At 39.3% G+C, this 131,779-nt stretch overlaps 2 protein-coding genes across 3 annotated transcripts; both read right to left on the bottom strand.

The window, feature by feature from the left end:
* Window positions 1–23,553: 23,553 nt before the first annotated feature.
* On the bottom strand, window positions 23,554–26,520 carry ARL4A (ADP ribosylation factor like GTPase 4A). Of its 2 annotated transcripts, none has more exons than XM_015853650.2 (2): window positions 26,415–26,520; window positions 23,554–26,110 (listed from the first exon to the last, which is right to left on the bottom strand). In XM_015853650.2, the coding sequence occupies exon 2, from the start codon at window positions 26,030–26,032 to the stop codon at window positions 25,430–25,432; it is 603 nt and encodes a 200-aa protein (XP_015709136.1). In that variant the 5' UTR covers window positions 26,033–26,110; window positions 26,415–26,520; the 3' UTR covers window positions 23,554–25,429. The 2 variants fall into 2 exon arrangements, with proteins under 2 accessions (XP_015709136.1, XP_015709135.1); XM_015853649.2 differs by having other exon boundaries at window positions 26,354–26,467.
* An 11,946-nt stretch (window positions 26,521–38,466) lies between these two features.
* SCIN (scinderin) lies at window positions 38,467–81,120 on the bottom strand. Its single transcript, XM_015853635.2, has 16 exons — window positions 80,895–81,120; window positions 77,481–77,635; window positions 75,821–75,982; window positions 64,209–64,358; window positions 52,316–52,408; window positions 51,614–51,746; window positions 49,821–49,909; window positions 49,383–49,598; window positions 48,084–48,205; window positions 47,798–47,888; window positions 45,176–45,346; window positions 44,530–44,707; window positions 43,938–44,059; window positions 42,368–42,445; window positions 40,962–41,022; window positions 38,467–40,042 (listed from the first exon to the last, which is right to left on the bottom strand). Exons 1-16 carry the CDS (start codon window positions 81,091–81,093, stop codon window positions 39,909–39,911), a joined length of 2,154 nt encoding a protein of 717 aa, XP_015709121.1. The 5' UTR covers window positions 81,094–81,120; the 3' UTR covers window positions 38,467–39,908.
* Between the last annotated feature and the right edge of the window lie 50,659 nt (window positions 81,121–131,779).

The following is a 131,779-nucleotide window of genomic DNA, read 5'->3' as shown; positions in this document are numbered from 1 at the left end:
CTCTGGTTTTCTTTTGACTAAGTGTCTGTAATTCCCCTTTTCCCTGCCCTTTTAAATGTAAACTATCTACAGTTACCCTTTGTCTTGGTTTCTGTGAAGTTCCCCTTTCCCTTTCTATAGCAAAGTGTTACCTTACCACCATTTTGAGGCTTTGCTCACTCTTCAAAAGGGTAGATAACAGCAGAACTAGGGGTAATAGTTTTAAGTTGAAGGAGGGAAGATTTAGGTTGGGTGTCAGGGTGAAGTTCTTTAGTATGAGAGTAGTAAGGTACTGCAACAGGCTGCCCAGAGAGGTTGTGGATTCCCCATCCCTGGAGGTGTCAAGGCCTGGTTGGATGGGGCCCTGGGCAGCCTGTTCTAGTATTAAACACAGAGGTTGGTAGCCCTGCCTGTGGCAGGGGGGTTGGAGATTCATGATCTCTGAGGTCCCTTCCAACCCGGGCCATTCTGTTTGTGATTCAGTGTGTGTGAAGTGAGGAATTATATTATTTACCTAGAGAATCTTTCATACCTTAATTAAATTAGCTATGAACTGTAAACACAAACGTTCAGGTGGTAAAGAAAATAGGCACTGTTGCTTCTCTGTACCCTTGCCAAGGAGAGTTTATGATTCAGAGGGTAACAAAGCCTTTGTGCGTGAGCACCATGTGTGTTTCAGGATGCGTGCTATTCTGAACAGCACACGTCTCAGAACAGTCCTGAGATGCCATAGTCCATCACGTCACCCTGAATCACCTTGACATTTCTGAGATTATGCATCACTGAGATGATAGCCTCAAGGCTATAAACCTTCTTTTTAATGCATTATTAATGATAATGTCTGTTACAGACTGACTGTATAGTCCTAACAACTCCCTTCCTCTCAGGAATCTATCCAAAATTATTGCATGCACTTCACGCAATGATATCCTGCAGGACAGCATTAATGTTTTTCAGGATCACAGAATATTTGAGAGACTCCAGTGTCTCAGGATTAGCTTCTGTCTATCCTGGAAACTGGAGGCTGGGGCCCTAGTTCAGCCGCTTGACCTATGTACCAAAGGACATGAGAACTACAGAGGCTCCAGTAGCTTTATAAAACACCAAATGCAGTTCCTCTGGTATTAAGCATAAGTTTGTTGTTTCTGATAAACTCACTTTTTATCTAAGTCACCAATGACACCTGTAGTGAAAGGTGTAAACAACCTATTCTACTTATAAACACTTGCTCTGCTCTGAGGTTGTACACAGAACTGAAGAGTAACATTAATAGATGATAAAGTAGACAATGGCAATGAAGGCTCTCTGCAGCATGATGTACACTTCAGCTAGGCAAAAAATAAATAAAACAAATAGTCATTGGAAGACTCTCTACCAAAGCGTGGGTGGTTTCCAAGAGCAGAGATGGCATCGTCCTGCAAAGCTCCACATTCTTGGTACTAAGAACAAACTCTGAATTGTCATCCAGTTTTTCCACCTACTCTTCTGTTGGCTTAAAGGATTTTTTAAAGAGCTGAATCCACCCAGGGAGTGTGAGGTCATGTATTTTATCCTAGAGATTTAGGGAGCTGGTTCTATTCTTGCTTAGGGTGGTGCCCACACATCCCGCCTCAATCCCTTTGAAGAATAAAGATAGTCATAAAAACATTCCCTCTCTCCATCTGTAATTAGAAAAAAAACAGTATCACCATATACACCTTCCAGGGTATATTCTTCTTAGCCAGTTTTCTCAGCTTCTCTGCTTGTGAGGAATAAACCTTCTTGGAACAGCACCAGCCAAATTCCTCCTGCTTGTACGTGCTTTGCTTACTTGTGGGCAGTGATACAAGGCTCTCTGATGTGAAGCCTCCCTTCTGCCTGCTTTTTTTTCCAGCTACCTTAAACAAAGATCAGAAATTTCACAGGCACCCCTCTTTCTAAGTGGGTTAGCCCAGCCTACGTGTTACCAGCAGCAGTGCCTGCCTGAAACTCTTTCATTATCACCTGAAAGTCAGCGTTATCTGAATATTAACAGCATTACACGGATATTCATCTAATGCTCTGATAGCATTATCTCCCAGGCTCTGGTCTGTAGAAGCACATGGCTCACACTCTGTTTTGCACATCAAAGAAAAATGCCTCAAACCGGCCAAAGTACAGAATTCATAAGCAGACAAAGTGTTCTGTTTATCTGGCCGCTGGGTGCGGTCCAGGCGTGCTGTACAAGCGCAGATACGAAAGCAGTGCACGCCTGGCAGGAACACCCCTCTGCTGCACTGACTCAGCGGAAAGCAGTGGGAAAGGAAACGGGCTCTTGGGTTTCCAGACCCCGCCAAAGCCCCGCAACAACCCCTCCCCCCACCCCGCTGCTGTCAGAGGAAAGGGCCTCCACCAGGACATACATATAAATGCATGAAGAAAAAAAAAAGAAAAAAAAAAAAAAAGGAAAAACAACAACAACAATAAATAATAATTCGAAAAGATCAGAGAGGAGGGGGGGGAAAAAACGTTACTTAAAGGAAAACAAAACAAAAACCAACCCAGACTGCACAGCATCAGAGCACTTGACTTTCTTTGACCTCAAGCTGAGCCTGCCTTGCATAACCATAACTCAAGGAGGGGGGGGAAGATGGATGAAGTCACACATTCTCCACCCCCCAGCAGGGACAAGAGCCCGCTCCTCCCTTTGTATTCAGCAGCTCTGGAACATGGGGTCCAAGGAGGGGAGAACTGAGCCACACCAGCACCAGGCTAATTGCTGTAGCACACTGCTGTCAGAGCTCAGAAATATAGGATCAAAATATTTCTACCTTTCCCAGTGTTACTCCGTAAAGTCTCATTTGGGTTTAGACAGCTTCCCAGTGGCTGTCAGGCAGTCTACATTCTACTATATTTCCTCTGAAGTACAGTATTTGTTTAATACACTATGCAAGTAGACACAGATGCAGAATTCTTCAAGGAAAGAAAAAACAGCGTCAGGAAATAAGAGAGCAGCATAACTGCACATTTCTTTCTGCCTGTATCTGTTTTGCTCAGCAGAACACCACTTTCAGGTCCTGCTAATCAGCATTCATCAGTATAACACGATAGCAGGGAGCAGCAAGAGCCCTAGAGGTATTTATCTTCCTCTCCTCCAAATCACGCAGCTTTTCAGTGGGTGTTTTCACGAGACAAGAGGGTTGTTCATGAAAATCTTGTCGATCAGCAGCATGACTTTGGAGTGACTGTTGAAGAGAAGAAAGGACAATAGAAACACTGCATCTCTCAGGAGCCTCTCTCCCTATCTCTCATTCTAGATAGGTGATATTTTTGTCACATATCAAAAGGAAAAGTCTGATAATAAGAGGATATGGGAAGATTTTTGAAATGCTATGAGCAGCCATAGAGGCTCCGTGGCCAGAAAAGCAGCCACTGTTTTTATACCCCAGGAGCTCAAACAGAGGAAGGCAGCAGTTTGTTTTGTTTAAGGTGGAATGACTTTGGCACAGAACAGTTTTATTGTAACTAATTTTTTACACAATTAAAAACTTGCATATTAAATAAAGACAACGGCAATACAAACTTAAACATTCAAACAGGTTTTGCATAGGCAAACTTCAGCATAAATATGTACAGACGTGGTCACTAAGTGTAACAGAAGAGGCCTTTTTTATTCTTTTGCCAACACATCACGGTGCAGCATTATTCTGAACCTTGCAGTTGTACAGGAATCTTGCAGAGCCAGATTCAAGCTGCATGTTGCACATTACTGCAGTAATGTTATCTACTTCAGAAGTCTGCTCCTGCATAATGCCCTGCTTCCTCTCCTTTAAACTGCTCTCTTGTTTTCATCCATTCACCCATCCACAACTTCTTGGCACATTTTCAGCTCTCCTCCTCCCCCTCTCACCTCATTTATTTTTTATATTCAGAATAGGGTGTTTCAAGTTCTCACCTAAAGCTTCCTGTTCATTTTGTTTCAGGCTCACATTTGAGGCGGTCTAATTAAAACAAGAAGACTTACACAGCAGTTGTTTTCAGATAAGAATTGCTTTGTGAAGTCAAGGAGGTTACAGCTCCATTAACAGTGTGCACCTCCAAGAGAATGACACCATTCTCCAAAAAACAAACAAAAAAGGGAGCACAGGGTACCCTCACAGCACTTCATACCACAGTCTGTTTTTAGATTAAACCCAGCTTCACAGCACATTTACACACTGAAGTACACACAAAGAATGGTTTCCATAATATCCCAATACAAGAGTTTACAGAGGCATTAAAAAACAAAATAGTATTTTACCAGAAAGATCCTGTAGTGCAATTCTTCCTGCTAAAGAGATCTCAGCAGAGCCAAGATGTGTACACTATTTCTAAGATGGCATCCCTGTTATAAACAAGCACATAAGTTATACCTTGCCTTGATACACATATATTAATTGGTATGCATAGTTCAATATGTCTTTGGGAATATATATCCGGATCAACTAGAGCACATTTAGGGAGAGAGCTGTCAAGCAACTTAAATGTTGCCAGCACAGATATTAGCTGAGGAATAGCATCAGGTTAATGTGGCTGTGCTGTATGTCAGCAGAGCTGACATGGTTTGTACTGTGCCATGTGGCTGTATCAGCCACCTCAAAGCCAAACAAGGACTCTGAACTTCACTCCCAAGTGAGGCTACACCCAGGTGCTTGCATAGAATTCTTGTTTGCTGATGGAGGAGGGCAAAGTACACTGGGGAAGTTAAATCCTCTGTAGAGAAGCTTCTGAAATCACCAAGCTTTTCCACTGAGGTTAAAAATCCCAGAGGGTACTTAAATGAAACAAAAGTCACTTGGCCAATGAAAAAAAACCAACAACAAACCACAGTAACATCTTTAACCTCAGATGGATCACCGTACAGTAAATCTTAATTTGAAGTGGTTTGAGGCAGGGTCATTGTTTGTACACATGCATATACATTCCTTATTCAAATCTACTTTACACTGGTCAGAAGTTGATAGATAAAAGCACATTTTGGCTTTAACTAGCTCAGATACCACTAAAAAATAAAAATAAAAGGGTTTTTTTTGCACATGAAGTTGAAACCTGATCTAAGTTAGCATAAAATAGGCTTGGTTTGAGAAATACATTTTCTGTTTGAGGAACGCTTAAGCAGGCATTACTGCTTGCTCCTGCCAAGGCTGCAGATTTCAGCCCTTAAGTATCCCTATTTGATACACGCACTTTATGTCATTTCTAGCAGGACACTGGAAGAAGCACAGAGGATGCTAGATATAGCATAGCATTGTCTGGAGCTGCCATAAACTGAAGTAACAGACAAATACAGCTGGGTACAAGCCACCATTTAACAAAAATTTGCTTTAACAGTGCTTAAGTACAAACCTGAAGTAATAGAACTTCCTAATGACAAGTAAAACCATGCAGCACAAAAAGGCTGCTTGTGGCATTCTAATTCGTGTGATATGGGTAAACTTAACATGATCTCATCCATTCCAAGTTGAGTTAATATTACTTCAAAAGCAGTATGCGACAAGATAAAAAATGGCAACTGTATGAGCACAACTTACTCCCCAAAACACATACATTTTGCACAGACCTGTGTGAAATGGAACTCCTGAAGCTAGACCTTAGATAGAAGTCAAGGAAGAAGTCTATTAAGAACAATCCAACTCCAAGCATACATTTTAGGTTATTAGCGGCAACTAAATTGTGTGAGTCCTGCTAGTTGCTGCAAGTCATTTATAGCTTACTACTTCTCAGAATTAATGTGAAATGGGAAGACTCTCCCACAGACCTAGTAGCCATCTGGTGCTACTGCTGTACTTCATGAAAAATTCATCACCACTTCATCATAGTGGCTTATTACAGAGACTGCAGTGATTTGTTTCATAAGCAGAATACTCTCCTCACTTTTGGTGCTTGCAAATTTGCTTCAGCCTCACATTTCAATGGATTATGTTCTTTCTGACTTCATCCTGCGCATCCTTGAAGGCAGCAGCTGCAGAAGAGTCATAGCTGTAATAAAAGCTTTAGAAAATGGAAGAAGTATTCTGTTCTTCCCACCCTCCCCCTCAGAAAATAATAATAATATAACAAATTAAAAAATAAAAATAACTTCCAGTGAAACGTGTCCATACATTAAGCGCTGCATTACATCTCCAGACAACAGTTCATCTATTAGGTTCAAAACAGAGCTAACTGTGAAGTAATGTGCATCCTAGTTGGACACTCATTCTCACTCTGAGAAATTTTACTTTACTATCATGTTCTCTCAGGAAACTGTGCATCCAGAAACTTTTCAGCAGGTTTTGCAGAGACTAAAATAGAGTGGTTAAGGAGTACATGGGCTAGATCCCACCTCGTGAGGGTTGGGGGAAGCACTGGTAATGCAGTAAGTGACTGAATTCCCAGCTAGTCACCAGAAGCCTGGCTGCCCTGCACCACAGTGATACAACTGCATCTGCTATGGATTTTGTGAGTTTTTGGAGTGCTTATTAACATCTACATACATGTTTCCCCCATCCTCTTCAGGCTAGTATGAAGAAGGACAAAAGAACTTAGGAAATAGCCAAGCAACTCCATTAATTCAAATGAGACTTTTCCTGAGAGTTGGCAACACTCGAAAAGTGGGAGTAAAATGTGTCCCCAACAATTCAATATGCAACAGAAAGAAACTACTAAAATCAAGAAGAAAGTGAGTGAACATTCATAAGTTCTCATCAAAACTAAGATAATCTTTTTAGGTTCTTTTTTTCCTCCCCGGTGATTATGTTATCAGTTTGCACAAGAATTCCATCTTCAGCTCCACATGTTACATCGGTCTTGAATATTCATATATGATAGTAGGGCATCTTTTTTGCCTTAAGAAAATCTTTACTTAAATTCTCAAGGCAGGTTATCCTGGGAGTTAAAAACATATTATAGGACAAACCTGAATGTGCTCCTTGATGAGGTCTTCTGGAAATATGTAAACAGTGGAAGGGAAATGGGAACTGTGCCTGAATACATGGGATGGCTCTAGGGAAGGTGAAGTTTCCCTGAGCTAAAAATCAGCATGAGCTGCCAGAGGCAACAAACTTCTGCTGTTGTGAGGACAGCAATAACAATTTTTAAGAAAATGTGGATTTATTGCTGAATGGGCAAGGGGGTGTGGTGGCAACAGAAGCAGAAGAGACCTTTAACATCAAAGTTTCTTCTCTAGCCTTTGAGGCTCCTGTCTAAAAGCAGAGTCTGAAAGCAAACAGCATCTTTCTGATCACATGGATTTGTGTGACAAATGAGAGTGACAAAACTGCAAACTAATGCCATTGAGAGGCCACTCAGAAATCTTTAAAAGTTCAAGGTGATTGCAGGAGGGCTGTAATAGCTATGGAAGGGTGGGGGGAGGGAAGACTTATTACTCCTCAAGAAGGATGCTCTTGGTTAACCACTGACTTAATCACAGTCTCTGGATAGACCAGGGAGCAAGACTTCAAAACCATTTTCAAGCACTCCAAGTACAAAAAGGTCCTGAGAAACAGGCAGCAGAGTTACCACAAAAAAACAGTACTTGACTGATTTGATCTCTTCCTCTGAAGAGAGTAGTAATTCTGAGCAAAAGAAGAGTAATGGATATAATTTACCTTGACTTTAACAAAGTTTTCAGTGGTCTCCCAAATTATCCAGGTTAGCCATTTCGTAGGGGATATGGATTGGGTGGGTGGCATATAAAGTACGTAGAGGACTGGCTGGATCATTAGGCTCAAAAAGGTCAGTAATCCAAAGCCCTTGGCAGCCAGTTACAAGCAGCATTCCTCAGGGTTGATCCTGGGGCCCAGCACACATTACAATGAGAGGCCAAGAACCACGCTGTTTGTTTAGCCTGAAGATTAGGCTGAGTGGGGGATAGAACTGTTGCCCTCTATTTTACTGGTTGGTTATACAAAACATACCATAGGTACAGAAAGGGAGGATGAGAGTTGACAGGCACAAAGTTCAGCAACAGAAATACAGATCAAATTAGGAAGGAGAAGGGCAAAATAAACATGGCCAAACACTATACTAAGCTGCCTGTGGAGGTGGCAGAATTTAAGCCCTTTTAAATAACAACTTTGACTCTGAGGAAGGCTCTGCACAATCAGGCAACCTGGAAAAATGTCATTCTATGATCTTGAGTGTCAAGATCCAGGCTGTTCTTATTCAGAAAGCAAGATGGTATTCAAGTACAACCACATACAAGCTATCTTTTATCTAAAAGGAGGAGAGAAGTAACATGCAGTAACATTCACTTCCCCTACTTTCCATTTATTTTTTACAACAAAATTTCAATCTCTTGAAGATTCTGAGCAGAACCAACAGATACATCATAAAACGCCAAGTTGACTTCATAAACTATACATAGTGCAGAACAGCTTGAACTTTCAGCTTTCCTGCATTACAGATTTCTGCATGAAACTTCTGAAGATGAACTCAGAACCGTTTAAGTGCAAGCCAGTCAGTCAAACAAATCCTCAGTCAAACAAAGGACGTTTAGAGGGAAGAAGCATTCTGCTTTCAATCAGTTTCTTTCTGCTTAGGACAGAAAGAGATTGTAGAGTTCTATTCACCTATAACAACCTTCCCACTGTAGCACTAGTAACAGTTGCTGTGATATAGGGCAGGTGTTTTAGTTTGTCATTGCTTCAAGCTACCTATACATATTTCCCAGGAGACAGAAAAATTGTGTAACTGCACACATTTTCAGTGCAAACTCTCTCTCCAAAGTTATCTATACTCTAATGTTGCTGACAGTTGTGAGAGTTGTCCTCTATTTTTTTTTTCCTTCATTACTTCATCTGAAATTTATTCATCCATTCCAATCATCAAGGGACAAAGAATAAAGAAACTCCATCATGATTTTCTAGGACACTTAAAGCTTGTGGCATGAAATAAATAAAAATTCAATGCAATTTAAAAAACCACACAACACAGTGTGCCCATTGGAGTTTATCTGATTTAGATGACATCACTAAGAAATTTCAGCTGTCAAAGGTGACCCTTCATCTCGCTTTATTACCAATAAGTTATAGTTGCTTCACTGTTCTGAAGGAAGCTGGCCTTGCATAGGGCTACAAAACACAGCGGCATCTGATCACCACTCTTAGTTTTCTTCTATTTTCCTTTATCCCATGTTCCTCTTTCCTACCCATCTCATTTAGATTGCAAGGCTGAGTACAGACGTTTTGGTCTATGACTGCACATAGAGTTCATACTTTGTATGAACACTCACTGTGCATATAACCCAGCATATCAACATGCAAATTAGACCAGTTAGGCAGCAGATTTCACATCCACACCACACTGCTTGCACTTCAAATTCTAACATCATCTTCTTTCTTAATATATTGAGAGTAATTTAGCCACTTCCCCATTTCTAACATCAGTCTGCAACAGCATAACACAAAGCTGCAATAAGATAATATTCTGACATTCTACAATAGAACTCTCTTTAAAAATAATAATAAAGATAACCAGCTTAGGAAAGTTAAGCAATTTAGTCAGGAAACAACAGGGATGAGATTTCAGAATCAGAAATCCCTTCCAAGGATTGCTAGCTGTTGCCTTCACTAACCCAAGTCCTTTGGCTTAGCACACTGCATCTTTGTCAACTGTGGCTGCTTACTGGTATTCCCAGTACTAAACAAGCTTGGTTAATAGCCTTGAGAACCATATGAGATAAGCAGCATTTACTTAAGGTGATAGCCAGCAGGCTTCAGTGAGATTACCTAGTTCTGCTCATGCTGTAGCAAGCCTCAGATACTTTGTATGGATGCAAAGGAAGATGATAGGATCTGGTCCTCCTTAGCAGAAAGTTCCTCACTCATAAGCTAAGAAGGAACAAGAAACTGAGTTGGCATTCACTGAAGCCAGTGGAAAGCCTCCTGTCTTTTCGTACCATTTCCCTGCTCTCCTTTTAAACTTGAGGCTCGATCCAAGCATATGCAAAGAACTAAGAGAGCAGTTTTATTTTGTACTGAACATATTGCATCAGGCACAGAATTTAAGTTCTGGCTGCTTCAGTTTATTCCATTTTGTTTTCTCTAGCAGAAATAAGAAGGCAAACTTTATTTATTTTAATTGTTTGGCTGTATATGAAGGTATTTCAGACACTGAACTGACTTTTAAAAACCATTCTTCAAAAACCTCCCTCCACGCACACAAAACTTTTTCATAACACCAAGTTAGTTGCAAGAACATATATTCCAATGCAATAAATTTAAGCATTTACTTTTAAAGGGTCTTAGCTAAATTGTAACTGTTCATGAATATATAAATATCATTTTCAAGATTAATAACTTCTTAGTAGAACTTTGTTAGCATAGTACACAATTGATCCTCATCACAGTAAGGGAGATTATATATATAAAATCAGGCAAGTGCTGGGGCAAAGTGCTTGGATTACATTCAAAAAGAAGCGGTCACATTAGCTGAGGTGGCATCAGGCAGCATGACTGATATTTCAGTAACTCACTTTGGTTTTCATTAAGCAAGAAATGCTGATGCATGTAATCCTGCTGTCAGGTTTAGCCAGCTAAACAGTTGTAGAATCATTTCCTTAACTTAAAACTGACTGTGTAAACAGTGCTGGACACCATTAGTAGTCATTTGCATGAGGCAGAGCAGGTAGGAGTCCAAGGCATCAATCCAGAGTCTATTGTAGATGTACAAAAAAAGGACAGCCTCAAAATTCAAGCAAAGAGCATAGGCATATACTGCTTGTCTAAAGGAAATATGAACCCAAATTAACTAATTTAAGTGCACTTAAGTGAGGAACAATATTAAGTCCACAGCTTTCCTAAAGCCCAGCTCCATCACCTTTCCCCAGTTCAGACTTGGATCTGTCCCAGCATGCCCTCCTGCAGTAGTTAGTCTTCCATTTGGGCCATCTTACCTGCCTGATCCCATCCTTTGGTATTGTGGAAACAGCTTTACCTGCACTACACCCTGTCATGCATGTAGAGGAGGTGGCCAGGTATGCCAGGTCTTTTATCCAGGTGCGCCACAACCATCCAAAGAACATTCCAGTGAGTAATAACAGATCTGGTCATAAATAAGGCTTGGATACAAGGCTTGAGTCCATTGTACCCAGCCCAGGAAGCAAGCAGATACAATGAAGCCGTAACACCAAAGCAGTGACAACTGACAGTACTACATCACTGTAGGCATCACAACACATGGCAAGCTGAGGAGGTAGGAAAAGAAAGAGACAGCATCTTAGGCAGTGACAATAGGACTCATCAGTACACACGAGGCTGTACAGATGCTTACAGATGCACCATCAGTCCTACACACCTACACGAACTTTGGAAGGAAGGAGATTTGTAGATTAGATTTGTTTCAAGGAGAAGTGATGATCTTTCCTTTGAAATTATCATTATTATTTTTTTTATAACTGTTTATCACCATTAGTTTATACGATCAGATCCAGATTAGGCATGATGAGAAAGAACAACTAAAAATCACAGACACACTCAGGATAGACTAGTTAAACTGGAAGGCTCTTCCTTATCTGCAGCTTCAAGTTATGAACAGAAGCATTTGTTGTGGTGTAGTGCTCTAACTTCACTTACCTCACCAGCATAATTACACTAGCAGAAACACTCTGTTGTGATCAAGTCTACAACACTGGTAAATGTAACAATGCTAAGACATCATTTTGCATCAGTGTTTTGTCAGGTAGAATTTCAAAGACAGAAACACCCAGCCTCGCACATGAAAAACAATAGAAACAGAAAGAACCACATTCTTGTTGGATCTAGCTGTTTAATATTCCCCATCACAGAATGGTTGCTATAGAAGAGAATACAGGAAGGACAGGGATATAAGATACTAAGAGACTGAATGCAATGGAGTAATGGCTGGGTACAGAAAGCAGGCAAGTCTCCCACGAGAAGGAATATGGGAAATATCCCCAAAGGCAATACTGATCCTTTATATTTGATCTTATGCCCACGTCATAATTTACACGCTGTTTTTCTGGCAAGATGACAGGTAGGAGAACAAGCTGACTTCTGTCAGCAGAGTGGCTTGGCAGGGTACAAGAGGCAGATATCCTCACAACTACAGTCATAATGCTTAGCAGAACTACCTTGTTTACTTAACTAAGTGGCGTAAACTACACAGCAGTGGCTTCTTTCCTCCAACTATCCTTGCTTTTCCTTAAGGCCCTCCCACTAATTTAAAAGCTAGAAAAGCAGTCTGTGAACCCTAAAGCAAGTACTGCATCTTTTCAGTGTGGGCTGGGTAGCCACTAAAAAAAGCATGTAATCCTGATAAACCTGAATATAATTGTTGGCAACAGGAATGTTCCTAGAAATTCCATTTGCAGCAGTCTGTATGTGTTTCACTACTACTAATAGGCTTTGCTTTCAGAAGTTTAGTGCTCTGGAGAAAGCGGTCCTGCCTCTCAAGGAGCATGTGAACATCTTTTTATACCAAGTAGTTACTAAAGAATTAATAGATACATGTAATTTTTGTTCCTTGTGATGATGTACACAGAGATGGCAAAGACTTCTGTTGATTTGCTTAGGATGTGTTACAAGTGTGAGCAGCAAGATCGTGTCATCTATTAATCAATTCCATTGAAAATAAAGTCTTGATTTATAAAGGGCGACAGAAAAACAATTACCTAACATGATAGAAGATAATGCAGAACATAGCTCAACTGAACTGTAAGATATTTGCCTGTATATAGTAAGACAGGCAATTAGGATAATAGAAACCAGCTTTTAACATTATATTTTAAGTCATAGAAAGGTTGTTTTCTGTCATTTCAGGATCTTTTTTGGATAGCGAAATAAAGTGAAAGAAAACATGATACAACTGGTTAGATTTTAAATCAGGTCACGTGCCTCGACTAAGACTGTACTCAATGTAGATAATGCAACAAAATGTCACGATCTATCTATTTTTGTCTAGATAAATACACAGCAAGCCAGACAGGACAAAAGGCTATGAGGGGGTAGGAAGTACAAGTTGTGACTGTTTTCATTATAAATGCTTTCAACATCTAAATCAAGATTTCAGAGCAAGCTGAGCAAAAGGAAGGATGAGGTACCTCCCAGCACCATGGGACGCAAAAGCACATGCCCCAAGTCAGGGGTCTTGCTGAGGGGATAAGGAAGGATGGTGTGTGCTGCAGGCAGTTCATCTGACGGGGAGAACTACCAGGGAGGTCAGGGAACTCACAGTGCCACACAAGGACAGCCCGAACTCCCAGTGCAGTTGTAACAGTACTAATTTATAAGGGAGTGAAAGAGGCTGAAGCTTCCTTAAATACACACACCCACAACCCTTTTGAACCCTAATAAATCCACACACAGGAAGTGAGACAATAGTTCACCATGAAAAAGGGAGCTCCTCTGCATAAGTTCCAGTTTATGTAGTCACCAGAGCAGTAAAGGCCAGAGTGATGACTCATAGTTCCCATGGGTTAGAGGTGACCCAACAAACAGCTCTCTTGGCCAGAGCATCTCCTCATGCTGTGAGGAAGGCACTGCTCAAGACACCTTGCAGAAAATGGTACCCTTATGGCCAAGAGTTTGTATACAGCCCAGCAAGCGTCACCTGCTGCCCCTCCCTTAGCCAGAAGGATGGAGGAAACAGCAAGGCTGCCAGGGAAAACCAATTGCATCCTGCTCCTTAATGTTATTAGGTAACCTAATTGCCAGACTAAGAGTAAGACAGACTGACAGCCATTACTGAGTCTTTAAAGCATTTATTTTTATCTCAGTAGATGCTACAGCTCACCTCCTCCTGAAAGGAGGATAAACATAATTTGAACCAAGCAACTAATGGCTCATTTCAAATATTTGATTCAAAAACATGATAAAGCTGGATGTAAGAATGACGTATGCCTTATCGTCATCGTGAACTCTCATACCCATCTAAGATTCTCTAGGTGAAGATTATGTTGACCAAACACTTGTCAGCAGACAGTGACACTCAAGAGCAACTAATTCATGCCCTCAGCGAGTACAAGGTCTCCAGGTTTTATTTACCAGCCTTCAGAAAGGATCAACTTTTCTCATTCTTTTGTGCCTACTAGATGAAGGGGGGGAGGGTGAGGGAGAGAGAGGAACACATATCTCAAAATATCTTCCAACTCAGAGAGTCATCACTTCTAATTGACTTCACACTTCCTGGTACCCCAGAAATTATCATAGAAATTATCATATGTAACAAGGTTTTTCCACACTCCACTGTCCCTCTTTTTGCTGTCCAGATAATTGTTCTAAAACTTACAGTGAGCTTTTTACATTAGAGCATACAAAACTCCCCATTAGTTCTGGAGAAACAAGATTGTGGATAGATTGATGAATCAGATTGAATCACCCCATGAAGAATTATCACAGCTACATACTTAGAAAACCACGAATTTCCAAAAATATCCAAAACTTTGTTTTGAGATTGAAATAATATGCCATCAGAACACTGATGTAACATACACTTGCTTGTTATAAGACAGCAACGCAAACTATAGGAAACTTTTATAAATTAAGGCACATATTCTTAAGAGGTGAACCTCAGCTCCTGCATTTCAGCTCTATATTTGGTCTTGCTGAAATTCATGTAATTGGCCTCAGCCCAGCGATCCAGCCTGTACAGATCTGTCTGTGGGGTCTTTCCACCCACAGGCCCAAAATACAATAGATAAGCACTTTCTACAGATACCCATAGAAGAAGACAGAAAGCAAGTTGCCAGGCAATACACAGCTTTTTTCAGCAATTGTTTCAGTTCCAGCCTGGATGCCCTCGCAATCAAGGATTAATTCACGCAAGACAGAGTCAACAGGATGCTTAGAGAAAGAGATAACATCTCTTTTCAAGTATGCATACAGTTATTTTCTCACCACAGATAACTGATAGGAAATCATAGCAGCTGGTCTCATATCACAGAGTGAAAAACTTCAGGAGTTACACCTTTGCTTTACTTTCACAGGAGAATATGGTGATTTCAGGAATGCAGATCTCTCGGTTGTTCAACCACCCAACTTCCTTCTTAAGACGATGCAAAGTGAAGTCTAGCACTTTTCCCAGACTACAAACGTACACACTATGCCCAACTTATTCATTCACAAAAATTCCAAAGCTCTTAGAGCCATACTTCCAGATCTCTGCTTTCTAGGCCTCTTCCTTCCTCACCTACTCCTCCCAGCATTTTAACTTCATTTCCTAAGGAAATCACTAATATGCAATTACAGGGCATTGCCTATGATGGCTTTTAATTTGTTCAGCCAACAAAGAGTTTGACCATGTTAGATGCTTATGAAGACAATAAATCCTTACAATTTTCACAGCATAAGGACAAACAAAACCCCTTTTCGTGTTGCATTCTCGTGAGGTAGTAATATCTCAGAGCAAACACACATCACTTAATCATACCTTGTTAGGCAGAAAGGAAACTGAACTGAAGGCCATCAGTCAGATCACGATCCCTGCTTTCATCACTCCTTGTTCACATCTTGCCTCTCTTCCCAGGCCACCTCCACACTACCACACAAGAAACTTTCTTTTAGCAAGCCTCTTCCACTCTCTAACAACTAGACTATGATTGCTTATAGACATTTGGTGGTCACATGGGCTGATTGCAACCCCCAGCACCTGTGGAAACAGACACAGGTGTAGTTAGACCAAATCATAGCATCAGGTGGGAGTCAAGATTTACTTGCATTAAAAAAATAAAATAAAACCAGCCCACTTTATTATCTAAAAGCTTTTATAGTTAGCAGGTTTGTTGCACAGTTCTACAGCCTTATCTCACTCCCCCTGAATGCAATGAAAAGTTACCTTTGCATACATGAGTAACTTGATTGGAGCCATAAAACACCCTAAGAGGAAGTAATTTGGTTTACTGATTTCTCTAGTGAGAATATCTGGACTTTGATATGTGGTATGCACGTTGCGGTCAATAACAACTCAGTTTCATTTTTCTCTACATATAGATACTACTTAACATACCAGGCCTTACATTTTCTTCTTATGAAGAGGAGGGTGATTTCACAGCACACAGAAGGGCTGTGGTTAATTTGTTAAGGACTGCAGTAGGCTCTTAGCTGCTGTGGATTGACACAGATTTCAAATGGCAGACACCTGCATTTTGCATCAAGGTAGCTCACACAGATTAGGGGCTATCATTTGGAATATAAGTATAGACAGTTGGTGTAAAAGGCAGGTGTCTATATTTGAGTTAATCAGCTTATGCCTCTGTTTAGCAGATAGGCTCATATAGTGATTTTTCTGACCTACCTTAGATCCCACTCCTGAGCTAGGATAAAGTATGCCCTAAACAAATGATAAAAATATCTAGAGGTGCACAGATCAGACATGAAGACCTAATTTTTAGAGGCTGAATGGTGGATAAAATGAATCCTGATTGTTGTGTCTGTGTTATGCTGAAAAAAAGCACAGTGCTGCTAATAGAACAGCATTAGGTATGTGGAAAGCTTTCCTTTGGGAGGTAAATAAGAAACCATGTGGAGTGGAAAGGTACACTAAGCTCAACCCAAAGCTCTCAAAGTGAGTATGGATTTTCTGACATACAATAGATTGCTATAGCTACTCATACTTTCAGTGGGAAGGCCATTTGAAAGGGAGGAAAGAAAAAAAAATATATTGTTTCTGCTCTGTTCAGAATGGGCTTGGTGAAGTAAGAGTGGAGAGCACATCCAGAGTTCTGAGTGCACTGGCACTCCTGATGTGCAAGAGCTGCTTTGTGCAGGCATGTATGCATGGCTCCGCTGAGTGCAAAAGGAGGATAAAACATTGCAGCTTCAGTCAGATTCTACGAGCCCCTCGCAGAGGATAAGCGAATGCACAAGGAAAAAGAAGTGATTAGGTCAGAGCAGAACAACCATTAATACAGGATCTTTGTGTTACTGCTGCCTTACCAAAAAACAAAACAAACAAAACAAAACAAAACAAAACACAACAACAAAAAACCCAAGAAACAAAGAAACAACAACAAAAAAAGCAAAAATATATTGTGTACAGACAAGTCATACCCTTAGTGACCCTCAGGATAATCTCAGAGTTATACTGAAGGGGTAAGCAAAAATTAAAAGACTCACATCAGAGCCTTCTCTTAAGATTTCTGTTTGTTTGTTCATTTAAAATAAACAAAGAAAAAAAAAATCCTGCAGCACAGAAAGTTTACAAGCACAGGCTTTTCCACAGGACAGAAGAAACTCCACATTTGATTTACATTATGTATCACTGCCTAGGAAATGTACTCGGATAATCACAGAATTTGAAATTGCATATGAAAGCAGCTAAGGCTAGTCATATCCGTGCTTCTATTCTCAGTGTATGGCCTGTCCTACAACTGTTACTGCTTACATATAGCTGACACTGATAGAGAACTGTGCTTGCTGTGAGATCTGCAAGCTCATGAGAGCTGATTTGCTAATACTAATGACTGAAATTTTTAACTTAAGAAGAATTTTCAAAGCTTTCCACCTGGAACAGTGAGTTCACGCCATTTCATTTCAATAAATGAAATTAACGCTGAAAGGGAAGAGGCAGTGAAACACAACAAGCCTATTTTTCATTTATTTACATTCACTTCTAATATGTATTTTTATTTAATGTGGTAAAAGGCAAAGTTAATACTCGGTGCCAAGTTTCAGACAAGTGTGAAATTTCAAGGCTTATTAGATTATTAAGCTCCTGAAACAAGGATTTATGACTGTAGAAGAAATGCTGACACAACCTGAACTCCAAGCAGTGGTAATGCCGCCACAATAGCAAGTCGTGTGACAAGCCTGGATTACCTTGTCCTAGTAAAATGAAGGGTTTAAAACAGAGCAGAAAGTTCCAAACCACCATATTTCTAGTGCTGTCATGTTTGCAGTCAGGTTTGGGTTCAAATGATGTGAAAACATGGATCTGTTTATATATTCCAAAGTTACACCCACAGAACAGAATCCTAGAGAAATTCTCACAAATCGGGCTTGCAAGGGTACAAGTAGAAGAGCGTGTAGGTGTGTGTGCCTACAGAGATTATGCATGTAATCAACACATTAAGCTCCACAATGCTGAAAATAATAAATTGTTGTGAATCTGTAAGGGTGGAAAGTGCATTTTACATGGATTATCTGCCCTAGTTCCTGTTCTTATTTTTGGAAAGCAATCAGCTCTTCGTGAGAACTCAGCACCATGCTGAGCCACCCTGGGGCTTTTCATGGCCCAGCCCTTCACTTTGCATTATCATCTGCTAGCAGCCACATCCTGTGCAGACTGATTCATTACAGCCAAGAGAGGCAGACAGAGCAGGAGACCCTCTGGATCCCGAGGTCTAAAGTCACTGTGAGATACTTTCTTCACTGTACCGTGTAAAATAGGGCTACCTTTTCCAAGGAATTACCAGATGTTTTTGTAACTGACTACTCCAAATGATGATATCAAAAATGATACTTTAAGATGATACATTATTTAAACTCAAGATCTCTGATAGAAAACTTTCATTTGCCTGCTCTGGAAGGCCATACAGTCACTGCAATTTAATTCAAATGTAAAACCAAATATTTTTTACTACTTTTGCTTAACCACTATAGTCAAATGCAAACAAAAATCAGGTAGAGATGATTGGCTTTATGAATATTTATTTACTGATGAATATGAAATCAATTATTATTTACAGCTATGGGAATATTTTTTGTTTTCTCTGAAGCTGCAGCTCACGGAGTCAGACAATACAATACATTGAACTGGCATTTTTAAATTCTCAAATTTATTATTATTGAAACAGTATGATTTCCCAACGTCCTGCTTCTAAACACAAATTATAGGAAATTCAGAATCAAAATTACTGCTACACTATTCTGTTATACCATGGTTCTTTAACAGAAATAAAATGCCCTGAGCTCTCAGTTGGTTAGGGCACCAAACTGCAGCCCTGGCCTCCAGCATTCACTCCAGGTCTTTACAAGTAAATGGCCCAGGCTGAAGTATTTGTTTTCAAGCTGCAGCATGCAGCTGAGTCTTCATTTAGAATCTTTTCCAACAGTTCCTATCCAGCATGAGCAGGACATAGAGAAATGCTGTACATAAATGAGTTACATCAGACAGTGGCAGAAATGCAGCTGCTGCATCATACCGCTGTCCCTGCCAGTCCTATCACAGCACCAAGTGAGGAAAGCGTATTGATGCAGCAATAGGAGAACTGTCAAAAAGCATCAGTGTGGCCATAGTCTGAGAGTCCCCTTTATCTCCAGCCTAACATGAGTGATTACAGCTGAATTACAGAGGCTTTAAATGTACAAGTCAATTTTCTAAGCTAATTAAAATAAGGGAGGCTAGTAGCCCAAAGGTTAGCACAATTCAGCTCCTACACTAAATAAACTATGATAAAAAAAGTATATATATACCCCCAGTTCAAATAGAAATTCATTAGGTGTAGTTCAATGGAAATAGTAATAGTCAATAGATTGTCATTTAACTTGTGCCAATTACCATATAACAATAACAAAACAAGGATAAACTGTTTGCAGGCACATTGTTACATGAATCTATGTTTCACAAAGAATCAAAATTGTCTTTGAGAAGACATGTTGACCCACAGAAGCACCTCAGATGGCCAGATAAAATATCCAAGATGGATATATATATATTCAGTGTTTCCATTTAAAACTGTGGAGACATTATGCTGGCAGTCTCAGGACTGCATCTTGGAGATCACCATGAAACCATTGCCCAGAAACACCAGTGGCCCACGCATATGGCAACATTCAATAATTAGAAGGCCAGTGGAGTTCAGCTAATGTTAGAAACAAGGATATATTTAGAATTTTTCCTTCTGTTCTATTCATCCACATTAGGCCAGCTTTACTAAAAGACTGTTTTTAGCAAAACAAGTCAGAGGTGAACACTCTTTCTGACCCTCTTGACCCACAAACTCATTCTTGTGACACCCAACACAGAGATGCTCGGACATCAAAACCTGCCAAAGCTTTCAGGGCAAATGACATTGGCACAGAAAAAGATGGAAATGCTGCAGTCTGAAAGAAATTATTTTTGTTTATCATTCATTAAATGGTAACAGGAGATAAGTGCCAGGGCTGCAGGGCTAGTGGCTGTACTGGACCACCTCATAGCACCAGGCTTCATGCCTTCACCTCGGCTGAACCAGACTCCTGCTGTTCTTGGAAACAACCCCAGACACGGCAGCTGGTATGCCAGCCAGTGTCCCCACACCCATGGGCCTACCCTCTGTCAGCCTGACCAGAGATGAATGAGTGATTAGGTAGCTTTCTTAAATGAGGCATTGTTTCATTCAGTAATAGGAAAGCTTCAGCGCATGAAAGAATGAAGATTTAGAACCAATTAAACAGCCTAGAAGTATATGTTTCCCTTAGCTTTCAATGTCTTGAACAACTAGCGAGGTCCAAAGATTTCAAATACTCCCTTTCTGCATGCTCCCAGCTAACAACTGCACCCAGCCTCCTCTGGGATGGGAACCTGGGCAGGCTGATCTAGAAGGTGGCAACCCTGCCATGGCAGAGGGGTTGGAACTAAATGGTCTTTATGGTCTCCTCCAGCCTAAACCATTCTATGATGTAATTCCCCTTTCTTTTCTAACATTCAGTATGTTGTCATCTTCAGCTCTTCAGTCTGGAGGAGCAGCTGGAACTAAGAAGGGGTAATCTTGGTGGCTCGGGGATTAGCATCTTACCTTCCTGAGCTGTTTACAGGCAGGCACTTAGTCTAGAAGCACAGTCTGGCCTCTCTGCCTAGGTTCTCAGATGCTGGACTTGCCTTTCAATAAATTCAACACATGAAAAGCGAATGACTGTGTAGTCAGCTTGGCCAGGCAGTGAGCAGGTCATACCTCACATCAATCACAATGAAACATGAGCTGTCAAGGTAGGATGCTCCTGACCCTAGTTTGCTGTTCAGGATATTTTGGTCTTGTTTTGTTTTCTTTTTCCTTTTTCCCAGTTAGGTCTTGGGAACTGCACTTTTACTTCATTACAACTGATTTAAGAGGACCACCTAACACTTCAAAGAAGGGCAGCCTAGCAGCTGTGCACTACATCTTGATTGTGTTCTCAGATAGGAGGGAACAATGTAGCCCATGTGGTAACCCCAGGAATCACCCCGCTGTGAAGTTTGACTGCACATTTCCCTTCTCTTTCAAAACACACATCGTTTATCCACACAGTTCTGCAGCACTGCGCTGCTTCTAAAAATAACCACGGCCTGCAAAATCCTCTGAGAGAGACAGGTCTTCACATCTATAGGTAGGAATCAGTAGGAATCTAACAAAACACTTTCCTCATCACCCAGACTAAACATACACAAAACCATGCCCACAGCTCCCCAGACGTCCCTTCCTGCAGCAACAGCAGTGGCTTTGGTTCAGGAACATGAGGCTGCTGGCTCCCAGAGCATGGCTGTGAGCTGTGACCCACTCAAATGAGTCACACCATAGTGACAACAATGCTCCAAAACGCACTCAGCCATTCCTAGATTTCCCTCTCAAAACAAGCCAAAGGAACATAGCATTATGAGCAGGCACTTATTAACCTCTCTGAACTAAGCCTGCATGCTAACTATATATGGTATACTCAGACTGCCTACGTTTTTCACTCTCCTGTATGAATTCCTTCATTATAGTACCGATGCAGCATCCAGATTCTCCTTAGAAGCCACAAATTGCACTCTCTTCAACAAAGTTTAAGCCAGCTGTTAATTGACACCCTGCTCTCTTGTAAACAACTGACCCAAGACACAGGCAGATGCCGTCACACAGCTCCCTTGAGACCCAGAAGGGTTCATAGCTGCTTGTCATTCTGTGTGCATCCCAGCACAGCCAGCAGCTCCTGCAGGACTAGGGGCTACACCAGGGAGCATCTCACCAAGGCAGCTTGCAGAGCAGGGGTTGACCACTACTCGTCACTTGGAAAGGATCAACTGGGACTCAACAAAAGGTAACAATTCAGAGAGCAACTTTTCATCCATCACCTTGCTGGAGAAAACAGTATCTGTATTTTTCAAATGTAAACACGCATTTAGTCCAACAACCTATTTCAGTTGAAAGGGTTGGAAGTCAATATACAGCTATGCAGCTAGAAAACAGAGACCAGACCCTGAAGACCAGCCAACTTTAAATGATTTTATATCCATATACAGCTGAGGCAATGGCGTAACGACCTTTGTAATTCCATGAAGGCAGTGTTAAGGTAAAAAGAGCTTACAGCTTGTTTCTAATAGTGCTGCACCAACCTAAATGCAATCCCATGCCTTCTTGAAGTAGAAGCAGTTATCAGGTCTTTACCATAGCCAGTACCTTGAAGAAAAGAGTATCATTTGTAGCATATCTTAGCAAGACTTAGCATTTGGCATAACTCCAACACAGCAACAAAATTACACATACTTGTACTCTCAAAGGTTTTCTGACGCACACCAGTAATGTGCTAAATGCTCTATTGCAATCACTGCTTTGTTCATGACCAGTAACTTTGTCATAGTAATGCAGAACACGATTTTGGAGGTACCACTACAGTAATATTTGAATACATTACTCAGGAGCTCCTGCAATATCACAGCCAAATAGCTCTAGTACAGATACAGGTATATCTTCAATGTAATTTACCCCCAAGTTGCTGTCCTCATTTCCTAAGCCAGTGCCAAACACCAGAAAATAACAAGCAAATCACTCAAAGAACACAGTTCTGCACCTTCTCTGACCACCTCCTCCAAAGAAGAGCACTGGGTAAACATCAGTCATGTCTTTGTAGTTAAAATCATGCACTGAAGCTATTATACACACAGGAGTTCAAGGACACTTGTCACTGGTTAGAGTTACACGTTCAGTATGCAGAACAAAATACTATTGGCCTTTTTGGGGCAGGGTGCCTTTTCAACTATTCCCTGCAGAAATTTAATGAACATTTGAAGTAATACTTTGTATTTTACAGTTTGCATCCCCAAACCAACCTGTCACATCAGCTTCCTTAACCTAACAGTGCTACGCACATGATAGGAGGAAAAGTGTTAGCTAGATGATACCAATTACACTCAAGATTCACAGTGCAAGAATCTCTTGAGATCCACTGTGAGCAACCTACACTTTGATGTACCATCAGCGATGTGAAAGGACTTTGAGAATGGTCTGGACATTCTTATTCAAGGTTAAATTCTGATCTGTAGGTTTCTAAATGAGATGCATCCTGGCTTCATTAGAGACCTAAAACAAATTAGAAACTTTAATTTTGCCACATAATTTTGCCAATGTACAAAAATCAGTACAACCTGTGCATACAAAATAAATGCCCAACATTATCTATCCAATATTACAAATAACAGAAGATAGGTTCGCATATATAAAGGCTTTTCCAAACTGTGCAAGATCCATCACTTCAGAAAGGAGTTAGCTTAGTTAATATTTCTTCTATGAGCATATAGATACACCACCGATTTAAAGGTGTTAATGAGGTACCTACAGTTTGTAACACTGGGACATTTTTGACTCTTTCCACATTTATAAGATTTAGGTTTTCGACAGGAATGCTTCCATTGTTAATAAGATCAATATGCACACAGAGGTTGAGGAGAATATATCACTGCAGCACAAATCAGACACCTTCTCTGTAGTCTTGTTTTGAGTTGTTTATTGAGGTTTAAGAAGTCATCCACATTTCTATAAATATAGACATTACTTGAGTAAGTGACTTACAATGTCACCAGTGCAGGTACATATATAACCAACATACAAAAGCTCCACTGGAAGCTACTTCAGTTTATTCAAAAAGGACCAAGATATCATTAAAAAAAAAAAAAATACAGCTGTCACTTTCCTTTATTGAAGACACTAAAGTGCATTTTTTGGTTACCTCATGGACAAACAGCTGCTGATTAAAAAATTTGACGTTCTTTTTCCTAAAACATATTTAAGTTACATTGATTGACATTCAGGTTTGTAGCCGTCATCCTCCTAATACACGGCAGCAGGTAAGAAAGTGTATTATTACATTGCTGGTTGAGTAAGAGGAGGAAATAGATTTTGCTTTGTTTTTTAATTTAATGTTTCTAACGAAAGTTTAAAGAGAATCGAACATTCTGATGAATTTTTACAGCACCCCTAAAGTTAGTCCTAAAAATCCAGGCTCCGTTTTAGCCCTTTTAGTTGCTAACCAAGTATCTAAAGAGTCACTTGAAGCTCTGTACCAGTAAGAAAAACTACCCTCCCTTTTCTGTCAAGCACTATCCTGCCCAGTTAACACTGTTTGCACACTCTGTAAACAAGAACAGCTTAAAGCATAATTAAAGCAGAACACAGGCCCATCTTGAAAATCTTCTTCCCCCACTCCCTCCCTCCCAGTAGTGTCAAATGTTTTGAGTGTATAAAGCATTATTACATTCCTAACCACAAAATACTTTAATAAGAGCCACGACAGGAAAAAAAAAAAAAAAAAAGCATACATTGAAGTGACATAGCAATACCCACTTTAATAAAACGGGTATTTTGGGGAGATACAATTAGTGCTCTGCTAAGTTTAACTTCAGCTTCACTTCATTATGATTTGTTTTTATTGCCAAAAAAGTCACTAACAGAGCAAACGTTGCGATTGTTAGAACCACAACAGCCTAAGTTGTTCTTTACAGCTCCTTCACTGCTATCAATTTACTTTTAATTGGATAGATCAAGGACATAATGCTCATCGTTCAAAAATAAATTACTAATTTTGAGTATTAGCTTAAACCTGATTTAGCGTATAAGGATGAATGGCTACTTAAAAAAAAAAACCCTCACATATGAAAAACATGCTGTATGTTGGGAAATCACTTTTCCATGCTCCGATGTGCTGCTTACGTTTTTAACCTTGTCAAAAAAGTCTCTTCTATCAGTTGATAAACTCACAGCACTTAAGCTTCAAGTATTTGAACTGAATGCGAGTCAATTTCAGAAAGTGCCAAATCCAAAGAAAAACCCACCCTACACATGTAGCCAAGCTTCCATAGAAATCCCCAAACGAGATAAAAAACAGCCTCTTGAAATAATGGGTTACTAGCTTCATACGTGTTTTTAAAGCTGTATAATGTTCACCTAAACACTCCACTCACGAGCATTAGAAGTTCAAAAACACAGAACACCTTCAATGCAAATCGCTTGCAGAGGCACCCTCAAACGTAGGAGTACAACACTAAGCAGAAAACCCTCGTCTTATTTGGCTATTTAGACATCCATGTCACATATACCCACCCATCCATCCATTTCCTGGTAGTATTACATCACCTATTAGGGCTTCTGAAATAATGCAGAGCCATAAACTCAGAAGAGACTATTTAAAAACAAATAAAATAAGAAGTTCCATGGGCACACTGCCTTCCACAAGGCAAGGTTGTGCAACTGATTGTTTAATGTAACTAAGCTTAACGGCATCCAAACAAGCAGGCCTGGGTTTGGAAGCTGTCTTATGTCAAATTTTGACCACGTAACTACTCTAAAATAGAAAGGTCAAAACAGAACTCATCTCTTCTTTTTCTGCTGCCTCAACATTTTCCTTCGCTTAATTATCATATCGTATAGTTTTTCCAGTCCCTCTTTGAGTCCATCTCCGATGATTGCACAGGTTGGCTGCAAATGCCAGGGAGTCGAAGAACTCAGCTCGCTCATCGCTAACATCTTCTCGATTTCAGAAAGAGACAGAGAGTTTCTCAGGTCCTGTTTGTTAGCGACTATAAGGACAGGCACTCCTTGATTTTCAGATATCCGCGTGATTTTGTGAAGTTCAGTTTTGGCCTCCTCCATTCTCTCGACGTCGACGGAGTCCACCACAAACACGATACCATCGGTGCACCTCGTGTACGACTTCCACAGAGGCCTCAGCTTCTCCTGACCGCCCACATCCCAGAAGTGGAACGTGACCGTTTTCGAGTTACCCAGAGTCACTTTGATTTTCTCCGTATTAAATCCTTTCGTGGGGACGGTGTTGACGAACTCATTGAACTGCAGCCTGTAAAGCACTGTCGTCTTCCCAGCGGAATCCAGCCCCAAGATCACAATATGGAAACACTGGAAAGAAGGCAGGCTGGACAGGATCGGCGTCTGATCCGAGAGTCCATTCCCCATCGCCGTGAGGCGAGGTGACAGCGCGCTGCCGCTGCCACTACCACGGGCGGGGTCCACCGGCCGCTCTCGGCTCCGATCCTGCGGCGACAAACGCAGCGTTACTCCCCCCTGCCCCGACCCGGAGCTGCCGCCGCCACCGCCCCAACCGCGGGCAGCGACACCGTAACCGCTCCCACCCAGCCCGGCCCTGCGGGCTCCGCAGCCCCGCAACGCTGCGGTGGCCGCTACCGACACTGCAGCACGGCGGGCAACCGCATTCCCTGCCGCATGCCGCCACTATCACCACCGCCGCCGCCCCCCAGCCCTATCCCTCCGGCCTACCGCTCGGCCCCGTCCCTCAGCGCGGCGAAGCTAAAGCCGCCAGCGCCTCCATGTCGCGCACCTCCGTGCAGCCAGCACCGCCACAGCCGCCACTACGACTCCCAAACCTCTGGCAGCACAGCAGCGCCCAGCCCGCGCCTAGCCCGGCTCGCCCCACCCCGCACTCCTCATTGGTCGCCCGGCACGGCGGGGGCGGGGATAAAAGCGCGGTTCGCCTCGTCTATTGGCCAGCAGCTCCAGCCACTCATCGCGGACCCCGTTCCAGCTCCCTCAGCCCTGGAGCAGGGCGGTGAGGCGCTGCTGCCCTTCGCGCTCGCTCCGTACCCTCCACCCACAGCGGGCGGGCGGTGGCGGCGATCTCGCCTGTTCTTCAGAGCTGCGTAAGCCCATGGGCTGAGCCTGCTGTCACTCAAACGGGCGTCCCGCCCTAAGCACTCGGGAAGCGGCTCTGTGGCGCCTCACAGCGCACGGCCCGCTCCTCGCACCGCAGCTCACCCTACGCAGCCCGGAGGGAAACCCAGCAGCAACGCCATGTTGAGGCCGGGCTTTCCTCACGTCGCAGTGAGGCGCCGTGCCGTAGGGAAGGCTGGGAGTTGTGTCACAGCGCTCAGTGGTTCCCCGTTGTTTGATGTAGCTCCTGAATTAGTGGGGTGTTTAAGGATGTTCTGGCGGTTACGTATTTCGTCGTTGAAAGCATTGCAGTTCATGTTTTAAATCGCAACTACAATGTGTAAAAGAGCAAAGTTGTATAGCCAAACGTTGTACAGAAATGCCACAGCGTAGATACTCGTTGTTCAGTGGTATTAACATATTAAAACACCTGTTAGAATCCTGGTTAAAACGGCAAAGTTATCACGTACTGCTTGAAGTAGCATATGGAGCACGAACAGAAAAGCATCAGTAGAACTCAGCCTAAATAATCTCAAGGACAGTGCACAGTAATGTGAAGTTGCTGGAAGCCAGATAAAAAAAGTCCTTATTAAAGAACACTACCACAAATAATGGTTTTATTCATAAAACCTGACCACCTGACGTCAATCAGCTTGAGCTTTATTTCCGCCTGTAAAATTGTTTACTTATTTAATCAGCCTATAAGGTATTATAGCCATTGAAACCTTAAACCACTTTCACGAAGCATTATAATAACCATTTGTAATTAGTTCCACAAGGAGAACATAGGTTAGCTACTACCTTTATTAGAGATACTCAAATTTTTAACATGAAATGCAGTAATGCTGCTTTCATCTATTGCCTTGTTGAAAAAGTCAATACGTAATAACATATTTCAGTGCCCTGGAAGAGGGAATGGTGCAGAACCAATGATTTTCAGCAGTGTGGCGTATCTGATATCTTAAAAGATTATATGTTTCTTTGGAAGAAGAATTTTATGGCATCAGGGTGATAATTAAACAATTAAGGTTAGAGAGGAATGACCATCTATAGCAAAGTGAGCATAACTGTGTTTATAAGTATGTACATTAAAGTGATCTGCTGTCTAGAAATTGATTGGAGAAATCAGTTGACGTGCTTCCTTTCACTACATTTATTTTGTTCACCTGTTATAACTTGCTGTAAACTGAATTATGAACTCTCTGGGGCAGGTACTGTTCTTCATTGTGAGTCTTCTTAGTGTTTAGTGCCTTGATCTTAATTAATGCCTGTAGGCATTACTGCAAAACAGCTATTAAATAACAATCCAAGCTGATCAGCTCCTCCCTACACTTCATGCTTCTTTAGAAGTCAAACGTGCAGACTGGGCAGGTGTTCCAGGTGTTATGAAGGGAGTAATGGTATCTAAATTAGTGGGAGGGTAAGAAAGCTGACACATTCAGCCTTTAATAATTGAAGGTGATGGTGAAGCAAGGCTTTGATTAGCCTGTAGAAACTTAGACTGAAGAAAGTGTATGGCAAGAAGTACACTTAGTACCTTTTCTAGTGTGTAGTTGAAAGGGGTCTCTTATTTAAACAAGTGACATTAATTGCAAAGTGTATGTACGAGGAAACTGAATGGGAAAAAGATCGAGCTATTGTGAAGCCTGTTATACAAAGTAAGAAAGAAGCTAATTTTAGTGTTGGGCTATTTCACATACTGATACCGACAAATTGGAAAACATGAAGTTTTGCTCTTAAGACAGTCTCTTGACATACAAAATGTTTTGCACAAAGAAATCTTTTATCATCTTTTGTACATCCTCTGGATTATTGTATAACTTGCAAGCTGTGTGGATTATTTTGCTTTGATTATTAAAAAGTAGTCGGTGGTAGAAAATCTAATTTCTTTTTTCACAATAAATAACACAGCTTAGAGCTGCAGGAGGAGGAATTGCTGTGTGTTGCAGTTTAAGCTGCTACTCTGATTAGACCACTTAATTAAGCCTATTCTCACTTCATACATACCTTCACATGAAGTCTAACATTTACACTTTACAGCTTTCATGTTCGCATATAAACATTATGCCACGCTGGTAGCTAACAAACGAAAAGCCTCGTTCTTTGATACTGGTTCTGAGTTGCATCTTGAATGCTGCTTAGGTGTGTTAGTTGAAAAACAAAATGCACACAGAAACACAACAGCACCAACTCATAACTTTTCTTAATCATGGCGAGAAAGTGATATGTCTGTGTGACTGATATTATAATCTCCATTCTCTGAGTTCTGTGCATTTCAATCATTTCATCCCACAGCACGGCTGTAGCGGCAGAGACAACCAGGTCTGCAGAGCACCAAGGACCATCTGACCACTTTCTGTGTGGATGGATACATGTGGGTAGCACACGCTCTTCCTGAGGTCAGGTGGAACTCAGCACACTGACAACTTCTCCCACAGAATCTCTGTGCTGGGGACTTGTATCACCAGACTCCCTACTGTACCGGGAGCAAATAACTGAAGGTTGAACATTGATCCTGTGTTTACAAATTCAAAGGTTATAATCACAGTTTCTAAACCCAAGCGTACAACTAGTTATGGGACAGTTGAAGGAGTAGAAGAAAGCATTGTTTTTGCAGGTACCCCCGGTTTTCACTTTCCATATCCCTACTTCACTAAAAGGCAGCTGCCTCTAAAAAAGAAATGCAAAAAGTAGTTCCTACTTTCATCCTTCAGTCTGGGAGATAAGACCATGAGAGACTCAAAAGACCAATCTACATGTGATAGTATGTACAAGCATTACAGCCTCAGCTCACACATTTTTTTCAGTGGCTTCATATGGATAGCACTGTGCAGATATTTACTATAATAACAAACATTTCACCCACTACTCCCCACACCCACCACATTTGTGATACCATTTCATTTGCTTCCCAGAACTACTGGCTTGAGGCACACAAGCTCTTGCTGGGAGCACAGGGCTGCTGTTCAAAAATGTCATCAGCCATGGCACTGCTTCCAAGAGATTTATCTGTTCCCCAGCATTCACCCCTCCCCACCCCCAACACACAAAAACTAAGTGCTCTTTGAGCTTTATTTTTGTATGCTAGAGTTACTCTATTTAAAATCCTATCAAGTTGAGATATCACAATACACTACCATTTCCTCACAATGCTTTCTTTGAAGAAGGTTGCACAGTTTTTAAGCATATCATTTTTCCTTAATATAATACAAGCAGTTTGCAAGCAGATTAAAAGTACTACGATTTCAAATACGAGGGTAGTATCTGCTTTACTTTGTTCCTGCCTAACTAAACTGAATACATGAAAATAGTTTCCCAACTCCATAGTAAATTCCTGCAGTAAATCAGATACTGCTGTTTGCTCTGTTATTGCTAGCACAGCGCAACAGTGAAGAAAACTACACAGAAAATTGCAGTTACTTTCTTTTTCCTCCAGAGAGTTTTGTAAATGTTTTGTATTTAACTCTTAAAGTTAAGATTAACTTAACTTATTAAGTTAAGTTCTAGAGGTCTCTTGATCTCTAGAGGTCCCTTCCAACCCCTACAGTTCTGTGATTAAAGGGCAGTGAAGTTCACTGGATTTATAAGAGAAGGGATAAACAGATTCTTAATAGTAGAATGAAAGATTCATTTTTCTATTAATTCACATTTCAGTTGATTAATTGTAGTGGAGGAAGGATGGAAGTTGTGACTGAGGCTTTTCATGACTGATACCAGTAAAAGGTTTTGCTCCTCTAGTTTCACTAGTTTCATGTATGGTGTGAGCACAGGGCACGTGTAGATACTAACAGTGAATCTTCACAAGATTTGCAGAAATTGGATTGCTTTATGACATCAGTGTCCCTGTTGAGATGTAGTTACAATAAATTATGAGGAGCTAGACATACAAATACGCACTTGCTGTGTATCGTTATGAAAGGTTGTTTCCACTGGGAGTCAAGCAAAAAAGGAAAATAGCATCTCATCATTTGGGCGCGTATAACTAAGTGGTAGCTTGTAGGATGAAACAATAATTTAACCCACTTATTCCATAATAAGCCATCTACTTGCAACAGTTACTTGTTTTAAATACATGCTTTGTGTTTCTGAACTGCCTATATCCAAAAGGAAACTCAAAGATGGAAATCCAGTATACAGGCTTCGTTGCAAAAACAAACAAGCTGTTGAGCTGTGCTAACTTTGTACCAGTGTATATACAGCAGCAATAGAAAAAAAAATGTTACATAGAGATTACAGTTAATGGAAATATTTTATAGAAGATATGCCTAAAGACCCGGGAGGGCTTTGAAAAATCTGCTCTATCTGCCTCAGTGTGTAACATTGTATGTAATGTAGTGATAACATTGCAGCTTGATATTCAGAGGTGACAACTAAAATAAATCACTACTAAGACAATGAAAAAGTGCACCAACTATTTATTTCATGATCTCCAACTGTTCATAGAATGGCTTGGGTTGGAAGGGACCTCAAGGATCATCAAGCTTCAACCCCCCTCAGCCGCAGGCAGGGCTGCCAAGCTGCATATCTAATACTAGACCAGTTGCCGTATGATTTACCAGTTCTCCCAATAATAGGAACTTACTAGTGCTCCTGATAAGTCCTGGTCATCTATAGAAAAACATATAAGGAATCTAGCTATTCTCTGGCTTTCTGAAAGCATCTCTTTCTTAGATGAGTAAAAAAAAAACCAGACTTTGCTGCCTCTACAGGTACAGTGTTGTTTTAATTGGCCAAAGGAGGCAACAATATATTATGAATTTCAGTCATAACTGTTTACAAGTGTAGTTGTAATTTACTTTACAACATAATAGATTAAAAATACTCCTGAAGATAAACAGCATGAGATATGCTCTAACAGATAATGGGGTAAGCCATAGGTGCTCAATGGACTGTATCTGTTTTCTATGAGCAGTCTGCTAGGTTCATCTTCAGCAGCACTTGCTTCATTTCCCTCCAGCACCATCTTTGTGCAGCATTTGTACAAGAGTTTTCAGAAAATACATCACTAGGCAGACCTGTGTCTCTTTGTCAGTAGACAACAGAATTGCACAGGGGAAAATGCTTAGCTGGGGCCAGTAAACATCTCTAGACATGCATTTACACACAGAATAGCACGTATCACAGTTCACTGCTTCCAAGGACTAGTGCTCCATTTGCAGATTTATTGGGAACTGGGAGTTCTGAGCCAAGACCTCCTTTCCTTGTCCCTCATCTAACCCAAATACACTCCAAGGTGTAATTAAACACACACAGACCATGATGTAGTAGCAGCAAGTCTACAGCTTTTATAGGTGTACAGCAGCCACATCCAGTCTCTGAACAAATCTGGATTTTCACCAATATATTGGATTGTATTTCATATCAGAACAGTGTTAAAAAATCAGCTTTACAAGAGAGAAGAGAGCGCAAATACTCCCTTCGCTTTGATTACTAGCATTAAAATCATACTTTGGTCAGCAGAACGTGAACCACAGCTAAGCATTCTAGATTGGATTTTTCTCAAGCTGAAGAATGTATTTTGGCTGCAGGTGATAAGAACTACAAAGTCTCAGTACAACCAACTAGCTCAAACTGCTGCACAAAGGTTTCAGTCTGTTACACAGGGACATAGTGGGTGTCTGATACTTTGGTAAGTGCTGGGTATTTGTTGCAGTTTCTAAAATTTCAGCAAAAAAATGTAGTTACTGTTCTCAGTAGCAGTACTGAGAGTTCTAATGAGAAATGAGAGCCTGTTATTGTGTGCTATATAAACACAGTCCTTATTCTAGGGTGGTTTTTTTTTTTTTTTTTTTTCCCACCTAAACATAATACAAAAGAAGAAACAAACAAAGAAAAAGGGAGGATTAAAAGGCAGGGAAGACAAACATTATGTGGGTGGGGAGCTGTAAGTTCAGCTCATTGCTCATCTGTACTTTAGAATTTAAGGTCTTATCAGGTTAGCATTTCTTCTTTTTACATTAACAGTAAATCTGTCAATCAAATGCAGGATTGGATCTACTGTTTGCTGAAGGTTACAAGCTAAATCAATTAAAAATTGATTTGAAAGCCAATCATAGGCATGCTGGGCAGAAACAGGGTTTAAACAAAGTCAGGAATGCAGATATACCAACTCAAGGAAGAATAGATTGCGTAGCTGAAGTTTTAATCCTGCCACATTAAGTGGAGTCAGTGGATGAAGAGAATAGTACAAGAGCCAGTAATTCAGATTTCTGCAAGGGTAAACCCTGTGACTGCCATCATGTCTTTGGAGGTTTTCCTCTGCACCTTCTACCAAGATAGGATGCAGTGGGAAGATTAGGAAGAGGTCAAATAGAAATTACAGAAACAGAAGAAGCATCAGGATGCTGTAAAGATGTGCACAGATATATTTTTCAATTACTTATTCCATTTGAAGCCTTTCTACTTTTAAACTGTAAAAGGAAAATAAATAAAAATCTCAATACATAAAGAAAAAAAAAGCACAAATGTTCTATAAGGAGAAAAGAACAGAACTTAGGGAGTTCTTCATGCTTTGAATTCTTTGGCTATCTGATAAAGAGATACATGATTCACGCAGCATGTGAGTATATACAAGCCCAGTCTCAATCTTCAACAAAAGTATGAGTGCATTAAAGAGTGCCAATGGTTGCATCCCTCCTCTCATTTTCACACCAGAAAGCCTCTGAAACTGTAGAACTTTCTGTTAAAGCTATATTATTCTTAGAGGTCCCACCTGCTAAGTTTCACTTTGGAACCCAGCCCTTTTTCTTAGGGATGCTGACACCTGCTTGGCATTTCATTTCAGTTCTAATCTACAGAAAGTTGGATAACAGTGTTAAAAGAAGAAAGATCCAGTTAACTATCAACAGCCAGTCTTTGAGCAGTCTAGAAGATACCACTTACCAGAAATAAAATCAGCTGCACTGCAGAGAGGCCTTTTGGTTTTATCAACGGCATCAGAAGAGTTTAATGACATGGGAGACCAGAAAAATCAGCCTACGGAAAGCAAACATTCTTACTTCCCATGTAAAAGTAAAGAGAAGCTTGAGGAATTTGCTGTTCCTTTTTAAACACAGCTGAACCTCATCCCCCTCACACTTACCTTTCCCAGAACAGCTGCTTCTAATCTGGAGAGGAATTGATGTGGACCTAACACAGGTGCACCTGAAGTTGTGACTTGCAGGGTGCTCTGATAAGCAACTGTGCTGCTAGGGTTTTTATTTTTGCTTGTGTTGGTTTATATCATAAAGTCTTTATTCTTCAGCTGAGGATGTTCCAGCCCTCTCTCTGCAGCCCCAGAATTCCCTTACTAAACTTGCCCAGCAGCATAGAGAAGTCCCCAGTAAGGGGCTGGTATCTTGCATTGTCTATTTTTGCTCTGAGCAGGTCTGTGCTGTTTGACAGTAATAACCCAGCAGCTGTCTGGATTGTGATCAGTACATACAGGGTGGCAGCACTGAGAAGTGACTCTGTTAGGTCAAGAATTGTGCAAACACATGATAAAAGACAGCACAGTTTAAATAAACAGTAGAAGGGTAGAAGAAATCCTCATGTAATAGGTGGAGATGGGAAGCACAGAAATTGAGTGATTTACTTCAGGTTACACAGGGATTCACTGGGAACACAGGTTGTAAAAGTCCTCATCTGCTGTTTTACGTGTGCAAAAATTTTCTACCACCTTTCTTCACGCAGTCTTGGTAAAGGTCACCTGGAGCTTTGAGTACATTAAAAGCTCATGATTATGTCCTCCTATTAAGTTAAGGAACTGATTTAAGAAGAAGTGTTAAGAGAGTTTGTTACGTGCCTTGCAGCCTATGCTAAGATTTCATTATCTTGGGCCAGCTGGGCCACACTTGTCACACTGGGCAGGGCAGCACTTGGAGAAAGTACTTACAGGTTGGGTATGTAGGTAATGGATGCTGGAGTGCACCAGCACCTCCTCAGGGATGTTCCTATCTCATCCTGGGTTGGGGCAGTTCCATGGCTTCTCTACCAGCAGACATCAGCCAGGTTGGATGTTAGGAAAAATTTCTTGTCAAGCATCAGAACAGGCTGTCTGGGAAGGTGATGAATCCACTTTCCCTGATGATGTTCAAGAAGAGTATAGATGTAGCCTTGAGGGCCATAGCCTAGAGTGGTCACAGGCATGGGTTAATGGTTGGACTAGGTGATCCCAGCTTTATCTGCTCTTATTAAGTGCATCCAGAAGCACAGTGAAATTTACAGAGGCTTAGACATGTCAACGTTAGTACATGTTGACTCATCTCTGCAACATCTCAAGTTGCTCTCTACAACTACCTGAAAGGAAGTTATGGTGAGATGGAGGTTGGCCTCTTCTCCCACGTAACAGTGGTGGAACAAGAGGAGATGGCCTTAAATTGTGCCAGGAGAGGTTCAGTTTGGATATTTGGAAGAATTTGTTTTCAGAAAGAGTGGTTAAACATCAGAACAGACTGCTCAGGGAAGTGGCAGAGTCCTGGAGATGTTTAAGGAAAGGACAGATGTAGTACTTAGGGACATGGTTCAGTGGGCATGGTGATGGGCTGACTGTTGGAAGAGATGATCTTAGAGGCTTTTTCCAACCTTAATGATCATAAGACAAGTTATCTACTGTTGACTGGGAACAAAGGATTTTCAGTGCCAGTCTATTGTCCTTGCTGACAAGGCAATCATTGCTAACCTTCTCTTCCCCTATCACAGTGGTTAACCTCTGATGAAGACCAGTAGGTTAGCATCTGGGTGGTGTGGAAAGGACAGCCATCTTTGGCACCAGTAAAGATGGTCCTGTTCAGCTGGTGAAATGGAAAAGTCTGACATTTCTGAATCTACTCTGTGAAAGTCTAAGCCTGGAGGGAAATTTATATTACAGTCATTCTAGCAATAATCTGTTTCACACAGGCTTGTTGCTGGTTCTACTGTGGGAAGGAAATCAGATGAATAAAGCAGAGTCAACCATTAGGTAAATTATGGTAAAAATCAGCTGATTGCATTCAGCCTTGATGTTAAATATTTCCAGCCCCTGTGAAATCCAGTAAAGAGTATCAAAGAGAATTTGTTTGTTTCACAGTGTCCCAATGCCTGGCATATTCCCAGAGAAACATGGCACACATCTTCCCTGGCCTGCATGCCTCTACCCAGGTAATGTTCTGAAGCATTTGCTTACTTATGGAACAAATGATCTGTAGCCAAACCAAACAATAAAAAGTAGTGTTTTCACTTGATGCTTTTGTTTCATTTACAGGCAAGCCCACATTAATTATGGCAGCAAAATGTTTACGTTTATTGATCTCAGTATCTTCACAGCACTGTCTTGAGGAGGGGGAGCACACGCAGAGTGGAAATGTGGATGTATTTAGAGAGAAGCTTGGTGCTCCTTGGAACAGCTCATCTGGAATCGATGAGTTTGTTAGTACTGAGGAGAAAATATAAAAGCTTATGTTTTCTATTTGGCAGGAGCAGACTTTTTTTTCCTACAGGCTTGAATGTTAACAGAATGAGGGCCAGAGCCATCAACTACTTTTGTGGCATGGCAGGCCTCCTAATTCTCCTTGGCCTGCTCTTCTCCCTCTTGAATGTTGTAAGCTTTAATTGGTGTGAGTGTGTTTTATTGATCTTGAGCAGAAGTAATAGTCAGAGGAGGTCAGAGTATCCTTAGGCCAGTCTAGAGAGGATGTAATGAGACATGAAGGACTTGTAGTGGATTAAAGATCTGATTGTACTTCAATGAAATCAAAGTTCCTTTGATTTTAGCTGCAAAATTCTTAGCCAGAATAAGGGAAAGGTATATTATTTTTTTTGTCTAAAAAGAAAATCACACTTCATAAAAAAGAAAAAGCTATTAGTCAGCATGTTAGAATGCGATCTACCTCTGGTTTTTATTTTATATATTTACATTTGACTCAATTTAAAAGTCTGACTACAGCAATGTGCTCAGGAAGCAGTTGTATTCCACAGCATTTTTTTTTTCTTTTGGACTCTCAAGAGCAACTTCAGTCCATGTAAAATAAAATACTTGATTTTTTTTAGCCTCTTTAGAACCTGTAACAATGAAGACTAGAAGATCACAGGGCAAGGGGTTAGTAACAAGAAATGTCCTTATAGCCCGTAGAGGTGTCTGAGAGCACCTTATATGGTAGTCCAGCAAGCGGTGTCTTTTCTGTACAATTCCTTAGTTCTCCTGTGAGAGATGGTGCCACAATCCCACTATCATCATCATTTTCTTACTGTTGCAGGCAAAGCCTACATGAGTCTGAAGTGGTAAGATCAAACTGTTCAATTGAATTTAGCTACAGTTAGCATCATCATTTACTGCAGATCTGTTGCAATAGAGTACTGTGTACTGTGGGTCAAAACAGGCGTTTAGAGCAGTAATTCCAGAGGCTGTGTCCTCTCCAGTGTACAATCTGTTGTTATATTCTAACATTACATATTTTATGTAAATTATCAATACTGCATGTAATATTGCAGTGTCCTATTTACTCCAAGGACTCCTAATATGTTTTCTCTGCAATTAAACTGTACTAACATCAAAATGATACTGTATTTTTGACCACATGAATACTTTCTGTTTGGAAACATAATGAAACTGCTAACTCAGGGTTTAAATTTGCTATGCAAAATAGACTGAAAATACTGTTACTCTCTGATAATAATGCAACATGCAGCTTATTCTTGAATTAACTTTACTGCATATATCTGCGTGTTTTTTTTTCTATTTATTCTGTAATAAATATGTGTATTTGATATGACTATTCATAAAGTTAACGTGCTTAAATACTTTCTTGAAAGTAGCTTAATCTTCAGTATTTCCCAGCAGTCACGGTTCTGTCTTCTTCAAGAAAAGGAAAGAAACATATCCTTGTAAGTACTGCATACACATATGCATATGAAAAATAAACATTCTCACTCCCAAGTAAAACCAAGAACAATGTTACGAGCAGCTCTCATGCTCAAAGCTCAATTGCAAACATTGTTCTGTTATGAGCTCTCGATGTTCTTCTCAACATCAGTAATCACTGTGCCAGGACAATGCACTGCAGACAAAAATGCTTGGGCCAGGAGACCACAAAAGCTTCTCTGTCTTGTGCAAAGGAGCTGAAAACAGACTTTCACAGTGCTGCAGCACATGCTGACAGCCTGCATGGGGTTCAGAGCTGTCAGCATTCTGGCAGATGTTGATGTTCAATGAGAGCAAATCTTGTTTAAATCTTGGTTAAGGAGCTACTGAAACTGTTAATTTTCAAAAATAATCTTATGCTTATGTCAAAGTCAACTATGAGATAATCACAGACTGCTCAGTGGCTGTATGAAGTGTGCTAGCTGAGTCACTGAAAAGGTCTTTGTGCTCTTTCCAGCAAGAGAAGGACATCTCTTCTACTCTTACAAATAAAAAGCAAGACCTGTTCTATTTCCTCTTGCCAAAAAATAATCATTCCTGCAGTCGGTCATTTTTGCAAGCAGGGAATTGCAAAGCCTAATAATTAATAACAATGGTGGTAGTTCTTTTTTTAAAAGATGAAACTATATGCTTGTAAGTGCCCTGTTCTCAAATTCTCGGTTACTGGGAAGAATTAGATCTGTGTTGGGTAAAGCAGCTTCAGAGTAACAAACAAACAAACAAACCCCCACACTTGACCTCTCATTGCATTGTCCACCTACAAAGGAAGGCATCTACTGTTCTTTAAGAATGTTTTCTAGACATCAGTGGGTGCACTGAGCAATAACATCACAGATAAGAAAATCAGTTTTGCACATAACGTACTGTTTCATAATTTTATTTTAAATGAAATGACATCCAGATACAGCCCAGTTATTTAAGAAAGGATTTAAATGAATGTTTAAGGCTGAAAAAACTCCCTGAATTAATTGATTTAGCTTCTCTTTATTTTTTGTCATTGTTATTATGAGCTCAGACAAAATTGACTCTACTGCATTACTACTCAGACTGAAAATCACAATCATAAAAAAAAAGGAAAAAATAACTAAAATGTTCACTTTCCAATCTATCTTATGAGAACAACAGAAGTGTTGAAAAGCTTCCATTAAAAAGCCACACTGACGTGATTTACTGCTGTATAAATTGTTTAAAACAAGCATTTTAGGATAAATGCTTAAAGCAGAGCTATAGATTTGTATCAGGAGTTTTCCTAATGCCCTTAAGGAGACTTTTCTGGCAAAACTATAACTTAAAAAACATACTTTGAAAATGCACTCTTAAATTCACCAGAATACAAAAAAAGAAATCCCAGATAACTGCACCTGAGAGAAAATGACTATATGGTGCTTCCTCATACTCCAGATTCCCAGGAATGCTGCTGAAACAAGAAGTTTCCTTGTTGATATTTGACTGAGACCTGTTTAGAAAAGGAACTGAAAACACATCCTGTACCCGACAATGTGAAAAAACTCCATGCCGTGAAAGCACAAGGGACTGCTGAGTAAGGCAACCGAGGCAAAGTATGGCTTAAGTGCAGTCTGGTTAAGGCAGAGTAAGTAATTTTGAAGCTGTTACTTCTTCCACTAAAAAGTAGTTCCCTAAAACGTGCACGAGAGCTTCAGTTAAAAAGATCTGGAGCTGGAGGCTGGTTTATACAGAGAAACCCAAAGAAATCCATTATATTGAGTTAGAATCTTAAAAAAAAAACAACACCACAAAGCACCTTCATATCCTTACAAGTATACGATCCAGAGCTCCAGGTATAATATTTAGACCAAGGATAGCAAACAAACATGTTAAGAACAGCTTTGTCAAAATACTTATCTCGTTTGCCCCTTGCAAGGCAAAGCTCTGGATCAGGCATCATCTGAAATTCTATACCAGCCAAATTATGCGCAAAAAATTATTCTGACCTTACACTAAAGGAGTTTCTTTGGCATTGGTTTGAATTGCTAGGGGAAGGCAGAATTTGGCCCATTTTAGCACAGTAAACTGGTCCACAGCTTCTTTGTGAAGAATTCATAGGTTACATATTTCCTACCTGAAAAGCCCCACCCACCTCAGCTGACAATTATCACTTACCCTATCCAGCACTGAGAACTGCTAAGTTATTCATATAAATATATCAAAGCTCAGCAAAGGGTAACAACATCTGCATCGTGTTGTTGCATAAGCTTATGCTTAAAAGTACTAGAAAATAGTTGCGCACTCATGGTTCTTTGGCTTGAAGCTGAAGCTCTCTTGGGTAGCTCAGTTTTTCCATTTGCTGGAATCCCAAGCCAGGAACCAGCCTGTGAAGGTTGGAGGCTCATGTCCCTGCTTCACAATAACGATGGGGGTCCCCTTCTCTCTGCCAGAAGGGTCTGTTTCGATATAACGCTTGGCTAAAAACAGGGGGAAATAAAACATGTAAAATATTAGTTAATTCCTTTGGCATAAAAAATACATCAAAGGCTTAAGAGAAAGAACCCAGGGCTATTATAATAAAGTATTCCATCCAATTATTTCAAAGGTAATGAAATGATCCAGTAATTGCTGATTTCTCCCAGCTGCCAGTAAAAGAATTTTCCACAAGAGTCAAAAAAGTGATTATTATTCTGGTCAGCCCACTGCCATACGTCTGTGTTTTGGTTTTTGACTGGGAGAACACATTTGCTGGTGCTGTGCAAATGCACAACCTTCATTCCCATTTTTGCCATGCAAAAGCTTTGAATGCACATTCAGTACAGATGGCCTGACATCTCAGTGTAATATCAATACCTACTGGAAATGCAGCAAGGCAACCTTAGCTGCTTTGAGGGAATGCCTGCAAGCATTTTTAGCAGCAATTCCATCAAGAAGGCTCAGGTATAAGAAATAACACTAAAGATGACACAGGATTTTTCAAGGAGTTGCATTCCAGGTAAACTGTCTTGATTTGTTCTGCAATAGGAATTTCCTCCTCCAAGGGTGGCAATGCAGACTGTTGGAGATTTGTTGGCTTTCCTTTGACTATACATTCAGTCAGTAATACCTCATTTTATTTTCAGTGCAGTTTCTTTTAACTGAGCTCTCCTACATTCACTTTTAAAAAGCTCTGATTAATTTTGCTCTTCATAAATTTAGAGATAAGAAAGATACATGAGTTTTAAATTACATTTAAAGGAGAAAATAATCTTTTCTGGGGTTAAATTCTAATAAGCTCAATAACTCTTTTAAACAACACTGTAAATGGAACTACATTTCTTCTTCAGTATCTTTTCATTTGTTTAAGCACTATTGATGCTACTTCCCTCAGAATTCTGCCAAACTGATTTGATTTACCAGATTTAACTGATTCCTGTCGTTCAGTTTCATTAGCGTCTTTCCCAATCCAGACAAAAACCTGCAAACAGAGGAGAGAAAGCTTTAGCTCTTGTGTTTTTATTAGGATTTTATGTGCAGTAGGCAAAACACAAAACTGTTGATTCCACTAGGAGAAATAATATATTCTATGAAAGTACTGCAGAGATACACGAGTCTCGTAAACCAAAATTAATGTGTGTTGTTTTTCTGTTGCTAGAGAATGCAGAACTATACTCAACAATTTCACCACTCTCTTGACATTGGAATTCCGGCCTTGATGCTCTCAGATAAAAGGAACTCTTAATTACGTTTTCTGTGGTCATCTTTTCCAAGTTTGCAAGGAAATTGCTCTTTGGGTACAGGTAAAGGTGCTGAACAGGAGCTGTCTCTGGATGAGGCTCTGTGTATGCATCAACACTTGTGCCCTGAGACAGATGCTACTCAGGGTAATCAAATACTTCAGTGAATAACCCACTTCCAGAGCCTCAGTCTGCAATCTCCACTTTTTTTTTTCCTTCTTTCTTTCTTCCTTCCCTCCAAACATCCTTTTGGAAACCAGATTCTATTCCCACATTCCTTCCACTCCTATCTGAGTCAGTATATCCCAACACCTTCCCACCCAGCTCTTAATACTGCCTTCCCCTCTGCTCCTTCTTGAATGGGCCAAACACATTCCTTTGCATTTCCTAAAATCTCAGCCTTTTTCCCTTGAAAGTTAGGCTGAGGAAGGCAGGTAAAACATGATGTTCTCCCCATTTTCCTCCAAGGTGCAGAGAATGAATAGAGAGAATGTGAGACATGGATGTGTTATCCACACTTACACTAAGTTTGCTTGCCATGTAAAAATCTCTCAACATTTTCAGTTTTGTCTGAACCCAGGAAAATGATGGAGATTATTTCTGTCACCCTCAACTCAGTTCTTCTGAAGTAACCTATGTTAAGGTCCAGCATTTGTCCCCTTCTCTAATAAGATTTTTGCATAGTTAATGCTGCTACATTGATTTTGTGGCTTATCTATACCATTTTTTTTTGCAGTGAACTTCTTTCTTAAAATTAATAAATCTTAGAAATGAAGTCAAGAACATTATCAAGAGCCTCAATCCTGGAGCTTATAAACTTGCAGCCTCCATTGGTTTTAATGGGAAGTGTCTGCTGTGGTGTCACATTATACTTAGAAATTCAGTCAACGTATATTCACATTAACACATCATAGAGCTCAGAAAATACAGCTCCCAGTGATACAATTTAAAGAAAGCAAAACCTCAGAATTATGATCTTTCCTCCCATCTTACGTGCTAAGTTGTTAAGAATGAATTCTTGTTACCACAAAACAACCAAACAAAAAACAAACAAAAAAAGGAACAGTGGTAAAGCACGCAGCTTACCTGCTCCCAAGCATCTAGTAACATGACATCATCTTCAGCCAAATCATCCTGAGTGAATTCTCCTGGGACCTCCTCAATCTAAAAAGGACACACTGGTGGGTATTTTTTTGCTTTAATGACTTCTCAGGACATTCTGATTTTGGACAGACCACAGATATTTTTTAAAGGAAATTGTCACCATTGTGAATTAGGACTGAAGTTTGCCAGAAGGAAAAGACAGAGATTTCCATAGTGCGACATGTACCAAACTAACTAAACCAATTTTACAGCTGATGTATTTGTGCAGCTTACATTCATTAATAAATAAACTGCTCTGATTTGCAGTGGGTGAGCTTAGTGGTGAAATACACATGCAAGTATGCTTTCCAGTCACTTGAAAATGAGACACGATAGTTAAATAAGCCATTAAGAATTAGCCCCCAGAGGAAATACAGACTGCTTGCTTCTTCCAGGGATTTACAGGCAGACAAGAAAGCAGTTGAATTTTCATCTGTATGAGCAGGAGACCTAATAATGTAGCTAATAGATGGCCTGCTAATTGTAAAGGTCTATCAAGCGTTTGGCTATGCTTGGTCATGCAGGAGTACCAGAGGGATTGGAATCAGTGCAAAAGTCAGTCCTTTTTGCTCTCTACCATGATGTGGTGGCCAGAAGCTCTGAGTGATCTGACCCCCTTGTAGTGGTGAGCTCTGACAGCGGTGAGTCAAGTACTAAGGAAATGAAATGAGAGATATGGAACTGCACAAATTTGGAAGGAATTTAAAACAGAAAACCAAGCTAGTGCATAGCTGCCAGCAGGCTATTATAGTGAGACTGGTTCCTCCCACTGTGTTTCACAGGAGTATTTTAGAAGCTTGCTAGAAGAATGTGCTTTACTATTCTTATAGGATTTTCAAGTCCTTATTAAAGGATCCAATTTGTATTATCGCCCATGGTATGAATGAGATTTCTCTTAAGGAAACTGCAGAGATGGTAGCCAACTATGTTGCCTATCTAAAAATTAGTTCATCTTTTCCAAAGAGTAACACCTGCCCAGAATATGGTAAGTAATTAAGCCTAATCCATACACTTAATATCCAGCACACAGTTCTGGATATTTCCTCCTACCTCCCCGAGCACAGGTCTCTACAGGAAATTTAGGCTAGTAAGGATTTCTGGCGGGGGTTTAGGATGTTTCTTTTCCTCACCCCCCACTGTCAGACACGTAAGGGGAAAGGCGCTGACTTGCACTTTTTCAGAGAAATGATAGCAGTCAGGCAATGTTCTGCAAGAGCACAATTGCTTTTCACTAGGCAAATGCCTCATCTTTTTTGCATCTGCAAGCCTCCAGTCTGCAGCTGGAGCAGGCTGTACAAACATCATCAGTATTAATTCTTCTGTCTCTTCTCTTCTCTGCACTTTGATTGATTCAGAGCATCAAGCTTCAACTCTCTAGCTCTTGCTAAGCGCTACTAACTACACAAAGAAAAGCCAGGTCCCCAAATTCACTTAATACCTGTTGGTTCCCAAGATAAAACATGTCAGAAATTACACTATTAAAGAAAGGGGAAAGTATCCATTATACACTTACAATAAATCTGCCAGTCTTATTCGAACAACCATACAGACGAGGAGGATGATCTTCAGCCTTTGTCAAAAGCTGTGATGAAGTCTGATATTTCTTTTTACCTCCAAGTGCTTTCCAGAATTCCTCTGAAATATATAATACATAATTTATATAGCAGATGATTTAACATTTCATGGTTCTGCTTGATACTATTTCAAGAATCCCTGAACAGCATCTTATTTGCTGCCTCAAAGATGAGTGCATTTTCTTACAGTTCTTCTTCCAGTTTGTCAAAATAACAATAGAGGTGTTGCTTGCAGACTTACATAGAGCAATGCCTTGTTCCCCTCCTGGTCACCATGGGCTAAGAAAGGACCACATTGCTCTGCAGCACCTGCTGCTGCCCTACAGACTTCCAGGGCATTGCACTACTTCTGCATCAGCCAATTCCAGATAGATTTCATTGTAAAATGTTGTGTTAGATTTTCAAAGGGAGAGAGTGAGCATATGGTTCTGCTTAGAAAATACATAATTGTGAAAAACATTTAGGCTCTATTTCCATACAGTGCTGTATTTCCCCAGCTGCCCATTAGAGACTGCATGGCTTCAAACCAACCTGGTTCCTGGCCTTCATTAATCCTAGCAGTCTGGCATTTAAGAACACTAGCAATGTATTGAGCTCCTTGTTCCTCTTCTTTGTTTGCTCCTTTTCCCACCCAGGTGTAACCAGTGTTGTTTGGAAGTTTCAGAACAAAGGTATCATTGGAATTCAGTGACATTGCATCAACATCAACCTACAACATCAAGAAAGAAACTGTTTTTACTCTTCCCATTTTCAAATAATGTGGGTCACTCTTTTGAATGATTATATAAAACATTCATACAGATGGTAATCAGCGATGCTTCCTTAATTTGAAAACTTCCTGGATTTATACTGACATCAATTAGAGAAGAACTTCTCTTGAAACTATGATCTGACTCAAAGGACAGATCTTAGGACTCTGGCAGTAGGAAAGACTGTGTCATTAATTGCTGATTGTCTGTTCTTTGTCAGCTGGCTGCTCACTACGTAGTTTCTTACAGTATCCTCTGCAACAAGCAGATTGGTTGTAGCCAGTTATACTTTATTCCCTTTGATCTTTGAGATAGGTTGGTCATACAGAGCAGTGGTTTTTAGAGTTGTGTTCATACTAGACTATTCAACAGAGATCATCAGAGCAGCTCATGGCAGCCATACCATATTATTTAGCGGGTGACCTTACCTCAGCAATCCTGGTAATGGACATTAGGTTCCTGCGGATTTGGAAGAGCCGTGTGGGTGGAGCAGGTTTCTGACCTTCCTTCTTGGATGTCCCATTCTTGTAGACAATAAGTGGTTTATTTTTGAACAGGCTCAGTAAATGGGGAGGTTCTTTGCCTTGACTGACTCGAATCTGTACATACATAAAGAAATGAAATAATAGAGAGAAGAAGACATGGGTAATTATTTTTAGGCTTTACTGAATAGCATAGAGGATGTTAGCTAATAAAACTAGGAGTGCTGGCAAGTACAAGAACTGGCAAACTGAGAAGCTATAAAATATAGTTCCAGACACGTTAAAGTTAGAGTAGTTGTGAGATTTATTGTCAATCACACCAACACACAGACAGGATTCAAACCTCTAACATAATGTCTCACTGATTAAAAAGTCTGCTATCTACTGTAATGAGAAAATTGCATTTTTTCAAAAGAACTGTTGTTTCATGGAGCTTCATAGTGCCACTTAATTCCACTAAAAAAATAACCTGATATTTTGAGGGCTGTGCATTTAAACAGAAGAGGGCAGTTGTTCATCCTGATTGCTTTTTCTATGTGTGCATTCATCTGTAGTGTGATGAAAAAGATTAGTATAAACCCATCTTACATGAATAACATGGATGACCAAAGGGAACTTCCATTACAGATACGGAAGACATTGTTGCCATTGCAATGAACACTGAGCTACAAAGAATTGCTGTTTTTAGGTTAATGTACTGTAAAAGTTACTTGCATACAATTGTTAATTCTCCCTTTATGACAGTATCCTCTGTCTTTTTCCACCTAAGGAAACAAAAACTGTGATAGCTAAAGACTACGTGGTATATAGATTTTGTATGCAAGTTCCCCTTGCTTTATACAAGGAAAAGTGACTCATGTCTTGTGTGAAATGAAGGCAAAAGGAAAGATGGGAGCAGAGAAAAGCTGATTGGGACAGGGGGATAAAAGGAGATAAATAGAAAGCTGCTTGTCAGGAAGGCAGTGAAAGGCAGCAGCACAGGGAGGAACCATGCCTGTCTTTTGGGGCCATACTAGATCTGCTTCCTATGTGAAACACCCAGGGGACATGGCAGTGCCAGGCTGAAGATGCTGCTGTACTCAGCCAGAGGCAGTGGAGCTCAGTATGAGCACACTGCAGAACCCTGGTGCCATCACCTGAGCCCTGCCTTGTCAGGCTGGAAGCAGCAGAGGGCCAGGGAAGGGCTGCTGCAGACTGGCAGGTCATGCAGGGCTGCCAAGGAAGCACTGAGAACATTACCTGATTGGGACACCTAACATGTATGCTTATGGATACCAAGCTGCAAAACTGTGGCAGGATTTTACAAATGACCAAACAAAAAAAACCAAACAACCAAAAACAACACAGAAGAAATGCGCTGAGGGAAACATTCCAGCAAAACAAATGCTGTCATGGCGTTTTAAAAAATTTGTACTGTAGTGCCATCTAGTGAGCAGAAATAATACATTCAAACCTTTCCAACAGCGCTTAAATACACATTAAGTACAGGTAATATATTTTAGGTAAGCATGTATATACATACTAATCCACACATGCATATATACTTGTGTATTTATAAGCATATACATGCCTACCTAGAATAGATTACCTGTATTTAACACGTGTATATTTATACACACACAGCTCTAATAAAACAGCTTCTTAATCATATTATTGCAGCTATTTAATTGTAATGTTGTTATTACTGCAGTACTGGTTATAGGTATGAGATAAGACTGTATGGTGCTGAGCTCAGTCCAAAGACAGAACATATGTTAGGAATACTTCAAGGAATAATTAACTGGAAGTATTTTAAACTTTCCTTATTATAATTAACTATTAAATTATAACTGAGTAATAGACAGAAGTGTAATCTGCCTTTTAAGATTACTGTACTTTGCTGGGTAGGGGAAACCCTTACATTGGTAACAAAAGGATGGGGAATAAAGAATTACCTTCTAGTGCCTAGAAAATCCCTGCCTGTCCCTAGTCATCTTCCTGCTTGAGCTCTTCTGTGAAAATAAAACACTTTCCACTGCTCCACCTACCCAGTGTTGGCTAATGCCAACAAGTAAGATATGGATTTGAAGATAAATATGAGGATCAAACAGTATTAGTCATATGAAGAAAATAAAAGGGAAAAGCTGGAAAAAAACAAACAAACAAGAACTCAACTGAGTTCAAGTAACTGGCATCTGTACAAATGGGTCGATGACAAAGAGTGTTTGAATACAAACTCATTTGTTTTTGCAACTAAGGAGATACATCTGTTTTCTGCAACTAAGCTAAGCATTATCAAAAAACATCAGTATGGCAACATGCGCAATTCCTTGCAGAGTGAGCTGTGAGATAGATTTACAGTGCTTCATGGCTAATCATCATGCCATTAAGCTGTGGTAAAATACAAGTAATTTCAGGCAGTTTATGCACTGAAAGGAAGTTAAATATCTTGATGCACGACAAATGCATGCGCAGAAGGGGTCACCATTAGCAGTTGTTATTCCCTGTCTTCAAACACTATCTCCTTTCAGTTATTGTCTCAGCATCCATACTGTATGCTCTGTTCAGTGTCATCCCAAAGACACTAACCTGCACAGCCTGATCATTCAATGACCGGTCGAGCTGAACAGTCAGAAATGCAGATGCAGTCAGTTCATCTTTTGTAGCACAGGCTCCTTGCCTGAGAAAGACATTGTAAAAAACAAAACAAAAAACAGTGGTTGAGCCCGGGTTCCAAATGGTCTAGAGATTATACTGCATGTCAAGACATAGTAAATAACCCTGCATCGACAGGCGACTCTTCTCAACAGGACACAAAGTCAGCATGAAATAATATCCACATACTGGAGGTCTGTGCAAAGCTGTCCTCACATACCATGTGTAGATGATCTGCCCTTTAGGATAAGTGTAAAGGATGATGTAACAGTCACCACCATAGAACTGTCCGTATGTCTCGGGTTCCACAGGAACTCTGCCACTGCTTTCCACACGCCAGATCTGGGAAAACACAGAAATCACTGCAAAATGCTAAATGTCATCTTGAGCCTCTTCAAGATGCAATTTATTCTATCATACCTTAAGCAGCTTTTCTTCTCTTCCCAAACGTTACAGTACATGACCAAGAAAGATGCACCCTACATCCACTGAATGGATGAATAATGATGAATGAACCACTGCAGTACACTGTTCTTTGACTTGATGCTTTAATGTCATTTCATAATGCTATATTTGAACTTACTTTCTTAATGTCTTAAGCTGATAGTATAACAAGTATGTCACAACATTATGCTTCCCAGTAGAACTATAATAGTGTTTGGGGGAGGTATTCAAGATGCAATTTTACAGATTTCTTGTATTTGATTATCTACAGATCAACTCAGCTAACAGCTGCCCTTCAAAAACGTGCTGTTGAAATTATAAATAAAAAGTGCTTCAGATCTAAGTTGCTAAAATCCATGGGCCATCCCAAGTATGAGGTCATAAATGCAGAAAATAAGCCAATAAGACTGTGAGCATTTATTCTTCCTCTTACTTTCAGGATCCCAGAATTCAGACCTGTATTCAACAAGGTGTGTTGATGCAGTTCCAAGCTAGGCCTCTGTAGTCCAAATGTATTCCTTTGATTATACAAAAGACTAATCCAAAGAGATTTCAATGGGATATGAATAGATTTAGAAAGACTCTAAAGTCATCGTATTCTTTCCAAATTCAGGCTACTTCAGAAACCCACTAGAGACAAAGAAGCAGACAGGACAGATACAATAAGATATGTAGATAAATTGATTTCAGACTCCAAAGGCAAGTTTGCCCATTCCAGATTTCAAGATGATGTGGACTAGAAGTGTTCCTTTAAGTTAAGGATCATATTTAAAGTATTTCTTTTAGAAGTATTTTATTAAACGGGAGACGTTTCTGCTGTTTGATTTCTTCTGATGACTGCTACATCTTTCATGAACATAGAAATAATATTACATGCCAGCATACTGCTGACAAAGAGATTCATTTTCCACTTCAAAGTTCCTTGTCTGTTGGTAGGAGTAACCATTAATGTAGTTTTACATAACATAATAGCTTAAATGGAAAAACATACAGTAGCAGTTTAACCTATTGCGAGGAGGAGAACAAACTGGGTAGATGGAAATTAGATGGGTGTTAATTACAACAGAAAAAGTACCTGTACTTTCCCTGAGCCATCATCTATCATGTTATGCTGTGCAGCCATTTGTGGAGACTCATGTAACTTGGTAGCATCAAATTCAATCTGCTCAATTTTAGCCACTCTCTCTGTGACGTATACTTTGCCAAAGCCATCGCTTTGATCTTTATCCCTCCAGTCCTTGAAAAATTGTTTGAAAATTGGCGTTTCACCTCCTTCTGGAAGCACTTGAATCTGAAATGAAACAGGAAACATGAGATGGAATGAAAACACAGCTGTTGTGGTTACTGAAATGAAAACTCTTCTGAATTATTTGTCAATAAAACATTGCCCTTATTGACTTGTATGCCCTTAATCCATACTTTTTTTTTTTTTTTTTTTTTCTTCTCTGATTTAAAAACAAAGTCTTTAAAAGAATTCATTATCTCTTGCTACCATCTCATAAATAGATTGCACCTGTGTGTTGGCAGGATAATTCATCTGCTGTATGAATGCTTCAGCATTCTTCATGGCAGCCTTTCTTTCCTGTGGGTTAGCATCTTTGCCTGGTTAAAAGACAAGAACAATACATGAGAAAAGGCAGTGAGCTCATATGCCTTGTTAAAACACGATGCCCTTGAGCCAGATTCTCTTCAACACTGCTCATGCCTCCATCTTGACCAAACGCAACATGAGTAATGAGATCCACACAAAGCTGAACAACCAAAACCAGCACCTGAATGGTTTTGAAAAAACCTGAATTCTCAGGGAACTTTCTGTGAATCCCCACCTTCTGTGCCGCAATGTGTTAAATGAAGCTGCTCTCCAGAACTGCCCTTCCTTCCTTAGGCACCACTACGATTCTACTACTTCTAAGTAAATGAAACTCCTCTTCTATCTGGCTGTACTGGGCACTTCATCATCACTCTTACCCACCCATTCCTCCTTGCTCAGCTTTATTCACTATTGGAGATCTCTGAAAACCTCAATGGGATGATTTATTTATTTATTTATTTATTTTTGGTATCAGTTCCAGCTGGCTGTCAACGACTATGCTTTAAAGACTTCTTAGTCTACCAGGATGCTCTGATACGCTATTCATTGTATTCAGTTCTGAATGAGACTATTAGCAAAGTAATTCACACTCCACAGCTTTAGTGGTCTGAAGATTTCCAGCAGAGATGATAACTGCAGTCTTCCCGTGCAAGGGTGAGACTTGCAGATTAATGAGTTTTTGGTATTTTAGTTTCTGACACATTATCATTATCAGTGACAGCAAAGTGAGGATACACAAAGGAACAGTAGGGCCACATTCACAAGACCTACAATGTATATGATTGCCTCATCCTATTGGCTTTGTTCTTCCAGGAGCTGTCAGTTGAAGAGGGAAAACCAGGAATCAGGCTCAGGTCTCTGAGCACAATACCCCCCAGATATTAATTTTTAAAGGTTACATCCCTGAATGCAAATACCTACTCAAGCAGAATGCTTACAATACTTCCAATACTTCCTGGATTCAGAAGTTTGACAACTGCATTGATTAATTATTTGCTATTTCACATGGCAGAAAGAAATGTAAATACCTCAGACACAAAACAAAGGAAGGGGGGCAGGAAGGAGGCGAGAGAGATACTCAATGTTAAATGCATCACCATAGCAAAATGGTGTACAAGTACAAGTACAATGTCCAGACCTAATTCATCAATTCCCCTCTGGGAAAATGATCCATTAAAATGACTGCAGATAGTCCTACCAGCATTGATAATAACACAGAGAAATATTTGGGAGAAAAACAACAACAACAACAACAAAAAAGCATATTTTCAGTTGGTCCCTGGAAGATGGAGACTCTAATTATTGCTCACCTTTCAATTTCACACCCCCACGAATAAAGGTATGGAAATATAATGCCTACTTGTTATCAAACCTTCAAAGCCCATATTTCTCATTTCATTTAAAGATGGATATTTGGTGGCAATGCATAAGATCTGCAGGATTCTTTACGTTTGGTTTGTAATTGCTACTTAGATAAGCATTTAAGCATTAAGCTTACAGATGTCTTAAAAATAGACAGGATCTTTAGACAGGACACATTCTCAAAGCCCTCACTGATATGAGCAGTCCTTGCCCACTGACCATGCCAAGGCAGAACCATGCCCATATTATGGGTACTGTGTCCAGTCAGTAAAGATGTTGGCTATTCAGCAGATGCTGTATTGACTCATTAGAACTGTGTACCTTCTGCATTTCCAACAGGAGTGTCCTCTTACCTTTCCACACAAAGATCTTCCTTGCAGCACCATTGTCCAGGATGAAGCATTCCTCTGACAAAAGCATAGCCATGGAGAAGGGGTTTTCCTCTGCTACCACTGACAACTTCATGGATCCACTTGCATCTGACACCTAAGGAAGCAATAACTGCAACTTCAGATAAACTCTGGTTTTGATCATCAAGCTAATTTCCATTCCCCAAATTACTATAAAAATTAGCTACTATTCCTATGCATGAAATCTGTAAACTGCTGGAAAGTAAGTACAGTTAATGACTTTTTTGTTTCATTTCATGTTAAGTCCAGCAGAGGGAGATGTACTGTTAATTTTAGCGAACTCTCACAGCTTTTTAAAGTAAATAATTTTCTCTTATGCTCTCAGCTCAAATGTGTATACAGTGAGCAGCTCACAGTTAGAAACATACGCTTATATCAACCTATACAATGAGTTAGTGTCATCTTCTGCTACTACACAGCCATCACTAAAGCCAAAGGTATACCTACATGCTAAATATGAACAATTGGAATTACAGAACAATTGAAATTTTGCAGTCTTCAGGAGGAAATAACTTTTTTTTTTTAGTGGAAGAGAATAAAATTTTTTTCTAGATTTCATTAAAGCACCCCCTTTTCTAAACAGTTTCTTACCTCTTTTCTCAAGAAGGCAACACAAAAGAAAGGTGAGAGACATGAACTACTTACCATATAGAGTTTAGCGCTCTTCCGGTTTGCAATATCAGCCATCTCATCGTCATCATCGCTACATTCAGGAAGCTCTGGCTTTGCCCCTAAGACCTGGACAACAAGAGAACAATAAAATCAATACAGAGTATAAATTTTACAGTATGAATACACAAATACTTTCATGTGTTGTTCCAGTAATTAATTAATTGGCATCATCTTTACCCTTCATCTGATCTAAATCTAAACCCATGGATGATTTCTTACAATTGTTGGAATGGCTTCACTTTTTAAAGGTTTGAGAATAAAATTAAAGCAAAACGAAACATATGAACTAAAGTTACCTTCAAATATATTTCAATTGCTTATATATTATCAGATTTGGAGTTCAAAAACCCTTAAAATTATAGGTTCCTAATTCCATTTTCATGGGAAAAAATTAGTAAGGATCTTGGAAAAAAATCACGGGGTGAGTAAAATATTTTCTTGCTCTACCATTAGATGATCAGTTTTAACACTGTGGTAGTTTTATGTCAGAGCAGTGGTGCACCAGGGACAATGTTATAGCAACTATTACTAGAATAAATTCACAGAGGTTCAGCAAGAATATCCAGATCTAAACGTTGTGTATAGATTTGTATTAATTTCAATGTAGTTACATCCCAAAATGAAGGTGGTAATGACAGTTAATAGGTCACAAGTACAAGTGATCTAACAGCCTTCCCACTGACACAGCAGATCTGCATATAACATGGAGTTGCATGCAAAAACATTGTAAATATTTGATAACAAGTAAGCCTGACAAAGCATATAGATGCAAGGAACTTGAAAGAAAACAAATCTAGCATAAATGTTTTACAGAAATTTGCCATCTGTGGAGACTTCTGACCTTGCGAAGCCAGTAAAGTACACAGCTATGTTAAGTGCGATTATTTCAGTTTAATCTAAAATAATGTACTCTTAGCTCAAAAAGTAGTGCCCTCAAAGTATAAGAAAGGCATCACTAGGAGCTCTTCAGTAGCTAACCTTCAGCTTTCCCTGAATATGCACTACTTGGCTACTTGCAGGTTTATTCCAAGCAGGGCCAGACGGTCATAGCAAGGCCACCACACTGGTGAATGACCACCTAAAGGAGAATGACCAGCCATGGCATATTGTCACAAGTTTTCTGAAAATGCTTCCCCTCCTAGGTTTGCACACTAACAGCAGCCTACACACAAGCTAAAAAGCACCAAGAATAACCCTGTCTTTGTCATGCAAAAGGCAGAAAATGCCCAAACAGGCACAGTTCTTTGCCTGAACACACACTAAATGGGTTTAAGGGTTTTATAAGATTTGACTTTCAGTGACTACTAAACAGGTGAAAGACTCCTATTAATAAAGCTTCCAAAAGTCCATACTCGATATTTTTTCTGCTTAATTAGGCACTTCGAGCAAAAACGGAAATCACATTCACACACAAATTGTAGTTCCTGACAACTACAGTCAGCGCTTTCCTCTGCCATGCATACGGCATACCCATGGCACCACTGTAATTAAGCTTTGTTGTAAGCTTCTTCAAGTGACACAAATTCCTCCTCAGGTAAGTTGCCTTCCTTCCTTCTAATAGAAATGTCTGTGGTACAGCTGAGTCCACATGTACCCGCATATCTGCCTGGATGTTGAGACAACTGATAAATGTTACCAATAAGACTACAAAGAGCTTATCAGGTTGTTAAGTGGTTCTCTAGAACTGGGTCGTGTAATTTCAGAAGCATATGGTTGGCTGAGGTGCAGCGCCAGGTGCCTCATCTTTATGTAGCTGCTCCTCATGTGATGAATCATAAATAAAAGAGATCACACCAGCTTAGGCAGAGTGAAAGGCTCCTGAAACTGTTCAGCATGGTTCTCTGATAAAATAATCTAAATCAACAGTTTAAAGGATACTGAACCTTATGGTCCTGTTAGTTTCACACACACTGTGTTGGCAACAAGCACTGAACTTTACTTATACAATTCTCCCTATGCCAACAGCCCACTGGGTCATGTCTCAAATGCCGGTGTGCTGACAACCTAGAGCTGGTTCTCCTGGGATGCTCACAGTTTTGGGGCTCCAACATACACATATACCCAGAATTCAGATCCATGGATCAAACGTACAGATCTCTAAACAGCTGCATTTACTTCTGGGCTTCCAACCATCTCATCAACACCAAGCCACAGCTTTTGAAAATACACAGATACACACACAGACTTTGTAACCATCTAAAGCAATAACTGGGGGCCCTGAAAGCATAGTTGTGTCATAGCTGACTCCTTCTCTGGGCCTGCAACCTGTAAAATCTTGCTTGATTTTAGAAACACAGAGACTCCTCATATCTCTCCACCTGATCTGCCAGTGACATATTAGGCTGTCAAACCCTTCCTCACTGTCTGCTTCTCCATTCCAGAGCAATATCTATCCTCTCCCCATCACTATTTCCTGCAGTTTTAGCAGTAAGAAAAGCACCATCAGCTCTGGGCTCACTATGTTGCACTTGGGCATATTACAGGTACTCTCACACATTATGTCAGGCTGTTCAACCTCCCAAAGCTAAATCTACTACAGTTATTTCAGAATAAGGCATGCCCAAAGCTGGTTGTGTCAGTGCTGTTGCTTAACACTAGCTTAGCTCTCAATGTGAACATCTGACCGTAGATTTAACGTTTTATGAGAAGTGTTCATGAATGCCGCATTTTAAATCCTGTCCAGGGAGCTGAGGATGGAATAAAATAGCAAGTTAATCTGCAATTGTAGGTTAATGCAAGAATATCTCAGTGGAGACCAAGAAAACAACAGTTCCTCTTCAACTGCCCAACTTCATTCTTATCTTACAGTAAATGCAGTGTAGTCTATCCTGCCTGCAAAACTATAATCCCATTACATCTCCTTATGTGCACACCTCCACTGAATTATAAAATACAGTGCCAGAGTTTCTTCTGACAATGGAAATTCCACTCTCTTACCCTCAAAAAGAATAGAAGGAATCACAGACAAAAGGTTGTAAACTGTAGGAATGAGACAAGGTAGTTTTAAGTAAACACACCAAAGGAAGGAATTTAGTAAACATTGTCTTCACAACTGGAGAAGCCAGCTCTGCGTCACAAAATAGGTGACACTGATTAAACGGGAGCAGGAAGTTTAAAGGAGCTCAGTGAGGCTGAAAATCCAACGAGGAAAACAATGCTCGAAGAACAAGTCAAGTGAAGGTTAATTAAGAGAGCAAACCAGTTTCATACAGTTTAACTTGTGTACACTAGCGCTGTGTTTGTGTTTCTTTTCACTGCAGAACTTGGGTTAAGTTTCTGGGTCTGAAACTGAACTATTTGTTGTGGCTGTGATCCCAAGCGTGGGTTTCAAACAAATTCAGACTCCCCTCTTTAAGTGCTAAGAGCAACAGAAAGAAAAGCAAGTGAGACATTTACAGAGCTTAAGGCTTCTTTCAATTACTTTCTTACATGCTCTGACTTAAGTAAATACATCTGCTACTACGAAATCCAGGTACACACTTACTGATGACAGAGAAGAAATCTTACGTGCAGAATGATGGCTCTGAACTACAGACAGTGTGAACTCACCAGCAGATAAAAATTTGGGTTTTAATATTAACCTTCAAAACAAAAGAAGAATATTACAAGGAATGCCTTTCTGAAACAAATACCATCTCAAATATCTACTCCAGTAAGCAATAAGAGAAAAAATTCCAGCTGAAAGAAGACATAAAGGAGCCGACCCTTGAGTATCAGCACAGACGGGTGCCCAGGGGAACCTTTAGGCAAAGGTGGCTCTAGGGCTTCACTGCTAACATTACTGGCCACAGTTTCATCTCTATCACATCGGCTTACTGCTTCTCATGCCAGCAAATGATGACTGCAGCAGATATCTGCTGCAGACAAAAACTATTTTTGACATCGGCCAGTTATGAATGTATGAATATGCTTATTTCACTGTTTTGTTGTTGTTTTCACTGTTGCCCGGAGTTCTTTCCATGTATTTGAACAAACACAATCTTTCGAAAAATTACACTTCAATCAAAGAGAAAAAGAACAAAACATCTTTTGCTGAATTGCTCCCAGGTAGTCAGCAGGATTTCTGCCTAAAATTGCCTCTCACCAGCAATTGCAGCAACAACAGATGTCATTACATGCTCACCCTGAGCAGAGGACCTCCCACCAGTCCCAACAAAGATTGAGAAAGAGATGGAAATGCCGTAAGGTGCTGACAACCAGACAAAAGGATGCTTTCTGTTAACAAACTGTTCTGGCATTTTGATCATTTGTTTGGTTTTACCTTGTAATTTATCAAAAACACTCTCTGGTATTAAGGTTTAAACATGATCTGTATGCACTCAGGATGTTGCATAATAGCAAAACACATCAGTTGCTCATGGCACTTTTGATGCAGAAATTATGGCCTACATTTTTATCCAGTTTCTGTTTTCTTGGGAATTTCAAATGCAAATCATAATTTTATTCATAGCTCTGTGTTTAACTTCATCAAAATAGAGCATTAGGTTTTGGCAGCTTATCATTTAATATTTGCAATTTTGCATATCTGTAATAATTTGAATACAAAGCCTTGACTTCTAACATCAACTTTCTGCTCTGTGAAACAGACACTGAATAATACATTCACAAAAACTCACTGAGATCAGTCCAGAGAGAACCATGTTTAGCTCAGAGGTAAAGCAAACTGCCCTCTGTCCCACTGGGCCCACGAGATTGGGAGTGCATAGAATGAGCTGGGGAAACCCTTGCAGCTGTCATCTTCAAACACCCAGCTTTTTGGATGTCTCCAAGATAAAAAGTGATCCCATCGTTGGGAAGTTGGAAGGACAAATGAGGGTAGAAAATGATAGGACAAGGGGAAATGGTTTCCAACTGAGACAGGGAGGTTTAGGTTAGATATTAGAAGGAAGTTTTTCACACAGAGGGTGGTGATGCACTGGAACAGGTTGCCCAAGGAGGCTGTGGATGCCCCATCCCTGGAGGCATTCAAGGCCAGGCTGGATGTGTCTCTTGGCAGCCTGGTCAGGTGGTTGGCAACCCTGTCTATAGCAAGGGGTTGAAACTGGATGATCATCGCGGTCCTTTTCAACCCAGGCCATTCTATGATTCCATCCACACTACATTAATAACAAACATGGGAACTCTTTGTTACTAACTAAGATGTTTAGGAACCTGCCTACCCACAGCATAATTAAAAATACAGTAAGTAATTACACCTGCCTCTTTTTTTTTTTTTTTTCCATTTATACCAATCCTTTCTAGATTTTTGGTTTCTTTTTTAACTCTTCTTTGTTACATCCTCCTCAAATACCAGCAGATGTTTTACAGTTGAGACCCACAGAGACTCTCTTGCATTCTTGACTTTAGAGATACCAGATTTAGCTGTTTTCTTGGAACACAATGAAGTCTTTGCAGCTTTGCAGACTCAAATTTTAAGCCTTCAGGGTTAAAGCCCCATGTGCTGCAAAAGTTACTGCATGCTTGTGTACTAGAAAACAGCTAGTGGAAATCAATGAGTAACTAATGCTAACGGGAAGCCCCAGGCACTAAGGCACTGCCTACATTCAGCTTTTTGTTCTGTAGGCACACACTTTGACAGTCTTTTGCAGTGCCACCATGAAGGTTCACATATATCTATGGTGCTACACATTGGAAATACTAAACAGTTCCCTGTAAGAAAAGAAAGAAAGAAAAAGGATTAAAAAATGTGCATATTTCTTGGGTACATGCTGGATTTCAGGAACAAATATCTCTGAGATTTTTATGCAGTAAAGAAACTTTTAGTTCTTCACCATGGAATCTCTAGATGCTATAAAGTACATGAAAGTAACTGCTAACAACTATTTCCTTTGGTCTTGTCTTCTTAATTATGCTCATTTAATAACTGGAAATTATAGCATTTCTTCATCAGTAAATTTCCTAATAGCCTAGCACACAAAAGAGAAAAGCCGTTACAAACTCCATTAGTATTCTAACATGTAATTATAAGATTGTAATTGACTAACGTGGCAACCCTGCAAGTGCTATCGCTGCAGAAAAAGAAAACAAATATGAGAGATTTTCCCACCTACAAGAATGCAAATGAGATAAGTTATAATTTAATTGCAAGTACTTGCAGCAATTCATGCTGGTTCTAGTTATTCACTGAAATACTTTGTAAAGAGGCATCTTTTCCAGCATAAGAAATCAGTTTATTTAGCTCATGCCATGCAGTACATTTGAACATATTCTGAAGTAAGTTACCAATGCAGGCACTGAAATTTGCATTCAGAGGCTGACTTTCAAAGGTACAAGCCACCTGCCCCTCCCTTTCAGTTCCCTTTAAGCACCTGGCTTCAGACAGACCGTGACTGAAAACTGCAGCTTAAAAAGCATGATTGGTAATTCACAACGTTCCTGAAGAATCCTCCTGGCCAGTCTATGCCCTTCAGGGTAGAACCCCTGCTGATTTAGGTCTAGGGAAAACACTGGGCCAAGTGATGAGCTGGTGAAATCTGCTAAGCCATACTGAAGTCAGATCAGTGGAAGATTCAAGCCATGTGCAGTCTGTTGAGTGCAGGTTGCACAACAGAGTCCTGTCAGGGCAAATTTTAATCAAAAAACAGGAGTGCCTGTAATGAAGGAGAGATACTCTGCCACGTGAACAAAAACTATGTCACCTGCTTTTGGCAGCTTGCAGATGACTCCTGCAGGGCAAGGGGAATGTACTTTGAGTTCACATCCACAATCCTCATGAATTTAATGTAACAGTGTAAAAAATAAGCTTCCATTTCTCAGATGGGAAAGGGGGAGTCTTGAAAGTTACACATGCATGTGTGCTAACTTTCCCTGGACTATTTTGAGTTCATATCCTCTCCATTAGCATTCAAGAGAAGAAGACCCAAATTCTATCGTTGTAGGCATGTGCATATACCACAAACCACTTCATGAGGAAGTGTATTCATCTTTCTGAGATGTAAATATGACTCAAAGTTTCAAATCAGGCTGAGAAAGTTGACTCGGGGTCTGAGTAACACTGCTTTTGCTATTTTCTGTCTATCAGCTTTCCAAAGCCTTTATATTGGCATTAAAATTTAGTTAGTATCTCTCTTCTGTATGCATCTCACTGTCCAGCCAAGTCTCTGCACTAGGGACAAGTACCACTTTCACTGTCAGCAGCCCCCCTCTATCAAAACTTTCTTTTTCCTTTGTACAATGTTGCTTGTTCAAAGGATTGTTCAATGTTTCTTCTGTCCTGGTACTGAAATTCATTTCTAGTATTTATTGCACAAAAATCCCTGGAACTGTGAACATTTTTTTCTTTTTCTTTCTTTTTTATTTTTTTAAACATCCAATTCATGGCATACAGCCTTTCAATAAAACCATGTGCAGTCTACAAGCAATTAAATTCTTCTGTGATACCTAGCAAACACCTGGCATCTGTATTACACAGAAGTCATAACCCTTCTTCCTCCTCTTGTGCCACCCTCTCACCCCCATGGCTCCTCCACTCCTCTGTTTACAAAACAAATATAATCAAGAACAAGGGAACTAGAAGAAATGCAAATGTTAGGTGAGCAGCTATAGCATTTTTTGCTTTCACAGGGCTGTGACTGCAGAGCCTGCTCTTGCTGGCTTCAAGGAAAATAACAGGTATCAGATGAGGGGAGCACATGCTGTTCCTTGAGCCCTATGTAACAATCATCACTCACAGAATAATTAAGGTTTGAAAAGACTTCGAAGATCATCTAATCCAATCATCCACCTACCACCAACACTGCCCACCAAACCACATCCCTAAGTGCTACATCTACACATTTCTTGAACACATCCAGGGACATTGGCTCCATCACCTGCCTGGGCTGCCTGTGCCAGTGCCCAACCACTCTTTCAGGTGGGTTTTTCCCTAATAAAATCCGACCAGAACATCCCCTGGCACAACTTAAGGCCATTCCTTCTTGTCCTGCCATCATTGAACCCAACAGCATTCAGGAATTCTGAGGAGTAAGGATTTCTTAGGAGCTTTAAAGAAAAGAAGGAGAAGTAGGCTGTGTTATCAGAAAGGACAAAGAAGATCTTTCTGTTGCTCAAAAATATTTAAACTAGGTGAATATTTACAGAAGTATTTTATGAAAATTGAGTTTACATCCATCTGATGTAAGGCCCATAGAACTCTAACAAAAAGCAGTACAGGACAGCTACAGATAATAAGGATGCCAAAGATCACTCAGATTATCTAGTCCAACCACCAACTCATGCCTATCTCCACTCTAGACTATGTTCGTATGTTCCTCAGTGCCACATCTCCACGGTTCTTGAATACCTCAAGGGACAGTGACTCTACCATCTCCTTGTTCCAGTGCCTCACCACTCTTTCTGAGAATATTTTTTTCCTAAAATCCAACCTGAACCTCTCCTGGTGTAACTTGAGGATATCACCTCTCCTCCTATTGCTGTTACTTGAGAGCAGAGGCTGACCACCACCTTGCTACAACCTCCTTTCATGAACAAATGGCTAAGTAGAAGTTGCAGGATTAATTCATAGTTTAGTGAAAACTCAGTTTATCTTAACATATCAGATCAAGCTGTTGATGGGAAATGTGTGGAGGACTGCATGCCTTCCATCTTTCTCTTGGATGACTTGGAACAGAACACTGCTCCCTGTATTAGTGCAAACAGCATCAGCTTGCTGGCCAGCTACAAAACCTTCTGGCATTTCTCAGTTATCTCAATGATCTGTTGGTACACAAAAGTGGTGTTGTGAAAACCCTGCTCTCCACTGCAAGCAGTCAGGACAAGCCTTGTTCTCAAAACTGGGCCCAGGGCAGCTTCTGACAGGGCTAGAAACTGAGAATTTGGTCCTGAGTTAGCTTTGAACTAATATATTTAGCATTCTTTTTGGTTTAAAGAAAAAAAGAAGTGGAGTTAGCTCTAACTCTAATGTGGTCATATTACAGTGACCAAATTGACTCATGATTGCCAAGACCTATCTTTAGATTGGTCCCATGCAGGTTAAAAATTTCCTGTAACACAATTTGAGCATTCAGACCTAAGGCCCAGCAGAATGAGTAACTGTTCAGCTGTTTACATGTCAGAATCAGTGCAGAGCTGGCAATGAGTGAATTTCACTACGGGCAGCTGCAACTGCAGGGAGCAGTCACAGTTACTGAGCAGGAACAGCAGCAATTTCTCCACCTTAGTCACTTGATTTTTCAAATTACCAAGGCAGCCATCTTTTACAGCACTTCCTATCTAAACCTGCCAGTTCCTCACTTAAAATGCAAGCATAGAGGTGAAACCAAGTGGATAAAACACCTTTGATGTGCTTGCACAGGGAGTTTTAGCCTCATCCTCACAGTGGAAGAATGTCAGTTATTCATGCAGCACCATTATAGGCCTTCCGTATGCTCACAGCAAGTCTGACTTTGCCAGACATCCTGGATTTCCTGATTGTGAGCATAGGATGGTGATTGTGTGCTCCCAAGTAGCCTGTGGTCACAATAGCAGGGGTTGCCATTGTCACAACCACTCATGTACCAGTTTCCAGCCATTCTACTCTCCTAGGGCAAGCATGCTGCATGGGGCTGGCCTGCCACAGCAATTTATCCAGCCCTCTAGCACGCTCCAGACAGCTTTTTCCCATGGGCAAATTGTGCAAGAAGGGCAGACTGATCCCAGGTCCCTGCTGAAACAGAGCAGTTGGGAGTAGGCAACTGTTGTCAGAACAACAACCCTTGTCAGAACAGTTCACCTCACCTACAGCAGGAAAATGGGCATCCAGGAACCACAAACCCATTGCTGCCTTAGATAGTCTTGTGGCAGGAAAGAAATCTGGCAGTATTTGTTGTATGGAAGCCAATAGATTTTCAGCTTACAGCTAGGGAGAATCATTCCTGATATTTATCAGAGGAAGTAACTAAGAAATCACATTCTGATTTCAGCCATGCACCAGATGAAGAAATTATTATTTTAATAATACTCTCCCCTAGAAAAGACTGCAACTTGACTGCAACTCTTTGGACCCAGGCATCCAGCCAGTGTTTAACCCAGCAGAGAGTATGCCCATCCAGACCATGGGCAGCCAGCTTCTCCATGAGAATGGTATGGGGACAGTGTCAAAGGCCTTACTGAAGTCCAGGCAGACCACATTGACAGCCTTATCCTCATCCACTAAGCAGGTCATCTTGTCATAGAATGAAATCAGGTTTGTCAGACAGGATCTACCGTTCATAAACCCATGCTGACTGGGCCTGATCCCCTGGTTGACCTTTAATTGGTCCATGATGGTTCCCGAGGTTGTTTGTTCTATAACCTTCCTGGTCACCGATGTGAGACTAGTAGGCCTGTAGCTACAAGGATCATCTTTCAATGGGCATCATATTTCCAGCCTCCAATCCACCGGGACATCCCTGATCAGCCAGGACTGCCAAAAAATGATGGAGAGTGGTTTGGCAACTCCCTCAGAGCTCTAGGGTGCAATCCATCCAGCCCCGTGGACTTGTAAACATCCAGATTTCAGAACAGGTCCAAAACTATCTCATCATGGATCATGCAGGGTTTATTCTGTTCCCCCTTCTCATCTATCAGTGCAGGGGACTTTGTTCTCAGGGAATAACAAGTTTTACTATTACAGACTGAGGAAAAGGAGGTATTAAGTACCTCAGCTTTATCCTGATCCTTGGTGAACAAGCTGCCCTCGGCATCCAACAAGGGATGGAGATTCTCCCTAGCTATCCTAATGCTAATTCCAGAGCAGTTAGCCCAGGCAAACACTATAGCAGGTTAATAATAATGGTGCAGAAACAATGAGAAACTAGTAATGAATGCTAGGAACTGGATACATAGAGCAAAAATAAGGATTATAGGCTGTATATGTTCATTAGGTTAACAACCTCCTAGCTCATTAACAGCATGTTTCAGAGCTCATAAGGACTGGGACAGCCGTGGCTGAGCTATGAGCACTGCAATGTGGGCAGCACTAGGCAGTAAGCCCTGGCTGCCAGTGGACTCACCTGAAATAAACTCATTACAGTGGTAGCAATGAAAGCCATGAACCTACTCACATGGCACTGTCATTCATCTTCCCTCTAGTTTACAGCCTAAAAGGAGAAGCTGAAGTTTCTTCATACACTGTTGACCAAGTGGTAAAATGATTTATTCTGATATCCTAACAATATGTGACAAGATCAAAATGCAACCTTGGCATTTTTCCTGCTCTTACTCACTCTCAAGGCTCTACAAAACAAGTTGCACACAGTTGGCAAGCAGGTACCAGGGCGGGGCCAGCATGTCCTGGCCACACACATCCTTGTGGGGTGTTGGCAGCAATCCTCAGCCACCCATGTTCCTGCTGGAGCTAACATTGCATCTGCAATTGAACGTGAGCCAGATAAGAGGTGCAAAGTGCAGCTGTTATGGTCCACACTCCCAACTCATCATGAGCCTATTAGAAATCCCATGCAAAGCCTCGAGTGGCAATCCCAGTATGGGCTGGGCCTGAGGGAACCTACTTGACAGCATTTTCCTGCAGTGCCACCCAGCCCAGGCAGGCTGCAAACTGAGCACACACTGCAAATAAGGAACAGGATTTTGGCTCTAATTGTCAGTCTGTGCTCTTTTCATCACTGTTACTGATATAAAACATGTACTACATGCTTTACTGCTTAAACCAGTACTAATCACATTCTATGAGCCAAAACTGAAGATGTACACCATCAAAAATAAAGGCATACAAGCAAGCACCATTTAGCATCACCTCCTGAAGTTAATCTGAAGTGTGCTGCACAACTTAACTCTCTCCAAGCTCCTGGACTCCTTGCAGAACACAGGTTTTGAGCCCAATTTGGTTAAGCTCCTGAAGTATAACAGCATGCTTATTCACAGTAACTACATATATATGATACAATACCGTTATAAGCTCATCCGGTTCACTTCCTTCTTCCACTGTAATTAATCTGGACCTCCCATTTCGTTCATTGTCCCGAATGCCAACAGCAACTTGAGTGGCCTTCAGGCGCTCATATTTGTTGCATGAAGAGCCACACCACTGATAGATCTCCTAAAATAATTCAAAGCATGCATACGTTAGCAATGTTTCGACACAGCAAAATTATTTTATTCATGATTATCTGACTGCAGCTAACCAGCAGACTATCAGTAAAGTTACATTTTTCAGTGGATCTTTAATGGGAAGCATTTCTAACTTACCTAGATATCTCCAGTAAGCAAGATACTTATGTACTGTAATTCAGTATCCACATATGAGATCATTCAGACTCACAGTATTCAGTTTGGATTTGACAGAGTTTTGTCCTAAACAGGGATACATCTTCAACTATTTAAAGAACCTGAAAGCTCCTAAATTTGCTGCTGTAAACTGTTTTTATTTTACAACTGGCAATTCCTCTTCTATGTTATTTTAACAGTGCCAGCTCTTATCACTAGCAAAATAGAAATTCATTGTAAAATCTCAAGGAAAATTCATTGTATCTACACCTCAAAGTAAAGTTACTATCTTTCAAATCATTCTTTTTATTTTGGTGACCTTTTGCTATATAATACTTGTAATGTACTCAACTCAATTTGTAACCCATTGCATCAAACCTCCAAACCAGCTCAAGTGCAAATCAGTGTCACAGGCATTTTCAATAAAAAGCCATCCCTGCTGGGAGATTTGTCCTTGGGGTACAGCTGATCCAGTGCTCATAAAAGTTTATTAGCCTTGGTTAAATGTGAGCTCTTCCAACTGTAGTTATCACAATTGTCTTTATAAATGACTTACAGAGATTTACAGATCAGAAATACACAGTTTTTTATTATTATTATTATTGCTATAACCAAGTTACTTAAAACAAGATAGGCATATACCTTCCTGCCTTAGGAAATGACTATAGCACAGGCAAAAGACACATCTGTAAGAGATGTCTGCATGCAAAAAATGCAGCAGCTAGGAGCAAACTACACAGATTCACCCGATTGTGATTGCCACCTTTACGGGGAGCTCCTCAGACAACACAGCAGTGGCTCCTAAATATTTTAAAAGGCTTTCAAGCCCTTCATCTCATCTGACTGAACAGGTAGTGAGTAGTTAGGCCCACCACACAGTATGGAAAGTGCAACTGGTTCAGAACAGAGCATGTCCCCTGAGGCACCACTCAGGGAGGAGGGCCACCAGAACCAGCCTAAGACAGGTCACCAAACTCAGCCACACTGCAGATAGAGGAGTTCCAGTTCTGAATGTCCCATGCTTCATCCTAAATGCAAAGTGTTTCAGGATACAGAATTTAAATTTAAGTCTTGATGAAAACTGCTATGAGGCAGAATATAAACTGCAGGTCCCCTAGAGGGTGAGCTGGGAGAAGATAAACAAAGGATATGAATCAGCTTGGCTGGCTGTGCTTCTTTTGGAAGAAAGTCATTTGATTCTTTTTGACATTATTCAAATAGCCCAACAGCAACAATAAAGGTAAATACTGTCTGAAGCATCAAAAAGGGTAAACTGGTTTGCGTTAAACTTCAGTGAAAATAATAAAGAATAACAAACATAGGTTTAAGTTTTATTATATATATACACACAACTCTACAATTCACATTTTAAACAAAAATCAATTTAATTCAGAAAAGTTTTCTGAGGTTTTTTTTCCTATTATCATTAATAGTATTAATTTAATACAATTATCATTATTTAATTGTACTTAAAAAGGTGGCTTGAAATAAGTGGGAGAATATTACTGTTCCTCGGTACTAGCAGGTATAAACTTTATTAGACAGCTAGCAATGATGCCAGCTGTATGTAAAACAGCACCAGTAACTTCTGATAATTACTTTCCATAACCAGCCTGGACATGCTACAGAATAAACAAATAAATGAAATAAATAAATAAATAAATAAATAAATAAATAAATAAATAAATATAAAAAACAAACAAAAAACAAAACAAAACACCAAAAAACAAAAAACCCACACCTTACTGATCTCACAGCCAATTTCCCTTCCCTTCCTTTAGGAAGCTTCTCTCAGCAGTGATGTTTTAAGTTTACGCCAGGGTTACATGGATTCCCAGAATTAGATTGCTTTCAACTTGCAGATGTTACACAGTTAAAACAGCGGGGTTTTCACCCCGTTTTATCAGTCATCTGATTATAGATCCAAGACCAAATAAAAAAAGTCTAAGTTCTGTTTTAAATAACTGTAATGCATAAGCGTCCAGAATCTGGAGATCCATTCTTGGATTCAGGTCTGAAACCTACCTTAAATCTGATTTTGACATTTCCACAAAAGAATCTCTGTGCAGATTCAAGGAAACAGAATTTCTAAGTCATTCATGAAAGACTGTCTTGGTTGTATGTAAAAATACAAAAGTTTCAACTAAAACAGACTTTTTTAATATCGTTGTTATAGCAATGCACTGCTTCAGCCACCCTCTCACAAGTTCTGGAAGAGTTCTCAAAACACAGACTTCGAGCGTTGGAGAATTTCACTACTCAAACTTAATTAATTCTTATTCTTAATTCTTGGCCTACCTCCTAATTGAGTTTATTTGCAATATGACAAAATAAGAGCCACGAGTGATATAACAGCAATAAACAGGAATTCTTTATTTCCCACACCCTACAGAAGGAATAAGGAAGACAATGACACATAGAGAGGCTGGGCAAATATTGCCTTATCTCAGTGTGTATGCTGAAATTCACAAAGATCACTCATTCATAAAGGTTGAAAGTTCAACAGCCTTCTCTTGGTCTTTTTGGTAACCAGACATGCAACCTCAAACAAATATTTTCATCTACAAAATGAATATTTACTGACTACACAGGATACTGTGAGACTTAAATTATGACCGCAAATTATGAAGACCTTTAGTTCTCAGACAATAAATTCAACTTTTCCTTTCTTAGCATCTCCTAAAGGTCTCCTAAAGGCACAGCCCATCCTGGCTAACTCATATTCACAGTATGCTCTCCCACTTTGCCTTCAGTAAGTAACTAAACTGAGCTCTCTAAACTCACCAGCTCTGTGCTTCAGATCAGCTGGAGGAAGGAGGAAAAACCTTCAAAAGCTACAGCAGAGAGTTTGGAGGGTTTTTATTTGCAAACTTTATTTTATTGCTACGTGAGAAAACACCCAGAAAAATGTATCCCATTAACCTGAGCTAATTTAAGGCCCATAATAACTTGAAGACTATAGGTTCAAAAGTACTACAATATTATTCAAACTTTTCTCAGAATTCTCTTTGCAAAAGTCTTTGATAAGTCTTCCACAGTAGGCAATAAAATATACGCACTTTCATTTGCAAAATATGGTTGTTTCAGTCTCCAGGATTTGGGAGGGGAATGTTAATTTTTAAACTATTATCCAAAAATATCCTAGACCAGGAGTTCACAAACAGTAAATCCATCCCTAAAGCCTTACCTTCCTTCATTATTAAAACGTAAATACACGTATTGGTTTAAAATGTTAGAGAAGCAAGAGTCTGAAAGTTTCCATCAGTTGAGAACAAAGATAGCACTCTCTTCTAACACTGACATCTAAACTTTGGGCACTGAGCAAACTTAACGGTAGCTTAGCAGGTAGACGTGAGCAGCTCAAAATCATAAAAGCATCCTAAAGAGCTGTGTGGGAACTGTTGAATCATGGCCTGAACCTCTGATTGATCACCTGAGGTGAGCACAGCATCAGCCATGGGAGCACAGGTGAAGGCAATCCCACTGTGTGACCAGAAGGGGTGGAGCCTGGCTTCAGCTTTCCTAGACCCCATTTAAGGGCTGCCACCAAGGAAGGACCTCTCTCTGGAGAGAGAATGTAACATCCAGTGCTTCAGCCCCCTTAAAATTTTTGTTTAGTTACCTCTGATTTCAAAGTAAAATCATTTTCTCAATCATTCCAATTTATGTTGTGTTTTCTGGCCTCACCTTAGAAGTTCAGGGGGATATTTTCACATTTGTCTTCTTGATACAGTTTATTCATTTCAGTTTCTAGTGAGATCGAGGTTTTAACTATTTATTCTCAGAGGGGAGAAAAAGTTTAAAAGCTATAATAACTTTCTGACAAGGTTAATATTTAGATTTACCTAAATATATAACAAGAGTCAGCTAGCTACCTAACCACACCCAGCATGCCACTCAGCTTTTGGCTTGTATGTTATTATTTATACATTTATTTTTAGGTATAGATATAAGCATGGCCTTTAGGGTAGACACTATAAGAAAACCTACACAGTATTTGCCTTTAACTCACTCGGTGCTTTCACAATTTCTTAGCTGTACTGTACCTATTTTTAGCCTTGTTTTGCTAACCTTGTTTTCAATTGGTAGGCTGACAGAAATTGTTTCCAATAAAACAAAAATAGACACCAAGGGAAAAAAAAAAAAAGGAAAAAAACAAAAAAGGAACTGCATTCATTCATCACTAATTCCTGTGCCAAGCCCACTTTATTTTCAGAAGGTTACAGTAGCAGCATTTTTTTTTTTTTTTTTTTTTGCTTCTTAATCTCTTCAACAGAGTTTAAAAGAAATGCTGTGGACAATCAATATCAGTATCCTTATGGGAGCACAGTAGGACTCCCATAAGTAGTTTCCAGTGAGGGAAGTGTAGTCTTGAATAATCAGTGACCACTCCATAGTTCCTGAGAGAGATCAGGAAAGCAAAACAGATCTGTACCATGGACACTGAAGTTATTACAAGGTCCCATCTCATCTGCGAGTTCTGTAGGAAGGTAGTCCGTTTTCCTAGTTATGAATTAGCACCAGGGATCAGGAGTCATGGGTTTTACTCCTGACAGTTGTGGGGTTGGAGAGTGACTGTAAGTAAATCATATGATATTTAGATATACACAGTACATTAAAAGAGTGACCCAGCTTCTGTACAGAAACACACGGCAGGATGATTATATATGGGACAAATAACTGAGTAACAGCGCTTTGGCACTTTTTCCTCTGTGGAGTGGGACTGTGAAAGCGTAACTCCTGCCCTCCTGTCCAAGCTCCAAATGGGATGTAGAGCTAGAAGAGGAAAAACAGCGATGTACTTATTTCAGAGGTAACACAAAAATAAGCCTTTCCTTTCTAATACACAGCCACCTCTGTATTTGACTGGCAGACAGCTTAGTTTGGCACAGAGGAAAAATTGTCTGTGTTCCTATCCTTGACCAGGACGAACAAAGCAAAAGCCAAGAAGCTTACACTGGTGAAAAATTCAGTTTCATTCTGGATATAAACTTGTCCTGAACATGCACATTTCAATCCCATTTCTTCTCTCAAGTACCTAGTAATCTAGTGTACTACAACTACCTAGTAATCCATAGTGTACTCCTGATTTGCATTCTCCTACAGGAATGGACAATAAGCAGCTGAGCTAAGGAGTTTTCAAAAGTAATTTAAAACAAATTCAAAGCTTCAGTTTTGATAGAAAGATATTTAAAATGTCAAGTCTGGCTAACCTTAAAATATTGTAAAACATAAGATTTAAAGAATGACTTCGGGCAAAGTATTGTCAGACAATGTGTCTCCATTCTTTGTTGGCAAGCCCTGATGTAAACTAAACCTGTCCATCTTTCCCTACATCTATGCTTAAAAATGCTCCCATAATGCAATTGCACCTCACTTAAGAAAATAAATCAATAAACACCACTCTTAGTTTAAGTGTCAGCTAAATCTATAAGAGTGGATACTGCTTTGTCTGCATGACATAGCTTATTCTGACTTAAATTTCATCAGTCAGGATGTTCCTTGGAACCAGGATATTGAGTACAGAGACACAGCTATGAAACAGGGGGACTTAGTGTAAGAAAAAACATTTCAGTTAAATATGCTTACTCATGTAGAATACCATGCTATGTTATCGTTACGTCCACAACCCCTAAGAGGACTAAAAGCAAGAAAGAAGGTTTGTAAAGTCGTTATTCCCTGAATTCCTTTTTCCTCTTAGGCTTAACTACTTCTATTTATATATAGAACCAGACCAGAGCCTGGGCAAATAACCACATCACAAAGGTACTGCAGTAGTTCAGTGTGTTACAAGAAAGTCTGATGAGGCATGTAAAGAAAGGTAAGTCAGTGGGAGATGATCAGCGGAGCAGGAGTAACCAAAGGAGGTGGCATTCCTATTGGAAAAAGCATATTGCTGTATTGAGTGTTGCTAGAGATAGTTTGAACACATGAATAGTGGCAAAGTTTCAATGCATATCTATCATGCAGGAATGGACAGATACAGCAAGAAGGTTTAGATTGAACCAGGTTAATGTAGACTTCTGGAACATTTTTCTCAGTTTCTAAAGTATTCAATATTTTTTCCTGTCTTGGCTGTTGAATTCATTAGACAGAAATGTTCTCCTCCTGCCCGCCCCCCTTGCCTGATAGATACTGAATCTACCTTTCATTTGTTAAAACAGTGATACAATGAAACCACTGAAAGCTGTGGAGTTTTGATTATCCAAAATACGCTCTGAATTCATTCAGACAGAATGCAGCTTAGGCCACCAGGAGCCCAGCCCTAGCATGGTTACAACAACATCTTTGTAATCAGTCTAGGAGTCTCCCACTTGATTCAACTGAAACAAACTGTCATGGTAAAAATAAGTACCCCAGGCATACATTTACACTGTATTTATTTTCCTTCACACTTGTTTTAACAGTGTGTTCTGGGAATATTTGTTGTTACACCACACTGAAAAAAAAAAGGCTGAGTGAAAGGAGTATATTCATTCTGAAGAATGGTGTCTCAGGCAGCAAGGCGTCTCAATTTCCTACAGCAACAGGAAGAAAACTAACTTAAGGCTTGTGTGTGTTGTCTCAGCCTTCATGATGTGTCTGTTTTAGCCAGTTTTCTGCATATATGTTTAGGTGGAAAGGGGAAAGAAAAAACAAAACTTTTAACTTTCAGGGAAAGTTAGGGAAACTACAGACCCTGAATACTCAGCTGAAGAGAAAGAAAAGGCTGAAATAGTGTTGTAGGAGAAGCTATGAATGAAAAACATGGATAAAGAAGGACACGACTAGTTGAATGTGACAGTGCCAAGGAAAGCAACTATACAGAAACTTACAGCAATGAACTCCCACATGCAAGAAAGAATCTGCTCTCCCAGTCCTGTTTGAAGCAATACATATGCTGATTGTGAACTGCTTTCTTTAAAGGGAGAGAAAAGTCACCTAGAAGAGACAATGCAGGCAAAAAGGAAGGAAATTACAGAAGCAAAACCCAAACTGTTAAAGTTGCAATGTGACACTGAATTATAGCCTGTTGTCATAATGCCACAAGCATGTGTTCTGCTAACAATTAAAATAACAAAGAAGAAGCTAATTTTCTACTTGTAGTTTTGTTTTCATATATACTAAGTTCAGTTTTCATGAAAAGCAACTGCTGTACCAAAGAAGTGCTCCTGCTAGATGTGTTCTTTTAAGTACCTTTACGGAAGATAAGACAGCTCTTTTACACTTGACATACTGATTATGCCAGGAAGTCATGTGAGACCTTCCTGACAGATACATGACAACAACTTTACTCATGGTCATACTTCTGTTTTTGACATCATAATTTTTAGCATAATTTTCATTTCTGATTCACAGAGCCTTTGTGCATTGACTGCTGTAAGGTACAACAAAGTGCAGGCACACAGCAGGCTTATACATTTCAAATCAGCAACCTCTTGGCTATTACAAGTCAATATATAAGCACTACCATATTAATGGGAAAGATGGACAACAGTATAGTTTACTTGCAGCATTTACTTGACTTCTGGTATAGCTATCATCTAGCCTTCTGCATTGTTCCTTTGGGAAGAGGGATAAGCCAATATTACATTTCTAAAGCTCTGTTTGAACTTGAGGAATATTTTTGCTGGTCATTAGTGACATAATTTAAACAGTTTTCTTCTAGTAGAGCTACTCAAACTGAAGTGAGAAACTGTTAACAAAAAAAAAACACCACCAACAACAACCAAACCACTTCACATTTTATTGTATTGCCACTCACACTGCTTCTGCATTTTGCTAACTGCTCTCTTCTTCACTGACCAGACTTTCAGCTCTTCCCATACCATCAATGCCCCTCAACACTCATATTTTATACATCACCACTCTGCACCAATGTACACATGGTAAACATCACAATACTGAGGAGTTTCCTGTCCACTTTAAAAGTATCACTGAAGGAAACTGGGGTGTGTGTGGAATAGACAAGTTTTTAGCACACTATGTCAGAAATAGAAATGTATATGCAATAAAGGGGAAAAAAAAAGTGTCTAGTGAAAGCAGATGGGAGATAGGCAAACTGTACCAGGTATAAAGAGGGACAGCACAGAACAGAACTAGTTAAGACCATCAGGAATCACCAAGCCCGTCCTGCTTCTCAAGCAGGGTACAGTGAATTGCTCAGCACTCTCTAGCCAGAAAAACTGGATGGGTAATGTGGCAGAAAGCAATGGCTTCTGAGAGGGCTATGGAACAGCTGTGCCAGGAGAGGATGAACTAAGAAGCACAAGCCAACAGGGTAAGGGGCACTTCACTCTAGAAGTGTGGAAAGCCTTCTTGCAGCTGCCTTGTACTTGTCCTACCCAAGCTGCTCTTAGGACAGGACTACTACACCTTCAGCATGGAGGTTGCCTGGACATTCTCTATAGAACAAAATCAGGCATGCTCCTGGATCACTCACCACACACAGGAATCAATGTGGTGGTCACATAGCTCATGTAAGAAGGCTTCCAGAAGACTGTTTGAACATCAGGTCTTTACCCACTGGCTACTGACTTTCCTTATGTCAAAGACAGGGCTTTTCTGACATCTGAAGCTATCTTCTTCTCCAGCCTTGAAAGTTAGAATTAGGCAAAATATCTTGCTCAGGTTTTATCTTAAGTGCTACAGGTACAATCTATTGAGCAACATAGCTTCTCACACTAACCATCAGAAACTGAACTGTGACCTCATACCTAGCTATCTGGAAATGCACAAACATGCTTTCAACTCAGAGAACTATCACCAGACAGAAGACTTAGTGGTCAGTAATAGTTTTATTCATGACTGTTATTACCTTAACTTTCCCTCCCTGTTCAAATGAGAGGTTTAAAAATAGTATAGCACTTGAGCTTAGCTGGAAAACTGAAGTGACTTAAATAAGTAGCTTGACATAATGCAACAAGAAATGGACTGCATGAGTAGTTTTGCAGTACCATGGAGATCATCTTCCTAGTTAGCTGTGAGACTGGAAGAAGTACATATTGGAAAATCATCTTATTTGACAGGCTGCAATACTTTGCTTGTAAGAGCACTGACAATAAGCTCATTACTTTGTGCAATTACTGCCCATTAATCTCAGATGGTGATCCAGTGATGCCCTGAAATAAATCCCAAGACTTAAGAACAAGCTTATCAATGATTTATTTTATTTCTATTAAAAAACCTATTTGAGCCAAAACACTTAAAAAAATAATAATAATAAAGACTCCTACATTAAGAGCTCCTTTAAAAGGCTCACCTATTTACAATGAACTTCCAATAGTGGAAAATTTCAACCTGAAATACAATTACTTCAGCTTGAAATACAGTTCTTAGAAAAAAAAAAAATACACTGTCACAGCAGAAATCTTGGGCAAGTTTTGTATCACATCTATTTCTCAACAGGCATTTCAGGTAGACTTGCATATTCATCTTACAGTACATCAGATGTTGCCTTTTCACTTCTCAAGAAAGGTGTGGCTTACAAAGTTACTGGTAATTAAATTTCTGCAAGTGGGCATCAAAATACAGTCTTTATTTGTTTATCCATCCAAGAAAACCTATCCTTCTGCCACCACTGGCTCAGTGAGGCTAGCCACTGTTATCAGCCATGTCATTCAACTGACTCCATAGCCCAGTAAAGATCTAAGTGTTCACACATCTAATCTTCCTTCCTAAAACAGCACAGAATTACATAGCTGCTTAACATCTGTCTTATCAGTCAGGAAATAAGAACCAGAGTGATGTTATATTAAGAAGCCAAAAAGGCTCACAATGTGCATTCAGTGTTAAAAAACACACAAGAATCTAAAGCGTTACATTTAAATTGCCTAGTGACAGCACTTAGTACATCTCACCAAGCTATACATCTAAACGCACATCTAACACCCACAGTACATCCATATACCTACACCCACAGTACATCCATATACCTACACCCACAGTACATCCATATACCTACAGTACATTTCAGCATCACTGTCATTTCTGCAGTGCCCCTTTAGTAATTGCTTTAGGTGAGTGAGGCATCTCCAGCACAGTAAGGGCCAAGAGAAATCAGACTGGAGCACACCCACCTTCCACTGGATGTTTGTGGAAGGGTAACTCCAAACTACAAAACTCAAGCCCTAAGACATCCTGACTGCAATAGCAGGCATTTCCTACTGATGGTTAGTTCCAAATTGCCCATCTCCCATGGGTTAACTCTGAAAGAGAATAGGTAATCTAGCTCTTCTTTGCCTCCTTAATACAAAGTGACATTCAGAGATATTATTTTGGATATTGATCACTTGGTTGTTTCAGATGCTCAGACCATACCATCACAGGAAGAAATACTGTTTGCTGTGTTATCTGAAGACTGCTAAGCATGATTAGAATGTAACATACTCTATATGGCTAAATGATACCAATATCTTCATTCACCACAATGGGGAGGGGAGGCTGTTAAGAGCAAAAAGTAGAACTTATAACACAAATTAAGAGCTCTTTTCTCAGTGTGTGAAGGAACTCTTCTCAAACCTTGCTGAAACCACTGACCACTTCCTTGTGAAGCATTAAAGCTTGGGCCAATTGCTGTTGCAAGAGCTCATGAGAAAATAACTCATCTGCAAGGTAGTGTTTTGTACATGTCAGCATATCTATCTGAAGTTATTCATTTGTCTGATAACTAGTATCTAAAAAGAATGAACTACCTTCCAGGTACTACCTGTAGGTATCAGAAAGTTAACATGAGTTTTAAAGCAACAATACAGTCCTCTAGGTTATCTAGAGGATTGATGTAATTCTGTAGTGAGCAGAATTATCTTCCCATACCTGTCCATACATTCCTGCATTCAGTTTCTCTAACTGCTTTTAGCAGAAAGTCTTTCAGTGTAGGAGTGCTTCTCAGGATCTCTACTCACGTATAAGCAATCTGTTGAAAAACTCTAGTTTCACAACACATTTTATGATCAGCTTATTATGATAACATATCTTGCAGCTTATTCCTTCAACTGTCAAAATCAAAGTTGAAAAAAAATTGAGGAAGTGATCTGAAGGAAGAAGTCTAATTTGTGTTTCTGTTCTCAGCCTAAGCACTGAAAGGACTCAATATGAACAGCTTAAGCTTAAAACATGAGTAAAAATACCTTCAGTGCCTGGAGTGGGAAATAATTATTTGCTGAGCAATCTGTGTATACTTTAGAAACCATTTAGGGCAGTTTTGAGCTTTCAAAGTGTTGTGACAACAGAAGTTATTTCCTACAGAAGCATCTTTTCTCCCCTGAAATGCACGTCTCCTACTTTTCAGTACAAGTTGATTTGGGAAAGACTTACATTTCCAAGGTCAATAATGAAACAATCTCCTTTGTTAAAGCTGGCCCAAGTCAAGGGGACTTCTGTGGCTCTCACAACTCTCCGGCCTTTGATATGGAGAAGCCTCTGGGCACTCAGATCATTTGTAACAACGTGATTAAATCCAGAAGCAACACCACCTGCCTGAATAAAAACACAAAGCATCAAGCTTTATTTCAGCTTCATTTCTTTGAACTTACCTTTTTGCTGCAGCTCAGAAGCAAGCAGGGAAGAGTTCATGCAGTAAGCCACAACTGTACACATTTTAACAGTGCTGACCACAGACCAGACAGACATGGGGAACATGTCTGTTGCTGAACTGTCTGGCCTTAATCTGAGGGAGCAGATATCACCCTGCTTCAAAAGCTGTTTCACAAGTATGGGGAAAAGGAAAGAACAGGATTCACTACCTTCCCCTGTATAACTAAGAAGATGCTGTGATAGACTTTTTGTCTTGGCAAGGTGGTTAGAATTACATAACAACTTAGGGAAAACAGAGGAACGTGCAGTCCTGCATAGTTTTCTCAATTTCTTTAAATCTCAAGAGTCCCATTGATTTGTGACTCTGGTTATGCATAGAGGGAGAGGGGAATTGAATAGCAGGTCTATAATTTTCTGAAGGAATATTTGCAGCTTAGGAGATAAGCTAGCCAAGAGCACCAAACTAAGGGGAAGCAAGACCAGATTACTGATTTATACATCTATAAACTAGGTTAAAGCCTAACTTATTACTGTAAATTGGCTTGGCTATCTGCCTGCATGAGGCAGCTTTCTCTACTCTTCCGGGAGACCCAGTCCTTAGACTGGAAAAGGCAGCCACTCCTGAAAGTACAAAGGAAAAAAAAAGAGCAAGAGTTCAGTGTCATCAGTTCACTGCCAAGCTCTCTAACACAGAGCTTTAAAAAAAAAAATTCATTAGGTTGTATAGACTGTGACAAATTACAAACCTCCCTAACAAGGAAAACAGCTGGGTTCCCATAGCACCCATTCAAAGGGGATGCATTACTTCACACTCAGAATACCATAGATGTGTGAAAAGTATTTCCTTCTAAAATACTGCTTCTAGAAGAGACTGTCACTGCTCCTTTTTAAAATACAAAAATTTCCTGAGATCTATATGGAATTTTGCTAGTTACCTCAAAGAAAAAAAAAAAAAGCAGTAGGACTAGAAGAGTTTTTGTATTTAGCACAAACACCATTTTTAGACAAAAGTGAGGTCTGGGTTTCTCCCACTGTTCATGGGTTTTTTTTGCTCCTTACGCACAGTGGGCTCTTCATTTGAGGAAAATGATTCAAGTTACAGCACATAAATGGTTTCCGCAAGACTTACTGTCTCCTAAACAAAGAGTCCCATGAGCTCATGCAGTTACAAGAGTATGTATGGAACTTCATGAGCATTTAATTTGGGAGTACGGAAAACACTCCTGAGAGAGGTCTGCACTTACCAAAAAGAGCACTGACAAACCAGCTGATATTTGCATAGAAAGTAATGGGATTCTACAGCTTAGAGCAGATCTAAAACTACTAAGCATTAAATAAACAATTTTTAATCTTTCAACAACAAATACTTGATGTTACCTGGGGGGAACAATGTTAAAACATATTCTAAAGAAATGTGACAGCATGACAGATGGATCTTTACCTTGTATTTAATTCCTCCCTTGAAATAGCTCACAAACTCATTAGATTCGTATCCTTGAATTTCTCTGCTCTGTACAGGCTTTCCTCCTAAGTAGTCATCAAGTTGAACAGTGAAGATGGCTGCAGCTGTACTTTCATCCTGGGTACATTCTTTCCCTGGAATAAGATAAATTATCGTGTCTATAAAGAACCAACATAGCTTAGAATTCTGTTGTAGATATTTGGTGACACTTTGCCTCCAGTAGGTTGTGGCAAGAAAGCACTACACATTACCTTGACCAAACACATGGTCACTCACATAGTTCATTCGCTGCTTGAAAAATTGCCCTTAAAAAGAGGGATGGAAAAAAAAAAAAAAAAAGAAAGGGCCAAGAGTGTTTGCACTCTCTTTAAGAAAGAGTGTAATTTAAGTGAATATAAGTGTGTGAGGTAATAATTTTGGGACTTTAACTGCAAACAGCAGGAACAGTCATGTCAAAGACCTGATTAGATGGTAAATCATAACACACTTATGCTAAGAGCAACTTTCCAAGCCATATATAGAGTTAAAACAACTCCCGGGAGAAGTCTTACCGATATAAAATGCAAGCAAGCATATTAAGCTCAGATCTCTTAGATACAAGTAATAGAAAAATAGTTCACAGCATGAAGCTTCAGGCAGTCTGGATAGAGATCTCTCTCATGGGCTGTAGGAAAAGAGGAAGCTGATGAAAGTGTAGGACAGGGTTGGTATCCAAGGAAGCCCAAAAGTAAGGTAACAGGAAAGAATAAAATGAGAGGAAGGGATGCACATGGATACTCATTGACACAGCAGGACCATTTGCGCAAGCTTTTCTTCACCCACTAACACCTCTACTTCTCCCAGGAATGGTGGTATGGCCACCACCATGGCTTTCATGGCGATACAGGTACACTGGAAGCCCTCAGGAAGAAAGTTTCTAGGACAACAGAGAGAAGGGATGCTAAAGGATGGGGGCAAAGGGAAGAAAAGTGCACGAGGTCTGTCCAATTAAAAGTATAATTAATGAAAGCAGGACATAACACAAGAAAAACCTGAAACAAGCACTCAGTGATAACACTGCCACATAGCAAGTTCTCTCTCAGTTTGACAGTCTCCTCAAAATTGGTGGTAAAGTTGTGTTTAGTTGGTTTTTAATACACTTATTCACATCCATTAGGACTAACTCCCTATATCCTTCAGATTTACTGCTTACACAATAGGGTTCAGGGTCCAAGAAAAAATGGCTTTGGAACAATGTTAGAGATAGTTACCAGGCTCATTCTCATAGTTGCCATGCAGCAAAACAGTCACAGAAAACCCTGCTTTGAAAAAAATATTCAGTGAGCATCAACCCAAATTGGCTTGTTCTAGCTGGGTGGAAAACCAGTTATATCTGTTCATCATCATATTCCCACTCAGACTCACTTCAGGAGTCTTATTAGCATGTTAATAGTAGTAATAATATTAGTGCTACTTTTTTCAAACAAACATGAAAGTTTCAAAATGTCAAATCCCTAAAATCCTGTATCGGACAGAGCTGACATGCCAAAGTAGCTGCCATAAGGCATGCTTAACAGTCTTTTTTCCATTGAGCAGTAGAGTGGATAAGTAGTTCAGCTACTAACACAACCCAAAGTGCCAGTGCAGACATCCAGGCCAGAATCTCTGAGCAAAGATCAGAATGGACAGCAGCACTACTACTACAGATTGCTTGGCTGTGCTAACATGCTCCCAGACATGACTACCCTTTCTTGTGCACTTTATACACAGCTCTGCAAGGCCGAACTAACACAGGCTGTAGCAGTGTTTGGCACCTCCACCCACTACAGGAGTGCCCCATGAGAAGGAAGGGATTTCCCAGCAGCTTGCAACACTACTGCAAAGCTGCCAGCTTTATAGGGATGCCTGCCCAGATTGCCCAAAGCTATTTACAACACCTGGATATCAGAATGATATATGCAGTGTGTACAATCAAAGGTCTTCAGCCAACTCAATTACTGCAAGTGTCAGTCACCGTTTTGGCTTCATAACCAGTGGCAGTCCATGCAGCTTGACCTGGTACTGGTCTACTAAACCTGAACTCTTAAGTAATTCTAACTTTGTCAGCAATGGCACAACAAGCCAAACCCTGCTTCTCACTAACAGTACTGTTAACATAGACACATCTGCCAGAAACTCATTCACACTGCCATCTCTGATCATACTCTTGTCAGAGCCTGATCTATCCAGTGCACCAGCTGGATAACCAATAATAAATGCAAAGCTGAACAAGCCTCAAACATTTATGCAAAAATAATCCCAGCAGATAAAGCACAATGAGATCCACAAGGGTTCAGATATGGCAATACTAATACATATTGACCCACCTCTACAACACTGACAGTTGCTCCCTACAACTAACTGAAAGGAAATTGTGACCAGGTGAGGGTAAGCCTTTCCACTGATATAACTAGCAATAGGACAAGAGGGAATGGCCTCAAGTTGCACTGGGGAGGTTCAGATTGGATATTAGGAAGAATTTATTCTCAAAAGGAGCAGTTAAGTATTGGAACAGACCGCCCAGGGAAGCTGTGGAATCACCATTCCTGGTGTTGCTCAAGTAAAGGGTAGATGTAGTATTTAGGGACGTGGGTCAGTGGGCAACGGTGGGCATCACAACGGTGATGGGCTGACTGTTGGACTAGATGATCTCAGAGGTCTTTTCCAACCTTAATGATTTTATGATCTCCACATGCATCCACAGAGATGGCTGCCTACACACAAACCTTACAATAACGGGAAAAGAAACTCAGGCTGTGGTCAGATGGGTAACTAGACAAGGAAGTCTGATAAGCCCTCAGGAGATGAGGAAGAGACCTAAAACACATCCTATTTAGCGTACCCATACGACAGGTATCTGTTTCGTTGTTAGCTTATTCTCAGCTGCTTTGGGAGGGGCTCTACAAGGCAGTCAGCAGTGATAAAGAGAACTGGTTCTACAGAAAGCTCAGTGACTTCACCTCCAATCTCTAGCATCAGAAAGCAAGATCAGCCTGGCTTGAAAAGGTAGCATCAAGACACCAAGCAGCTCAGCAACACCACAGGGAGAAGGCTAAGATGAAGCTTTTGTTGGAACAACGATAAGAAACTTCTCCATCCTGACAGAGGCAGGATTTCATTCTCAGCTCTTGGTGAGACACAGCCAAGACTTGAGCTTGACCCTTCACCACTTTTCCAAACTCATATCACAAGGCACTCAAACACACACCTCTCTGTCATACCCATCGCCCCTCGGCAGCACAGCGGCATAGTACGGCATCACCCACACCCCGTATTCCTTCAGCCTGGATGCTTCAGAAGCATCCCGGGCACGCTCTGTGCAGGGAGGCGGTACCCCCACCCTGCCCTGTTCCGTTCCGCTTCCCCGCTGCCTACCGAGCCAGTAGTGCAGGCGGTAGGCGGTGGCGGCACCGCGGCGGACGGTGTACAGCACCAGGTAGGCGTCCCCGACGAAGAAGTCACCGTGGCGGCTGGGCGGTACCGGCACCAGCTCCAGCCGCTCCACGCGCCACACTTGCAGCCCGTTCTCCTTCCCTGCGCCCTCGAACGCCGGCGGGGGCCGCTCAGGAGCCATAGCGCTGCGTATAGCCTAGTGAGCGCTGCTCGGCTCCACTGACTTTATAGCACTGGAGCCGCCCCCGGGCGGAGCGCAGCGCAGCGATCCAGCCTTCTCTCCTCCTTCTGGTGGTTCGTACCATGCTGGCAGATCATTATAGCATGCAAATTGTAGCAAATTACTGCTTTCATCTGGTATAGATGGAAGGTAGAGCAATCTGGATGGGATACAGATAAAGTTGATGCTGTCATGGAATCACATAATATCCCAAGTTGGTTGGGACCCACAAGAATTATCAAGTCCAACTGCTGTCAGTATACCAGAAAGTGTATTCCAGTGCAGGCTGTGTTTATGTGCAGCATTTTATCCACCTAGCTGAATTCTCAAGTTCAGGAGTTCTTGTTTTGTCAAGTTATTAGAACAGGGCAGGTATTTACCTGAAGACAGATTGGAACTAACACAGTAATGAAGGCCAGGCACTGCTAAATGCAACGAGGCAGCTGGACACTGGCAGCAAGTTAAAAGCAGCACTGCATTACAAAATCCTTTTTAACCATTTTCCTTGCCTCCTTTTCATACAGTCTGGCATGCAGTTTAGCTACTGAGGGAAGATGCTGTTACACAGCGTGCCTACAGCCCTCTTCCATTTTGGTGAACATGCTTCCATCAGCGTGCCAGACAACTGTGCTTTGTCCCCACTGTCACAAAAGGAAACCTGCTTTGTTCAAGGTCCAGCTGAACATGGCACAGCTCACCAAGAATTTAACCTCCATTCTGTTAGGGCTTTGGACCTGGTGTTGTTGAGCCAGCTTGATAAAGCATCATGTGTCCCAGATTAAATACTTTTCTCCAGATTATGTGCTATGTGAAGAAGAAGAAGAAAGAATCTAACATTTTTTTGTTTCAACACATTATCAGATCTTTCAAAACATTCATGACTCATTTCTCAGATCCAGCCTTCCACTTATCTCAGATCTTCTGACTTTTACCCTCAGAAAAACCAATAATAGTTGTATGCATATATTATTTCTTCTGAATCTGGCAACTTGCACTTTAGAAGTGTGCTGAGTTTGCCAGTATGTGAGCTCAGTCAGAGCAGCCTAGCACCATGCAGTCTCATGTCTCCAGCCTGTCCTGCCTGTCTTTTGCAAAGTAAGGTACATTGTGCATTGATGGCAGCCAACTCTCATTTACATCTCCTTATCTCTATCATTTTCTCAGCTGTAACCCTGTTGCTGCCACAAAATGCACATTAATGCTATTTGTTTAGCATAGGCAATGCTCCGTATCCTGCACCAATGGACCAAGGTTAAGGACCCAAGAACATTTTAATTGCTTTATCTTGGAGCGAAGTCTGTGGCACTACTCACACACAGAGGGTTCCAGAATTGATAGCAGAGTTTTCTCATGCCTGTTTGTCTTACCAGGATTATGTGCTCTGTAATGATTGCTAACAAAAATACCAACTTGGGTTGTTTGTATTGTAAGTGCAAAGATGTTTGTTTATACAGCTCAATATTGCTTTCTGCTAACTCACTTCTGTTATGTAAGTCTGTAATGTTATGAAAGCTGTGCTGTCTTTTGTCTTGATACATTTCCATCTATTTTTTGTAGCAAAAATGAGCAGAGACACTGTTGATATTGCACAGATTTTCATGATATTTGAAACATTCAAATTGGGAAAGGCTGCCCAGGGAAGTGGTGGAGTCACTGTCCCTAGAGGTGATCAAGAAAAAGGTTTATGTGACACTGAGGGACATGGTTTAGAGGACATGGTGGTGATGGGTCGACAGTTGGACTAGATGATCCAAGAGCCCTTTTCTAAGCTTAATGATTCTGTGATTCTCTGAAATACTTTTGCCTCACAGCCTTTCCTCAGGGGGAAGATGGATATAGCAATTAACTGTTAATTGACCAGGAGCAGTCATGGAGAAAGTAGCACATATTTCTACCTCCTTGATTGCACCATTTGAGATATGGCCATCTGTAAATGCCTGCTTTTTAGTGTCCAGAATACTACGCACTAAAAGGTCACACAGGAGTACCAGGAGGTTTTCCTCCTCCTCTTCAAGCAATTAAAATATCAGAGATTCAAATCTGTTTTGAGCTTAAAGCTTTGGTATGACTTCCTGGTTTATTTACCACTTGTTCCTTGAGCTGTTGTTTTCATATATGCAGGATGTGGGCATGAGCATGTACAGGTGAAAATATGGAAAGCTATGTACCAAGTTCTCATTTTTATGGCTATCAGGATGTCAAGAAAGCAAGGTGTTGCTTCCAGATGATGCACACTGAGAGGCAAAAGGGCCCCCAGAAGCTGAGCTCAAGTGTATTTCCCAGTAGGATTATCCTTCAGTATGGACAACTTAAGTTTATGTCCTTCTACTCTGCACTGAATCACAGTTAGAGGAAGTAACAGTGGAAGAAACAATCAGGAATTCACAGAATCATACAATCATTTGAGTAGGAAGGGATGTTTAAAGGTCATCTAGTCCAACTCCCCTGCAACGAACGGGGATATCTATAGCTAGATCAGGTTGCTCAAGGTCCAGCCTAACCTTGAACATGTTCAGGGGTGAGGCATCCATCACTTCTCTGGGCAAAGTGTTTCACTATCCTTACTGGAAAAATCATTTTATATCCAGTTCTGAGGAGAGGATATTTAAAAATGTCACAATTCTTTTCTTTTACAGAGTTGATATCCTCTTCACCACATATGCTAAGTACTCTCCTGAACTATGTGACCTCTCCTAAACAATAGTATTACACGGGTTTATTTTGTCATTTAGTTTCATGTTACAAAGTTTGGTGTACACAAAGTATGTGTCAAAAGTGCATTCTTATCCAAGCCAAAACTGAGGTCAGCTGCTGTTCTCATCTGTCCTGATCCTAACTTACAACTCAATCAAGTTATTTCAGATTCATCTGAAACACAACATTTCAGCTCACAGATATGATCTACATTTTTATTTCCAATGTACTTAAAAAAAAAAAATCACTGAAATTGTGTAAGTGGTGTATGTATGAAACTGTGCAAGTGGAAGGAGAACTAGACCATGTAGCTTTAAAAACCAAGTTATCAAAACCAGACTTTAGAATTATGTTTCCTCTTGCTAATTCTTTCCATTCTCTCATCAGTCCCTCAGTAGCCCCATTTCAATAGGAGAAGCTTTAACAAAGCCACAGTATTCTAAAGCAAGACTGAAAGCTGGCTTTCCTCCTAACTGGCAGAGCTCTAGTCATGAGGCTACCAGATGAGAGGCATGCAGAATCCCAGCCAGTCCCCTAACACAAAAACAACAAATCCTCTTGTGGCGTCAGGAGTGGAGTTCAGTTGCAGCATATCTAGAGCTTTAAGGCAGATATCTGAAGCAGAGAGAGGGCAGGATCACAGATACATTGTGTGTGTTCCACTTGGCGACTGGTTGGTTTTCATCTGCACCATGCTCTGCTCAGGTGTGAACTCTCTCACTCACTACAGCAGTGTCTGAGCTTCCTGCACAGGGAGTGTGAGACTCTTCAGTGGCACACACTACTCTCAGCTGTGCAGATAAGGACTCTATATGCACAGCAGCAGAAGAGCTCTGGTTCTTCAAATTTACTCTTGATCAGTGGTGATGTCATTGAGGGCATGCCAGGGAAACAATATGGATGTTGGCTTCACTCAAAGAATTTGGGAAAAAAGTTTTAATACTGGGCTGCAAATAAGTGAAATGCTCACTTCTGGGTATTTTATAGATAGATATTTTCTATCTCCATTATTACCCTGAAATATTAAATAAGCAGTATAACAGTTTGATCAAGAAATTCTGATTGTCTACTTATCCTAAGCTGCAACATAGTTTCTCTCAAGAAGTGAGAGATAAGAATTGAAGCCCTCCTGTCTCTTCCCAGAGATGGAAGGTCTCCTTTATGTTTATGTAAACTGGCATTTCATTGTGTGGTCATAGGAGTAGACAAGATTCAGAAATACATTCTTAGACTCATCATTTTACTTGCCTTGACTGTCTAGACAGATCAGTCTGCCCACATTTCCTTCTTATTTGGTTTACCAAGTAATAACACTTTCTGTTCTGTATGGACGTCTCAGTATATTTCACCACAATAATACTACTACCCTTCAGTTGTTTGAATGTATTTAGATACTTGATCCCAAGTTTGAAGGGGAAAAACTCCAGCTCTTTGAGAAGATGAAGATTCAAGTTTGCAAATAATCAGTGCTTTTTGATCAGAAATGAAAAAAGGCCATTCTCTATTAAGAAGGTTTCATAGATATTAGGCCTGTAATTATATTTCCCAGAAGGTTTAAGACTAGGATTTATATCAGTCATGTAAGTGACTTTAAATCAGTTTATAATGTTGACCATTGCTATGAAAACTTTCTCAATCTTTTACCAGTTTCAAAAGTAATGCTGGAATTTGACTGACCATTGCTTTGTGAAAAATATTCCCTATGAGAAATGATTTCCATTCATGTAATTTACATGGTGCACAAAAGGTTAAAGTCTGTCGTGGCAGATGCCAATATCAGCTGATTGCTTCAGCTCTTCCACTTGCTTTGCATAAATGAAAATGTCAGTGTTTCAGATTATGGACTTCTCTTACACTTGAAAACAAAGGCATGGAATCTCTTTGCATTCCAGGGAATGGAAAGCAGCAGGGATTTAAATCCCCTGATTTCTTTGTTTATTGTGTAAAAGTTCAAATTTCAGCCTAAAAGGACTATGTCTGAGTTAATTAGAGAATTTGTCTGAGTGGACTGATGTCCTGTAGTGTCAAAGAGTGAAATTAGTCCACTTCCTATTTGACAGTAATGTCACTTTGGTCTGGCATATAATTTCTGAATAAGCTTCTGAGTCTCAAGATGTTTTAAGTGCAGTTCCCTACTCTTATGTTGCAGATTTCTTTTTGAATTTGTGGAAAAAGATGGCAAACTGCCACAGTTCCTTTTAATATCAATGCAATAATTAAAGCTAGAAGCATCTAAGTAAAACTGAGGAAAAAATCTTTATTCAAAGAAATCAGCAATAATTTGAAGAAAGCACAATTATCTTCTAGACCTATCAATTAATTATTCAACATCCATTAAGCTCATAGATCTACTCTGTAACAGGACAGCCTTAAATCTGTGGAAGGAATTGTCTGAAGGACTGAATACAGTAAGCTAAAGGCTAAAAAGATTTCATGTTATCCAAGAATAACACACCTTAGACTTAAGAATTTTGTTGCCATTGTCAGCTATTAATTATACAAGCACTAACATCACTAACAGAAATCCCATAATAATCTCTTTAAATGAATACTCCCAGCATTTCTTCATTTTGAAGAGGACAGGAACTAATCCTTCATCACCCATCCTAAATAGAGCAGCTTATACAATCACTGAAATTAATTGTGGAGCTGCTTATTGAGTTTAGAGATGGAAAAGCAAAGCAGTCTGTAGGAGACCAAAAACACCCATCAATTTCAGTTTCTACATCAGAGTCACTTGGTTTATAAAACACAGTATTTCCTTTTTCTTTGAAATATTGAGAGTATACTGACTCTCTGAAAAGCTGCTGCTATCTGTATTATGCTGGAGACAGCTTCTAAAATAGTCATCCTTTGGTAGAGCATGTTCAAGATGAGCTCTTGGTGTTGCTCAAGAAGTCTACAGAAGGATCTATTTTAAATCAAAGCTTGTGACTGATTCCTGTTTCAATAGTCTGAGACACACTTAACTGGAAAAGTACTCAACTTCTATTTTCATGCATGGAAAGCTTGGTGGTGCTTCAACATTTAGAGTCATAATGTAAATGAAACAAATAAAGCATGAGGTAAAATACAGGATTGATGTGAGGCAGTGAAGTACACAGATTATTTACCTGTCCTTAATCGTAACTACCATTAGGCATAGTTCCCAAAATAGATACTCTGACCTGGAAAACAAACAAACACTAGTTAAACCAATCCTTACCTACCCCATGTTTTTGTTTTTTCTTGTTGCTAATAACATACATACTTCTCCCTCCAAAATAAGACAGAATTTTAACAGCTACAAAGCGCTCCAAATCAGAAGCTGAGGTACCTCTTTCCCTGGTCTTTTGTTTATCCTGTGAGTGGAAATCCATCCCACCATCCTGGTGCAATGCCCCGAGGTCTCTTTGCTCTCCCGTCCAGTATTTCCAAGCTCCGTTCCAGAGCTTTCTTGACTTGATCTGCCTAGAAATCAGACAGAAATGTTATTTCTATCCCAACCATTCCCTTCTTTTGTTTTGTAGATATGAATTCTGGGTTTACTTTTTTGAAATATCCACTTTCACAAAAGATCCCCACAGAAGATTGGGGGATGCCTGCTCTTAGGGGACCTGTGATAATCAGTGTGGCCAGATAAAAGAATAAATAATTAAAGAAGATCAATACTGTCAATAAACACATTTGATCATTTCCTGTCCTTTAAAACACATCAACACAGCACTATACATGTTGCTATGTACTTGAAATTCCAGATCTGCAAGTCTAGTTCCTGCTGGATTCTAGAGAAATGTTTTGCTCACTCAGTACGATCTAGCCAACATTATGTGACTACGTAGCTCTTGTATGTTTGGACTTGTGTTTCACATAGGGTATTCCAGCCAGCTTTTAGAGATGTGATCAGACAGGAATGAGAACAATTATAGATTATTTTAAAATACACCAGCCCATGATATTCCCTTTCCTTCTATGCCTTTTCTAGAAGGCCAGAAATTTTCTGTTGGTAAAACAAAAATCCCTTAGGTATTCTGTGGCTTTCTCTGGATATGCTTTTTTCACTAGTAACGCTGTTTGTTCTTCATTTTCAAAGGCAAATAATTTTCAAAAGAAACAATCATCTTCTCAGGAAAACATGTACAGGGAAGCATCTATTTATGGCCATTTGTTTTGACTTTCCACTGTCTGCCATGTGACTGTTTCTCTCTCATTCGCCTCTTGAAATGGACATTCAAGGAAAGTTAGCACTGCTTACACACTACCTTTCTAAACTACATAGGAAGCAAATGAAAATAAGCTGTAGCATTTTTGTTTTGTTTTGCTTTACAAAGTAAAGTATAATAGGCAAAAATAGACAGCTAAGGAAAATGGTACAGATAAGTTTAATTTCAGTGCAACCTACATGACAGATACTTCCTTGTTTTATTTTTCAACCAAGAAAAAGGCCTCTATGGTGGGAAAGGAAAATGCAATGTTTATAAATCTTCTTGTTTTAAACAGTGGCAGAATAGGCCTTGTGTACATCACGCTATGCCTGTTGCTTTGAAACTTCAGGAAATCTCATGGTAGGAGAGCTAATGAGTCTTTTTATTAAATGAGCAATTTACAGGCATCCTGCTGGGACAGCAGCCTATCTGGCTGAAAGCATCCCACTGCTCCTTCCAAGGCCTTCTCCCTCAGGACTCGAACTCCCTCTCCTCCAGCCCTCACCCTCACACCTCAACCTCACACCTATTGCACCTCACAATGATGTGTGCAAAACTCAATCAGAACACTCCCAGTGCTTCCTGAGCTATTTGTAATAGGTGGCAAAGTAGAAGACATTGGTCTTATGTAAATAAGAAGTCATCCCAGAACATATTTCATTTGGGCCTCTCTCCTTCAGTTACTATCGCACATCTCTCCTTATTTACAGGAAATTATATTTTGCTTCCTTATATAAACTAAATAGCATATGTCCATATAGTGCTAGGTAACTGTAATTGTGTTACTTAAGTAATAAAAACATTCCAAGGCTATCAGCACAGTATGATAAGATATAATGCTCAAAGGAAAGTTTTATGGAGCAGAGAAGCATCTGGCAGAAAAATATTATTTATGTTTGAATTTTGGTCAGTACAGGACTTTTTATTTCAAATAAAAACCCACTATGTTTACCAGATTTTGTAAAGCAGATCTCAAAAAGTTCTTAAGAAGTTAATAATTACTTAAACTAAGATTGACATTCTATTGTTCAGGTTGGTTGTTTCATGTCTTTATGTATTTATTTATTTTTAAGTTATTTTGTTCAACAGGAAAGGCATAAAGTTTAGTATTTCAATATGACAAGTGTGTTGATGCTTAAAAAGTGACCACTAATACCTGCTTACAATTTATTTACTATCTATGTATTCTATGTATGTGCTCAGTTTTTCATATGTATGCCTTTGTGATGGAGGGAAGCTAAATGGAATGGCCATATATTTGAATTTGGTTATACATCAAGGCAAAAGAAAAAATGTATTAAAAAAGATAAAGAAAGGTTTAAAGATGTTCATTTAGAATTAGGAGTTCTGCATATAATTCAAACACTGTTTTTAATCTCTGTGGTAATCATTCGCATGAGTAAGATCTCTGTTCCAGAAATCATAGGAAACAAGGTTAAATCCAGTTGCAGAGTAGCTTTAGAGGTAACACTGAATTTGAAGTATATTAGTGGGGAGAGAACAGCGTCCTGAGCAGAAACACTGGAAATCTTCTTATGCAGTTATAGATCTCAGAGTTTTGGTAAATAGATACAAGTCTTTACTCACATTCTGGGCTAAGAGGCCTCCACACTGCACTTGACTGTGTGCCCAAATGATCAACAAAGCTGCCTGCAATGCCCTCTCTCCCCCCCACCCAGTGCATTAAGAGAGTAAAAAGGATTAAGAGATTTTGCTCCAACTGCATGAGAACAACTTTTTAGCCAGCCTTAGACACAAAAACCATGTTCCACTTTTGTTGAGCTTTAAGAACTTTGTGAAGAATGTCAGAGGAGATGCCTAAAGAGTAAATATCTCAGGCTGTCTTTATGCTCTGAAGCGACTCAGGTATGCAGCAGAAGGACAAGTAGATGCTAAGCAGGGGCAGAATGGAGTGTGCTTCTTCCCTGTGCTCTTACAAACCATTGCAGTGTTCAGTGACCCTTGGAGACACAGCAAGAGGCAAAACTCTTTCCTAAATCTTCATGCTGTATAGCAGCATCACCAGTTCCTTCAGGCCAAGCCAGCACATGGTTCTGGTAAGCCTTTAAGAGTGCAGCTAACTGGAGGCATTATTGCCTTTCACAGTAGAAGTGCTGGGAGTGAATACTGAATGTCAAATCCACATGGCTTTGGAGAAAATGGAAAGTTTATAGTGTTCTTATCTTGAGTTGTTGCCTTCTTGTTGTTTATATATATTACATATATTAAATTGACAAAATGTGTTTAATAATTATATCAAAGCACTTGAACAAACCAAGACAGCATTTTCAAGGAACCCTTAGGTCCACAGCTCTCATTTTTGATCCTTAGAATATCTGTTATAGTGCACTTGTCAGTAAACAGCATTAGCCAGGCATAGATTTACTGCAAGTACCTTAGTTTCCTTAATAGCTTTTGTATCCCAGAGGCTCCAGCAGCCTGCACCCTCCTCACTTATGAACAGCCCTGTGAATTTTCCTAGCTTCTCTAATGAAAGACTGCAGTTGCACAAGCCAGGAAATGCCCATCTGTAACATGCATCTGTCTCACTGCCAGTAAGCAGAAGGGCTGAGCCCATCTTGTAAGAACAATGACAGACCTCTGTCATCTATCCACAGCTTTTAAAATGTATGGAGCTTAAAAGCAAGCTAAGTTCCCTTTCTATCCGGAGCCTGGAAATGCCTCCACATCTAAGAAATAAAGTTTACTTGTGAGAGTTTGACTGAAACCAACTTTTTCCTCCCACTTTCCTGGAAATTTGTTGAACTGCTATGAACATTCCTTTTCCCATCAGTGAAAATACAATGTTAACAGTATTCCTTTGAAGGAATGCTTACTTGCACAACTTTATTTTGCTGTCTCCCCTGTTACTACCCGCTACTACCAGGAAGCTCAGCTAATACTTGCTATCATTACCTATGATAAGCATTGTTGCAATGCTATAGTATCATGTATACCAACAAGAGATCCAGGTCCTACCCTCTTAAATTTTCTAGCCATTGAATTTGTAGTAAACCTGTCATTTGCCATGCATGATAGTATAGAGAAAGCACCATTTGCTAGAATGGGTTTGTCTGGCATTCAGAAAATAGGGAACTTCAAAGGCAGGGAAATTTCCCAAGGACCTCATTCTTTCAAAACCCAGGTTTGGGGAACTCCAAATCTGAAATTAAATCAGTGTTTGGAAATGCAATGCAGTTCCTCTCTGACAAGTAGGAAGATGTGTTTAACAAAAAAACCCATACATATACATTATAAATAATATATATAATATATATATATATAAATATTAATACCCTAAAAAAATTTCTCTTCACTAAGGATTGCATCTGGCAAATTCTGGAAAAATGCAAAGTCCACAACAGTGCACAGACAGCAATGAGATCATTGCTTAAGGATTTGTCTCTAGTGTCCCAGGATTTTCACAATGGTGTATAAATCATTGGCTTTTGGACAAAGGACAAAACAACCCAATATACAATTGTCTTATACTAAATCACTACTAGGAGTGCATTTTCTCTGTACTCACTTACAGTCTAAATCTAGAGATCTGAACACAAATCTAGTTCTGGGTATGCCCCTGGAGCCCTGAGCAATGCACACTGGGACTTAAAAGTTCAGCATCCCCACACACTGTTTTTGAAAGGAATTAAGATTACCTGACTGCAATGAGCTTGAGCGCTCGATCTGAACTCAACACTCAATCAGAGCCAAGACCAAAACAAGTCATTCTACTGAAAGATGAGGAAGCACAAGAGGGTTAGTTTTGGAACAATCTGCCAATCACCAGCTTACAGGTAGAGATGGCAGGCAGTTTCCAAAGCTCATGACGGTACTCAGCCTCTCCAGTTCTCAAGAGTATGATGGGCCATGCCATTTGTTTTACCTCCAAATGTCTGAGTGACTGGAGAGAGAAAAGAATTAATCACTTACAGTCAGTAAGTAATTTTTACCAATGCATGTAGGCAGATATAGAAAGTAATTTTAAGAGTTAATAACACTGCCCTCCATGTTATTTTGAATATTAGAGCTTAAGGGAAAGAAATCAAATACTCTCTAATAAAACCAAAGTGAATGTAGTGCATTTCTGTTCCATGCTGGTATTTACAAAAATAATAATAATAATTAAAAAAATTCCACAGATATTTCACTAAAATATTGATGAAGGGAGCAATTTGTGCCAGCTTTTGTGGTGCTTGAAGGATATAGACCTGCTTTGTTACAGTGGGTCAGCACTCTCAGAGAGCTCATACTTGACCTGACAGGATAACACAGACACAGCTCAGGACTGCTAGTATCTTCCGTAGAGTTTGCAGGTGTACAAGTCTCAGAGAACCAGAAAGTTAATACATTAGCATGGATACAGTTGTGGAGTCTCTACTGCATTGCCTTCTCTTCAGCATCCCGATGTTCAGTCTGTGATTCCTGCAAAAGGAAATACATTGTCATTTAAATACAGTCATTACCCAAAAATGAATGGTTCTAGGTCTTAATTAAGTATTTTGAATGACATTCTGGCCAAATGCAAGTGCATATCGAACTAATAAGAACTAGTTCTAGAAGACAAAGCTGTTTGACAAAACTTCTTTTGTTTTCAGAATCACAGAATTCAGAGCTGCTTTATTCAGCCTCCCTTCTCACCCTTCGGGAATGTATTCACTTAAAACTAGAACATAAAACAGAGCCATTCAACAGATTTAACAAGGTAATTTTAGAGTGTTCTGTTTACCAGAGCAGACAGCTGTGCTCAGACAAGTGTAGTTTCCAAAAAATATAAGTGATTCCACTGAAGGTCAGTGTTCTAACCAGCATATTTTTGTTACTTCATCTTGCTCACATGAACAATGCAGCACAGACTCTGAGATAATACTGCACTGCCCTGCATAGATACAGTAAGCCTGTGTGAGTTAGGGTCATTCTGGGTGCCACTTGGTGATAACCTTTCCCTGCTGTGGACTAGCAAGAGGAAAGGCCAGCGCTTTTTGCTCCGGCTGAAAAAAAAAGGCTTATGTCTATTCATTTTGACTGGGTGTCAGTGTCCACTCAGCCCCTTCCCAAACCAAAGGGATTAGTTTCTGACAGCACCCATCAGTCTTTTCTCATCTAATACCACTGGAGATCAACAATTATGTTTGGCCTCTGGATAAAACAGGATCCAGTGCCGCTCCTCTAGCACAATGAATGCTTAATCTTTGCCTGCCTCTTCCTGCTGCAGCAGGCACAGCTTTTTCTGCACAGGATACACAGGATCCAAAAACACAGTGTAAGCACCACATCACCAGCTGTATCTCAGAGAGCAGAAAATACATTCAATTCCTTTACAGTTAGGAAAAGCTAGAATTAAAGTTCTGTTCTTGAAACGCTGAGGAATACTGAAGGTTTCTGTCCCTAATTCTCCAGTATAGTGCCACTTTCAGTGTTTAGTAACAGTGTTTGTGCTACATGGTAGATAGGTGTGTGTGTACTTTGACTACTATATAGTTTATTATTACTTGCAACTAAGCTTTCCTTAGAAGAGGTGAAGCTATAGCAACTACTTTAATGGGCAGGCATCCAATTTATGGACTCCCTAATACAGCGGGATTGCAAACATGAATTATTTTATCTACAAGGAGAAAGCACACACTGAACTTCACCCAGTTGTGTAAGAGTAAACCACCATTAAAAGGTGGAAATTGATATCTTACCAGCAGTGTACATTTGTACATCAGCAAGGAGATTTTTGAGCTAGTAGTCCTGCTTATATCAAGTATCTTTAAAACAAAATGTATTTGCATAGGTTCTGTGAAATATTTACAGTTTGTAATTTAGAGCTTGTAAGAGGACTTTTTCTAATATTGAAATTTAGGGAAAGCTTTGCTGTTGTACTAAGTTACTGAACAGTTGAGCTTCATCTGAGGCCACTTATCCCTGCAACATGGCAGTATAGGGGCTCTATGCTCATATTCCTTACTCAGTACTGTTCACATACTGATATCTAATTTCTTTAACTGAATATACAAGTCAGCAGAGACTTACCTATGCTTAAAAGCTGTTATTTTCACTCAAAATTTAAAGGATCTCTGGAATAACTTTCAACAAGGTTTAGTAAATTAATGACTTAGTGAACCTGCTACAACCTCCTCCCAGGGAGCTGTAGAGAGCAATAAGGACTTCCCTGAACCTTCTCTTCTCCATACTAAACAATCCCAGTTCCCTCAGCCATACCCATGAGATCTCTGCTCCAGACACTTCACAGCTTTGTTGCTCTTCCTTGGACATGCTCCCAGGCCTCGACATCTGTCATGTAATAAGGGGCCCAAACCTGAACACAGTATTCAAGTTGAGGCCTCACCAGTGGCAATTACACAGGGACGATCACCTCCCTAGTCCTGACTCCACTATTTCTAATACAAGTCCGGATGCTGTAGGCCTTCTTGGCCACCTAAGCACACTGCTGGCTCGTGTTTGGATGGCTGCTGACTAATACTCTCAGATCCCTTTCCTCCCTGCAGTTTTCTAGCTACTCTTTCCCAAGCCTGTAATATTGCATAGGACTGTTGTGACCAAAGTGCAAGACCTGATACTTGGTCTTGTTGAACCTCAGTACAATGATCCATTCTATCTAGATCCTGTAGGGCCTTTCTACCCTCAGGGAGATCAACACGGTCTTGCAGCTTGGTGTCATCTGCAAACACTTTCCTTTATACAACTCCTGTCACTGTGGCACCAATCTCAGAGGAGACCAGTGGCCAGCTGTTGTGTGTGCCCCGGTGGCGCAGTGGTAGGAATGCCGCGTTGCAACACCGAGGCCTGGGTTTAAATCCCCTGTGGCGTAAGTGGTAGAAGTGCCGCTCTGCTACACAGGAGGCTTGAATCCCAGGGGTTGGACTCGATGATCTCTAAGGTCCCTTCCAACCCACACGAGACTATGATACTATGATACAGATGTGAAATAGTAATAGAAATGGAACATTGTTCTAGGAAAATGAGCTGTCATACTAAAAATATAGTGCATACAGTTCCCTGTAATAAATACATTGCATTATTTCCTTCAGGGAGTTTTTTGCATTTTTTTTTTCAAACCTTTCCATTGAACTTAATTAATTATTAACATGCCTTTCACTCTGGTGCACTATAATGATCTTAAAAGATTTCTGTTGCTGGAAAGCTTCTGAGAACGTTAAAAACAAGGCTAAAACAAGGGGATCATTTAACACTGGAGATGTTTTTCCAAATACACATTATCATTGTTTCATGAAGCATTTCCTGCTGACCTGAAAAGTGAAAAGGGGATTTCCCATCTGAGCAAATACAGAAATTGTTGCATAACAGGCAAGTCACGCCAGAATAAAATAATTACCATCACCTCAGTTACTGATTTTTTTGGCCTTTGTATGTGTGTGTGTGAGAGAGTGAGTGTTTAACATTAAATCTACGCTTTAGAATTTTAGACCAGAGTAGCAACTCTTCAGGTACATTTTTTATTCAGTGATCTTGCACTAAGTTTGCTCATTTCCCTTTAAATTCTAGATAATGTATCACTAAGTGTTTGCCCCAGGGAAAACATTGGGGTATGGAGAAGAGTAAACTTTCCTATATCAGCAAGTCTTTATGTCTACCATAGAATCACAGAATCACAAGGTTGGAAAGGACCTATAAGATCATCTAGTCCAACTGTCCTACCTTTACCATACCTAAAGAAAACCCCTAAACTATATCTCCTACCTCCCTATCCAGACGCTTCTTGAGTGCTGCCAGTAATGGCGACTCCACCACTTCCCTGGGCAGGCTATTCCAGTGCCTGACCACTCTCTGAGAAAAAAAGTTCCTTATGTCCAATCCAAATCTCATCTGATACAACTTGTGGCCATTTCCTCGGGTCCTGTTTGTTGCCTGGCAGAAGGCAACAATCGCTAAGCAGAACGAAGTTTTAGTTGGCTGAAAATCCAGCGGCATGTCTCAGCAATTTGTCCATACATGCTATTCTCCTCCAGGCTTCAGTGTGGAGATTCCCTCCACCTCTGGGCCAAGTTCTGAGTCTGAGGAGATGTTGTTGTTACCAGGAACTTAATTAGGAATTCATGTTTGCATCTTGTTTTATTTGCTTTTTCCATTTCTTTTCAGACATGCTGACTTATCTATTACCACTCAAGTGGAGTTACACCAAAGGAAAGCACTAGTACAGAGGTTTAAGCACTGACAGGTCACCCTGAAATCCCCAAAGTGCTTGATGCACAGTTTGAATCTGAACATGGATTTCACATTCACAACTAAATGCCTTGGCCATTTAATTATTGAACTTTCTGGAATCATCTGTTGGAGGTTACTGAATCTTTCTCTCCTCCAGGCTGAACAAGCCCAACTCCTTCAGCCTGTCTTCATAGGGGAGGTGCTCCTCCCTCTGATCATCTTTGTGGCCCTCCTCTAGACCCTCTCCAACAGCTCTCTGTCTCTCTTGTACTGGGGGCCCCAGACCTGGATGCAGTACTCCAGATGGGGCCTCACAAGAGCAGAGTAGAGAGGGACCATCACCTCCCTCTCCCTGCTGACCACCCTGGCATGCCCAGAAAGAAATGTTTGCATTGAAGTACAGTAATGGTTTTTCTTTATCTTCTTTGTTTTGTTTCTTACTTTAGAAATAATAAATTTGATGAATTGCTTTGTGGGGAAGACTCTCAAAAGGTTTCAGAAGAGAGGAGATGGGAAGCTCTGTAATTAAAAGTTAATTTGGTGTGGATAGAATACTGAATTTTAATAAACGATTCTTCTCTCTCCTTATATGGCATCAGATTTTTAAATATACAGAAAAAAACAATCAAACATTGAAAAAACAATCCTTTAGATGGAGATACTCCCTTCCTTAAAAGTTTTAATGTTAAATGTACAAATCCACCAATTTTTACTTATTTACTTGTATGCACAGATCCAAGTTGTAGCTTGGATTTTTTTTTTTGTTTGTTTTTCATTTTCCTTCCAAGTTTTCTGAACATAATTTGATTTTTGTCTTCAAAATGGGGCTTTTTTTGCTTGTCTTTTTGTGCACAGCAGTTAGTATAACAAGAAACTGGTCTGAGTAAGGGCTGCCAAATGTAAAAAAAATACTATGATATCCTTCCATTATGCATGTCAAGGAATTCAGCTGCTATCTATTAATCTGTGTAAAGCAGAGGAAAATACACCACAGAGAGCAAGGTAAAGATGAACCAATTCTGATGTCTGCACTTCAGTCGGTTCTGCCAAAATGAAAGCTACCTTGTTAGTCACAGAGCAGATTAAAAGAGAAAGCTCCAAACGTGGGTAAATCAGATGTCCTAAAGGAATTCCTTATGAAACAATTCATGACTAACACAGAGTTATATAACAGAGTTAGATCCTAGCTGCTGAGTTTTCCGGGTTTTGTTCGGTTGGTTGGTTGGTTGGTTTTTCTTTTCTGCTACTGAGACTGACATCTAGTGGTTTCATCAACTGATCCCTAAACACATATTAATTTCACGCAGTGCTTAATGAGAGCATGTGCTTACAGCTATGTGGTTTGGGGTCTTCATATGCACCAATTTTTATTATTCTTCACAAGCATTATTTTACCTTACAAGAGCTGATCTGTGGGACATAACAAACTGAGGCAAGTCCTGGGAAAAAGAAGCCTGGACCTGACCTTGGAAAGCTGTTGTATTTCTATGGACTCAGAGGTCACTTTTTGCCAGTTTTCCTTTTCCTTTCCTTGTAGGTTCTGAGAAGGATTAGATGATCTATAGAGTCAGTAGGTGGAATCTGGAGTCTGTATTAGCCATGTACTTGAACTAACTTTGGGTTAATGCACTACAGTTTGTTACCATGAAAAAGCCCAATCAAGGCTTGCACAACATTTGATTTCAAATGAAACTGTCAATCACTTTGGTGGAATATGAACACAGAGCTTTCCTGTAGATATTCTCAGATGTTGTAATCCCTGGCAAAAAGACATAAAAAATATACACACTTATACACACGCATTCACAACAAAACTTGAAGTCTGGCTCGCTTCGTCTGTATAACCTCCCTGTACATATACTTCAGCATTATTTAGCACTTGTGCTTTGATAAACTGTTGCTTCTTCATACTTTCCTCTCCACAGTTCTGCAAGGTAGCCTGCAAAAGTGAACTTCCAAGCCCTAGAGGAAGCCCAGTTAAAACCCAAACTACAGATGTTCAGGAATCTACATATTCAAATCAGTCTACTGGAATGTGACCTCTTTTTAAATTGTTTTGGTTTTTTGTTTGTTCGCTTTCCTGAAATGCCTGTCACCAAGTAGGAACATAGATACACCCTGTGCTTCACATTTTTATTTGTCTCATTAAACACTACATTCTTGAGAGGAGTCTAAACCTGTGCCATTACCTGTGCGTACAGATGACAGCACGAGGGGGTTTGGTGCTAGGTGGGCAGACCTGGGTGCACAGTGGTCTCACTTTGCACTAGAGAGAGTGACATAATGGGCCTCAAATCAGAGAAACACTGAAACTCTGGTTTCTACACTTCCTGGCACATTTTCACATTTATCTGCATTACTGGACCCACCCAGGCCATAATGTTAATTAGAGCTGCCACACTGCTATGCTATTCTCATGTTGTGCACTGCCCTGGACTGTGTCATTAGCCACCTCCATTGGAGCTTCACCTCTTCCCCTAGAATGAGAGACAGGGGCCATTCTGTCACACCCATGGATGCCTCATGCAGAGTGAGTCCCCTCATCCTGTGAGGGACCACTGGAGCAGCTGTAACACCTGAAGGGGCAGCGATAGTGCTTAGCTCTGTGCAAAAACGGTTACCCCAGTTCTTTCTCTTACTGTTCCTGAAGCCACTCCCAGACCCTGTTACATTTCTTCTTACATTGCATCTGCAATCCTAGCCGAAGGAGCTTGTGTCCTGAGAAACACAGATCCTAATGGTAGTACAACGGTTCCGAATATAAAACAAGCTTTTTTTCCCACTTCCCTTAATATTCAGTGTTTAGGAAACCTGAAGGAAAGCCATAGCCTTACAGCCTTCTCTTCTTCGGGCTAATTCATTCAGAAAACAGAATATCTTTTTTTTTTTTCCTAAGAAAAAAATCTTTCACTAAAGGATAAGAAAGAAATGGAAATATGACTTTACCAATGAAACTGCGTTTCTGAAGGAGTCTTTGGGGAGGCAGCTTGCAAAAAACACAGTCAGTTTTAAGTCTAAATTTAAAACATCCTTTTCTTGTTTTACAGCTAAACAGAGATGGTAACAGATTCACCAGGCCAGATTTAGATACAGGTAAAATTGAGACTTGTTAGCAACAAGCTGTGTGAAAGAGCAGCCAATGCTTCCACCCTGTGCCAACACTGTAGTAACCCAGACTTCAAACTGTTACTGCTGCAACTGTGTGAAGGGTACTTATGCATCTGCTCATAGACGTGTATCAGGGGCAGAAAGGCGCAGACCTGCTGAGACCCTGGAGCATGTTCAGAGATCAGTGAAGCTGGTGAGGAGTCTGGAGCACAAGCCACATTATATGAAGGGAGGCTGTGGGGAGATGGCAGTCAGCCTCTTCTCCCACGTAACTAGTGATAGAACTAGAGGGAACGGCCTCAACTTGCACCAAGGGAGATTCAGATTTGACATTAGGAAAAACTTCCCCAAAAGAGTAGTCAGGTAGTGGAGCAGGCTGCCCAGGGAAGTGGTGGAATCACTGACCCTAAAGGTGTTCAAGAAATGTTTGGATGTCCTGAGGGATATGGTTTAGTGGGAAATATTGGTGATAAGTAGATGATTGGACTAGGTGATCTTGAAGGTCTTTTCCAACCTTAGTGATTACATGATTCTATGATTCTCTTCTTTCCAACACTCCTCTTTCCCTGTGACAACATCAGACCCACAGTCTGAAGGCAACAAAATTTGAAGTTTACCTTCACTGCCAAAAAGCCTCAAAGCCATGCAAAGCTTTTCAGGGTAATACATGTAACCTTTCTTTTCATACACCAGATTGTGTACATCGCCAACTTTCTAGTCACATGAATAACCTCTACTGCCTTATCTCTCAGTCCATCCATCTGCTTTCGCCAGCCCCAGTTTGCTCCTAAAAGCAGTTTTACAGTCAGAGGAAATGTTTTTTTTTTTTTTTTTGGTTTTTTTTTTGGTTTGTTTTTGGTTTTTTTCCCCCAAAACTAAAACATCCCCCACAGAAGCAATGCAATTCTATGCTTTTCCATTAATTTTACAGCTGACAAAAGACTGCGTATTTTCACGCTTCTCAGTTCTACCAGCTTTGTTAACATTGATTTTCCATGCACATTTTTTGTAGCTTAGAAAGTGAAACTCCTTAATCTGAATTACATACAGATCCATATGCACAGTAATGAATAAAGACTCCCAGAGAGATGCATTGCACAGGAAAGACAGATACCACTCACCGCTTTGCAAAAACAGGGACTTCCTGACAAACTTCAAATGCTGTACCGCAGGACACTTCTCTTTCTTTTTTTCTAGGAGAAGTTAAGCGAAGAGATCAACTTGCAGCACACCCTCATTCAGGGAGTTGTTTATTCTTCCATTGTGCAAAAGCACTGGAATATATAGTCTACCCATCTGTGTTGCTAAGAAACAGGGCCCCGTTGCCTTGGGACTTGATTCAGAATTCAAAAATGAAAATAGTGTCTCAGCAGACTGCATAAAATCAGCTTGAAACCTAGCAACAAGGCCACAAGTTCAATGCGATTCTCTTACATGTTAGAAAACAAGGATATTAGAAGGAAAATCTTACTAAGAAAAGAAAACATTAATTTGAAAACAAAATAGAGCTGTTGTAGCACCAGTTATCCTAAGGGATGCACCTACCTTTTTGCTAAACATACTTTTATGAGATCTGATGTCTTGCTACTTTGTGTTCTGAGTAAATTAATATTTATTCTAAGCAGTGAACATAAAGCAGCAATACTATTTATAGTATTATTTCCTGAATGTTCAGCTTGTGCAGCATGAAAACATGAGAGTCAGGACAACAGAATTCGTGTCCAGTTTCTATTTCAGTTTTCAAGCACTCTGACAAAAGAATAATTGAATAGCTGCTGCACATGCCTTGAAATGATTGCTGTTAAAAAGGCATGGATTCTAACTGAAGGCAATTACTTAACTACATGTATTTAAGTAACTCAGCTTTTGTATATTTGCTTAGGTGCAAATTAGGTATAAGAAAGAACACAACTCACGTATATAAATACATTAGAGTACCCTTTCACCTTAACATATGGTAATTATGTGCTGTTGGAAAATGTATTGGTTTAATCAGCTATTTCATTATAAAATCTGTTACCCCTGGTTGCAGAACTACATTACACAGCTGAAACTTGGTCCAGAACTCCAGCAAAGTCAGCCAACCCTGAGCTGAGTTACAGTTCTCAGTTCAGTAAGCGTGGCTCAGTTGTTTGGTTTTTTGATGATTATTTTCTTGCTCTGGAAAGAAATTCAGATCCCTTTGAGAGTTTGCAATGATACAGTGACTTTTTCTGTAATATTAAGAAAGAGAACATTTATTTGGGTTTCAGCTGAAAAGGAAATTAGATGTTCAGTTAGAGGCTGAAATTTGTGGTTAGATTTACAGAAATCCCTTTCGGTGACCCTAAAGTAAATGGTAAGGTACATCTGCATGATCCTTTGCAAGTTTATACTCTTGAGATATGTACAGTTTTACAGAAGGGAAAATGTCAAACGTATTTCCTGAAAGTGGCTTGAGGAAATAAAATCATGCAGCATTGCCAGTAGATGGCAACATGCTACCTGTTTTATAAGGAAAAGGAATCCTTTCAGTTCTACAGCTGCTTAGAAAGAGGGTTTGAAATTTCCCTACACAACAGCACCTCATGTTTTCAGCTAAATATAAGCCCTTCGTAGACTTAAATAAGATTAAGGAGACCTTAAGAGTACAAGCTAGGAAAAGCAGTAAAGCTAGCCGGGATCTAGTCTGAGCTGCAGAATCTTCTTAGTGACAAGCAAGCACAGATGGAATATCACACCCAGATTTAACCTTGAAAACTGTAACCATTAGTAGCTGTACACTCTATCTTGAAATGAGGGATTTCAAATAAATAAACAAACAAGTGAATAAATAAAATCTGACCATTTACTATTTTTCACCCTATCCTCTGTTACCTTTTCTATTTTATTCGATTGCCATATTACAGATAAGCACTATTAACCAAAACCTAGACCATAAGAAAAACCCATCACTTGACAAGATCATTAACATGACCTTTTGAGTATGTTACGTTTCTCGTCATCTTTTAGGATTTTTTAAAACTTTAATTGCTTAAAATTTCCATGGGTTGAAAGATAGAGGAGATTTTCTTCTGATTTTGACAAACAATCTTCATCACCACTCTTCAGCCCATGGTGGAAATAGAATGCTTCCCTTCCTTTGGCTGTCAGACTACTGGGCCGCTGACTTACATTTTTCCTGTATTTCTCTGGCAGCTGAGCCTAATAGTTTTGGGGCCCATGTTCAAAGTATCATTACAAAGCTCAAGAACAACAGGAAGATGCCAGTAGATCTTTACAGTTCTGATGTAGTTCCTAGACTTGTTTAGAATGCATGTTCAAAGTTGGTGTAAAAGCACTGTGAATCAGAATTATTTAAAACCACTGCTGAAGTAACAGAAAGGAAAATTAGATTACAGAGGTTTGCATTACTGTATAAAATGATGATCAGTATGTGAAAACAAGGAAATACTTCATTTTTCCTCAACTAAGACACAGAATGGTGTCTGAGGGCTAATGTTGGCTTAGTGTTTCCATGTTATAACTCACAGAAGTAAGGAACAATCCCACAGATTTTATTAATCCATTTCTTACTTTGAAATCTTATTAGTGACTGAGTAGAATGAATCCAGGTTTACACTAAAATAGCCGGTTCACTTCCCTTACAGTGAGTAGCTGCTCATCAAACACAGGAATTAGGGGAGTGTCTGACCCCTGCAGAGCAACTCTGAAAGACCCCAGCAAACTCCAGGATCAATGCCTACAGGTCCAGGTCAAGGTGACACATCCATCTCAGCTAATTAATCTTCACTCTGAGCAACATGCAAACACAACTCTATTGCATTCATGTGCTGAAGTTAAGAAATGCAAGTCAGCTCAGAGTTATTTTAGGTTTCTCCACATTACTCAAATAGTTATGAAGATAACTCCTTACCATCACTCTTTCCACAGAGATGAAAGAAAACAGTCTCAAAACTAGACAAGGACAACTTCTATTTCTTAAAAATACAATAGACAGGAAAAATAAATGGGTTACCCAAAATAGCAAAACCAATAAAAAAAAACCAACACAACAACACCTTATTAATTCAAAATCCAAAACTATCTCCCACACTTGTCAAATTTTAGTCCTCATAAATATCTTCTTTTATCTCGCAATGCCTTGAAAAATCTCCAGAATAGTTTACCTTAAAGTACCGTATGACACAAAATTAAAAGATTCACTTGCTTTTGTTATCAGAATCACCAGATTTTTTTTTTCCCATACAATTTAGAATGTGGTTAATTAAGAAAAACAAACAAACAAAAAACAAAACCACCTTTATTTTGTATTTTCTAATTAATTATAACATCAATCTTTCACTCTGATGTTTAGAACCAAAGAGAAAATAACAACACAATAATGAACAGTCAACAATAGAAAGCATAAAGCTGCGTTGTTCCAAATCAAAATTAAGTCAGACAGCAATTTTTCTCACTTCCTACATCTCCCCTTTCACTAAGAATCACAAATGTAATTGTGTTTATATGTATGAAGTCAGCTTGTACATATTTGGTATTTCTGTAGATTAAAACTATTATCAACGCATAGTGTCAGTCTAATAAATCAAGTTACATCCTCAGTCTTTATCACCAAATTCTAAATCTCTCACTAATGGGATTTAACTTGCTCAAATTGCTGACAAAACTAAAACAGGGTTTCTGTTGATATCATTATAGCAATTTCTGCTGAAGTCATGATGTTCCCTTTTCTGAGATTGATTCCGGTGGGATTGGATTCCTTGAATTTTGAATTAATCAGGTCCTAGAAACCATAACAGATAGGCAACAGAGGCTCTACCTATATTGATTATGTGCATTTGTTTAAATAATTCAACATACTTCTTACAAGATAGCTAATTTTGTCATTCTACATGTCATTTATTTTCCTTGTCCCACTCTTCAAAACTTTTAGCTTTAGTACTTCCACTTCTGAAATCAGAAAGCCTTAAATGCAGCCAGGCTCATTGAGCTTAAAGTTTCAAAGTCTGGGTGTTTTTTTAAAAAAAAATTCCATTGCCCACTAGGGTCATTGCTCAGACTTTTCCTGTTACTGTAATTTAAACTGTAATTTGGTTATATTAACATCTTCACCATTTATGGATATGCTTCATTTAAATGGTCTACATTTGGAAATAATTTAGTAACTAGGATACCATTAAGCAACTATGGAATACCCTTAATATAGCTTCAGCCTTGGGCTCAGCATCATAATATGTAGTTTTACAGAGATTTTTTGAGAACTTCTACATCTGCTTGAAACAGGATTTTCATATAATATCAGATCAGCTCTGGCCTTGCTACTGCCAAGCCCTAAAAGCATGCAAAGATAAAAATTCTATGAATTTCTCTAGTCCATCTCTTCAAGATGCATATTGTATATTAATACAATAGAACTGTGGAATTGTTTGAGTTGGAAGGAACTATTAAAGGTCATCTAGTCCAACGTGCCTAATATTAACAGGGACATCTATAGCTAGATGAAGTTGCTTAGAGCCCTGTCCAGCCTGACCTTGAATGTCTCCATGCATAGGGCATCTACCACCTGTCTGGACAAACTGTTCCAATACTGCACTATCCTTATCAGAAAAAATAATAATAAAAATTCTTCCTTATGTCCAGCCTAAATTTCCCCTCTTTTAGTTAGGAACCATTTCCTCTCATCCTTTCACAACAGACCCTGCTAGAAAGTTTGTCCTCTTCTTCCTTACAGCCCCCCTTTAAATATAGAAGGGCTGTTATCATGTCTCCCCAGAGCCTTTTCTTCACCAGGCTGAACAGCTCCAGCTCTTTCAGCCTGTCTAGGCACCACCACCAATGTTACCAAGATTCTGAAACAAAACAGTGTGACTATGTGCTTCAAAAAAGGGCAGGGATGAAGGCAGTCATACTAGAGAGCATCATAGACAAAGAAGTATATTGTGGATGGAGCTACTGAGTCAGTTTTGATTAGCACAGAACTCCAACTTCATGCACTCTGTGAACAGGATAAAGCCCTACTTGTTCCATGAAAGAGGTAGGAACCTTGCACATATTCTTTGCAAACTGTGTTTGAAAGATAGTTTCAAATTATTGCCTTTTGTTCTCTTTTGCTAAATAAGATGAGGGTTATTTTCCTAGCTGGGAACTCATCTCTCAAACAGCAGATAAAATTTACTAGAAATCAGTAAACTATTCAATAAAGAAAATTCTTTAATTATATAATAGCATCTTTCCTCCTTCAAATTAATTTTCTAGTAATCCTCATATTTCTCTAACAGATGAGAATAATTATTTTGGCTCTGCTGAATAACCTTAAGCCATTACATTCATTTAGTTAAGCATAGTTCAATTGAACAGCCAAATGAACACTGACTTTGTAATGAAGATTTGCATCTTTGAATACTTTCTATTGTAAATACAAAATTCTACTATTTGATGTTGTGTATTATTTCAATTAGCCAGGACTCTTTCAGGTTAATTGACTGATCACTTTCTAACACGCAATTGTGTACTGCACAATAAGGTGTAAAAGTTCTGAATTCACAAGATTCTTTGTGCAGCATTTTAGAAGCCAAACGAAGTAAAATGTACTTTATTGTATAGGCGCTAATAAAAACATGCTGCTTCCAAAGGCTTGGTAACAACTCAAATAGATGAGTATATGCAGAGCTCTAAATCACCTGTTTATTTATAAATTGAAATCATTAATTCAACCGCTACATTACAACAATGCATCACACTGTAAGACTCAAAATATATTTTTAAGGAGGATGGAGTTTGCCTTCATTATACTTACACAGACAAAAAAAGAATAAATAAATAAAGAGCAGAAAACAATGATAATTAATCAGACCAGGTGAGGTAGACTGGTACATAAAGAAACCTAACATTTATTTATAAATACTTTTCAGCCAACACTCAGATGTTCTTGTTTTCTTAACTGTCTCTGGCTCATATTCATAATCCTTTTTTTTCTTAAAAGAGTGTTTGCTAAAAGTGCCTTTACACTGATGAACAAGACCTTTGAGGAGTTCCCTTCTGACAGAGCAATGAATACAGATAGCTTCTGCCATCCTTTGAAGAAATACCACTTTTGACCTTTTCTCTGTTCATTCTTTATCATTTTCTTTCTGTCTTAGTTTTGGAATCTTGCTTTTTTGCTTCCTTGTTTTACTTTATTTTTTCCTACCACAGAGAAAGTATATGGACATAGCACCTTTTGATGACTCTGCAGAGGCTGGGCACCTTTGTTTCATGACTAAACAGGGTGTTATGAAATTAAGTGTGTGACTTTGCTAAAGAACAGCTTCTGAGACTACATTCATGGCTCAGAGGTACAAGGACTATTAAAGATGCAGGAAGGGAAAGTGTATTTTTACCTATCCTACATAACACTTTGTACTTTGTCCTGTTCAAGACATGTTTTTCCAAAGAAAAACAGATTTTACAATTGTTCCAAGCGCACGTCGTAGAAAGCCAGTTGATTCTGATCCTTTCTTGTGTCATCGCAAAGACAGTGATGCCACATAGGTCTTGAGAACACTTTTTTGCACATAAAACTGTGTATCATTTTATGTCTTTCCTTCTGACCCTTTCAGATGTTTCCTATCAGCTGTATAGTTCTCCTCAAAAGGAGGAACAGCTCGTTAGAGGGATCAGCAATTTGATTACAGCAAGAAAACAGTCAAAAAGGCGTTACTATTACTTGCTGTTAAACTAAGGCTCACATAGCAGTTAGTAACTGATCTATGAAAGGAAACATCAAACCTATCGCTTGGTGAAATCTAAGCATGTATTAAATATTTTCTCTGAATAAATGCAAGCTTAATTACACAGGTAAAAGCCTTACTGACTCAAATTGCTTGCCCTAAAATATGAATCTGAACAGTACAGAGAGTAGTGCTTGGTGTTGTAATCTGATAACAGCATTCTTCATACAGAATCTGTGTATGTGATCTGGTTCCAAATGTAACTCTTTTAATGCAACTACAACAGCACACATCAGGACTTGACTCTGAGTTGTCTTGGCCAAAGAATATTGAAAATTTCAGAAGGGTGAGCTATCTAATGAGCACCTTTGTTTATAAAATGTTATGAAAGCTATTTAAACTGAGAAAAAAACGAATAGCATCTTCAGCACACAAAATATTGCATACTGATACTCTAAAAAGTAAAAATCTTCCAGTGTAACCAAAATAATGATACATGCTCACAATAAGAGAGATCAAAGAAAAATCAAAATTCTTTCATAGCAAGAAGGCTTATATCTGATATGCTCACTGTCTGACAGATGGCCTATAATAAGGGCTCATGTAGGGGGTTAGATGTTAAAAGCCACGGTAACATGGCAGAGTTCAGTGAAAGCTGGCAGTGGAATCATAGAAAGTAAGTCCTGAATCCATACTGAGCTGTGTCAGCTGGCAAAGGTTATCTGAGCATATATCCCTCCCTAGATGTAATTTGAGCTGCAGTTCTTTCATCAAGTGATGAGCTACAGATATCCCTCACTTTAGGAGGCAAGCTGCAGGGCTTCAGATATTTCAAACATTCAGTGCTCTGTCTTGAACTAATATGTGATAAAACTAGAAAAGAATGATCACTGGTTATCCAGCAATAATCTTCTGGAAACTCAGAACAGTTTTTATGAAGAACTTAACAGAAGAACTTAACAGAAATTAGCATGGCAGATAATGCTGCCCAGAGTCTCTCTGGGTTCAAATTGATGTGAACCAGGATAGCTGAGGGCACAGATTGAGAAATTATTGCTAGAGCTCTGAAGAGCTGAGTGCTTCTTTCTTGAAGTGAAAGCTCTCACTATCCCTCTTAAAATAAAACAATGAGAGCAAAGTAAAATAAAAATAAAACTAGTAGAGAACAAAGATTAAGATGTTCTTTTATGAGCTTCTGTGTTGAGGTTTCTGCAAATGGATAAACTACTCTTCATTTGCATGGTATGCCTACAAAGTGAGGTGGCTAAAAACATTGTGAAAATGGACACATGGCTAAGTGTTGCCAAAATGAATGTTAACTCTTGAAAGATTCATTTTTATTTTCAGTTCACCTTCCCAAGGATAACAGTATTTACTAATGTATTTATATTACTTAATCAGAGGGAACTAACTGAACAACAGTAGGGAACTAGAAATTAGCAGTCATAACATTAAACAATGTAGAGGCAGTTTATATATTACAGATCTGATATGCAGAAGGTTACAGATTTTGAATACTGACATTGGAGGACACAGAAACACTATAAACATCTATAATGAATGTGCTACCTAAACTGCCTACAGTCAGCACCATACTGGAATAAATTTGATAGTCACAGAATAACCAAAATAGAGTCACGGGAGCATTTTTTTTTTGTCTGAATCTTCAAAGCACATAACAACAAGTTCATTTGCTGACATGCTTAGTGTGAATTTAAGGATTGATAGCTTATACTTCCATCAAAATTAATTCTCATTTCTGTCTGTGAAATGTCTGAAGTGGAGCTTCAGGAATTTTAGTCTGGCTGAAGAGACTTTGCTCTACACAGTAACACTGCCTCCAGCTGCCGCCTAGAGTTACTCCCGCTTCTTCTCTGCATGGAGCAAGAGAGACATTTCTCCTAATATAGTTAGATAGTAAAGAGCAAACTGCTGATGGACTGAGTTTCCATCTACTGCTCCTATTTCAGGACAGCTAAAAAACAAAAACAAACTGATATTCACTTCCCATCCTAATTTGTTAGCTGTTAATAAAATACCTACTTTCTGTCCAATCCCCAGCTTCGATTCTGGTCTCCAAGAAAACCCAACAAACCAATCATAAAAAACTGAAGAAAACAAACAAAATGGAAACAGACTAAAACAATACTACTACACTTCAGACAAAGAGTATTCTCTCACTCCTCCACCCATCTATGCTGCAAAATACAATTCTGGAGACTTATTGGGATGCTTGGACAGGTGAAGAGTTCCACAGAACTGAATCTCAGAAAGATCAGAGATCTTTAGTTTGTTTAATTTATTTTATTCACACCTAGGTCTGTTCTAAGTTCAGATCAAAATATAGATGCAACTGGAGACATAATGCTGACATCAATGTAAAGAACAGATACAGCATACATCAGAGAACTTGCTATGACTCCATTTCTCAGGGAGGGAAGAAGGACAGAGCTGAAATGATAGCTACAAAATCTTAGAGAAGTATTTTATGGGAACACACATCTTCTAGCAAGGCTGGACTACCAAGAAATCAGGAATCAAAGAATCTGGAATGAAAGAAGTAGCAGGCTCAGTCAAGGTCACCATTCAGAGAGATGAAGCCATGGTTTCCTCTACTGTGCCTGTCTCTCTGTATGAATCTCTGGTGTCATCTTTTTCCTGTACTTACTACTCAGACACATTCAAGGGCACTATTTCCCCTGCACTCTTCATGAACTGTCTGTCCTAATCAGGCAAGTAAGTGCAGTAAAAAAGGATATGGGATACACAACTGTATCTCTATACCATTTCACACATAATCAAGAGCAACTTATTCTTGTACAGAGTCCAAGGCTTAAGACTAAATGAATGATATCAAATATGCTCCCCACGTGATTACACAGTAACAGACAGAAATTAGAATCTGTCAGTCCTCTTTGCAGTAAATTAGTGGAGATGATGGTTGTGGTTTGGCACTGCTCTCAATGCCCCTTCAACACACTGCTGTTTCCCTTCCACTCAGGGCTTAAGAACATCTGAAATGCAATAGCTGAATAAATGCAGACCATCTTGCACTTACCAGCCACTTCTGACTGCTTCTGGCAGCAGTTGAACAAAGTAATTGAAATTCCAAAGTCTATGTGAAGCCCAAGTCAGTTTGGTCCAACTCAGTCTCTTCAATCATATCTGAAATGTGATTAAGGAAAAATTAGCATGACTTCTTTCACTACTAAAATAACTTTTCTTCAGCACTGTCCAGCCAAGGGTTTATAGTAGAGGTCCTCTGCATCTGTTAGTTGACATAGTGTGTGTAATATCTAAGTAGCTCATATCTCATTTACAAAAGAGCACATACAGATCCTTATAAAGGAAATCAGTTGGGAATGCACAGATCTGTGCTGGTAGGAATAAACACACAGTAGCCAGAGAGAACTGAAGTTGACTGGTAAGTCTATATTATTTGTATAGCATTTACAGGACTAATTCAGGAAACCTGAATAGCATAGCACTAGAAGAATTCTACAGCAAATTAACATACATGGGCTAATCTTACTAGTCCCAATTTTGTCCCACTGCTTGACCCAGGACACTTCTTTTCCAAAAATGTGGAGTCAATTTTGTGTTATATCTTAAGTTCATGCAAAGCAAAAATAATTTAAAACAAAATAATCTGAGAAGTTCGGTGCCTTTGAGTTTTAGGCAGCCAGTTCTTATTAAATTTAACTTAAATATAGAATTTAATGTACATATTACATATATATGTTAGCAGCTCATTGTCACTCTGGTGACCCAGGCACAGCAGCTGCCCTGGCACAACTCAAAGCACAGGAAGTTCTTAAAATAAAACATCTTGAAATTTTGATTTTACCATGTGAGGAGTTGAAAGGATGTCTCTAAAAAAGAGCACAACTTGTTTTCTGTCACACAGGGCTTGAAGCTTCCTTTCCACTGAATAATACATCCAGAATTTCACACAGAATTTATTTAGATAGAATACTCCATGGACAAGATACATGCATATAGAAGGCAGGATCATACTTTTCAGGTCTTTGAAGAAAAAGAAGAAATAAGTTCTGAAACTTACATTAATCAAGCTGAAAAAAAATCACAGTATAATCTTTATGTTATGTTGCTTTTAAGTTCACTACAGGCTTTACCATGTGTGAATCTCAAAATATATCGACTATCTTTCTTCCTTTCAAAGCCAGAAAGTTTTCCAGGAGTAACACTATCAACTGAATAGTTAAAGCTTCCTAAGTCAAAGGTATTAAAATTAATTAATTTTGTTAAAATATTTGTGACAGATCACTGGTTTACATCAGACTTCGATTCACAGATGAGTATTTCCAGTCTTTTTTATATCTTTGCAAGCATGAAATCCGCATAAATAAGCCTTGTGAACATCAGAAAGTTTACTACAGTTCCACGTCAAAGGACACTTCAAACATTAGTTTAGTTTCCAACATCCCTGCCCATTGTTACCCAGAACACATGCAAAACACAGCTTAGCCTGTTATGACAAAGCTGTAACTGGTTTATCTTTTTTTTTTTTTTTTTTTTTTAATTTCTTGAGACCACTTCTTGGTGTGATAACAAGTTTGCAGGCAGAAGGATAAGGTTCAAGATATTGAACTGTAGAATTGCTTGCATTGAAGAAACCATTATTGTTTGTATAGTCTAACATCCCTAAAATTAACAGGGACATCTGCAGCTAGATCAGGTTGCTTAGAACTCTGTCCAGCCTGACCTTGATTGTGTCCAGGCACAGGGCATCCACCACCTCTCTGGATAAACTGTTCCAGTACAACACTACCCTTACTGTAAAAAAAATTTCTTCCTTATTGTCCAGTCTAAATCTTCCTACTTTTAATTTGAAACTGCTTCTCCTTGTCCTATCACAATGGACCCTGCTAAAGAATTTGTCCCATTCTTTCTCATAGCCCCCCTTTAGAAAGGCTGCTGTCATCACTCCTTGGAGCTATCTATTCTCTAGGCTGAACAGCTCTTTCAGTCTGTCCTCCTAGCAGATGTGTTCCATCCCTTGGATCATTTTTGAGGCCCTCTTCTTGATGTGCTCTAACAGGTCCACATCTCTCCCATACTGAGAACAACACATCTGGACTCAGTACTCCAAGTGAGGTTTCACCATCACAGAGCAGAGTGGCAGGATCAGCTCACCTCCTTCACACTGTCGGCCACACTTCTTTTGATGTAGTCCAGGATTTAGTTAGCTTTCTGGGCTGGGAGGGCACATCACTGTCTCATGTCCAGATGCCATCCGCAAGCCCTTTTCACCAGAGCTGTGCTCTGTCCTTTCATCCCCCCATTATATACTGCTGCAAGACAGGTGCAAGACCTGGCACTTCATCTGGGCCCACTGCTGGAACCTGCCTAGGTCTCTCTGAATGGCATCCCACATGCCATTTGTGTGACATGTCAGCCACACCATACAGCTTGGTATCATGCACAGAATTGCTGAAGGTGCATTCAATCCCACTGTCAATGAATGCATTATGAGGTTAATGAGTACTGGTTCCAGCACAGCCCTGAGGGACAGCAGTTGTCACCAACATCTATCTGGCCACAGAGCCCTTAGCCACCACTCTCTGTGTACAATCTTGTAACCTGTTCCACATCCAATGAACAGTGCACTCATCAATTCCAATCTGGATGGAAGGATGTTATGGGGGGGGCCACATCCAAGGCTTTATAAATGACATCAGTAGCTCTTCCCTTGTCCACAGATGCAGTTAAGCCATTATAAAAAGCCATGGCATTGGTCAGGCAGGACCCACCCTTGATGAAGCCACACCAGTTATCCCATATGCCTTAATATAGCTTTCAGAAGGATCTGTTAGAAGACATTCCCTGGCATGGAGGTGAGACTAACAGGTCAGTACTTCTCTGGGTCAACCTTTCTGTGCTTCTTATCAAATACAAGAAATAAGCATATTCAATTTTGCATAAAAGAAATGGCATTTTACTGAAAAACACTCTTTGATTTACTCCCAGGCCAGAATTAGGAATAACAAAATACTTTTGTTTTTGTAATAGATGTTTTCCCAAGTTAGTTTATGAAATTTATCTGTGAATACAATTTCACTCACAGGGAAGCCACTCTGCTTTGACCTGCTAAATTAATAGTTCTTAAACTTCCTTAGTTTTTAAATTCCTATTAAGAGAATTAATACAATTATTGTATAAAGTTTGTAATCTTCATGAAATAATTTTGCTGTTTCCTCTAAGGTGAATAGCCTTATAAATATTACTATTCACTTTTATCAATGATGTAAATAACTAAAATACGTATTAGAGAAGGACAAATTAACATAGCAAGCCTAAGAAAGTGCTTGCAATTTGAAATTCAGCCTTCAGGACAAAAACAGCTGGCTGTTTTATATATTGTAGAGGGTATACAGGGACCTGACTTCACAGCACAAATCAAAGAAAGCATTACACCACTGGCTTTCCAGAACTAGACTAGACTCTTTTAGTTCTCTATAATAGTTCTGCAAGTGGATATTTCTAATGCTTCAGTACTACTGACATCTACCATCAAATGTTGCTGAAATTAAAATCTGCACATCTTCCACTTTCCAAAGCCTATCTCAAGCAAAACCTCCAGGTGCAGTAGGAGATCTTCCATCTGTTAGCCTAAGACTGTAACAGCATCGGTATGGGGCAGCTCATTCACTCCTTGATACTTCCATTTGTGCTCTCCGGCCATCTTATGCACAAGGTGCCCTGACAACAAAGTTAAACTACATACATTATATAAAAAAAGCACTTGAGTCTCAATCAGATGCATGATAAGCATTAGCTAAGGTTAAGCATAAAGCAGGATTTCAACAAACTTACAAATACCTACATAAAAGTTTTGTTTATTACAGGAACTAGCAGCTATAGTTAAAAAAACAAAAACAACAACAAAAAACAACCAACCAAGGAACAATAGAGTGAGCCTGAACTGCCAATTTAATGCTTACTTCGGCATGTCATCCAATCTTCCTTTTTCTTTTCTTCCCCCTCTCCCAAGTCTAATAAATGCTTATCATATTCCTTGCCTGCACCACATTTTTTCTAATAGCCTAGGCTTCACAACTGTTCCTTACCATGAGCACCTTCACCACACCTCTCTTTATATGAAAAGATTCTGAGACACAGGCATCTCAGAGTTGCTTAGGGTCATAGCAATGTTTTCTGTTCCTTTCCCAATAAAGCTAACCATTCTGCTTGCTGTTTTGTTACTTCAGCAGAGCATTAAAACTATATTTCCAGAGAACCACCAACAATACTAAGTTATCTTTTCTGTGTGGCAATAAATAAGAGCTTTTCATGCACAGTTAAGATGATTGCTTCTTCCCATGATTATTATTTGCAACTATCAAAATAATTTCATCCGCCACTTTACTACCCAGCCATTCACTATACTGCTTCATGGCCTATTTCGTTTGACTAACTCAAATAATTTGGATCTTCAGCAAGTTCTCATTTTCCTATTCACGTTTTTTCCTAGCTCACTTATGCCTACAATGAACAGTGCAGGTGCAGATTTCTGTTTTTCTGTCTATGATAACCTTTTCTTCTTATAAGAGCTAATCATTTTTGCTCTCCTCCCTTTCCCCTCTACCCCCCCAAACCCAGTATTTTAAACATTTATTATCCCACAGCAACTTAATTTCTGGAGAAACATCTGGACCTAAGTCCAGAACATCAGCCACAAGAATCCGGTGCTCAGCTTCAATTGCTATTTACTTCCAGGTGCCTGAGGAGTTCCACATGGCAATAAAACTGCAAAACTATGTCTCAGCATTTTCACAGTCCATTTGGAAATGAATTGTTGGGCATCCAAATCACCATGCAGAAACATAGATCATGATGGTAGGCTAAGATACTTCTGCGCTTTGTCTGCTGGATATTCTTCCACATGCACCAACATGCTTTTGTGATATGGTTTCCTAACAAAATTTAGTAGCAGTTTCCACTTTGGCATGTAGCCAAAGGAAAAGATGAAGGTATCCTATCACTCTATCACTTTTCATTTGATGAGTACGTGGATTATAGGTATGCCACTGGACTAAATATAGTGCGAAGTCCAGGACAAGGACTTGGTAGTTTCAAGTAAACCTTTACCAAAACATTAGCTGTATATCCAAGTTTGGTCCTCATTCCTGAAGCAAAAGACTCTTCAAACAAAGTCCTCTTAAGTTTTACTTCAGCAACCTGAAGCTCACAGTGACTCTCCAATGCAGAAGAGTCAACATGTCAATTCTGCTTTTTGGCATTTTAAGCAAATCTTCACAGTCAGTACTGTAATAGTGTTCAACAATATTCAAGGGTTATGCTATTCTGTAGATTTCCAGCAATTTCACCTATACCTTCTACCTGTAATCCATTAAGGGAAATATTTTTAGTGGAAGATGAGATATTCCCAGCCAAAAACTTTTCTCTCCTACTGGCACACACTAAATGAAATATGAAACCAATACTGAAGTGATGAGGGACAAGGTTTGTCAGAGTTTCAAGGGCTGCTTTTCATTAAATGTTCAAAAACAGGAAGAAAAAAAAAAAAAAAAAAGCATTTACATTTCAATGTTTTCATTTTATATTGGATGAGCCTGTTTAACAGGATGCAGATTCCTTATGTAAAGAGTTCTGGTAAAACAGACCCATTATCTGAGAACTGTGGAATCCATCCATCTGCTTTGTTAATCCCTCATTATTTTGTTCTTCAAGAAGAATGACTTTGTCCCAGTAAACACTATTCACTCAATCATGTTTTCTTTGGGAGACAAGAAAAAACACTATAATCCAAACTAAACATTTTCAGTCTATCATGTTCCTTCTTGAGACAACTTTCAATTACTGTTTTTACTAAATAAAGGTTATATATCACTCATAAATGCAGAGCTTCCATAATATTTTCAATAAGTATAATATATTTGGCAGACTGGAAAATGATCTCAGCAAGACCTGCAAGGCTGTGGAGACTTCTTTATAACATCCCATGTTTATACCGTAGATGAAATAAGGCACTCTGTGTTTCATTCTCTACCTATGAACAGACATATTACTATACTTTAAACACTACAATGGATCACTTAAGTGAATTAACATTTACTAAGAAAAACAGAAGACTTATCATTCAGTTTCTGTTTATAAATAGTGCCACAGTACTGTCAATGTATATATTTCTGTTTCCACATGCCCCTCTCCCATAAGAGTTTTGAATCAATCATTACATTTCCTTATTTTTCATGAAATTGAATAAAAGGTATGAAATGCTGCACACATGCAGCAATATAGAGTCATGTTCAAACACTAAGATTCATTACAATTTTTTCTGTAAGAGAGTACACAAGAAAAGCAGAAGTTGGTCCTTCATGGCTGACTAGTTACACTCAAACGTAAGCTAGTTACAGTCATAAAGGAGTGTGTGCAAAAGCAAAAAAAAAAGAAATAAATATATATACATATATATGTTAAAGAAATATTCCAGAAAAAATTATAAAGTAAATCTTCAACTATCTCTAACAAAAACCAGTTATCTGTGTATTTACTAAAAGATGATGACAGAGAGCTCAAGCCTTTCTCAACCCTATACTCCTGCATACTTGCAATCCATGAGATGAACTCCAAGGGGCTTGCATACTCTGGATACATAGCAAATGTTAATTTCAACACAGTTTTGATATTCTCTCTGCAGTTGCCACATAACCAACCAAAGATAAAGCAATTGCAGGTCCACTAGACAGGTCTTTTTTTTGTAGGACCCATCACCACTTTTCCTGGTTCACACCTTCCCCATCCAAGTCACATCTCAATGCTTTTCAGACTTTCCCTTCCATGCTGCAAAGACAGCCTCCACCTTACGCAGCCCAGCACACCTCATTCACAGTATCATGTTAATGGCCCAACCACACAGCCACTCTCTATGTCCTATCACCTCTGAAACCTTTCCCCCAGGTTAAAAGACTCCTGCGTGCTTGTAGAGCTCCACCAACAAAATCTTGCGGAACGCATGAAGAGTATGATTTTAGAAGAAATTCACATTTGGCACTGTACAGTTATACAGTCGATAGGTAAACAGATGCTAAACAGATGTTTCATATGAAAAATTACTGTGAGAGAAAGATAACTTATGATAAATGGAAAATGCTCACTAACATAGAAGGTTCACAGTAAACTCCACAAAGGAGAAATCTCCAGAGAAAGAGATATCGCCTTAGTGGTAGCTAGTCCTTAAATAAGATTTGGGAGAAGTGGAGCCAAGTTCCTCCCCTTCTAGTAGCACAGCTGAATTACCTTCACCTGTGCTCCCACAGCTGACTCATTGCTTGCCTCAGGTGGTTAATCAGAGGACCAGGCTGTGATCAACATTTTCCCATACAAGCACGCAGTTCTGCTTCCGCTGTTTGCTTGGGTTTTAATGCTCCCAAACCTCTACATCAGAGTATGAGAGGTGTATGAACAAATAACAGGATGGTCTGAAAGTGATGCAGGAAATCAGAAAAATTTGAAAATCATAAAACTGAGAAATCATACTGGTGCTAGAACTGATGATCTCCCAGAACATCAGCCCATCCCTGCAGACAGCTGTGAAAAACTACAACTAGCAACTTCTCACATAATTTTTAGAAAAGTCTCATGCTGCTTTTAATGTTGTTTCCACAAAATGCCCAGCTGACAAAGGAGACTGTGACAGAAACCTCGTGTTTAAAGAGATTACAGATGAGGTATTTAACATGCATAGCACCTGGGATCTGCCTGAATGAGGAATATATATGGCAAATGCTCAAGGGGATTTATTAGCAGCAATGTCCTGCAGTGAGAGTACCCAACAAGGTAAAAAATAAAAATAATATCATTTGTAATAAGGGTATTGCCAAGAAAAAATAAATCATTAATGTGTTCCTGCTGTGCTAAGAACATTTATGACTTATGGAGAGACAGCAGTGGTAAATGGGAAAGCAGGAGGGAAACAAGGGGTCCTTTTTACAAGATGGATGGTGTTATTTTACACCAACCAGGTATAGAGAGGGAGTAAAACCAATATATGTAATGACAGCTCAATAGAGATATTATTTGTACTGTGCCAAAGGATTTCAGATGCTGAATTTAAATAGCCAACCACCAAGGAAGTATGTGGTAAGAACAATTCATTAGAAAACTTGAGATTTCTTGAGTATTAATTCATTTTCCAGGCATGTTACCACTAAAAACATACTTACTTTATAGAAGCAACAAAATCTGATAGGTGTTTGATTTTTAAGAATCTCTCTTAACCTCTCTGATCAAGTGTAAAGTTTTGTTTTGGACCTTAGCATATAAGCCAGAAAACTCAAGATTTTGAATACTCCTGCCTCACTGTCATTACTTGCCTATATGTGACTAAGGGTGAGATTCCAGTCCTAGATTAAAAAAACAACAACAACAACAACAAAAGAAAAACAAAACAAACAAAAAAACAAACAAAAAAACACCATCACAATTTCAGATGCTTCTACTGAAATGGTCAGACCCAATTTCAGAAAACTTTTCTTCTGAACATGAGAGCCTGCTCTCATGAAAATGAAAGAATTCCCATCAACACTAGTGAGCATTTATTCAGAACCTGAAAGGAAAGGAAACTAACTTCACACATCAGCTTTTTTAAAGTTATTTACTTCTGACAGTAAAAGCATGCAATCTGTGACTGACTTTCTTTTAACACACTCTATATTTCATTGGCTTACGCTTTGGGATGCCTTTTGATAGTAGAGAGCTAATGATTTCCCAGCACTTACAGTCAAAAGTTTTCAAAAGCCTATCTGCTTCACAGAGAACTACTTAAATTTGTTGTTTACCAAATGTTTCTGAATCCTCTGACGGAAAGCTTTAGATAAGGCAGCAGTATTGCTGTTCTTCAGTTCTGATAGCTTAACTTGGGATTTGCCTTGATACTGAACAGAACATTCAGCATAAACATGTAAAGCTTCCAGACTTAGGAAATATTCAATCTTACTTCTTAAGGAAAAGTAGGGAAAGAAAGTTGGTATCTGTTATTTTTAACCCCAGATGATGATGTATGCAGTTAAAAAGAGTTTCCTTTCCAAGTGTTGAGAAACCAAATGTTCTGATTTGACAGCACCTCTCAATAACATCCATTGAAAATGGTCCTGGGAGGGGCCATTTATTTATTTGAGAGGTTCAGCATTTACATTAACAGAAAATATACTCCAAGATGATCTGCTTTAAGTGACTAGCTAGCACCAGAAAATTAAGTACACTGCTTTATGCTTTCCAGTCAGGGATATAGGACTTCAGATAAAGAGTGATTCTCTTCATGGAGGAACATGAGATTTCTCATTTCCCACTCCTCTTGAGATTTTTGTTTCCATTATTTTCCGGTGCTCTAGTGTTGTTGTTTTTCCTTTTTGTTCATTCTGTCATGTCAAAATACATTAGCATTCTTTTGAGAAATTATAAACAGAGCAAAAAGATTGACACTTTCACCATACTCATTAACTAATTCAATAAATCCATTTTATTTCTCTCTCAGATTTTTATTCATGGAGTACAGTAGCCTAACTATTGTCTTCTACTTCATTACCTGCTGCATCTGGAAAAGGCAAAATACTGAGTAAAAATATTGAGTAGAATAGCTTTTGCCATGAGCATAGTAGTATAATATCACTTTTCATCATTTATCCAGCAAAGATGATGTAAAAAAAAATTTAAAAAGCAAACCTTGTCTTCATAATACAGTGTCTTAAAGAATCCCTGTGAGTTATGTTTGCAGAGTAACATCCTGCAAAGCCCACAGTAAGGGGCAAAGTGGAAAGAAATACGATTGAAACATGTAGGTTAAGGAAAAAGAACAAAGAACTAAAAAATGATTAAACTTTAATTTTCTCTCTTTGTTTTAGAGAAAATGTAACTATCTTCCAGACAGCTGCATCTTTTTTATTGTATTACAGGAACTTGTGATTAGATGAAAACCTGTAGGCTAAGTGTTTTCTTTTGTATAACACCTTTAGTAGCCCACCTGTTTATAGCTGTGTTTGCAATAATATTTCTACAGACCATTTTTTTTTTCCTGTCTGTAATCTGAATGCATATTCAGGAACATAAAATTTTTGTTTATAAGTAGTAGCAGTATTAACTCCTTAAAGTTGGAACAAAACTATCAAGAACATTTATCATTATAAAGAGCAGACTTTGGATTCTGGTCTACCTTTACTATCTAAAGCAAAAGCCAGAGAGAAAAATAATATCCATGCAGTCTGCCATTCTGTTTTCATCTGCTTTCCATTTCTTAATGCTTTGGACCAGAAAGCTGTTTGATAATATATCTAAAAAGTAAATAATTACCTATGTTGTAACAGTTATAAGGTAAATGGTAACTCCAAATGGAAGATTCTGCAAAGAATGTTGTATTTTAGAGTTTCAGAATTTCATCACGGGTATCACCAGAGAAACAAGAATGTGAAGGAAACTGCAAAATAAAAATAAGGAAGAAATAAGGAAAGAGAACTAAAAACAGCTGTGGAAATGAATATCCTCTTCACATATAATACTTTTATGTTACCTTACAGTTCTTTTATGTATGGCAGTATCCGCTTGAGGCAGTACAGAATGGTGCAGATGAATATACTCCTAGCATACCAGCTGTTGCTCTTCAGTTAGATGTGCTATTTTATGTCAGGCATTAGTTAGGTTTATAAGAAGCCTCTGCACAGTTCTTTGGAATAGGTGGCTCAATGAAATTCCATTGCCAGCAGCAGCATGATCAAATATAGTATCTTGGATTATAATTACCAATTTACATTGCAGAAACAGGAATTAAACCCACAGTCAAGAACAATAGGATGCAAAGGCAATAATCCCACCCTGTGCAGTCACCCTGCTGACTCTTCTTAACCAAAATTAAATGGCATTCATTAAGCTGTTTGGAATGTGAGAACCCATTATGCCCACTGACCACAGCTGATTTGGAGGAGTGGGCATCTTGGTGAGAAATCTGATTAGTAGGAGTTAGCTCAAAACTCTCAATGAAATGTTTTGTTAGAATAACACTACACAGCAGGGTTGGCTTATTTATCTCAGCCATGCCCTATTGGGATTGCAAATAAAGCAAGAGTAGTTATAGCTATAAAAATTTACCATATGACTACAATGCAGCAAAAGAATTAAACTTGTAGAGATAATCCTCAATTTGAATCATACTAACATCACCACAAGGATGGTGGAGGGGGAAACAATGGTGTTCTCTATAGAACCATAGTATTCATGTTTTTCAGCCTGGCTACCAAACATGGGAACGTGCTCAGGCAAAGCCAAGTTGTTGGCCAATTTGAATGTGAATATCTGAGAAATTATTTGTTGCACATTAAGATAACCATCCAATTGGTGTGTGTATGGCAACATTCAGACAGCAAAAACATAAGGACTTTTGAATATACAAACTAGCATACTGATGTAAAACCATATGTCTTACATGTGCATGTGTTTATTGTCCTAAGGGCAAAGGGTACGGATGAACAACTTCATTTTTTGCCAGGTGTTTTGGCTTAGTTTCTTTGAATAATGTCACTTATGCTCTTGCATTGTCAAATCTTAGGGCTTTTGACACTCACATTTGAAAATCATTTTGACAAAAACAACACAAAAATGCCTACATGAAAAACCATTCTAAAGGCTCACATCCCTGCATGCTCTGCTATTGCAGATATGACAATAAGAAAGCTTGTCAGGGAGATTAAATCAAATATGTTTACATCATTTACATGTAGATCTGATACTAGATTAGTAGAAACCTATGGCTTCTCTTGCCCCCGCGCCTCCACTGCTTGTCTTAATCTACTGATTTGGTAGTTGTTTCTAAACATAACCTAAACTTCCATACATAAATTAAGATTTGAGCTTACCACTGAGCTGGCAATCAGGATAGGGTCAACAGGGTAACTTTGCTCAATTGTTCTTAATTCTGGAGCTGGGCAACAGGAGGGCTTCAAATATAGGAACCATAGAGAAAAAATTATCACAGTTTGGAGAGTGGTAGGAACAATTAAACCACTTTGTGTCCCTCCATGCCAGCATCTTCTTAAAACTCTTTCAAATTCATAGGTGTACAATAACAGATCCAGTAGAAGATTTAGCTATACATACACACAGGTAGTTACTTGCAAGGGCAAGGCCCTACTATTCTCTTCCTCACATACACTTTGTTGTGCACACAAGATACTTTGTCCCCTCCACAGAAAACAGGAAGAACATTATAACTTGTGAAAGAGGTTTTTATGTGGTACATTTCTTCCCTTCTCATTCAACCCCATGAACTGCACTGCATCTATGACTTGTACATTAGGCTCAAAATACTCCCTTTAAAACTTGAAGATGACATGTTATGTTGCCACTTAGAGGAATCAAGAAACAATTTGACTTTTCTCGTGGAGAATAACTGATATTGTTTACAAGAATACAATAGCTGTTTTGTTTATGGGATCTAAGGGATAACAGTAAGAAATCATTGTTTTATACTGACTTATTTTTCTGATAATACTTGTTTAAGTCTACTCCTCATGTTGTATTTCTTATGTCAATCTTAGCTCACATGTTACTAACTTAATTAAGAAGTATAATTAAGTTTTCAACTGTGTCATCAATCAACTCTGAGAAATTTAATTTTCTGTAACAATGGCTTTAGGACACCAGTACCATATACAGACAGAATAGCCATTAGCATATGTAAATGGAAAACATGGAAAAGAAGATGAGACCTGTCTGCAGCTCTGAAATTATCAATCTCTAAGACAAGATAAAAGAACACCTTCCCTGTGGGAGACAGTGACTTACTTCTTCATGACAGTTACTTAATGTCGATGTACTTTATTCAGATAATAAATAAGAGGAGGTTCTCTAAGCCTGATTACTTGTATCATGTTCTCTCATATAATTGAATGAGAAACTGAGCTGGTGTGTGAGGAAGAAAAGTAACTTCACCACCTACTAGTTCTTCCCATATGGTTGGCTTCTCACCTGGGCAATTGACAACAATTCCATGGCAGATACAAAGTTATTCACCTGTAGACTACTCAGCAAACACTAACTGCACAGCTGGCTACTTAGATTATAGTGAGCTATTAGCTTGAATATCTTCTCAAAATCATTGATCTCTCTAATCATCTGCCAGATTTGCTTGAAATTTGGTTAACAAGACCCTGGAGTGGACAGAGACCAAAAGGCAGAAATACAACCTGCATAATATTTGTTCCCCTAGGAAATAAAGTTTTTTGTTGTTGTTTTTTAAAAAAAATAATAACAAAAATCCATATATATATTTTTGGAACAATTGGACTACTTATCTGTTCCTCACCAGAGTTTTATTTCTTTCTTTCAGATTTGCCTATTAAGTCAGTAAGACACTGAGCCCCCTCCTATCCTGCCCACACCAGATATGAAGGATATGTCCTGTGGTTTGATTTCTTCTCTACCACACATTGCTAGGTATGAGAGGCCAACAAATTGCTCACTACACATTATACATCCTCATTAATCATGGAAGGAAGGAAGGAAGGAAGGAAGGAAGGAAGGAAGGAAGGAAGGAAGGAAGGAAGGAAGGAAGGGACGGAAGGAAGTGACCAGGAAGAAGGAAAGGAAGGAAGGAAAAGGAAGGATAGGGGAGAGGAAAGGTGAATTGGGGTCAAGGGCGAAGGAAAGGAAGGAAGGAAGCTGTAAGGAAGCCTGAAGGAAAGGAAGGAAGAAAGGAAGAGGAAGGCAATGAAGGAAGGAACGGAAGGAATACAGGAAAGAAGGAAGGAAGGAAGGAAGGAAGGAAGGAAGAAGGCAAAGGAAGGAAGGAAGAAGGAAGGAAGGACAGTGAAGTGCAGTAGGGAAGGCGAGGGAGGGAGGGAGAGGGAAAGGGAACGTGGCGAGGGCGGGTCAAGGGGCTTGAGGGGAAGAAGTGAAGGGCGAGAGGCCCTGCAGTGGGAGGCGATGGGGAGGCTGAGGACCGAGGGAGGAATTAAGACAGGCCATCAAAATTCCACCTCGAGGGAGGGATCCCTTTTTAAAGAAATATGTACAAAAATGTGCATTCATTACCAATGAATGTAGCAACAGATGGACATTTAAGATGAGTGGACATAATTATGTATAGTCAAGGATGAAGTCAAGGATATTACCAAAAGATTTCATATATTGATAAGTATATAGCCATGTGCAAATAAATCAGGTGTTAAGAAAGATATTTTATTTTACTTTATAACTCAAGATCAGAGGAAGAAGTTCTGACTGTGCAGAGACAAAAGAAAACTTGACAATTACTCCTAATCCTGAAGATCTGTTAGTACTTGTCAGAAGATTTTAGCCTTGTTTTAAGGCCCATCACTCCTGTATAGAACTTCAGATAAGTCACTACCATGGTTTTAAGGGTAAAAATGCAGCTGCCTTGTTGAAACATCATTACTCATTTTAAGGTAGCTAACGTGGAGAAACAAGAACAGAATGCAGTTACACACAGTCCTTATGGACCTGAAATAAATATTTGGATTAAGAGAAATCCTGTGTTAGTACCTTTCACCACATTTTTAACAGCACTAAATCTGTAATTAGAAGTGCCATCTCATAAGTATAATACTTATAGACAATAATGGGGAGCAAAACTCCAACATTTGCTGGGTAGCAGAATACTTTTGATAAAATTTCTAAAAATATTCTAACAGTGTGGTTTTATACTAATATGTTTCCAAACACAGAACTTCTATTCTTGCTCTCATGGAAGGTAGTGAGAAAATTACCATTAATTTCTGAATAAGCACAATTATGTTTCAAGTAATGGGGAAATCATTGGTGCATTCGCAGCATGACTCAGCCAAGATACTACAAGAATTTAAAAACAAAACAGAAGAATGGTTTACAAGTCCTGCATCCTCTTTAACTCAAAATTATTCATTCATGATCAAAGACTGTGCCAATGTAAGCATAAAAGCATACAGGCATGTAAGGTTAGGACACACTTACTTCCCTCCGTCTAGAATGGTACTTTCAAGTCTTTTTTTCCCCCTGTTGTTCATCCAACAGTTATATTATAGGAAATATTTACTACTCTATCAAGGCATGTAAGAATTTTCACACTTAATTATGAGCAGAAATTTGTAATTGCATAAGTCTTCCCTAAACTCCAAGCTAATTATAACTCAAAGCCTCAATATTGAAACTATTCAGTGTGACATAGTAAGAAGTTAAAGACTGCTCCAAAGGACTTAGTCCTTCCTGGAATTTCTCAAGTAGGCATTAGCTAGCTAAGCTTTTTTATGCCAAGGTGACAAGAAGCTCTTCAGCTATTTCCAGTTTCACTCTAAAGCCATACTGTCCACATACAAGAGATACATAGACGTACTTTGTGCATATATATATATGTATATATATATAGTGTATATATATACTTCTGGAAGTATATATAGTGTATATATATATATACATACACACACACACACTCATCTGTATATACTATATAGAGAGAGATGATACTATATATTTTATATATATATATATTATATATTATATATATTATATATATTATATATGGTATCATATAAAATATATATTTTATTTATTATTATATATAGTAGTATAGTGTGCATATATATATATAAAATACATATTATATTATATATTAATATATATATATTAATGGCTTTATAGTTTATTCACCAGGCTTTTGTGGCACTTTTTTAAAATTGAAAATTACATTTAGAGCTACCACAGAAATAACTACAAATGTCCATTCACATATGCACATGTGCACAGCCCTCTCTGTAGGCCAAACAGGAATGCTACCGGGTGACATAGAGCCAAGGTAAGAGAGCATCTCTACATCCTGTACTGCTGCCAAAACATACCCTTCACAACACCTGAGAAATGCATCTCTGAACTGTTTTGGCAATTGCTATTTGTCAATTGACTCCTCTTGAGCCTGTGGGTTACAAACATTCAAGAAAAAAATGTCAAGAAGAGCACAATATTCCCCAACAGAATATTAGCGAAAATCTACAAAACCTGTCTTCTGATTTATTATGAGATTCTTTAGAAACAAATGCATCACAAATGTAAAAAGCTATGTACTAAAATTTGGTGCCTCTAATGTGACTGCACCAAACACAAAATTGCATGACATCATGCAGTAAAAATTCTGCATAAATTCATTTAGCAGATTAACAGTTTAAACCAAAGGACAAAAAATAAGCCTTCTGTATCTACCTATATCATTATGTGAAAGGCAAACACACACATGCATATGTGTGTACTTCAAATACATTTGTATACATAAGTCATAAAGAACTACGCCAGACCAGAAGGCATTGGAGGGAGTCTCAGAGAAATGAAGATGAAATATAATATCAGGAAAATAAAAGAAAAACTCCTGAGGTTTAACCATTTTCTGCTTCTCACAGTAAATGGTGGTCAGTGGTCTGGAATATTCAAAACTTTCCTGACCTCTGTTAGGCAGAGAGCGGGGAAACTGGGCAATTTATGAAGCTGGCCAGAGGATAAAATGTTTTCAAATGTGCACAACATGGGTGACAAATAATATCTGACAATTCCTTTTCCAGCTTCCTCCCACCCCACCCCACACCAAGTCCTTTCTTGCCATTACCATGTCTACTTATTTAAGTGCATGAGTACACACATACAAGCTAAAGAGATTAGATCAGTGAAACAAGATGAGAAATCCCAGATGCAAGCCATGGATGCTCTCCATTTATACATAAAAGGCAGCCCCTTGGGGAATCTAACAGCTTTTCAATTGCAAAACGTTTAATGGTTCAGAGAGGATGAGGATCTTAATCCTACAAACACTTAAATGTGCTGCAGTGTAAGCTGTTAAATAGTCCAAAGAAGTCAAGTGTGTAAAGCTAAGTATATAATTTAGTTGCAAATTTAAGGCCTTAAAACACTACAGAATGTAATGCCTAAAAAAAACCCAACAAAACTAACTTCCAATATATAGTCTTTTCTTTAGCAATACCACACAAAGCAGGAAAAGATGATCACAGCTTGAAAATCTTTCAGTAGAATTCTTGTAAAATCTAAGATTACACTCAGAAGGGACAACTGTGATAACCTTTCTGTCCGCAGATGCTGAAAAAATGCTGGTGGTCTATGGATTATCTTCAAATACAGAATGCTAAGGCTCCAGTTGAACAGCAGGACATTCATTCTTAGCACAGCAGCAAGGCAGAGAACAGAGGGCATCATAGATCCATAGAAGAGGAATTCCTAGATTAACAAACCAGTAGATGCATGCAATATATGTAGCCTTAATCTGCATAATTAAAGGGAAAAATGTTAGATAAGGTCTAGCTGATTATATTGCCTTTCCAGAGGTTTCAAAGACTGGATGTTTTAAATTCAGTAAGGCTGTTCTTGATGGGTTGTGGAGTTTGAAATGACCCCTGATCTTCAAAACTAGCTCCTATATATGCAGGGGTGCTTCGAGAAAAGAAACCAAGGATGTTATCAAGTACTGAGTGGAGAAAAAAAAAAAAAAAAAAAAAAAGCTACAAAGAAAATCCCCTACTTAAAAAAGTATCTTTAGTTCCAAGGCTGTTACACAAGTCAAATAATCATCTCTACCTCCTCTACAGTACTGTCATTCTTCTTAACTAAGTCTATTCCAATGAATAAGTCTAAATTACTAGGTAGACAAAAAGGAAGGGCTCTTAAATGACCCGCTTCTTTGTCATGTGTGAGAAGGAAAGACAGGATGTGTTTAATTATGCTGATCAGTCTAAATCTAACTATGTTCAGTTTTGAGCAAGTCACTTTAGGTTAATAAATAATCACATTACATTGGCTGTCAGATGAAGTTTAGGTACAATACTGAGAAGGACAATTGTCCTTTTCATTTGAATGCAGAGGGCATCAACTAGGAATAGTCTTAGTGAGACACAGTAGGTGTATTTGAGATATATTCTGTCTGCTGAACCGTACATTAAGATATAAACTGTGATATTTTATAGTCCAACAAGGTGTTCATAAGCATTAATTCCCATCACCGTTCAGGGCAGGATACTGAACAAAGTTTTAAGAGATGTTTGAGGACTTTTGTAAAATAGGAGAATTTTTATTATCTAGTGTTTTACATTAGATTCTGTTTTGCTTTTATATCTGTAACTGTATTTGAAATTCATGAGTAGATTCTCTGAAAGAATTACGTGCAGAAGAAAACTAAGAACATCCAAGCAGGACTGCAAGAAAACCCACTTAAATGTGAACCCTCCTCTTCCTAATTACTGCAACCATACAAAATCCTATTATTTCTGCCCTAAGTCCAGTTTCTATCAGCACAAAGCCATGCAGTACAGTGGGACCAAAACAGTGGGATTTCTACAACATTGAGCACTTATCATTCTCCTTGAACTTTCTTCTTACTTTCTTCTCCCAACATGCCTTCAGACATTGCTGTAGTATAATAGTATAATTTCACTCTGCTTTTTACAGTTTTTCCGGTATCTTTTATGACAGTTTCATCTGACAGTTTCAACAATGGCTTCCTGAGTGCATTATCTGTGACCATGGATGTTCTCTGAACCATGTATTGAAGGAGCTGAAAACTGAATGATAGCCTAACAGGACATTGTTAGAAATAATAAAATTATTTAAGTTTGTCAGGCTCATAAAGAAGTATATTTGGAATACAGACAGAAATAGAATTTTCTGCTGCTGACAGTAACACAGTATTTCCATATCTCCTTAAAATAAAGCAGCTCAGAGTTGTTCCAGCTGATGAATTGCGCTTAATGGAAAATCTGAGATACAGCAGGAAATAGGACTTTGTTTCACAAGCACTTCGTCTTTCTACTACTGACAGAAAAAGACACAGGTTCACGGCTTTGTTCTGTTCACCTGACAAAAACTGCAGATTTCTGTCAAAACCACATTTCTTCATCAGGAAAAGCATGAGCTGCTAACAAGACTCCTGAACACTTTTAAGTATGAAAGAATGCTGTATGCTACTAAGTAGACGAGGACGTGAAGTCCGTGGTTATGTCAAGGACATCCATGTTGTAAATAAAAATATTATCATTCCAGCAATGACACTCAATATCTTCCTCTTTATCTGTTGCATACAGATGATAAAGAGGGGGGAGATGTTGCATATTGGGTAGGTGGTGCCTGCGTGCACCTGGGCTGGAGTCAGGGAGGTCACAAGTACCTGATGGGGGCGGTCACATGTACCGGTATATACTATTTGTTGCAAGGCATTAAATTCGTTCTTTTGGCATTACGCACTGTGTGTGAGTCTCATCTGTTCCCCATGTGCGGAGGCACGGTAAAGTCACTAGGCAGCCTTGATTTGTCGCTGGATCGGGAGGTGACATTATCAGTTACATATCCATTTACTTAATAATTAGTTTTACTTAAGCAATACATAGTTATTTCTAGGTATAAATAGTTGATACACTGCTGTAAACTATTTGGTACACTGTAAATATAAAATCTATGAAGTCTATAAAGATAATATCTTCTTTAGTATAGAGGAGGATCTTTCATGATCCTCAGCTGTCCGCTCATTCCTCAAGGCAGGAATCAGACCTTTTCAGACCTTTGAAAGAGAAAGAATGAGCTCTCTCTGCTTTGGTGAATATATCTTTTCCTTGCCAAGCTAACCACACTGTATTTACTAATACATTCATTGTTATTAGTTAACCACCTAACCACCTAATAAGTTAGCAAGTACTACTACCACTGGTGCTGTATTGGTGTTTGGCCACAGCTAGAGCTTGATTTTTTATTTGACAAACATCAAACACGGTAGTGCAAAAATAAACATGTTAAGTCAGTAGGACTAAGAGTGTGCAGTTACTTACAGAATCAGTTCTTTATCACATTCACACAGAGCTTATCCTATACCGGATAAAGAACTAATTCTATGTTTACTTCTTTTTTTTTCCTTTTCTTTCTTTTTAATTTTAACTACAGCTTATTAGGTTGCATGCACACAAGTGTATCATGTGAGATAGAGAGAGAAGAAATAATAGTTGAAAACTGTATCACACCCCTGTGATCAACACAGTTACCTTACTTCTACAGTTAAGTATGGGTAAAACAAGGACTAACCCATTAACATTCCACAAATGTTAATGACTTCTTGAAGCCAAGAAAGACTTCTTGAGCTTCAAACTACTCTGCACATTGTGAACAAATAGAGCTGATAGACCTTTGAGTTAAGTTTCAAGCCATTTTGTAAAAAAAAAAACCCATAAAAGTACTAGAGAACCATAAAAGATTAAGGGGCTAATTCAAAGGAAATTGAAGTTGATGGAAAGCCTACCACTGATTTTATTTGGTTCTCAATAGCCTCTCTAAGAACCAGAGACAGATTTTCCCTAATTTATATTAAACCTTATACTCTTTATCCAAATCAATTTACATTAGATTTTTATACTGAAGTCCTTTACTGTGTAAGTCAAATGTAGTATATGCAGGAGGTCAAATATGAAAGAGAATTAGGAGATAAAACACACTGAATACATCATTACTTCTGAAAGCTAAACAGACTGTCAACACTGAGTACATTTACAGGACAGATTTAAAAATCCCCTCTTCAATTTTTAAATGCATTTAGAAAAACAAATACCTCTCAAAAGCCATGCAGTTTTCAGAAAACAAAAACAAAAACCCACAAAACACTCCACTGGAATAAATATGAGCAGGTTTAACCTCTTGCAAAGATGCAAAGTGCACTGCAGAATGATCAAAATAAATAAACACTTATGACTCTTACTGACTCTCTGTTTCTATTTGTTTGGCTTCAAATATAGAAACAGGAGACAGAATCAAGCATCTCGTTCTGAACTAGAACTGTCAGTTAATGTGTCTTACTGATGTTTTGGGACATTCAGAACTGTTAGACTTCACTTTTAAACCAAATGAATATTAGCCAAATTAAAAGTCACACAACCCACAATTTGAAGGGAAGTCTGCAATTTGACTTGAATGACAGAATTGATTAGATTAGACAAAGAATGTTAGCAATTTATTCTTTTTGAAAGGATAAGTTCACTTACCACTCATATATATAAACTGGCCCAGTTGAAAAAGAAATTATTTTCACAAACAGAAAGAACTAAAAACATAAAAGGGTAAATGCAAGAAAACTCATCGCTCTCAGATGTTTTTGGATCTGGACAGAGCTGTGGGATATCTCTCAGCCATCTGCTCCTTACAGGAGGGATGTTATCTGCTGAAGGCAACTCTTTCCAAACATCCAGCATTTGTATTTTTACTGTGACCCTTTGAAGCTTTGCAGAGAGATCTCTCCCAGCTTCCAATTTCTGCTCACAGCTTTATTTGGAGTTACTATCCACGTTCTGTCTCTGCACAGATAACAAATATGGCAACATAGGCTTAAAGGGCTTATTGAGATTTACTTTGCCTACCATAGCAGACAAGATTAATGGTATAGCACAGAGACTGATTTAAGACAGACTTCCATTTGTGCTCACAAACTGAAAGAAAGGTTTATATTAAATTATATGCAGTGGGCAATTTTAGCTTAAACTTAATTGGATTCTTCTGTAATTGTTCACCTTTATTTACAAAACACCTCAAAGAACCTCTAAGTGTCAGAGCAGGGCGCTCATTACTCAAGACAACATCCACCCACTCAACTGCTGCCCTCAGCTCCCAGCTTGTGTCCCACTCCTGTGCACCAGCATTCCCACAGTTCTCTTGTTCTTCCACCTGGCCTTCCATAAGCGCTCCCTTTGTTCTACACGATCCCCTTATTTACTTTGGAATTTAGGGCTTGGATGTTTCTATAAATAACAT

The sequence above is a fragment of the Coturnix japonica genome, chromosome 2, assembly GCF_001577835.2.
Source record: "Coturnix japonica isolate 7356 chromosome 2, Coturnix japonica 2.1, whole genome shotgun sequence".
NCBI classification, from domain to species: domain Eukaryota; kingdom Metazoa; phylum Chordata; class Aves; order Galliformes; family Phasianidae; genus Coturnix; species Coturnix japonica.
This window is presented reverse-complemented; position numbering and strand designations above follow the sequence as displayed.

Coding starts and splice junctions, on each gene's coding strand:
- ARL4A (XM_015853650.2), bottom strand. CDS start 26,032: ATGGGGAATGGACTCTCGGATCAGACGCCGATCCTGTCCAGCCTGCCT.
- SCIN (XM_015853635.2), bottom strand. CDS start 81,093: ATGGCTCCTGAGCGGCCCCCGCCGGCGTTCGAGGGCGCAGGGAAGGAG. Junction 47,889..48,083: donor GGGCAGATCATCTACACATG/GTATGTGAGGAC, acceptor TGTCTTTCTCAG/GCAAGGAGCCTGTGCTACAA. Junction 44,708..45,175: donor CCATTACCAGGATTGCTGAG/GTAAGGTCACCC, acceptor TTGATGTTGTAG/GTTGATGTTGATGCAATGTC.